This window comes from Mya arenaria, chromosome 11, assembly GCF_026914265.1.
Source record: "Mya arenaria isolate MELC-2E11 chromosome 11, ASM2691426v1".
In the NCBI taxonomy this organism is placed as follows: Eukaryota; Metazoa; Mollusca; class Bivalvia; order Myida; family Myidae; genus Mya; species Mya arenaria.
In genome coordinates, this window is record NC_069132.1 from 45,180,123 (window position 1) to 45,324,301 (window position 144,179).

Below are 144,179 nucleotides of genomic sequence, written 5' to 3' on the forward strand. Positions count from 1 at the left end.
GGGATGATACAAAATTAACAGGACTGGCATACTCATAACAATATTGAGTTGTTAAGTGCATCAAAATAAATATTAGATACTTTTTTAACCCGCAATGTATTTCCTATCGTTTTATGTAATGACAAAAAGTACCATTTTCTCTAAACGGTTCCTTTTAAGGTGTTGGAGATGAATAAAAAAAATTATGGAGTTGCATAAGCGAATCACAAACAATAGCATGAGATATAGAAAACAACAAAAATGATTAAAAAATAAATAAAACAGTACTAACATTCTTATTAAATTCCCTAGTTCAGATTCTGCCCATTCCATTTCGATTCACCACAGAAACCTCGTACGAACGAAGGGATCGGCCTTGCGGTACAGGTATTTCTTTAGTTTCAAAATCCTTCTGAAACCTCTGTGGAATTCTTTATTTCTGTACCCATATATCATCCAGTTCATGGCAGAATTTAAGAGACCAAGGGCAACAGAACAATTTTGCGCAAACTCCAATCTTGGCGTGCTTTTAACAAGTAAAATACGGCTAATTACAACATCTGGAAGCCAACATAAGATAAATATTCCAAGCACTATAACCTTGGTTAAAACATGGCTGAAATCCTTTCTGACATTGGTATTCATACCAGCTGTAACTGGCATTGAAACCCTTGATTTTTTCAATGCGACACAAGCTACACAAGTGTAACAGATGCAGTTCAGTGCTAATATGATAAGCATTTGGCTGTCTGTCATGGAGTGGTATAGCCGTGGCCAGGTTTTTCTAAGTCTACAGTGACTTCCATCAGTGTAGTTGGTGATTCCAAAAAGTGGCAAAGTCGCAACAATGGTAACATCAATCCAGCCAAAAACATTTAGCGCTAATAGTCTCCTCCTAGTTAGAATAACCTTCGATTTTAATGGGAACATGATGGCAATAAATCGCTCTACAGATATCAATAGTAGATTATAACAAGATGAGCCCAAACTGATCACAAAAACGCCAATGTCCGTAAGGCAATAGTACTTGTTCCCTTCTTTCAAACCAGTAAAATCACCCACTAACGTTAATGGCACCAGCGCAGCACCTACGATTAGGTCCGATACAGCGAGATTTGCAATAAGTATATGCATATTAGAACGCAGTGCATGAAATCTTCGCACACTTGTCAGTATCAAAATGTTTCCAAAAATTGTTGGTATCATGATCACGATATACAATACAATTCATACAACGGCATACACTTGAGAATCGAAGCCTCTGCCAGCCATATTGATTAAGTATGCCATGACGTGAAGTCATAACATTACTAAACCACAATGTAAAGTTATTATACATTTCATAAAACGGCATACACTTTGAGAATTGAGGACACTCCTAGACATAGCGATATAGTTGTGCTTTATCATGTTGTACAACATAATACATAACTCCCTGGTTACCCTAATATTAATTATGTTTACTCACAAAAACTGTTATTGCTTCTGTTTTAACTGTTTAAACCACAGATTATGGCATGGGTCATACTCATTACTGTCAACTTAACAAATGGTTCTTTCTGGAAACTATTACGAATTGTCAACACACGCATGCTTTAAGTGGCCAGCAATCATTACGTTAGCATTATCTCATCTATTTGCACAAGGTTTGGGATGTGTGTAATCAAACTTAATGGAATATCTATTAAATGAACAAATGGTAGTTCCTTTTGGATATTTTGCACACTTTAACGAGTGTTTTGAAAACGTGATGGACTAGTTAATAAACACGTACCTGAATAAACTGCAAGATACTGCTTAGTCATTTGCTCCTTTAAACCTTGATCTTTCACAGAAGATAGTAATACCCCAAGATGGCTTCCGGACACAGGAATAGTTATCTGCCAGATTTCGGAATTAGCAACAGGGGAATGTTCATAACATAAGAATGTTTGTTTCAGGTTTCATCTTCCATTTTTGGCCACCACCCTCAACCTTTTTTGCCCCGACCCTCTACCCTTTTATTGCCTTGAGAAATAGTTGTTATCATTTGTTTGGTTATATTCTTTCATAAGTGTTTTGGGCTTTTAACAATATCTGTTTGAATAAGCATGTAACTGATATTTTGGGTAGCAGTAAACTCTTAAGAAACACTTTTCCTTATTAAAATAAAAATATTTTGCAACTTACCTACCCTATTATGATTATTTTATTTTTTTGGAGGGGAATGAAAAGGGACAAACATTTTTTTGCTACGCCTTATAATCGTTTGTATATTGTGACGAACCTCATGCAATACTTCTGTAGCTGCATGCAACATAATATACATGACAATAATATTTCAGACCATTATCTACTTAGACAACGAGCATTACTATAATAAGACCAAATGAAATTTGAAACAAAGTCCATGTGACAAATTGTCCATGTATATTATGCTGCATGCAGCTCCAGAAGTCTATGTGACAAATTGTCCATGTATATTATGTTGCATGCAGCTCCAGAAGTCTATGTGACAAATTGTCCATGTATATTATGTTGCATGCAGCTCCAGAAGTCTATGTGACAAATTGTCCATGTAAATTATGTTGCATGCAGCTCCAGAAGTATTGCATGAAGCTCGTCACAATATACATGTGCAAAATTGTCCATGTTCACCAGCATTGTTATGAAGTTCCATGAGAGTAAGTGCTATACTAATGGAGCTTCATGCGAGACGAGACTTCTGACAGTAGTCGTGACATGACATGCCGCGACGATTCAAATTCTATATAGCACCCAGATATGTCTATCTAAGGGTATAATACAATTCAAAGAGAACAAATTTGTAATATTCATATATTTATATACATAGTTACTCTATATTATGCATGCATACATGTAAACCAAATATAGCACAAGTAAATCAAGAATAAAAGTTATTATGGACTTCACGCATAGTGAGTTGCAGTTGACAAACAGTTATTACGGAGTTCACGCATAATGCGTTGCAGTTGAATAACAGTTACTAAGGAGTTCACGCATAATGAGTTGCAGTTGAATAACAGTTACTTAGGAGTTCACGCATAATGCGTTGCAGTTGAATAACAGTTATTACGGAGTTCACGCATACTGAGTTGCAGTTGAATAACAGTTACTAAGGAGTTCACGCATAAAGCGTTGCAGTTGAATGAAAGTTATTACGGAGTTCACGCATAGTGCTTTGCAGTTGAATAACAGTTTTTTACGGAATTCACACATACTGCGTTGCCTTGCCGGCTTGACTGCTAACCAATAATAATTTGTTCCAAGAAAAACAGTAGCATTTTCAGGAATATATAACAACCATTTTTCACAACCTCTAATGGATAACAATAATGATCAGCAAGCAATTATATAAAATTGGTTAAGTTCTTTGGTTTTATAAACTTGTCTATTGTCCAAAATGTTTTTTTATTGATCAATATTTATCCAGTTATTACTCTTGACCACTCAAATTGCATTTATGTGTACACTAGCCAAAAAAACTGCAGTTCAACAAGCTTTAGGAATATCAACTAAATCCAGCAATAACATAGCTTACAATCAAGTATATTCTTGTGTCAGGATAACGATATATGAATCTTAATCGACAATTTATAAAAGGTCTTTTACCAGTTTTCAGTGTTTTAGGTTATTAATACATGTACATAATTGTATACAAAATGATTACAACTTTACAAGTATACCTGATACTCTGAATACACCTTAAGAATTCAAAGCAGTCATCACTATTTTATCCAAGATAATACAATGTACCGGTAATAGAATTAATGTTTATTTTTTCTTTACTTAACCATTGAATCAGAATAATCCAGGGACAGCTTGTCTGCTGATTTGTTTTAAAAAATAAAGCAAATATAATGAATTACGTTCTTAGTGATGGCCTGAATGTCTCTATACTAGCCAGCTCACATTTTCAAAACGCTTAAAGCAAACCCATTGGTAAACCAATTAATAACAACATTGAACTTTGTGCATTATGGACAGAATGATACTTTTTGACATGTTTACAGAAAATGAAAGACAAATACTTGTCAAATTATTAGATAGGAGAATTAAAAGCATTTGGGTAAGGTTACACATGTTATTATTTATTTTCAACACTAAATCTATTGAATATTTAAAATCAACTAAGGTTATGCTTATTACACAATTATTATTATTATTATTATTATTATTATTATTATTATTATTATTATTATTATACCCCACAATACTTAGTGCCTACTAGGCACTTCAGCAAATCAGGTAATTCCACCAGTTAAAATATGACCGCGGTTGAAGAGGTGAATTAAAACTTAAAGAACAATAATATGAATGCAAAAAGGTGACTGAAATTGACAATATTTTGACATTATTTTAGTGACTTAATTTGGTGTTTCAACAAGACCAATTTTTCGCTGAATGAGGCTCAATGGTTAAATAAAGCCACCAATGAGTACACTCCAAACTTGGATAATACTATTTGATCTTTGAACAATCGATTACAAAAAATATTCTATTATGCATTTAATAATAATATAAGATTACATCAATATACATGTATATGTGCAAAAAACCCCGCAACTAAGCTCCTAGGACCAAAGTCACTGTTAACTAAAAATTTAAAATAGAAAAAAAAAGATTGAAGCTGAATAACTATAGCTGTGGGTAACAAATTGCGACCAAACTTGGTTTGAAAGGAATAGTTAATGGAGACCTTTCATGGGATTGCGTTTGGGTCCCTAGGGTCAAGGTCACTGCTACTAAAAAGAGAAAGCGGTCAGTACTGAATAACTTTAGTTAGGGTTGATATATTTAGACCAAACTTGATATATAGGCAGAGTTTATAGAGACCTAGCATGGTAATTTCATTTGGGGCCTCTAGTGTCTAGGTCAATTTAACTGTTACTATAAAAGGTTGGTACTGAATAACTTTAGTTAAGATTGACATATTGCTTCCAAACATGGTATATACATATAATAATAATTTATTGAGACCTTTCATGTGAATCACGTTTGGCGCCCCTAGTTTATTTTGATAAGCGAATCACAAACAAAAGGATGAGATATGGAAAACAACACAAATGATTCAAAAAATAAATAAAATAGTACTAGCATTCTTATTAAATTCCCTAGTTCAGATTCTGCCCATTCCATTTCGATTCACCACAGAAACCTCGTACGAACGAAGGGATCGGCCTTGCGGTACAGGTATTTTCTTTAGCTTCAAAATCCTTCTGAAACCTCTGTGGAATTCTTTATTTCTGTACCCATATATCATCCAGTTCATGGCAGAATTTAAGAGACCAAGGGCAACGGAACAATTTTGCGCAAACTCCAATCTTGGCGTGCTTTTAAAAAGTAAAATACCGCCAATTAGAACATATGGAAGCCAACATAAGATAAATAATCCAAGCACAATAACCATGGTTAAAACATGGCTGAAATCCTTTCTGACATTGGTATTCATATTAGCTGTAGCTGGCATTGAAACCCTTGATTTTTTCAATGCGACACAAGCTACACCAGTGTAACAGATGCAGTTCAGTGCTAATATTATAAGCATTTGGCTGTCTGTCATGGAGCGGTATAGCCTTGGCCAGGTTTTTCTAAGTCTACAGTGACTTCCATCACTGTAGTTGGTAATTCCAAAAAGTGGCAAAGTCGCAACAATGGTAACATCAATCCAGCCAAAAACAATTAGCGCTATCAGTCTCTTCCTAGTTAGAATAACCTTCGATTTTAATGGGAACATGATGGCAATAAATCGCTCTACAGATATCAATAGTAGATTATAACAAGATGAACCCAAACTGATGACAAAAACGCCAATGTCCGTAAGGCAATAGTACTTGTTCCTTTCTTTCAAACCAGTAAAATAACCCACTAACGTTAATGGCACGAGCACAGCACCTACGATTAGGTCCGACACAGCGAGATTGGCAATAAGTATGTGCATATTAGAACGCAGTGCACGAAATCTTCGCACACTTGTCAGTATCAAAATGTTTCCAAAGATTGTTGGTATCATGATCACGATATACAATACAATCCATACAACAGCATACACTTGAGAATCGAAGCCTCTGCCAGACATATTAATTTAGTATGCCTTGTGAAGTCATAACATTACAAAACCACAATGTAAAGTTATAATACAATCCATAGAACGGCATACACTTGAGAATCGAAGCCTCTGCCAGACATATTGATTTAGTATGCCTTGTGAATTCATAACATTACAAAACCACAATGTAAAGTTATAATACAATCCAAGGAACGGCATACACTTGAGAATCGAAGTCAAAGCCATACATATTGATTAAGTATGCATTTTCGAAGTAATAACAATACTAAATCACAATGTAAAGTTACAACACAATTCATACAATGGCATACACGTTGAGAATCAAACACTCCAAGACATAGCGATTAAGTTTTGCTTTATCACTTGTATAACATAATGCATAACTCCCTGGTAATCCTAATATTAATTATGTTTAATAACGAAAACTGTTATTGCATCTGTTTTAACTCTTTTAATCACAGATTATTTCAACAGCATGGGTCATACTCATTACTGTCAAGTTAACAAATGGTCTTTCTGGAAACTATTAGGAATTGCAAAGAACACACATGCTTTAAGTGGACAGCAATCATTACATTAGCATTATTTCATCTATTTGCCAGGGTTTGAGATGTGTGTAATCAAACTTAATGGAGTATCTAATGAACAAATGGTCTCTCCTTTTGATATTTTGCACACTTTTACAAGTGTTTTGAAAACGTGATGGACTAGTCAATAAACACTACCTCAATGAACTGCAAGCTACTGCTAAGTCATTTGCTACATTAAAATCTAGAGCTTTCACAGAAGTTAGTAATACCCCCTGATGCCACCCGGACACAGGAATAGTTAACTGCCAGAATACGGAATTAACAACAGGAGCATGTACGTAAAATAAGAATGTTTGTTTCCGTTTTCATCTTCCCTTTCTTTGGCCACGACCCTTAACCTTTTTATTGCCCTGAGCCTAAACCCGTTAATTGCCTTGAGTTATGTATTATCATTTATTTGATTATATTCTTTCAGAAGTTAAAGAGTTTTTGGCTTTTAACAATACCAGCGATGCTTATACTGATTGGATAGAAGTTCTTAAACATATAATTCATAGTTTTGGTAACAGAAAAATCTCAAGAAACAATATCCGTAATAAAAAAAAATATAAAAAAAAGATTTTGCGACCCACCTACCCTATTATTTTTATTTTTTATTTTTTTTTTTTGGGGGGGGGGGGGGGAGGGGGGCATAAAACTGGAAACAACAAACAAAAAAATGTTATGCATTATAATCGTTTGTATACTGTGATGAGTGACAAGCAATATTTCTTGAGCTGCATGCAACATGATATTTTTCAGTTCATATTCTACTAAGTCAAGGAGCACAACCATTATTAGACCAAGCGAAATTTCAGACAAAGTCCATATGCACAACTGTCCATGCTGACCAATATGATGTCCATTGAGAGTAGGTGATGCACCATTAGCAACATGCAGGCAATATTTCGGATAAATGTCTTGACGTGAAATGCCACGACAAACTCAGTTCCTATAAAGCACCAAGACGTATCTCTCTGATGGTATAATAAATTTCAAAGAAAACAAATTTTTAATATTTATATACATCGTGACTCTATAATTTTATTATGCAAGCATACATGTAAACAAACATAGCTTACCTCAGAATAAAGATGTTTTTATATCAGATTCATTAATACAGAAAATGCAGACGAATAAAAGTTATTATGGAGTTAACGCATAATGTGTTGTAGTTGAATAAAAGTTACTATGGAATTCACGCATAATGCTTGCTATTGAATAAAAATTATTATGGAGTTCGCGCATAATGCTTGCAATTAAATAAAAGTTATTATGGAGCTCGCGCATAATGCGTTGCAATTGAATAAGAGTTATTATGGAGTTCGTGCATAATGCTTGCAATTGAATAAACGATTTTATGGAGTTCACCCGTAATGCGTTGCAGTTGAATAAAAGTTATTATGAAGAGTTCACACATAATGCGTTGCAATTGAATAAAAATTATTATGGAGCTCACACATAATGCCTTGCAGTTGAATAAAAGTTAATATGGAGAGTTCACACATAATGCGTTGCAGTTGAATAAAAGTTAATATGGAGAGTTCACACATAAAGCGTTTCAGTTGAATAAAAGTTAATATGGAGAGTTCACACATAATGCCTTGCAGTTGAATAAAAGTTAATATGGAGAGTTCACACATAATGCCTTTCAGTTGTATAAAAGTTAATATGAAGAGTTCACACATAATGCGTTGCAGTTGAATAAAAGTTATTATGGAGAGTTCACACATAATGCATTGCTTTGCTTACTTGAATGCTTACCAATATTTCTTTTTTCCAAAAAAACCCCAGAAACATGTTCAGAAATAAATAACAACCATTGCTCACAAGTTCACAACCTCTAATGGACAACAATAAAGATCGGCAGGCAATTCTATAAAACTGGTTAGTTCTTTAGTTATATAAACTTAGCCAAAATGCTTATTTATTGGTCAATATTTATCCAGTATTTACTGTTGACCATTCAAATTGCTGTTATGTATATGTAGCTTAACAAGCTAAGAATATTCATTAAATCCTGAAAAAACATAGCTTTTAATTGACAATTTATAACAGACCTATCACTAGTTTAAAGCATTTTAATACATAATTGTATACAAAATACAACATGATCAAAACTTTACAAGTATCCTGGATACATTTACTCTGAATAAACCTTAAAAATTCAAAGCATTCATCTTGATTTTATCCAAGATAATATAATGTAATAGAATTAATGTTTATTTTTTTCTTTACTTTACCAATGATTAGGAAAAATCTAGGGACAGCTTGTCTGCTGATTTGATTAATACAGGATTAAAGCAAAAATAATGAATTACGTTCTTAGTGATTGGCGCGAATGTCTCTATCCTAGCCAGCTCACATTTGCAAAACGCTTAAAGCAAACCACTTGGTAAACCAATCAATAACTACATGAAACTTTGTGCATTATGGACAAAATGATACTTTTTCACATTTTTACATAAAATCAAAGACAAATATTTAGATATGAAAATTAAAAGCCTCTGGATAAGGTTACACAGTTTTTTGTATTCATTTTTAACATCCACATCTATTGAATACTTGTCAACTAGGGTAATGCTTTTTGAATGCACAATCATTCCTAAAGGTTATATTTCATCACAGACCTAGAAACCATGGATTGGAAACTGCCCAATATCAGTGAAACAAAGAGAAGACATAATTTAGCTACAATCCTTAGTGCCTGCTAGGCATGTATCAGGAAATTCCACCAGTTACAATATGATTGCAGTTTGATGTGGTGAATTTAAATTCAAAGAATATAATATAAGTACAAAAAGAGGTCTTCAGATTACAATATTTTGATTTTTGACATAATTTTTGTAACTTAATTATGTACATCAATAAAACACACTTTCTCTGGATGGGGCTCAATGGTTAAATAAAGCCACCAATGAGTACACTATAATCTTGGATAATACCACATGATCTTTGAACAATCGATTACAAAATATATTCTATTATGCATTTGATAATAATTATGTAGGATTACATCAATATAAATGTACATGTGCAAAAACAAATAAAAAACTAAACTATGGTTTATATATTTTTCCTGAATACATTAAAAATTAAATAAACACAAGGAAGACTATGTTTAGACTGTAATCAAGGGACAACACCCATTTCTACATGCTGAACTTGGTTCATCTCAGATACATGTATTTCAAATATCATTTTAGCAAGCTTACATCAATGCACTGAAAATGAAACAAGAAAAGAAATGCATCAACAGCAAAACTCTTACACATAATGTCATTGTGATAAATACACATCAATCAGATCTATAAATAGCTTGGCATTCTCTTCATAACATTTACAACACATTTTCAAACAATTACAGTACTGCAAAAAAATACAATTTGAAAGTTTCTCAAATATCACTAACTTCAAGCAAAAGAAATTAACAAAATCAACATGACAACAAAAAGGCCTTTGAATTTGTATAATGATTTATGAACATACATGATATCTGGAATGTAATTAACATTATGCAAGAACTATACATGAACAACATGCAGATCTAAATATTATTGCTTGTTAACACAACAGTAGTACACAAGGTCAGCGAGCCTGGAGAGGTCAGTCCAGTCATCTTATCAACATTTATATGACAAAAAATCGTACGATCAGTTTAAGATTTCAATTTCATTTTTTTTTTGTCAGACTTACAATTTACGTTACTAACTGTTCGGCTTGCAAAACCAAAGAAACCGTTTTCGTAATGACAACTAAATGTGTTTGGCTTGTAAAACCAAATAAATATGTATAATGTTTGAACTGACAACTCAATATGTTTAGGCTTGCAAAACCATACAAACTATGTTTGAACTGACTACTTAATGTGTTTAGCTTGTAAAACCAAATAAACTATGTTTGAACTGACTACTAAGCGTGTTTGGCTTGCAAAACCAATTAAACTATGTTTAAACTGACATATGTAACTATAACTTTCAAAAAAGATATTCATCATTCTATCATATACTGTACATATCATTATACATAGAAATATTGCTTTGGAAAAGCCATCGTACAATATGATTGTTGATAAGATGGGGCTGCTATGTCTTGGATTCCCAGGGTAGTCATTGGCCAGTCTGTGGTCACTCTGTCTGGCCAAACTCTTTGATTTTCAGCCACTGAAGCGTTTCTGACCACACTTTATCTTGCAGTTCCTCGTTTTCAACACTCTCACCGTAAGGCTCCCGTTTACATTCCCTGTGAAGATAAAAAAGATTTTTGCGAGATTTAAATTTGCGCAACAATCAGAAACACAAGTAAATTAATCACCCCTAGATCCTATCTTGGCAACCTGTTCAATCTGTGAATCACATACACAGATAGCTTTGAGTGTATAACAATATCTTCATGATGACCTACCCACCTTCCCATGAAGTTTGGAAAGATTGATCTCTAACATTTTTAAAAAGCAAAGTATGTACATGGGAATGATAAGTCACTGAAAGATGGAGTGGATGTCAACTAATATCTGCGCCTATGCGTTCTTCAGTTATTGATCGGAACAGATTTTTAGCTAGAGATCACCACCACATTGACCCTTGACCCACTAACATCAAAATCAATAGGGTTCATCTGCTGGTCATTGCCAACCTGCCAATCAAGTTTGAGATCATTTGGGCCTAAAGGTTTTTCAGTAATTGATCAGAAACTGTAAGGGATGGACGGACAGACAGACGGTCTGATTACTATGTGTCGCCCTTCAGGTGCATAATTTTGAAAACTGAAATGAATCAGCTTAGTGTTATCACTGTTAATTTCATTGCTGCGCCCTGATTGGTCAGCTTGACATTGAAGACATGAATGTTCCCAAAACGAAATCCAAGCAATTAGTTTTTCTATGTCTTAACAACTTACTTGTACATAAAGCCTGACACAGTTGTTAGGCCATCAGCTAGACAGCAGAAGATGGTTGTCTGGGCGCCATCCTCAGGGCACTTCATCAGGTACCAGAGGAACGGAGCAAAAGTCAAACTGATGAACGATGACTGTCGGAACGGCATGTGTCGATGGATACCCGTTCTGACAACACCAGGTATAACACAGTTCATCGCAATACCATTCTCTGAAATGAAGGCAATGACAAGTAATGTCAACATTTGATACACATTGTTTTTTCACTCCGCAAAATTTTACTACATGCAAATCTTATCCCCATTCTTGTAAACAGGGAAGATAACAGGCCTTTAATCCCAATCATGAAACGTTTAGTTTGTGTACAAAGAATTCAGGCCAAGAGCAGGTTTAAGATCCTCTTGAAATTGCTTTCAACCATTAATATCCATTTTAAGATACTTGTTACTGTTCTAAATGCAAATGTCCAGTAAAAAAACAAATTGAACAAATGTAAGATAGTCACATTGAAAATTTGATTTCAGTAGTTAAGTATTACCATCTAAGACAAAAGCTACCAATTCAATGTAGAGCAATATTATTAGACATACGGAGTTTTATCAGATAGGATTATTAGTACTTCGTTTTGATCTGGGAGGTTGTATTCAATTTGAATGTATATTTCCAAATGAGGATTGCAAGTGAGAATCAATTTCAATCAAATACAATATCCTGGATCAAAATGCAGAACTAATAAACATTTTTTAATATATAAATTACTGCTTAAATCACTTAAGAAACACTTGCTATCATAATAAATGTCATTTTAATGACGCACTATTTTGTTTTATGATGTTATTTTAAAATCATGCAATGATACATTTATGATGTGACGTCAGCAGAGTGGAATACGGCCATATTTTGCGATACGTATTACATGTGGAATTATGATGGGTACATGTATATAATTAATAAAACATAATATCAAGATGATTCTTAATGACAAAACCGTCAAAATTGCTTTGTATTGAAAATCTGCTCCAAATCTCGGATTGAACAAAATAAGCGCTACAAACCTTCAAAATTATATCTTTTGGCAAATTCTCTCGTAAAAAACACAAGGGCAAGTTTGCTGGAAGCGTACGCTGCGGAGGCAGCATATTCCTTTTTCTCCCAGTTTATGTCCTCAAAGTCCAGCGAGGCCAGTTGGTAGGCGGGTGCAGTCGTCATGACAACACGGGAAGGTGAAGAGCGCTTCAGGGTGTCATACAGTAGATGTGTAAGCAGTACATGACCTGAAGCCAAGAGTAAAATAATATGTACTCTGCTAGGTTGAAACAATCAATAGACAACATTTTACAATTTTGATAGCATGTCTGGGTTCCTAATGATGATAACTGAATTGTTTGCAAGTTAACTTAGCAGATTGAAATCATTTATCTGTAAAACAACACAAAATAAACATGACCCTTTGCATCAAAGAGACGGTCAATTTGTTACAGCTGTTAAGTTTTAGTTTGGCTCTCAAAGTTTTGTTTGTCACCGTGCTTTTCTTGTGAGCATAATTCAAAGCTAAGATTTAATTAGCCGGTTGAAGTGAAACCAATGCAAAAAGTACATATAAAATGATCTATAGATGTTTTGCAGGGGTGTGAGCCCACCTCTTCAGTAATTAGTTCCTGGTGTTACTTAAAAGTATATGCCAAATGGCTGCAGTTGGTTTCTTTGGTATGATAAGTCTATCAAAAAGCAAGAAATATTGCACTTGATTTGAATTAACTTGATGGTGAACTTGAAGCCACGACCATCCAATGCTTCAAAAGCTTGAAATGCTAAGTTATTTAGCAAACATTTAAAGAGAATATGAAATGCTACTGAGCAACTCAACAGTACTAATTAACATTCCTTTATTGAGAAATATCGAAAACAGTTTGTCAAATTTGTATGACACACAGCCTACCTAGGTAGTTGACCTGTAGATGAGCTTCAAACTTGTCTTCAGTGAGGAGCTGAGGGTGCATCATGATGCCGGCATTGTTCACAAGGAAGTGAAGGTGATCTTCCTCTGTTAGATAAATCGAGTTTAGTTTAGTTTAGTCAATATTGTGCTTATGAACTATTACAATTACATTTTCCTTTAATGTAAAATTTCAAGTCCATCTTACTTAAAATTTAAGAACAGAAAAAAATCTTAATTATGTAAAATAAGCATTTAGAGACAAAAAGAATCAGTGCTGCAACAATTAAGGATTTATGACATTTTTCTTGCGTTTATGCTGTTTGAGCGAAGTAGAACATGTGAGCAAATTCCACGAAGTGCGCTTGCGTTTCTTGATATATTGCTTGTTTCCCCTTCTGCGTTCATACAGCAGAAATGCAAGGAAAATGTGATGAATACTTATACATTGTATTTACATTTTTAATCAATTGTTCATTACAATTAAAATTTAGCAGTAGGATATCTTCTGAAATTGAGTATTTGTTCGTAAAGAAATGTGACTGACGACATAGGCTTGTATAAAAAAATAGCTGATATATGTAACATCATATGTCATTGGTTAAATGATGTTGCGCTTATCTAATCGCAGCCCAATATTGAAATAAACAATGACGTCATTATTATTTGCATGTTATACTAAATGAAAGCCAAGTTATGACCATACAAAGGACTAGGCAAACGTAAATTTTCAACACTGTTAATAAAGTAATGGTTACTACAGGGACAATCCCAGTAGCCTAAAACTTTAAAGTCATTTTGATCAAGGGCAAACAAACACCAAACAAGAGAAACAAGACTACAAGAGGACGAACATTAAACAAATTTAATAATATTGTCAGTGGTAACCGCATTGGCACAGAAAATGATATATACTGTATTTCCCCGACAATAAGGCGATCCGCTTAAAAGACGACCCCCTAACTTTGCCCATGAAATCTGGTGTTTTTATCTCGACTCGTTTATAAGACGGGGTCAATTTTTAAAGCAAATCCAGCACTTGAACTTCTCCAAGTCTGTGATAATATTCAAGCTAAACAGTCAATTATCAACTAAATTTGTTCATTTGCTTAGGAATATTGATTTTTATTTTCCGATAGTATGGTATGTTTTAACCAGCCTAGACGCAATCTTGGAAGTAATGTGGGTTCATACGGTGTTTGATTGACCTATTTAAATACAAACCATTGCAGTGCACCTTTGATCTTTACACAGCTCGTGCTGTGACATCAAAAATTGTACTGTTTGATCTGCAGCCAACAAACACCACACATTCCATTACATGTGTTAATAAGTTAAATTTTCGCAGGTGTTTGTTTGGATTGCAGTTGATGGGACTTAAATTTTGAGAAGTAAATAGCCATTGATGATTGCGGATAAATTAATGTAACGATTAATGAAATGTGTATTGAATTCTGACAGTTACATGTATCTGTATGATATACGCAAAGCCTTATTGTAAGGAAAAAGTAAGTTTTATTTACGAAATAGAAAAAATAACAATACAATTTTTGGAAAAAAAAATTTGTTCAAAATCTTTTTATTTGAAAGGTAGCAAAGTATGTCTCCTGTGATAAACGTGTTTGGACCGATAACAAGCGTTATATCGATTGTTCATCGTAGCAAAACAAAGCAGATGGTCGTCTTAATCGGATGAGTGTGATCGTGTCACTTTTATTTGGGTGTCATCAACAGACAATAAATCAGTCAGTCGAATACCTTATGTTGAATATTCCTGATTCTGACCCTATTCTTTCTGAATTTCTTATAGCCTTGCTATAGAACTTTAAGGTTAAAAATTGGGACCATATTTCCCCGTCTTATAGTAGAGGAAATACGGGAAGTAATAACAGACGCAAAAAACTCTATTATACATATCAGACGTCATTTTATCAACTAATCGCGCAGTAAAATGGCATTAAGGTAATAGCAGACACAAAAAACTCTTTTATACAAATCAAACCTCATTGTATCCATTAATTGCAGACTTTACAAAGCATAAACTGGTGTAAAATGTTAACTTACTTTTCTTGAATGCCTCAGCAAAGGCTCTGACAGATTTAAAAGAGGCAAGGTCACACTTGAGGCTCCAGATCTTATCATTTTTCGTCTTCTTCTTGAGCTCCTGGACAACCACCTCCCCAGCCTTCTCATCTCGACACGCAAGGTACACTCTGGTTCCTGTTTATAATACAGTTAAATACAGTATAGGATGGAACATGTCAGGGCCTTTACTCACAATGTAACTTAGTGGAAAGATTTTTAAAAAGTAAATGTTTGAATTATTTCTACTACAACTATTAGAAGTTTATTGATATCAACTGATTAATTGCACCAAGGTCAGACTAAAATTATTCTTTGCTTCCCCACCTCTGAGGTAGATTTAGTGGGTGTCTGTCAATTTTTATTTTTATTTATCAGAAGGCCAGGTCAGAAAAAAAAACTGCTAAATAGACTTGAAATAAAAAGCATGTGGTAGAAGTGAAAGGTGTACTATTATTTTTATAAACATAAACTCATTGGCATTTTTTTTTAACATCTGCACTTCAACCCTTCTTGCAATACACAGTACAGCTTCTGGCATGGTAGTCCCCTTACTATTTAGCTTCTTTTGTAATTAGAACGCAAAAGATTGTGAGATGTTTAATAGTTAATTTGAGGATCTCTTTATTCTTTAGTTTACTACCATTTTTTATTTATTTTTTTATTTATTTATTACTTTAAATTCTTAAAAAGCAATTTTTCAACTGTTTGCTTCATGAATACAGGCCCAGATAACATAACATAATGGTAACGGAATACTCCTTCAATAAAAATGTATGATCATCAATTTATGATGAAAGATTCAATACATTCTACTGCATGTATTGTCTTAATAAGTGATATTAATAAGCATAAATCAAGGGAATCATTAAAAACCATAATTTTTAAACAAAGGTACACAGAGTGCAGTACCCATATTAATATATTATTTTCATTATAAATTCAATTGTCAGGCTCAATTAACTCAAAACCAAAAAACAACCCAATACAAATGCTTAGTGCGAACATCATTGGCTTAATTAAGTAATATGTAAAAATAAGTTTTGATTATTATTTATAATTTCATTCATCCCGATAAAAAATCCTTGAGACATTTACCTCTTTTAGCGAGATCCTCTGCGATATGGCGACCTATTCCTCCATCTCCGCCGGTGATTATTGCAACCTTGTCTTCCAGCTTCAAATCGCTAGTGCATCTGGATCCTCTCATGTATTGTCTGGGCAAATAACAAATAAGTAATACTGTTGCAATAACCAAAATATCAATACCAGACAAATGCTGCAAAACCTGTCCTGTAAATATTCATTAGGTATAACGATGTTTTGAAAGTTTACGTCCAAAATAAAAGCCAAATAAAAGAAATTGGTTACTATTGGGAAATATGGTGACTAAATTGCTTTTTACATTAGATTTTCTTACATATAATAAAAGCTCAAAATAAAACAGATTTAAAAGTAGATCATGCAATAAAACAATGCCTGTTTTCATTGATATTTTAGACTGTTATAGCCACACAGAGTAGATAGAATATTTATTTTGTAAGGTATAATTTCAATATAACCCATATTTTTTATGTGGGTAATAGTATAGTGTAACCTTTTTTTGTTGTATCGCGAAAATACCTTGCACTAATTTTTACCTCATTCCATAAATAAAGCCACCAACTACCGCAATAATAATTGGCCACCATGAGTCAAATATTGCCTCTGGATCAGGCATGCCGGCTGGGAGACCCGGAATGGAAGGTTTATCAGGCATTTTGATGATTGAAAACGTAATTGATAGTTACAGTTAATTAACGTAAAATTTTCTTGTGTCGTAGAAACTGCAAAAACACAAACACCATGTCAAAGTCAAAAATTCCGCAAGTCTAGAAACATTTTTATTTCTAGTAAGTAAAAAAGACAGCTTTATTTTGGTGTTTTAAATGTAACTTTGCTTAATTATATTCTAGATAATATAGTTGTTGTCACTGTTTAATAAAGAATGGAAACAATCTAAAAACCTAGTCATTCTAAAATGCCGTCCAGGCTTTTTTTTTTTTAATGATGGTTAGTCTGGACGTCAATACCAGACAAATGCTATATATACTATTATGTTACATAACTCGATGTATTCCTAAATACAAATTATGGTCTATGATCAACTTTGAAAGTCTGGTTAAAGTTTTATTGCAACTTTGGGTTTTAACTCAGATCTTAAATACTGTTCATTTAATGGACTTCATACTTTACACAGTTGTTTGACACTGCCAATTTTCAAGGTCTTGTTTTTGCTAGAACTACATATCTTATGTAGATCTTTGTCTTTCCATATTTTGTAAACTTGATTTTAAATAATTATCAGAGCGATAATCACATATTTTTTGCAGGTCCACTTTGCTTAAATAGTCATGAAGTTGTCATCTATAAAAGTACCAAGAAGCTACGTTGTTATCAGCAGTCTTGGGGCAGGCTTTGGCGGAATTGTTCTTTTAAAGTAAGTTAATTTTTCAATTCATGTACATGTACTACTATGTACATGTATATCATGTATATCACCCTTAGGAGTGGTATGTAACCTTTTCCTGCATCAACAATTATCATTATGTAAAGCCTGTAATTACAGTAGATTATAATGATACTGAAATTTAGTGTATTCTCCACAAATAAAGTTAGCAGTTGGGTGTATTGGACTCACCATAGGGTTGGTTGGTTGATCTGTTGGCAAAGGATTGTGGAGCCAACTTCACTGACATATGAAGTGGAATCACCCCCTCTCTCTCTCTTGCTACATATTATTACCACCATGATGTGCAGTAGTTCCTCAAATGTTTTTGTTGACCAACAGCGGATTTGTCATAGAGGTTTTTGCCCTTAAATATTATTTGTTACACTTTGGGCATTATGGGAGTTTGCAGAGTAAACTTCTCCCACAGTTAAAGAGGTATCACTCTGATACTTGGTACCTGCACATTACCAGCATGGTGGATAGTAGTGCTTTGTGTTTGTTTTGTGACCTATGACCACTCCTAGAGTGATGTGCCCTTGAAAAGAAATATTTTGAAGTTTGTGAAGAAGACTACTCAAACAGTTTTACAGATTATGAGATATCAATCTGATACAGGATACACATTAACACCATTATGGACTCTTTTTGGAGTTATCTTCCCTAGAACATCAGTTCAGTGCTGCTATATTGAAGATTTTATATTATAATCTTGTGGTAAATAGAATTACTTTCCTTGATATAATCTTTAAAAACATCTCTTATTTTATTTTTTTCATTGTCAATGAATTACAGCATTTGTAACGTAGGTGTGCGGGGATAGTCATCACTTCTGTGAAAGCTCTAATTTTACCTTGAAAATACTTCTGAGATAGAAGAGAATTATAGTGAAGATATAAATTCTGGTTACCAGTTATTAGGTCACTTATAAGCCGTTTTCATTACATTTGGAGAGAAGGTTACAGTATACCTTGAGATTATAGTAATCACAATAGAAGTCTAATACTTTACACTACACTGTTGGCTTTTAAATTGAAACTAGCTTGAATACAATTAGGTGATTTTACCAATTCTGAACAGGGCTTGAAACACTTCAATGCTTTTGTTAATACATGTATGGGCACCATGATTTATGTAGGGATGGATGTTCTGATATGTTATTTTTCACCTGGCAGGGATTATTTGGGAGGCAAAAAGTTTGATGATGACAACCAAGATATGTATGGGAAGAGTGTTATTGTCACTGGGGCAAACTCTGGCATTGGCAAGCAGACAGCAAGACTCTTGTCAAAGAAAGGTATGTAAGGTTTGGGAGATCTTTTCAGGAGATGGAAATAGAAAGTCATAAGAAACATGCAAATTCTTTAAAGCTGCAATCTCACAGATTGAAGGTTTTGACAACTTTTTTACTTTTTGTTTTTGGAACAGGACAAATTTAGTTCAAAAATTGATGTTTTATGCATTTTTCTTAAGCCGTAGTAACTGACAGTAACGGTGTAAGCCATAAAACATGAATTTTCGAATGGAAATATGAAAATCTAGGATCTGATTTTTTGTCAGCAATCTTCTATCATTGGTTTGCAGACATTTACGCAAACAGTTGCGCTTTCCAAGACAAAAACTAAAAAAAGTTGTAAAAACAGTAAATCTGTGAGAGTGCAGCTTTAAGATGCATCATGGCTAATAATATTTAAATATTGACTGCCATGAGGGTGACTGTGCATATTGTCAACCTGAGGTAAATACTGTTGACTGAGGTGAAGCCAAGGTTGACAATATGCACTGTCACCATCATGGCTGTCAATATCTACTTTTTTTATACCAAACAAAACCTGTATAATTTCAAATAATTGGATTAAAATTCACATGTACCGGTAAATCAAGAGCAAAAATACCTTGAAATTAAACAGAATTTATTCATGAACATATTTGCATGACGTCAGTGAGGGTAACAGTGCAACAGAGGGTGAAAGTTTGGGTGATAGTTGAAAATATTGCCTTGATGTTTTTACTTTATGTTCCATAGAAGTGAGGTATAATAAAAAGAAGAAAGGAAAAGATGTGTTATTGTAATCACTTGTTTCCGATATTTTCAGCATTGTTTTTGAGGTTTTGACATGGCCATCATGTTTTAGAAAGGATTGCTCTTGGAAAATAATATGATGCATTAAATTTATAATTATTTGACTGCACTTTCAATGTTTAAAGTCTAATAATTATCATCTCAGGGGCTCGTGTGATTATGGCATGTAGAAACATTGACGCATGTACAGCTGCCAGGGAAGAGATTTACGATGAAACAATCAACCCAAGCCTTGAGTGCCGAGAACTCAACCTTGCATCCTCTCAGTCTATACGCAAGTTTGTGGATCAAATTAAGAGAGGTTTGTCTTCTTTTCATTCAACATCAGATTAATAAAAAATAAACATCATATTTTGTCGGGTAACACATTCAAGATGAATATTAGCTGGCTCAGCAATTGAAATTTTGTTTTTACTTTCTTTTTTATATAAAAATTGTTATGAAAACAAGGATCTACAGTTTAAGCATATAAATGCATCAAAATATTTGACATGTAAATAAACCAGGTATGGAAAAAGCTTTAATAATAAGTCGAATCCTGATGTAAAAAAGGGTCTAGCTAGTCTATAAACGTTTTAAGGTTTGTTGTCAGTTTAATTTTTTTGTATTTTTATATTTTTGTGATTTCAGAGAAAAGAAATGTTGATGTTTTAATCAACAATGCTGGAACCATGTGTGGGCCCCGTGACACAACTAATGATGGTTTTGAGTGGCAGCTCGGAGTTAACTATTTAGGTAACAAATAAAATTGTTAGCCCTTATAGGGACTTGTTCAAATGTTAAAGGTTCAAATATAGATAAATTGTGGGAAATATAAAGAAGATGCTTGTTGCAATGATAAAATATGAGCAAAAGATAAAAATATCTGACAAAAAAATGAGGGCAATGCTATTTAATATTGAATTATTTTGGGCTTGAATTTCCCAAACTAACCTGCAGTTACGTACTGTTTGGTGTTTTCCCCATAAATATTAGTAAAACAACTCAATTTCAACAAATTAAAACAATTAAAACTAAATTAAAACTAAAAATTGTCACCAACTCTTAATCGGTGAGTGGGTCACTATAATTTTTAATTATCCTTTGTTTGTTTTACAGGACCATTTCTACTGACATTACTCTTACTGGACAAATTGAAGGCATCACCCCAAGGAAGAATTATTAATGTTGTGAGTCCATTTTTCAAGAAGAGTGAAATAAACTTTGATGATCTGAACAGTGTGGAAACCTACCAGCCCAAGATAGCGTATGGGCAGAGTAAGCTGGCCCTAGTGTTGTTCTCTCAAGAGCTAGCAAGAAGGCTAGAAGGTATGTTGATAAGCTTGTGTGTATTTCTAATGAAAAAAGTTATTGTCTTTGACAGCACTCAGAAAAAAAATGTTGTGATGACTTAAAGAGACACTCTTATTCAAAATCAATACATACACATGCGAAACAAACATAAATTTTGAGTGATACACCCTCAACTACTTACTAAACAATGCATTTATGAAAATATTAATTATTATTAACAATAATATAACTGTGTATTTAATAGCTGAAAATGCAAAAATATAAAATGATTGGTGAATGCGAAAAGATTTACTGCAATTTACTATGGTCTCATAAGGTAAAAATACGCTGTTTTCTGCACATTTCCTTTAAATTAAACTCGCTATCCTTCATAAGAATCATTGTTTTCGACATTTGTTCATCCTTTTGGATATATTAAAACAATTGTATTAAATGTGTTACATCTTATTTGGGAGTAATAGTGTATCTTCAATGTGGTCTGTTTGTGGTACTCGTATTTGTGTATGTGGTGTTTATACTACTGGTCCCAGTAGTTTTTATATCATAATTCACTCATGAAACTTGAATCGTGATGCACATGTAACCAGTGACCATACAAACACTTAAAACAGTAGAGATTTTGTCCTGAGTTTTGAAGATGTCTGAATAAAATGTTCTTTACTTAATAATGAACTTAAGCTCATCTTCTGTTCAAGTAGAGTTAAATTTCTTCGCTTTGTTTTTGTTGGTTCCGAAATGGTGTAAACAAATTGCAGTTGTATGTTAGTAGTTTTTGGATGCTTCCTAAAATTAAAGTGACACTCTTATTCAATATCAGTGTTTACACATGTATAACAAACATATATTTTGACTGATAATAACAAGACTGTAACCATTTATTAAAAAGCTGAAAACGCAAAAATATTAAATGATTGGTGAATGCTAAAAGATTTTCTGTGATCTACTATAATATCAAATGGTAGAAATATCGTGTTTTATGCACATTTCTTTCAAATTAAAATAGGTATCCTTCATAAGAACCATTGTTTTTGACATTTATTCATCCTTTTTGGAATAATAAAACAGTAGTATTAATTGTGGTAAATCTTATGTGGGAGTAAGACTGCATCTTTAAAAAAACAAATCTAGGAAACTGTCCTAAGGGTTTTCTAAATTCAATATGTATAAAAGCTTAATATTTAAAGCAGAAAAAAATAGTTTTGAGTATTAACTTGCCATTAAAAAAACTTAATAAAGCAAAGCATATACATATACTGTTTACATGTCATTACACTTGTTACATACCTTTTTCTGATAACTATTGCTTTTATTGAAAATGATAGAATTGAGAGTAAAACAGATGAGTGTCTGCCTGCAACGCTCATGTGTTCATCTGCAGTTTCCTCCCCTGTAATTGCTTTTATGTGACCTGGTACCAGAGTATGGTTTTGCAAGAATATCTCTTCAATGTTTGCTGTTCTGTTTACAGCAGGAGGACAGTCTTTTTGTTATAGGGCCTAATGTCAAGAGTCTGTAGTTGATCAGACACATTAAATTTAGATGCTTTTTGTGTCATCTGCAATGCTTGGCAGTCAAGGGATTATTTTATCCGGTTTTGGTGTCATCATCCAATCAGTAACTGATAAATGTCTTGGTGAAATGTCTTCAAACTTGGTATGCACATTGGTCATGGTCAGGTTTAAGGTCAAGGTCATGGTGACCTTTACTAGAAAAAATGACAGACTCTCATTAATTTGATAGTTTTTAACGTCAAACAAACTTGATTTGATGCCTTGATGTGGTCGGTTAGTGGTGTTAAACAGTCCTGTATATTTAAAAAGAAAAAAACAACAACATTTAATACCCTGCAGTTCTTGTTAAGCCTAACAAAAGATCTAACAATAATCCTATTCCTAAAACACTGCTTCTTTCCAGGAACCAAAGTGACAGTGAACTGTGTGAACCCAGGCGTATGTAAGACAAGCATCAGTCGCCACCTGCCCGTGTCCCAGTCCATGCTGGGCGGGCTCGTTACACCTATCCTCTGGGTGTTTTGCAAGAGTGCTTTCCAGGGTGCCCAGACACCCGTCTTCCTGGCTGTGGACACGTCACTGGATAAAACGACTGGCAAATACTTCAGGTAGATTACATAGAGGATAATTATTTCATGTGTAAGATAGAAATTTGTTTTAGTGATTGATAACAAAGGCAATATTTTCAAGAGTGTGAACAACAATGATTGAAAACAATAATTATGATCATGAGTGATAAATTTGATGAAGATGGTAATTTGAATGGTGTTAATTGGAAAATTGCATGTTAAACATACCACCACCATGTCATTTTTTATGTAATTTGAAAACAACAACAAGCAAGGCATAGTAAACTTTTGTTAGCAACAAAGGAACCAAAATGTATAAGAGTAATAAATATAAAAAATCTATAGAAATAAATGCAGGGAAAATATTCTGCAAAGCTTTCACCAAAAAGCATAAAACCCCCCAAATTATTTGTTATTTGAGTGAAATTTGAACAAACTGTTCCTAAATAATGTTGAATATTTTTTCCAGTGATATGAAGGAAGATAAGTTGAGTGAGAATGCCTTGGATGAGAAAGTGGCACAGAGACTATGGATGATCAGTGAGAAGTGGACAAAGCTGAACACCTCTTTATGACATTATTTTTTGTTTAATCTGTTAAATATTTTATGTAATAAATCAATCCATTAAATGTATGAAGTTCGTACCTTTTCAATTTCCGTCTAAATTATTGCATGAATAAAACATCAAATATGAAAATCGGAGATAATCGGTGTAACACACTGTTTTCTGATTTCCTATCATCACACGGTAGCCTAGTGCACATGCCCAAACCTTTATCTGTAAAACCATTTGGCAGGATTAGGATATAAATGGTTAAATCTTAAAGCAATTGTGTGTCAATCTATGATTATTTTTTTAAATACTAAAAAAAGGTAAGAATCAAAGCAATACTGCATTAATTGATTGATCTTTGGGATTGCATCACTTTGTATCACTTATGGTTGCTTGCTATAGGGTCTTTCCTTGAACAGTTGTTTTTTCCTGTAATGTTTCACAACGCCAGGAGGTCATTCAAAAGGTCTGTTTGCAAAGTCTTTACTATTTCTTAAACTGGTATTATGAGACTTGGTATTTGTTTCCCCTTGCCAAGAATATAACACTTCATTTAACTATTAGTCCAAGGTCAAGGTTAATATTTTTAAACAGTCTATTGAGTTGTCCTTTTAGTGCAATCAAGATCAGCTTGACCAGGGATAATGAAACTTAATAGGTAGAATGTCATTGACCAGAAGATGATCCAATTAAGGTCAGCATGTCAAGGTCACAATCAACATTTTCATAAAACTTTTCTTTGCAATACTAGAGATGGACTAGTCTTCAGGGATTAAACGATTGAGTCTTGTTGAAATTAGGTTGCTAGCCTTTAAGAATTGATTATTGCTAACGAAGAAAAGATAAAATATATATAATTATACGGATAAAAACTAAAAGCAAGGATGAACTTACATTAGGGTATATACTTACCAACTTTTAAACCCAAACCAGTTATATAAATAACAACACTCTGATGACATCAAACGTAACTAAGTCCTACCCATGAAAGCCATACTCTTTGTTTTATTCAGTGTTTTTGTTTATATTTACAAATAAGGAAATAAATTACTGGTGCATAAGGCCGCTTGAATGTTCATTATCAACGTTATGCCTGATAGTGAATTATGTTGACAAAAGGATTACTTTGTTTGAAAAGTATGTTCACCAGCTATGAAGCATAAACAATTGAATGTTTACCTGCAATATTAAATTATTACTCCACAATTATTAGTATTTGACATTATATTTATAAAATTAATATTTTTCAAGACTAAAACAGTCACGCTCTTATTTAGGATATTGATAGTAACATTTATGTTAACAGTCGTTTTATCCTCAACATGGGAGGGGAGATAGACGCTGCGTGGAAGAAACTTTTTGAATTTTACATTTAATAGTTGTGTGTAACCAAAAATAAATATATAATATAAAACATTACGATGTAGAATAAAAATAAATTACGGTCCGATGAGTTGTATTTTAAAACTGAAACAATGATTTGGGCAAAAATTGTAGAGAGATATTTGTTTATTAAAATAAAAAATTGTTTTATTTACTGCCATTAAATTCAAAATGGCGTCGAATAGATTTTTCAACACGGAAGACAAATATATTTTTTAATTGTGTCAGTAATTAGTATGTTAGCTCAGTGTTGTTAGAAGACAACATTTCTATATACACCGTTTTTGTATGACCAGATAGTAAACACCCGTAAATCGATTCGTCTTGACAAAATGAGGTAAAATAATTTGCTTTCTTTGACTAAAAAATGTCTCATTGACTGATTGAGCAGTTGAGTCATTTTATGATTTATTTATCTTTGATTGAATCACATTATTGATCAACATTGGTTTTCACCAGGCCCTTGAAGAGCTGCAGTGCTAAGTGCTGAATTGCCTTACTATCCATACAAATAGCCAACATATTATTTTAAAAAGAAAAACTCTTAAGAGTTGTGCATATATACCTCCTTGTTTATATTTTTTTGAAAATAATATGTTCGATATTACATTGTTTCTGGTAACATTGCTTTATTGACAGCTTGCCATACAATGTTAAAATCTACTAACAGTGTAACAGTATATATAAAATCGAACCTCTGTTCGTATTGGGCGAATTAATTTCATTAATTGACAGGGCTATTGATTAGTACAACTATGACTGATTATTGTTGAAAATTTATAATTTGGCCCTCGAATCAGCAATGATCGATAAAAAAATTCCAAAATTAAATATTGCTAGAAACAAAACTATATTAGGTATGAGAGTTACAGGTAAGGTGCATATTAATTTTGCATAAATACGCAATTAGAATTATAGAAAGACTATGATAGTAACAAAAAAACAGAATACAAGAGTAAATTAAAACAGACTCAATGAATAAAATGGAAACTCAATGCATCTAATGCAGTGAACTCAATGCGATAAACTTGTTTAACCTATGATAAAAGAAGATCATAGTTTGCTTAAATGTCAGATCATTATCTGGAAGCGAACCAAAAAAAAAAACAAATTGACAGTGAACTCATCATAAATAACTATAAAAGCTTTTTGTTGGTTGCTGTGTTAATATGATGCTTTACAATCATAGAAGGATGCAAGCAGAAATTGACAAATAACTTGAATCCACTGCAATCTGAGAAGATAGTCGGGGACATCTTAGATAAATAAAAAAATAGACACAGTGCTACTATTCTATGCTAAAGCAAAAGCACGATCAATCAAATTGTCATCAAGATTGATTATGGCGAGTCAATAGCAAAGAAACATCATACTGGTATGTGAATGAAAGTAAATCATATTTTATTCATTAAAGCAAATTTTGTACCTGTTATTGTTTCCTATCACACTTATAAAAGGCAACGAAAAAGAACCCGGGTTAGGAAAAAATCCTTTAAGATAGCCCGACTGGCTGTAAAAAATAGTTGAGTGTTTACGCCGATCACTGTTTACCAACTTTCGGATCATTTTTTGACTTTTGGATAATTTCTTATCGGTACAGATATTATCTGATGCAGTAATCTCCCTTGTCAAGCAATACTTTACGGCTTGGAAAGAATTATTTTGACGGAAGTCATATCTTAGACTGTCAATACTCTTTTTGATATAGTGAGATATTGAAGATTGGATGTTGTTGTTTTTCAAATAAACTTTAGTTATGTAGATTGCGAAAAATTTGAAAAATGTATCAGTAGAATGCTGCTCACAAAGATGTCCTGTGTCAGAAGTCTGTAGACCCATAGGCTTACAGGGTAAAGAGGTTAATTTTGCACACTGCTGTCATGCCTTCATAATTTCCTTGCGGAAAGCTGAACATAAAGTAAGGAGCAATACTGAAATACATTTCATTTATTACGTGAATTTCTCATGCTGAATATAAACACTATAAACTGTGAAACCGTTATTCGCTATTTATTTCGCTATAACAGGTAAACTTAGCTGAGAAAGCGACAAAATATTCATTAAACATGTAAAATTATGTATTTTCGGCCTCTTACTAGTACTTATTGATAATTCTAGGCTTGTTTTGAGGAAATACTGTAGTCACAGATTTTGGGACCATCTGGTGTCTAGTCCATTTAAATTAATGATCAAAATAAAAGAGGTGTATGATTTTTGTACAGATAAAAAAATGTAAAAGATACTTTGGTGTATTTTTCACTGATAAATTTGTAGCCACATAGCTATAACAGTAAACAAAAAACACATATTCAAATGCTAATACTTTTTATATATATATATACACAAATTTGATCATTAAAGTTAAATGGTGATACAAAATAATGCATTGAAATTAATTAGAAAAAATTAAAATTCATTAACCTGTATTGTGCCCCATTAAATCAATAAAATTGTCTATTGAGCACAAGGCTTCTGAAACAGACACTGGGTAATTATATCTTATTTGATTAAACACTACACCACTAAGGGAATGGAACTAGACATTCAGGTAATTAAAAATGGACATATAATTGAATTGACTCTACGTTTTCATAAGTTTGCCTTTGGAGGTAGAATTTAAGACTTATAAAACAGAAGCCCTGAAATCTCCACTCCGATTATATCCGATCATCTGTTTGGGTTTGGTTCGAATTTAAATCCTGCTATTTTTGGATATTGTAGTATTAATGACAAGTTAGGTGGCAAGTTTTTAAAATATAGGACTTTTAAGAAGTGTGAGTTTCAAAGACTGTAAATTGCCAGGAAAAAAACAAAGCATTGATTTGTAATGATATATAATAGTGGAGCTTTATAAGGGATTTTAGCCAGGTTTTAAAAATTGCTGAAGAAAAGGGACCGGGTGCTTAGGGTTAAAAGGGCATGTATAAATTCAGGCATTAAAATCTTCAGTGAATCAGCTGATTTCTGCTGTTTTTGCAAAAAAATAAATCAAAATGTGTTGGAACTGGTCCAAAATGCTCAAAATTGATAACCGTTTTGTAAGCTTACTGGAGGAACCCATTTCCAGCGTATTTTGTGACCATTGAAGCAATCACATCTCTGTATTGTATTGGGTTGTGAAGAACTATTAAATGATGCATTTGACAAAACATGTTGGAAATGTGTTTAATAGGAGCAGCCTTAGCTTTTAACTGCCAGATATATTAAGTCTATATGTATTTTTGAACAACTTTTAAAGTGACACTCTTATTCAAAATCAATACAAACACAAGTCATGTATAACATATATAAATTTTGAGTGATAAACCTTAAACTACTTACTTAAAATGCATATATTGAAAATATTAACTACTGATAACACGATTGTAACTGTGAATTTAATAACAGAAAGCGCTAAAATATTAAAGGATTGGTGAATGCTAAAAGATTTACTGTAGACTAAATAAGTCTCATAAGGTAGAAATACAGTGTTTTATTCTTATTTCTTTCAAATTAAATTCAGTATCCTTCACAATAAACATTTTTTTCTGACATTTTTTTTTGAATTTTAAAACAATATTATTAAATAATTGTTTGGGAGTAAGAGTGCATCTTTAAAGAAAACAAAAGAGATATTTGATTAACTAAAGCAATCATTCTGGTCTTCATAAGGGCAGAGGGGTGATACCAAAAAACAAAAAGGTGCAGTACCCGCCTTTAACTCATTAGCTATTAGCTATTATTGTATAATATTTTATAATTTCCACCATGTTATCGTTCTTTAGACTGTGCAGCAAATTGGAGGTCTTACACGAAAACTTAATTACAAAATTGCATCTGCATACCTAGACATAATCCATCATACTTTTTTTGCTCCAAAATTGAATGATATGTTATTGCATTTATTGCAAATTTATTGAGCAAACATTTTTTTATATACCACATTGTTACATGTAATATGTTCTTTGGGATATTATTAACATTTTATACCAATACTGTAATTGATGTTAGACAATTTCTTAGGCTTGAGCTTGGCAGCCAAATTGTTAATTAATCCTAGCTATGTAAAATCCAGAATTAGAGCAAACCTGGAAAGCATTTTACCAGTGAAGGGCTTCCTGGCTTTTGCTAATTATAGCCCACTGCAGGTGCGCAAATTATCTCCGAAGTCTCAAGATAAGAGCTTGTCCAATTCCAAGACGTATCAACGGTACCACAAGACAGAAATCTAGGAGGCCCAAATTCGGCAATTTAGGAAAATGTTATAGCTGACAGTAAGCTAATAAAGTTCTTTCTCATCAATAATTGTCAGAAATCATCAGTGGCCATTGGAGGCTAGTGTGCCGGTCTAGACGCCATTTTTATTAGGAAATGTTGATTTAATGCCAATGTTTATAGGAGCTTAGCGGTGCTATTATTTGAAGCAAAAAATTGTGGTGTCTTCTCGTGATTCTGGGAATGCTATTGCAGAAATGTGTTTTCTATGGGAAAATACTTGCTTTCTTATAATTGATGGTGGATTAAAGTAGAGATTTATATGGATAAGGAAGAAAAAGAAAGAAAACATAGGTAATTATTTAATCTGTTTGCACGCATGTTTAAATGTTCATAATGTTCATGAGAAAGCCTGGGTACAATGTACATGTACATATAAACTTTTTTTGCCAGAGAAGAAAAATCTATTACATGTATATGGCATTTTCCTGACACAGAGAAAGGGGGCAGGGAGGGATTACATCCTAGAGGGGCTTACATATTCCAAGGCCAACTAGAGTTATCACTGAAGGGGATTAATACCCCCGAACGCCGCCTCTCATTATGATTTATCATTGTATGAAGTTTTGTGCTATTCCATCTAGTAGTTTTCAAGTTACTGTCCGGACAAAAATTTGACAAAAAAAACAACACAGAAAAAGACAATAACTCTGTAATTTGCTAACATAGTGTAGTTCTTCATGTACACTGAACTCCTCATTGTGCTGTACCATTGTATCAAGTTTTATTACATTCCATCCGGTAGTTTTCAAGTTATGCTCCGGACAAGAAAAAAGTAACAAAGGGCAATAACTCTGTAATTGGCTGAAGTAGAATTGCGGTTCCTGTACACTACACTTACTCTCATTATGATCTATCACTGTATGAAGATTTATTTACATGTAATTCCATCCAATAGTTTCAAGTTATACTCCGGACAAGAAAAAGTAACAAAGGGCAGTAACTCTGTAATTAGCTGAAATAGAATTGCGGCTCCTGTACACTGCACTCCCTCTCATTATGATCTATCACTGTATGAAGTTTTATTAAATTCCATCCAATACTTTTCAAGTTATGCTCCGGACAAGAAAAAAGTAACAAAGGGCAGTAACTCTGCAATTAGCTGAAATAGAAATGCTGTTCCTGTACACTGCACTCCCTCTCATTATGATCTATCACTGTATGAAATTTCATAAATTAAATTCCATCCAATATAGTTTTCAAGTTATGCTCCGGACAAGAAAAAGGAACAAAGGGAAGTAACTCTGTAATTAGCTTAAATAGACCTGCGGTTCCTGTGCACTGCACTCCCTCTCATTATGATCTATCACTGAATGAAGTTTTATTAAAATAAAAAATAAAATTCCATCCAATAGTTTTCAAGTTATGCTCCGGACAAGAAAAAAGTAACAAAGGGCAGTAACTCTGTAATAAGCTGAAATAGAGTTATGGTTCTTGGGCACTGCACTTCCTCTCATTGTGCTTTACCATTGTATGAAGTTTAAATAAATTCCATCCAGTACTTTTCAAGTTATACTCTGGACAAAAACAAGTAACAAAGGGCAATAACTCAGTAAAAAGCAAGAATAGAGTTATATGGTTATTGTACACTACACTTCCTCTCATTATGCTCTATCATTGTATGAAGTTTAATTCAAATCCATCCAGTAGTTTTTAAGTTATGCTCCGGACAAGGTAAATTGCAACAGACGGACCGACCGTCCGACCGACCACAGGGTGATTCCAATATACCCCCTTCAAACTATGAAATGGTTTGGCTAGTGTTACATTCCTTTAAAAAACAGGTAGGGTATAGGCAGGCTTGTCTTTCTTTTGTTCGGTTTTATTTAAGAACATTATTGTCATTATTGGGGAATGGTGTTAAATTAAAAAACGGTAGGGTCGGAGCCTATTTTTTGTTTGTTTTTTTAGGCCTAAAGAGAGGTTTTTAACACTGGAGTACTACTGTTGGAAATCTCTCCTAGTTACGAAATCTTGATGAAACACCTCAGACCTGTCTGATTTTATTTTCAAGTTATGGACTTTTTTGAACCTTAAATCTGTGCATCATTAAACTTCCTCTGAGTTTAAGCCATATAGCCGGACCCTGTATTGTAAACCAGTCAGCCCTCACGATGTTTCATGACTAGATTACCTGTGTTACCAAAGGAACTTAAAGCAGTTAACTCTTTTTTTAGTAAGTAATTCATTGTTTTCCCCAAACTAAGGAAGTTCACACAAATATGGGATTAAATGCTACTATATTCAGCATTTTTGACCAGCAACTTACAAAACAATGTAATACAATAAATAATTCCACACTGATAAATTGTTTCATGGCTGAATGATGAGATTAACAATTCGATATGTTAACACTGTAATGCAAGTTTTCTGACCCCAGCAGCTACAATGTAGCTTCTTGAAATACCATGAGTGTAACACTTAAACAGGTTTATATATAACAATCCATGTAGCCAAATTACTGGCTAAAACTATATTTTACAAAAATATTATATAATTATCCAGTCATCAAAATTAGTCTTTTGGATGGTCAAGCCCGAATTCATATACTACTGCTTGGCATTACATTTTTAAACAAGCCCTCCTGTATAAACCCCAGAATTTGTGCATGCCAGGAAAGAATTTTACCAGTGCATTGCTTGCGGGCTTGTGATAATATTGACCACTGTTTATCAGACCACTGTTTATCATGATTTTCTTTAAAATAATTTCTTTAAAAAAGTCTCCAAACTTTTTAAAGGAGAAAAATATACATGCAGACTGCAGATAGTTGGAGAGATTGGGGTCCTGTTGTGTATGTTTTACTAAAGTTTGAAAGTCTGACAGAATTCATTCAATGCACTCTGTCTATCTGCTGTACTCTTCCTGCTTCAGAGAGAAATAAAATAATTCCAACATATCAAGATGGGGAACATATGGTGTTTTTAATGGTTAAGATTTTTAAACCTGTTGTTGCATAACATGAGGATTTGAAGCATTCCAGTGATATAATCACATTAATGCATGAATGTTAGCATCAAAGAAGTAGGGTATATTCATATCTTTTTGCAAAAAGAAGTTGCTTATTATATGCAGGCAAACTCCCTTGGCTCGAACTCCTAGGGACCAGTGAAAATACCTCAAGCCTCGGAAAATTCGAGCAAACCGGGAATTCTTTCCTTCAGTATAATGAAATGGTTCCAGATCGAGCCAACAAGCAATTTGAGCCAAACGAGTTGAAGCCAGTGGGGTTCAAGTGTACATGTATACAAATTTATGTCAGCAACTTAATTTGTGTCTATCAAATCATGTCAATGATTAATTTTTTTAAAGTAGAACTTGTTCCAATATTTATTTTAATCTTTTTGCATTTTTTTTCAATAAAAAAATACAAGTCTAATTCACATTTGCTTTGTTTATAATATAAGTGTCTTATATAAATTCAACATTTACATGTACTTTTCATATGCATTTCACTTCAATAAATTTCTCATGAAGTTTCCAATTTCATTTTTGCTTTTTTTTGTCATAGATATGTCATATTGTTCAGTGGAAAAAGTGAAATTGCTTCCTTGAACAATAACTCATACACAGCTTAAAATTAAAGGGGTACAATATGGGTTGATTCAAAATGATTATTTTTTAAATTTTAATGCATTTTCGTGTTTAACTTATTTGGCTTTAATGATAACAAAACCCGAAGCACATGAATTGTAAACAGATAAAAAAAATATTAGTACCGGGTAATATTTTATTGCCATTTAATTTAACTGGGAACTTTGTGGTCACATGGCAATGGATTTAAATTTATTAAATCTAGTGTTTGAAAATCGGACTCCATTTGCTATCAATAATCAAATCGAATTGAACCAAGCATTTCAATTTACTATCGGACCATAATCCAAAGTTCATAATATAATTTAGAAATACATTCTTAATACATAGTATCATCATAGTCATTTAAATTGTTGAACCTGGCGTCACTAAGTGTGATACTATAGTCATGCTTTATATTGGAGCAGTTAATAAATGTCCATGAACTTGTAATGACTTTAATAACTTCACGAACGAACATATCAAGAAAACGCATTTATCAGATGCAAAATGCTGCACACAGCATCAAGTACATGTAAGTTACCGCATTACAAAAAGATACCGAAGGTAAAATAATCGACATCGATTTTGTCAGCGACAATTTATCGATTGTACTCGATAAACGTTTTCATCACTAATAAAATCTATGCTTTTTTATTTGTATACAAATCATATGCTTTGTTTTGTCCGATGAATCAAACATTATAATGCATTAAAATCAAATCCTTTTTTTTAGCGTCAACCTATATAGTGTCCCTTTAAGGGAATCTTGTCATTTATTGAAGCTGACTGTTTGTATGAGGAAATCAGTTTTCTTTATATGATTTATATTCATCCAGACATACATTATTTTGGACTGGCACACGATGATGTCAAGGTAACCCTTAATGTTCTTTGCTGATAAGCCTTTTGCTGTTTCTTGCTTATTTAGAAGCCAATCAAGAATGCATTAAAAAGTTAAGCAGAGACTTCAATATCTCTCATCTTACAGGCTTCATTGACTCATGTGGGAACTTCTGCTTTACACATGAATAAGTTTGTATCTAAGGCAACACTAATTTAATGGGTTTTCTTCTGCAGATTTTGGTTTAGAAAAATTGTAGCGAAAAAGCTCAATAAAAATAAAAATACAAGTTGCATTTTTGCTTAGAAAAAGGATTGAGAGGGAGCAAAACCATTTACTTCCTACTTAGCATGATAATCATGAACGATAACATGTGTAAGTAAAAGAAAACTTCCCCAGTGTTTTTTAGCTCCACTGGCCGAAGGCCATGGAGCTTATGTCGTCACAGATTGTCCGTCGTGAGTGCGTGCGTGCGTGCGTGCGTAAACTTGTACTTTAAACGACATCTCCTCTGAAACTGATAAGCGGATTTTGACAAAACTTCACAGGAATGTTCCTTTGGTGGTCCTTTACCAAAATTGCTCAAATGGTTCCGGTCCATCGCACAATATGGCCGCCAGAGCTAAAAATAGCAAAATCTTTATATGACATCATCTCTGAAACGGTTCGGCAGATTTTGATGAAACTTGACAGTAATGTTCCTTGGGTGGTCCTTTATTAAAATTGCTCAAATGGTTCTGGTCCATTGCACAATATGGCCGCCACAGCTAAAAATAGCAAAATCTTTAAACGACATCTCCTCTGAAACGGATAGGCAGATTTTGATGAAACTTGACAGAATTGTTCCTTGGGTGGTCCTTAACCAAAATTGCTCAAATGGTTCCGGTCCGCTGCACAACATGGCTGCCAGGGCAAAAAAATAGAAAAACCTTTAAAGAACATCTTCTCAGAAACCGATGATCAGATTTTGATGAAACTTAACAGAAATGTTCCTTGGATGGTCCTTTATCAAATTTGCTTCAATGGTTTCGGTCCACTGCACAAGATGGCCCCCAGAGGTAAAAATAGAAAAACCTTTAAACGACTTCTTCTCAGAAACCGATGATCGTATTGCAATGAAACTTGACAGAAATGTTACTTGGGTAGTCCTTAACCAAAATAGCCCAAACAGTTCTGGTCTGCTGCACAACATGGGCACCAGAGCTAAGAATAGAAAAAAACGTTAAACTACATCTTCTCAGAAACCGATTATCAGATTTTGATGAAACTTTACATAAATGTTCATCGGGATGCCCTTTAACCAAAATTGCCCAAATGGTTCCGGTCCGCTGCACAACATGGCTGCGAGAGTTAAAAATAGAAAAACCTTTAAGGACTTCTCGTCCGCAGTCTTCACGAAAAACATTTTAACCTACTAGCCAGTTGGACTAGCATAATGGCATATTTTACTAGTCCGAATGACAATCTAGTAGTCCGACTATTTTGCCACATTATAAAACTGTATGCTTGAGGTAAATACCTATTTCAATTGAGCAGCTTGCAGTTTGAGTAAACATTTCTTTATTGTGATGCTCATGCAGTGATAGGGAGTGACATCCTTCTGTTGGGAATAGTGCTCCTTGTTTTTCAGAACCTATGGGTACTATGTAAAAACAAAAGGCATCTTGTTTGAATAGACTGTAATAATATCAACATGGTTAGAAAAGAAATGCCATGCTTTAATAGCTTTGATTACATTTTACTACTGAATTACCTCCCTTTAATAGAAAAAAAAATAATGTCTTAATTTTTCACGTATAGCATCTTTAAATAATTTAAACAATAATAATTTATGAGTAAACATATAAGCATAAAGTTCTCACAAAAAGATCAATTTAAAAACCTTACATTTATACATAGGAAAGTATATATAGACTGAACATTAATTTTCGTTTAAGTGACATTCTGAAAGTTTATGAAACAGCTATTTTTAGTAACTTAAATGGCCGAAAAGTGTAAGTGAAACACCAAGTCGATTCTATCTCGTCAGTTCTTGTTCAGGTCAGATATTTGCTTCATAATCTATTCAGATTAAATGTTAACCGATGATCAGATTTTGATGAAACTTGACAGAAATGTTCCTTGGGTGGTCATTAACCAAAATTTGTTAAATGGTTCCAGTCCACTGCACACCATGGCTGCCAGAGCTAAAAAATAAAAAAAAACTTTATACGACTTGTCGTCGAAACCGATGAACTTTTTTCGATAAAACTTGACAGAAATGTTTGTTTGGTGCTCCTTTACTCAAATTGCCCAAATCATTTTCACTGCACAACATGGCAGCCAGAGCTATTAAAGTAAAAAATTTTTTTAAATAACTTCTCCTCAAAAATTGATGATTGTATTTCTATGAAACTTGACGAAAATGTTCGTTAGGTGGTCTTTGCTTGAACCTTTTGGCCAGTGGAGCACAGGCACTGATGTGCCTCTTGTTTTTTCAACTTTTCTAGGGACAGGTGGCTAGGTCCTTTGAAAATCAGCACAATATGCTGAAAAATAGTATCGTTGTGACAAAAAGGAGAAAAGTACTTATGATTCATATAAAATTCAATTTGTTTTCAAATCTTTTTTTCCACAAACCTATCAACGTATTCATGAATGGCACTATATTGCTGCATTGGCTTAATTTTAAGAGGCCAACAAATATTCTTCAAAAAAATAAAAATTGAAGGGGATTTTTTTCACCTGGGTAAAAAATCATATTATTTTTCAAGAAGGGAATGGGGCTGAATTTTGGACCCAAAAAGGGCTGAAAAACCATTGATCCCATAAAATATTAGATTTGCATACCTCATTCAGGAGTTATAGTTGACACAGAAATAACTTATTTGAGTGATTTAATGCAGCATGACTTAACAATAATACATTTTTACAATTTTTTTTTCTGATTTGGGGTTGAAAAACAGGATTTGTCAATTTTTTTTTTCATTTTCTAACAAAACCGCCAATAATACAAAACAATAATTTGCCGTGGCCTAAGGAAGTGTTACATTCATGTTATGGCATAAGCCTCACTGGTGTTTAGGCATGAAAAAATATGGTAGATTTTATTTACACTAACCCAGCCGACCCTATTTTTTTCCTCCCAACCGTTGCATTTTTCTTTTGATGTAGTTAAGACTTTTTTTCGTAATTTCCCATCAAATGAGCAATTTTTTAGTGATAATGAATTTGACCATTTTATTTATATATATTTTCTACAATAATGATACACCCAGATAAAGGTTGGTTTGGTACAGAATCCCAAAAAAATAAAATGCCTACCTTATTAAAACCTACCAACCCTATTTTTTGAGATGTTAGTGGGAAACAAAGAACTTTTTTTTTGGCCTTACATAAAAACATGAGTTATATAATTATTAAGCTCTGGTGACTTACCAATGGACAAAAACATCATTCTTTGAATGATTTACCAGGATTAGAATTTAAGAGAATTTGTTGAAGCATTCTGTGAAAAAAGGACAGTTTGTAGTAATATTCGTTTCATTTTTGAGAAGAAAGTGATAAATTTGTAAAGTTGTTGGATCTCTGGTTTATCTGATAAGCCACTAGATAAGACTTTGCCAGGAAATATGTTACTCAGAGTGTTCATTTTTAAATCATTTGATATATTTCTTAAATTGCTGATTTTGTATGGATGTTGCTGGAGTTCAGGTTGGAACTACCCTGAAATTTGACTTAATGTTTGGATTCAGTGGTTATTGTTTTGGATTCAGTGCTTATTGTTTTGGATTTAGGCATTTTGATTTTGATTAAGCACAATTCAGTTCTTATTGTTTAAGTGATTCAGTGCTTTTTGTTTAAGATTCAAAGCTTTTTGTTTTAGATTCAGTGATTTTTTGTTTTGGATTAAGTGTTTTTTTGTTTTAAAAATTTATGTGCTTATTTTGTTTGATTTAGTGCCTTTTTGTTCTGATTTGAGTACTTTCTGGTTGCTTCTGTTTCAAGCACTGATGGTCTTTTAACAAAGTCACGGTGTCAAGTAGTCAACAAGTGACTGTGGTCATATTATAGTATGATGACAAATGACTCAGTTGAATTGTCCTGAAGTCCCTAGATATAAATGTAGGTCAGAAACAATGAGTTGCTTACTGTGGCATATGCATTGTTTAGGACAACAAAGGGGTTAAAATGTTCATATTCATTTTCATTCAAGCTTGGCGGATGAACTTTGTTTTTAAGATGATGTATCATAGTATGTGATTACTTTCGGATGTGGAAGTTAAATAGTAATTGATGGTGATGACTTTGAATGCCTTTTTGGTTATAGGTGTTCATATATGTTTTCTGAAAGGCTATTTTGTGTGCAAATTGTAAACATTGTAAAGATATTAGATAAGTGCTAATGAGGTTATTCACTGTGCTTGAAGATGTTACAGGATAGGTACTGATAAAATAGTGATAATCAAGTGAAAGAAAATTGGATGTGACATATTATTGAGTATTATATGCTGAAATTTTATATATTCTTTTGTACTGACCTAAAAAGTGGTGGTTTTTTACGAGGAAATTTAGAACTATAACATGATGTTATCTGAAACGATGTACGCTGGAATCGATGATTATGGAGGGTATTATGAGGAGGAGGATCCTTACACATCACCTTATGGGTAATAATTATGTCTCCCATTGAATGTCACCTGATGAGATATCATTATATCTTGGACAATGGGGATCCATTGTTGCAATGTTATCTCCTCTTTGTTTAAGAATTATTTTTTTTACATTAAAAAACATCGAACACAGGGCACATTGTATCAGGCAGCAAACATTTGAAGCATTATGATATAGCGTAATTTTTTTTTAGAATTTGTACCTAAATATTGTCCTCATTATTTCCCTTAAACTACTGAAAGGAATTAAATAAAATTAGCAACATTCTCCATTGTTACCTCCCCTTGTCATTCTTTCACTCTTAGATTTCTTGTTCATTGTTGCATGTTAAATTGTAAATATGTATCTTATGAAAAGGTATAGCCAACCAATTTTTAAAGGAATAAATGTTGATGCATTGTTATAGCGTTGCTATCATCATCTTTGGTGGCTGCGATGATGTCATTGAAAGGCAAAAACTGCAAAAAGTTTGGCCGTAATTGAATAGGATGGAATTTAGTACACATTTTCATAATGATAAATCAGAAATGTGTAGCTATTTCCATTTGTCTTTGTTCCGTGTTATCCAATCTTTACCAAACTTGATTACAATGCTAATTGACATTATCCCTACGGATTTTGATCAAAAGTCAGATCACACTAGTAACTGCAGAGTTATGGACCTTGAATTGTAAAATTTAGACCATATTCACTTTGTCTGCTCTCTAACTTATGCATTTTTTATGCAATCTTTACCAAATTTGGTTACAACATTTATGGCCATATTATCTCAATTGAGTTACATGTAAATCAAAATTGCAATATTCACTCTCTAGTAATGGCCCTTCAATTCAATCAATTGTCAAAATAACTTCAGCATTTTCTTATCCAATTTATCCTAAATTTAGTTACAACGTTTGTGGGCATATTTTTTTTACTGATTTTCATCAAAAGCGGTATCAAGGAATTAGTTTTAGAGTTTTGTCCTTTGATTTTCAATAATATTACCAAATTCACTTTAACCAATTTAAAAATGAAAGAGCATAATATCCGGAACAAAATGAAAGAATGATGATCTGTTCATGATTGATAGACATATTGATAGTTATTGTTATTGAGAGCTGCTATTTTGAACCCAAAATCAACCCGATAATGTAAACAAAAACAATGACATTTTATGACATTTATTGCTGTTTTGGGGTGCATGGATGAATTTTGACCAGAAAATTGCTTCAATCCATCATAATGACACCCATGAGATGTGCAATGCACCATTCGCTTTTCATGGGAAAGTTTCTCACAATGGTTCAGTTGTATATAATAATAAATGGTTGATATTTTTCATCATTCATAATTGGTCATAAAAAAGATCGCAATTTTGTGAGCTGACAACAGTGTATATTTTTCTCAGTAAATTAAACATGACTGCATGTATTGAATACAAATAAACCAAACTTTTTTTATTTTTTAATACAATGCTTAAACTATATTATGTGACAGTAAAAATGTTCCTTGTGCTAACTTACAGGAACACAATGCGTCGGTAATGCATCTACAGATTCAAGATAAGAGTGGTTACTTCTAAAATTGTAATCTAGTCTACTTATAAAGGAAGTTTTTTGCCAAAAAAAACACATTCATATTGTCAGCTTTTTCATAATATTAAAACTAAATAAGGACTTTGCAAAATTTGCTCAGTTTGTGAGTTCGCCAAAACATGTCGCAAAAATGTAGGATTTACTTTCGAAAAATAATGTCCCTCAAAATGAAACAAAAAACAAAAACAGTTTTTAATTCAATTTATTCTTTCAGGCCTTTCCTCGCCCACTTTATCTCTGAAGGGCCTTAAATCGGCAAATGCATTATTTTCACAAAACGAGTCTAGAATTGTGATTATGATCCAGTATGAGGCCGATTATGCATCATCTTTCATGATTAAAATAATATTTTGTCACTGTCTCAGCTGTTTATTCATGTAAAAATGGCTCATAATGGTTTCCCAGTTCATATTTGTTCGTATATTTAGCATGTGAAAGTCACATGATTAGTACAGATACATATACCAACACTATTTTTAAATTAAGTTGGATTTACATCAAAAAATGGTAGACAAACCTAGTAAGTTTTAAATTCTAAAATTACGCAAAAACTGCTATAAGATACTAATGTGTCATAAGCGATGTGATACATCAATACCGGTAAGTAAGATTCAATGCGTTTGTACAAAATGATAGCAATTTTATGTAAGTTTCAGACAATTTTCTTTTTTTTCTTGCAGTTGCATTATCTGGTGTCTAGTCCCTTTAATTATATAAACTTAACTCATTATACTCTGTCTAAAGTGAACTGTATCTGGGGATTGGTAGTTTTGTCTCTTAATTTGCATTTGGACCAAGAGTAATCACAATTTAAAAAAAAAATACCCATCAAATCATCGTTATGAGAAAACACTACATGATCAATTGTAGTTATTTCTGGAAATGTAATTCCGGCTTATAACTGAACTGATATGTTCGGAAAACATTTCATCTATATAACATGAGTATATATCTAAAGTATTTAGTAATCCCACTGTCTGAGGTTTCACATTTTGTATTGAACTCTGATTTAGATTTTTTTGGAGGAAAGTAATGTTTTTTTGGCATTTCTTGCAATATAAATGCTTGGAAAAGAAAGCTCTAATCAAGAGTGTCTAAAGATTCTCTAGATGTCTGCTTTTAGATAGCAACCCGCTGATTCATGATGCCGAGATTTTGATTTACAGAGCAATGTTTAGTTTTTTAAGATTTAAGGAATCATTCCAATATATTTCAACATATTCAGAGGCAATGCTTATTAGAAATAATAGTTTATTATTGTCGTTCAAGCAACGGGTTTTTTTTGTGTGTGAAAGAACAGAACAATGTTTTCGTTTTTTGTGGGATTTTTTTTTTTGAAGCATGCAGTATTTGCTAAAAAAATGTTGGCACTTTATTTGAGTGAGAGAATTCAACAGAATCTTGCTAATAGAAGCTTCTGATATCATGTTTTTGTGACAAGATTTACCTAAGGTGGCAAATTTGCCCTCCCCCTCCTTTTTGAGAAATAAATGATATTATAATAAAGTATTAGTGTCCCTACATCTTTAGTTTTAAAGTTCCAATTTGTTTTCTTATTTACTTGAAAATAATGATTTTCAAACTATTCACAAATGCATGTGTTGTGGAGAATTGCTGTCTTGAATCAAATATACATCAAGTGCCAAATTCTGCCATTCTTAATAAGGAAATATTTTTGGCTGATCAAACATGTATCCTCGATCAGACCTGTTTCCTTGTCAAAATTGAGCTTCAGGGAATATATTGATCCGGTATTCATAGGCCAGATGATGGATTAATCTAATCACTGCAAGGTCCTTATTACTGATAAATCTCTTAAATGTCCTGTGTTGCTGTATAGGACATTTTGATAGTGAGCACGATATCATTTATATATATATGAGGCGGTTGCAAAACGCTGCTTGAAAGCAGGTACATGTTCATGCAGGCTACTTTTTGTGCACTTTGTCGTCTAAACTTGTGTACGTTGTACATGTTCAGTTTGGCATGTATGATAGCACTAAGAATATGATTTATACTAGTTTAAGCTAGCCTCCATGTAGAACTTGATAGAAAAAAAATCAAAACAGTCTTAAACTCAATTATTTTATTTCACATGAATTAGTAGCTTTCATGAACACATACAAGTGGTGTTATGCAACCTCTAACGTTTTATAAAACACTTGTAGGCAATTAAAGGAAGTGTTCTAAAAAACACATATTACCATTTAACACACTTTAGTTAGATAGATGCCTCTGTTAATAGTTTTATATCTTATAGCATAATTGTGGCACTTACCGTGTATTTATTAGTCAGAAACTAGGGGAAATATTACAGAAGCATCTTTAATTAAAATTGTAACTTTTCCTTAAATTCATCAATTTCCTTAATTGTTTAATTGCACTGATATAAAGCTTATATAGTGTATACAAAAATGAAAACACCTTAAAGTAGCAATTTATTTGATTTTTAAGATAATAGCTGGACAATAATCGTAAGATTGTCAAGAGACTTGAACTTCCTGATACCCGTCATCCGGGTGAGAAAGTACATGTACTAATATATTTACCAATATTTACTGCATATGGACAGAAACTTTATTTCTTGTGCATTGCTTTGGGTTCATATTATCATCATTAAAATGACCCTTATTCAAAATCAATACATACACATGTATAACAAACATAAATTTTAAGTGATAAACCTTTAACTACTTACTAAATAATGCATATATGGAAAACATTAATTACTGATAACAAGATTGTAACCGTATATTTAATAGCTGAAAACACACAAATATTAAATGACTGGTGAGTGCTTTAAGATTTACTGTGTCTCATTAGATAGAAATACCATGTTTTCTGCACATTTCTTTCAAATTAACACGGTATCCATCATAAGAAGCATTGTTTGTGATATTTATTCATCTTTTCAGTAAATTAAAACAATTGTATTAATTGTGGTACATCTTATTGGGAGTAGGAGTGCATCTTTAAATTGATTGTTTTGCTATCTGACCTGACCTATTTAATCTGCCTGCCAGAAAAATGAAAATTTGAAACTTTAAAAAGTAGTTACAACATTTCTTCCGGTTGTACCAGTGTTATTACTGTTAACAACAGAAGTGCAAAAAGATACAGGAAGCTAATACGTTTACTTCATAGGGCAATTAAATTATGAAGTTTTATCACTTGATAAATTGCTCACAATCAAAACAGGATTTGTTTGATTTTGCATGAATTTGATGTTCCAAAGATTAGTGTTACTGAATTGCTTGATAGGATTTTCACAGATTGTTTTTGTTATGTTGGATACAATTTCATGTGGTAGATGCTAAAATTTCAGACTGGATAATTGAAAGGTCTAGGATGGCAGAGTAAGTTCTTGAAATGTGTTTTTTTATCTGTATTGCGATATTATTCCTGAACAATGAATACTGATCAAGTGTCTGCAATTTCAGTGCGTTTTTTGTCATTTGAGCTAAAAAAAATGCACTTAATACATGAATCTCTATTGCTGTATATTATTGAAAATACTTTTGGTATGTTTTTAAATACATGTCTGTCAGTGCAACTGTTAAATGATGCCTTCAAAGAACAAACGTTGATAAGTTACAGTCATTAGGGCCAATAGTAAAATATTGTTTGTTTCTCCTCACGCTGTGTAAAATGAGTTCGGTTGGTGGGTAGGGTATGGTAGGTAAAATATTATTTATTTGTAAATATTTTTGGTGACACCCATTGAGTGCCAAATGTTTGCATTTGCAATTTTTAGTTTTTCAAGCGCCCAGACGCATGCCTAAACAATTGCTTACGGTGCAAAGAGTTTTTCAAGCGCCAAGAAGCGTACCTACCAACACCTTACGCTGCAAAGAGTTTTTCAAGTGCCAAGACACGTACCTACATGTACCAATACCATACGATGCAAAGAGTTATTCAAGTGCCAAGACGCGTACCTTTCAATACCTAACGATGCAAAGAGTTTTTCCAGTGCCCAAACACGTGCCTAAACAATTACTTATGATGCAAAGCATTTTTCAAGCGCCATGGTGCGTGCCTACACAGTTGCTAATGATGCAAAGCGTTTTGAAGCGCCCAAACACGTGCCTACTGGTACCTTACGATGCAAAGACCCATACGGGTGCCTACACAACTCCTTACAATGCAAAGCGTTTTTCAAGCCCCAAGACCCATGTGCTTACAAAGTTGATGATTATCTTCTCTGTTAATTTAAAGTATAGCCATGTGCTTCTTTTGTCCAGGGTTATCAAACAACCAGTAAATCTGGCATTACGTCATGATGTCAATGGATAAACACAAATTAAATTGGCCATCAAAATTTAGCTCAAGAAGACCAAAACAAGTTTATTTAAAAAAAAAAAGCGTTATCATTTTTGGCCAAAGGGTCATTTTGGGTCAAGAATTTTTTTGTAGGGTTGATTGTGGCAGGGAAAACAACCAAAAGTTTTTGGCCTAGTACATGTATTTTTATATGTACTTAAGCTTGAACCAAATTGGTAAACCACATAATTACATGTTGAGGAGTTCACTTGTTACATTGAGGTTAAGAAAGAAATAAGATACATTCAGTTGTGACGTGATTTTGATCGGAAAAGGATAAAAACAGACAAAGTTAAATTGACTGAAATTTGGTCAAGTACTGAAGCTGTGTCACAACAAAAGAAAATCAGTACTGTTCACAATATAGCCTTTGCATCCAAGAGTCCAACTGGCTGATTCAGTTTAAAAGGCGAGAGTCAGGATACCTTTTCAATAAAGATTGTAAGGTTAAAGATTGTTAATTTTCAGGCAAAACCTCGTATTGGACGTAAACTGTGTATCAATAAAAATATTATTTATCGCATATATACTGCCCGTAACTTCACAGACATTAGTGAGCACGCTTCAGCATAGTAAGGTTTATGACAAACAAAGATATCTTATTGAAACCCTGAGTAATAATCCGACTGTATCTACCATAATTTTATTTCAACTTTTTTACACTTCTTAATCTTATTTAAATGCTTGTTTTTGTATATAATTTCAGTGAGGTGCCGATATGTGGTGCCCGGGCAAATGTGATGACGTACGACGACCAGAACAGGAAGTGGATCCCAAGCGGGTCGTCTCCGGGCCTCTCCAAGGTCCAGATCTACCAACACACTGTGAACAACACATTCAGGGTTGTTGGGCGGAAACTTGCAGACCATGAGGTAGGAACATTTGTTTATTGGCGTTAGTTTGATATATTGGTCGCGTAAATTTTGTAAGATATTTATACTCATATCACGAGTGCACCATCCTACCATCAACAACACATTCAGGGTCGTATGGCAGAAACTTGCAAACCAAGAGGTAAAATGTTTCTCGGTTGTTATTTTAAGTGTTTGCAATGGCAATAGAAATGTAAAATGTATAACAAAAATTTATAAAGAAATGCTGCTTACATCAATAAAGAAAAGCTGCTTACATCAATGAAAAAATACTGCTTACATCAATATAAGGGAGAAAGGCTAGCTAAACATTAAAGATAGATTTTTTTTATGAAGGTGCCCTTGAATTGAGAGGAAATGTCATAATTTTAAACATTTGTGCTGGTGAAAATTCTTCCTGAAACATTCAATAAGGCCACAATTATTTATTTATTTGTTTGGTGGTCTCTATTTAAATTTTAACTTGTCAGTAGGTTTGTATTTTTTTTCCAAACTCCCTTACCGTATTTTGTAAAGAAAAGGAAAACAAACAATATGACCACCACGGCCCCAATTTCTCAAAAGTTCTTAAGCGTACCAAACTGAAGTAGCTAATTTCATTCAGCCAGATGTCCTACTTATGAAAACCTTGATTTTATTAGATGATAATTAGTTTATCATTTTAATCAGGAAGACAATTTCTTTCTTAAGTCTCAAAACACTTTAAGAATGTAAATATTACACAAATTATACCGCACCAAACAAACAATAGTGAGCTTAGCTTAATCCTGTTTAAACTGACTTAAAGATATTTTGGGAAATTGAGGCCAGCTAGGGAGCTTAAAAAAACAACAGGTTCCATATATTTTTGTGAATCAGTCGGGGAAACGCTAAACAAACTAAAATTAATTGTGACCTATTGTCAATTTTTTTTCTTATCACAAGATACAGACCATACTAAGCAAGAAAAATGTCCATGATAATGAAACAGATCCCGTGACATGAAAGTCATAAGTTCAGAAAATACAAAGCATTCAAAGGGAAATTTTATTTTTGCCTGTAGAACCCTCATTATTTTCCTTAAAAAAGGGATAAGGGTGGGAATCATTTCTTTTAGAAAGCTGAGGGGGTGAATATTAATTTGCGTGTTTATTTGGGTATCAAATTAGTGAATTATACAGAGGCTGTGTTTAGTCAGAAGGTAAATATTATATTTCTCAAATTTACACGGATACTAGGGTTTTATTTTTGCCAATATTTCTGATTTCAATGACGCTGCAACCTTAAAATATTGCTAAACAATTTCAAAAGAAAGATGTGCAGTTTATATTAGGTTTACCATACTTATTTAAGAATTGTTGACTTGTCAATCTTAATATTAGAAGTGTCTTCACTGGTATCCAGTAGGCAGAGCACTTACCGTGCAATATGTAGGATGTGAATAAATAAAGATCATATTTCAATATTGGCACACTACTTATTCTTATTGCACACTAATAACTTGACAATATGGTACAAAACAGTTACTAAACCAGACTCTCGTGATTGAAATTATATGTATCTTGTTCAATAATTCAGGTAGTGGATGCAGTTACTATTACATTAATTTATTCTAAACGTAATTTATACTTCCAATCATAGATTCAACACATGACTGTACAATATATTTCCATATCGGGATGCATGTGGGTAAAAATACCCTATATTTTTTACTGTATTGTATGATTCAAACATCCCAAGGATAAAGACCCTGTTTTGTATGAAATTCAGACGCTCTAAAGTTTGACTGATTAAAGCTGCACTCTCACAGATATTCCGTTTTTACAACTTTTTTAGCTCTACTGGCCAAAGGCCAGAAGAGCTTATGTGATGGTAATGTGTACATAGTATGTGCGTCCGTGTGTCCGTGCGTCTGTAAATAATTCCTTGTTAACACGATACAGCCTTCAGTTTTAATTGTATCTCGATGAAACTTGTACAGTATCTACATATCTATTAGAGCTTGGTTCCCTCTGAAAACCAGCCAATCCGCCCATGCATGCCTAGATTATGGGCCTTGATAGTATAAAAAAATCAGTGCGTCTGTAAACAATTTCTTGTTAACACGATACAGCCTTCAGTTTTGGTTGTATCTTGATGAAACTTGTACAGTATCTACATATGCATTAGAGCTCGATTCCTTTCGAAAACCAGCCAGATCGGCCCATGCATGCCTAGATTATGGACCTTGATAGTATAAAAAATCAGTGCACCTGTAAGCAATTCCTTGTTAACATGATACAGCCTTCAGTTTTGATTGTATCTCGATAAAACTTGTACAGTATCTAGATATCCATTAGAGCTTGGTTTTTCGAAAACCAGATCCGCCTATGCATGCCTAGATTATGGACCTTGATAGTATAAAAAAATGCTATTGTGTAAACAATTGCTTGTCAACACGATACAGTCTTCAGTTGATTGTATCTCGATGAAACTTGTACAGTATTGATATCCATTAGAGCTTGATTCCTTTCGAAAACCAGCTATATCTGCCCATGCATGCCTAGATTATGGGCCTTGAAATGATAAGATTATGGACCTTGATAGTATAAAAATATGCTATTGTGTAAAAAAAGCTTGCGAACATGATATAGTCTTCAGTTTTGATTGTATCTTGATGAAACATGTACAGTATTCAGATATCCATAAGAGGTTGGTTCTTTTCGAAAACCGTGATGTTGACCACACAAACCTAGCCAGTAGACCATAGGCCCTTTTTGGGCCTCATGTTTGTTTTTGTCTTGGAAAGAGCAAATTTTTGCATTAATATCTGCAAACCAATGATAAAAGATTGCTGATTCAGATCGCAGATTTTCATATTTCTGTTCGAAAATTAATGTTTTATGGCTTAAACAGTCACTTAACGGTTTAAGAAAAATGCATGAAACATAAATTTTTTAACTTAAATATTAAAAACTGCGGTCTTATTTTTTGTCAGAAGTATTATAACTGGTTTCCATGCATTTTTGCAAAAATTGGCTCGCTCCAATACAAAAAATAAAAAAGTTGTGAAAACGTTCAATCTGTGAGAGTGCAGTTTTAAATCCTCTGTAATATATAACCATGATCAATTCAAGTTTGTTTACAAACAAAACTTCAAAATGTTGTCATAATCTGATATCAACGCCTTAATAATGATGGTATAGAATAACTAAGTTATTAGACATTGATCAGTACAATATGGGTTATATTTGGACTCCTACACAGCTGGGAAAACCATACTGGATTTATCCAACCGAGTCTAATATGGTTTTCCTTGCTCTGTTCTCGTCATATATCTCTATATAGTACAGTACAATGTTAAATAACCTATAATTATTATGTTTTCCAATAGTTTATAGAGATTTATAAGGGAAATAAAAATAAATTCAAACAGTGAAATATGAAATTTGATATTTTTCCCTGTTTTGAAATTTAAGTCTGTTTACATCCAAATTAAACTTCAGTGCACACACTGCTGGGACACAATTTCAAGGACGTCATTTCTGAAATGACATTACATTCACACACAATTTGGTGCGCTTTTCTGCTTGTCTCAGTGTAAGATTGCAATATAATTCACTTGGTGAACATTAGGAGGTAAAAACACCACTCATAAAATATAACTTTTGATTCTCACTCAGTGAAATATATTATATTGTGATCTTACACTGAAACAAACAATTATCCTCTATATCATCTTTATATCTCCGCAAATACTAACAAAAATGTTTAAAACACAAACCAAAAAAGCCTTAAATTAAACGCAATTTACCAAAAGTTCAACTGACAACAGATGATTGTGAATTTAGTCTTTTAAGTGACTTTTAAATTAGAAGCATTTATATCCTTTTCGCTGCCATCTTTGGATAATTAAATGTTACATATTACTCACAGAATCAGACAAAAAGTCACCTATAGCTTTGTTATTGATCCAAAAAAGGAAAATGGAATCCAATTTTTAATGCAAAAGAGAGATGATGTAGCACAAGCGAGGACAGTGAGTTAATAAGGGAAGGTATTGATGCAAGGGGGCTGCATGCGGACTCGCAGTGCATCGAGATGAGCCATGATGGTCTGTGACTCACTGAGATCTAACAATCATGTAACATTGTGACACATGCTGGAATTACAGTTGTCGGTGCAAGTTGTGGAATACTTAATTTTGTTGTAACTTTTGTCTTGGAAAAAAATAAGCAAGAAATTGAGTGTTAATTTTTTTGAAGAAATTGAAGTGAACTGGTAAAAGATTTACTGTAATGAACGCCTGTTTTGATTCGCTGGGATCTTATAAAGATGTAACATTGAAACATTGTGCCGATTGTTCAGAACTTTGTCAACAATGTTGTAAATGTCATCGTCAAATGTTATCTTTCAAATCTTTACAGCTCTGGAAGTTTCATGGATACACTAGTCTTGTGATCTGCTGTGTTCCCAGCAAGATTTGAGACAATTGTTTCAGTTGTACTAGATATAGATATATTAGCACATCATCAAATAGTCCACATTTAATGGTTAACAAAGATGTTTTTAATCATGCTCAGTTTTTTTTTCAACCTTTTTGTGAATGAGGCCACTGGCCCTTAGACTAAGAGTGGTGAAAAATAGCGACAAAATTCCAAAAATTGTAAACTTGCAATAGTATATTTCAAAAAAGGAAACAAAGTAAAGACACTTTTTTGTTTAAGATACAGAATTTGAAGAGATTTGGAATGCATTTAAAGATAATTGTACAAGTTGACTGGTTAAAGAGTTGAGAAAAATTTAAAAATAAATTATGTCTTTGGATTGTGAATTTTGAGTCCAACTTTTGTGAAAAAAGTATCCTTTTTGGGGGATTATGAATGAGGCTGATTTTTCAGTCCTATTTTCAGTAAATAGAAATACTGCGTGGCTGTTAATAAAGTTCTGAACAATCGGTCCGTAGGGACACATTCTAGAAACTGAGTACGGAGTGATGTCTGCAGGATATATGTTTTTGTCTTATTAAAAGACAGATTATTAAAGGAGTGATAATAATTTTTTGGGAGAGAGTTTTGGAGAACCAGTGTAAGTTAATAACAGAAATTGTCCTGTAACATTTGGAAGAGAAGATAGTTGATTCTACTGTGCAAGGTACATAATGGATCATTATGTTTAATGTTGTATAATAAAGCTACAATCAATTGCCATGTTTAAGCCTTACCTAATCTATGATAGTGGTTACTATACACCAAGAATTATTTTCATTTTTCAAGTTGGAATTGTAAATGGTACCTGAATTTAGTGTACTAGGGTTCAAGACAGGTTTTGAAAAGGACAGGGGTTCTGCACAAAAGGACAGGGGTGCTGCACAAAAGGGACAGGGGTGCTGCACAAAAGGGACAGGGGTGCTGCACAAAAGGGACAGGGGTGCTGCACAAAAGGACAGGGGTGCTGCACAAAAGGACGGGTGCTGCACAAAAGGGACAGGGTGCTGCACAAAAGGGATAGGGGTGCTGCACAAAAGGACAGGGGTGCTGCACAAAAGGGACAGGGTGCTGCACAAAAGGGACAGGGTGCTAAGGGGAAAAGGGCACATTATGTTGAGAATAATTTGAACGTTATGAATTTGACACAATTAGGTTTAACTGAAATACCATTAGGTTTCAATTGCCAAATATGTTAAATTGTATTTATAATCATGTGTTTTAATCAAAACAGAAGGACAATTTGATAGTATTGCGCATCTAATTCTATGAAGGCAGAAGGATACTTATGCTGGTCTCCATGAGGGCGGAAGGGTGCTACCAACAAAGTACAGGGTGCAGCACCCTATATAACTCTTGAGCTACAACCATAGCATACATAAATAGTTTTTTACACTATGGAATGATGTTTAAGACACTAGTTAAACAACAAAATGGCTTCGCTGCTGTAGACAGAAATGGGATTTGTCCATGGATTCACAGATATCCACACACCACCATCTACCCCCCTCTCCCAAGACAAAATAAATAAAAAATATTGATTGTAACTTTATATGCTCTTAGAAATGACAATATTGATGGTTACTTTATATGCTCTTAGAACCGACACTCCATTTTGCCTCAAATTTCAAGCCATGTAAGCACACAAAGTGTAGGGAATGTCTGACCATTTTGTTTAACCTATGTATTAACTACCCTCCTGTCTCCAGGTGGTGATAAACTGTGCAATCCTGAAGAACCTCAAGTATAACCAGGCCACACCCACCTTTCATCAGTGGCGGGACAGCAGACACGTGTACGGGCTTAACTTCGCCAACAAAGAGGATTCTGAGTCCTTCTCCAACGCCATGATGACCGCACTCGAGCTACTCAACAGTAAGTTGCTGGAAAGCTGTTTGTAATAATTGAATAGTTTTAAAAGGATTTCCAAAAAATGTCATGATTTATAGATGGCATGGTAAATAGCATGATAAATTTAGAGTGCTTGTTTTTTTGTAATATGGAACATTTTATCTTTTGAAAAACTTATTTAAGTTTGGTGATTTTACAGTGAGGTAATTAAGTTCTGTTATAATTATCTGTATCTGGATACATTAAGGTCAAGGACATCCCCTGAGGTATGCGACAGACTCTTTCTTTGGGCCCCAGTAGGGTATCTACCCCTTTGGGGCCTTCACAACCTCCTTCCTTGGGGGCCCCAAGCAATGTTTCAGCAACCAACTCTGAGATTATATTCACAGGTATAAAGTGCATCATTAAATCAGGTCATTGATCCTCCACAGTCTCCTTCTTTGGGCTCCCAGCTTTGTACCAACAGCAACCCACAATGAGTCAACTACAAGGACATCCTTTTGTGGCCTCCCTACAACCTCTGTTTGAAATTGTAGGGCTTCCTGCAGGGTACCAGTAGGTGAAATTGTAGGGCTTCCTGCAGGGTACCAGTAGGTGAAATTGTAGGGCTTCCTGCAGGGTACAAGTAGGTGATATGTAGGGCTACCTTCAATGTACCAGTAGGTGAAATTGTAGGGCTACCTTCAATGTACCAGTAGGTGAAATTGTAGGACTTCCTGCAGGGTACCAGTAGGCACCCCAGATTGCACAGCCATAGTACAGAAAGTCATTACCCTTGTGCTTTTCAGGTCAAGGACGCCCCACTGTAGGACCTCCACAACCCCCTACTGTTGGGCCCCCAGCAGGGTACCAGCAACCACCCCAGATGGCGCCCCAGATGGCACCCCAGATGGCACCCCAGATGGCACCGCAAATGGCACAGCCACAGTTCATACAACAACCGAACGGACCACAACCGCCAAATGAGCCTGCAGAAATGAGGTACATTTCTACATTATTTTCTTATTGTAACAATATATGGGTCACTCTCTTTGGCACCATGTTGGGCAAGAGTGCGGTCTTGTGTTGTGAGGGAAACCGGAAAACCTGGAGAAAAACAACTTGTCTGGGTTGTTGACCACCAACAGAACTCACATGCACCCAGGCCAGGAATCAAACCTGGGCTGCCTTTATGAGAAGCAAGTGTGCTAACCACTGTGCCAGCTGGACAACCTAAAATTTATTTTGATACATCAAACATGTATTTGTAGACAATCTTTATTCATCATACCACAAAGTCTACTGTTTGGAAAATGATAGGTCTCTTTCAGTTCAACTTAAAGTTAGGTTTTAGCCAGGTTTTAAAAAGAACAGTGTGCTACAGAAAAGGGACAGGTTGCTAAGGATAAAAAGGTTATCAGGCTGAAGAACTTGAACATTATGAATTTGACAGAAAATGAAGGTAATAATAGGTTTAAACTGCCAATATCAGATTTCAACTGACAAATATGTTAAATTTATACATATTTATAATTTGATTAACAGTTTTAAATAAAATGAAAATGAAGTATTTGACTGTCTTGTGAATTGAATTCTATGAAGCATGAAGTGTACACATACTGGTCTCCACGAGGGCACAAGGGTGCTACCTAACAGGACATGTTGCAGCACCATTCCATAACTCATAAAGCCACACAATATAGGTTGATGCAAAAATAGTTTTTTTAATTGTAATGCATTATCCTGTTTAACTCATTTGACTTGAATGATCGAGACAAAAAATCTGATATGATTTGTGTACATATAAAAAATATTAACGATGATCAGGCACTTTTTTAACTGGGGAATTTGTGGGTACATAGCTATTAGATCAGAAAATTCATTTATAAAGACTAATATTTTTTATCTGTTCCTAAATTGTATGGTGTTTTCATAATTTGTTTTTATCATTTAATTCAAATGAGTTTAAGATGATAATGCATTTGAATCTAAATTTTTTTATTTTGCATCAACTTATATTGTGCGCCTTTAAGCTACATCCTATTAAAGTAATACATGCTATATTGATTGTCTTTTAGCCATGTTTTTGCTGATGCTGATGCTGACTAAATCCTGCATCCTTATTCAATAAAAATAAGTATTTGTTCAATATGGAAAATATCTGTACCACGTTCTGAGTTGTATTTGTGTTAAGTATAAAATATTCATGTCATAATGCAGTCTGGTCTCTCATAAGGCTTAATATTTCTCTGTTGTCGAGAGATTTTGGCCCCAGAAATATTGTAGAAATGTTGTAAATAGACTTGTGTGTTCATTCGGCTGAAATAATCCCAGTAGATGCGGTGTAGAACGATTATATAGCAATCAGAGAATAGAGTAACTGGTCTGTGTTTATTTCGGCTTAGATACATATTGAGTGATGTTGTGTGATTTTAATTCATGGATCTGTTTTTACTTCAGAAAACACATCAGGCATCCATCAGGAGGAGGTATTGTACAATTTTTTCTTCGTTACCTACAAGAATGGAAAAAAAATGTCATGAATTTAGTATTACCTGAATATATATATATATATAAATTTTATATAGGCAACAAATTAATGCATTATTACTGTGTGAGATTTTCCCTTTGGAATAATTTATAGTGTTATGATAATATTTGTACTTCTTATATAGCAGGCAGTATATATAAATACATTTATCTGTAATCCACGTAGTGCGGAATTGTCTTATTCCGCTCTGTTGATATCAGGTCACCTCATGATTTACGAATCTGCAAAGTCCATTCGAGTTGAAAAAAATCTCCCAAGTATTAATAACGTTTTAGTAAGCATTTCTTATTCCTTTGAGCTTAAAACTATCTAATCTGTTTGAATTTCTTCCCTAGCACATGATTATATTGTTGTGGGTGCACAATACAACTTGTAAGCTACATTTTGTATAATTTTTAAATAAAATGCAATATGTTGATTTAAAGTTTGCCTTTACGAACAATGTATTAACAGGCATTCTTGGTTTCAGCCCCTGCGCCTATGGAGGCCCCGAAACCTTCAGCTGCCCCACCAGCACCTCCGCAAGCCCCCCAAGCCCCTCAGCCCCCACCCATGGCTCCTGCTGCGGCCCCCACTCCACCTCCTGCACCTCCAGCCGCCCCACCTGCCGCTCCCCCAGCCCCGCCAGCCGGTGGTCCACCACCGGCCCCTCCAGCCCCACCAGCACCCCCCACGGGAGGCCCCCCTGCACCCCCTGCTCCACCCGGCGGTGGACCTCCACCCGCCCCTCCACCGCCTGCGGCCCCCACAGCTCCACCCTCAGGTGCTGGTGGTTTGGCTGCAGCCCTGGCCGGTGCTAAGCTGAAAAAAGTGTCTGCAGAGGTTGGTGTCATCCTTCTTTCTATTACTTCTAACATAATTATTCTACTTTATTCCTCCATGCTATATGCCATATACGGTATCAGTGGCCCAAATAAGCAAAAGCTCGCAAGGCCTGTAATGGTATAATGATTTCCAGGCTTGCAAAGATTCTGGGTTGTATACAGCAGGGCTTGATCAAAACTGCCAAGCAGAAGTATATGATCTCTGCCTTGATCATTCCAAAGACTTATTTTGATGACTGGTATATCTATTAGTTTTATCTACTGTTATTTACATTCATATATCAAATAAACTATTCAAAGTAGTGAAAGTGAAGACCAATTTTAAATAAAAATGATTACAGAAAGAACTACAATTTACATTATGTGTACTTATATTTTGTATATATTCTAGTAGTCATTTACTATATAATTGGTGTATAAAAGTAATATGCTGGAATTTTCATCGAAAAATTACAGGAATAGAATGGTGAAAAACGGAAGGGCGGGCAGTTCGGCTTCTGGTGTTAACAATTCTGCATTAAAGTTTTCATTTTATGTAATAAAATCAAGAGTTTTTATCCAATGGTTATCAAACTTATTTTGTAAATAAAATGGGTGTCAACTCTTTTTCATAAATACTAGTATATTTATCATTTTAATATAAATGTTTTTCATTGCCAATCACTAATATAACCTGCTTTTATGTTACAATGACTCTTTGCGATTGATTCATTAACGGGCACCTGGGAAATTTGCTAATAGCTTTCATACTTTATGAAAAACAAATCAATTGTTATATTTACATTTTTTTCTGTTCGTTTAAATTTTTTTAAATTGAAGAAATGAAGTGTTTATGGTCAAATTAAAAACAGAAACGAAAGTCTGCGAAAAAGGAATAGCGTATATGCGAAACTTCATTTGCCATCAGTCAAATGGCATCACACAAAATCGAACTCAACAATGACAGCAGGATCCAAAAAGTTAATACAATTTATTACTATAGAAAAGTATTGGGCAATGTAAATATTTGTTTTATTTTCTTCTTTTTAATTACAGCCAGCAGCTGATTCGGGTACAAGCAGTCGACCCCCTCCCTCTGGGGGAGGGGGTGGGGGTGGTGGTCTGATGGCTGAGCTCAGCAAGAGGCTTAGAAAAACACAGAATACGGTATGGCTCATGTGCAACGGTCTTGTAAATAAGACTGGCTTAGATTGTATTACCGTACAAAACCAGTGAATGCAATTTGAAAAAACGTGTTTAATTAAAGTTATATTAAATCTCAACTGCCAAAGATGTTCAGTTTGTATTGTTTTATGATCATTTTGTGAGTTATAATCTGAGGAAAACCAAAATAACCAAAAAAACAAAAAAAACATTGGTATTTTACAATTTTAAGTAATTAATTCTATGAAAGCAGAAGGGTGCACATGCTGGTCTACATGAGGGCAGAAAGATGCTATCAATATAGTACAGAGTGCAGCGCCCTTCCATAAATCTAGAGCTTAAACCTCATATAAGTGATGCTGGCGGTCTTTGCGTAATAAATCAGCTGAAATTTGTTTGTGATTGGCTAAACAATTTGACCTTTCGAGTCACTTTGCTTAACAGATCTCTCCAGATCTGATTTCCTGTTGAAAAAAAAGCTTGTATAATTTCAAGGACACTGTTGGTGGTGCTGGGTCCTCTGTAAGGACTGTCAGCCCGTCCCCACCCCAGGACAGAAACCCCGCCCCTGCCCGCCTGGAGAAAACCACAACCAATGGGAACAAACCAAACGGAATGCCATCTCCTGTTTTCAATAGAAGGTATACACAACATTTCATTATCACAATTAAGTGTGTTTTTAAAGTAGTGAGTTCATGTGTGTATTAAAATAATAACATGTCCCTTAAAGGGATTGAATTTGTTTATGCGGTGTTTTTGTTGTGGTGTTTCTAAATCATTGTCGTTTGGGCCCTTGCCTGGTGACCCTAAACAGGGTTTATTTTTGAATTTTTGACTACTGGGTTTGTACCTCTAGTTTTCATTGTATTATCTTAAAGGGACTTGTTCAGATTTGATAAGGTCAGACATTAACAAATTAATTTTGTGTAAAATTTGAAAATCATGCTGGTTAGAATGCTGAAACATCAATAACATTTCAAATTGGAACTCCATTGTTGATACTAATTTATAAACATGACAGAAAATGTTCCATCTTTCCAAAAAGCTATTTTAAATTAAAACTGAAAAGTTTTTAGTCTTTATTTATAAAATTCTGTTCAAATAAGTAACAGCAAGATGTTGTTTAGTATTTGTTCATGATAGTGACTAAAACAACTCAAATGAACAAAGTTTAAAAAAAATTGTTGTCCTGATAAGGTCATTCTAATGTTTCCATTCACCAGAAAGGCCTTTACTTAGATTTGTTTTTCTCCTCAAACTGGCTTTATTTATTGTAGCATTTTATTCTGTTGTTTACTTTAAAGGTATCTTTCAGCGGTTAAAAATATAATATCCACACGGGTCTACATACCAAGTGGTAAAAACAACATGACTGTGTAAACAGAAACTTAATCTGTGTAGTTCAGATATTTTTAGGTGATAATTATCGATTTTCACTCATTTCTTTTCCCAAAAGCTGTGGAATTTGACAGAAGTAAATACAAGATGGTTGCATATATACATATATATATATATATATTGAGTGTACGTAGGCACATTCTCACTGAAAGCTAGCCAGTATATAAAGAGCAAATGCGTGACAGAATACTGGTATGTTTTGACTTTGCTCGTTGCTCTCTCTTGCTTGACCAACTGAATAGTTTACGACTTTTACGGCTTTTGTTAACACATACCTGATCCTTACTGAATCACCATTTGCTTTGTTTTGTAGCATATAGGGTTTTAGCCAGGTTTTCAAAAGGACAGGGTGCTGCAGAAAAAGGAAAGGGTGCTTAGGGAGAAAAGGGCACATTGTATCGGGCAGTGAAAAATTTGAACTTTATGAATTTCACAAAAACAATAATAATAGAAATATGGTGGAATTGAAGTGAATATAGGTTTCAACTGCCAAATATGTTAAGTTTGTATAAATTTATAATCGGTTTTAATAAAAAAAAAATTGTTTTTGATTATTTAAAGCATTTAGTTCTATGAAGGCAGAAGCTTACAAATGCTGGTCTCTCTATGAGGGCTGAAGGATGCTACCAAAAAAGACAGGGCACAGCACCCTTCCAAAACTCTTTAGCATAAACCCTATTATTGGTTATTTTCTGTGAAATAATGATAAATCAAAAAAGATTCTTGTCTGACTACCAAAGATCTATCAACATTCACGTAAAATGACATGGGAAGTACAACAAGCTTAACAGAAAAATCTCTTTCAGGCTACCAGAAACAAGCATTTTTTTTTAAATGGCCAAAGTGTTGTTGTTTTTTCAAGCTAGCTGAAATGTTTGTGTGTGTATATGATTATAACATGTCCCCTTACGCATCCCTGTTATAGCTTAACGTTTGTTATGGCTAGTTTGTGTCTTTAGTCGATGATTAATCTGTATTCTATTACTATAATGTAACTTTGCAAGTCAAAGCATTGATTGTTTGTTTTTGTATATAAACCTTGACAAACAGAAAAAGGTCATGTTGAAATGTTTACGTTAATAATTTTTTTGGCATCACATCAAAATTGAGAATAAGTTTCAATAGACTTAGTGCAATAACTCATTAACTGCTTCTATTTATTTATACACTGTTATTGAGTTATTGCATTAGAGTAACGAAATCTAGGGCTGGTATTCAATATTGGTCTTAACTGGATCTAAGAACGATGTAGCTAATGGGATTACTTGTTATTAATAACTGACCAATGGAGTGAATGAAGTCAGTGATGTATGACAATAAGATAAATAAAAAAAACATGACCCTTGGCAAAGAACATTTAACAGCATGTCAGTGTTGATGGGTGGGGAAGTGTAATTCACTTATAGATAGTTTCGGTCTCTTTGAGTAGATCCATTCAACTTATGGATGGATTTATTTTATTTATAACCATGTGCATCGCCATTTTGATTTTAGTCACAGGAAACTTATGATATCATAATTTCCATTTTCACATGACCTGTTTCTGTTTGTTGTGTCTGTTTATGTTATAGTACACCCTCCAATGTAAATGTGCATATTTGTTGCTTTATTAGAAATAGTGAGAAATTTGGCGGTGTTAAGAAATTTGGGTAAGTTTGGAATGATTCTCAGTTCTTCTCTCTAAGATACTGCTTGAATAAGTAAAGAAGGGAATGGTTATATAAATATAATTTATGGACTACTAGTTTTCTGTATTTATTCATAAAAAAATGGTGAAGGATATTTCATTTTGCTAGTTGCATTTATTGTTAGATTGGTATTTTAGTTTTTAAAGTTTGTCTTGATTGTTACTTTTATAATTTTATTATTGGATTAAAAATAACGTTAACAAAACATTGGCTAGCTAAGGTGATAGAGCATATGGTTCCTTTTCATTTTATATGGTTGTCTTTTAAAAAACAAACAAAAAAACGTCATTGTCATAGCCTTGGTATCATTGTTGAGCGCAGCATCATTATCATGCAAAAACTTGGCCATTACTCATAAAACTTGGCCATTACCTATAAAACTTGGCTATTACTTGAAAAATTTGGCCATTACTTATAAAATTTGGCCATTACTCATAAAAATTGACCATTACTTATAAAATTGGGCCATTACTTATAAAATTTGGCCATTACTCATAAAACTTGGCCATAACTCATAAAACTTGGCCATTACTCATAAAACTTGGCCATTACTCATAAAATTTGGCCAATACTTATAAAAATTGGCCATTTCTTATAAAACTTGGCCATAACTCATAAAACTTGGCCATTACTTATAAAACTTGGCCATTACTTATAAAACTTGGCCATTTCTTATAAAACTTGGCCATAACTCATAAAACTTTCCCATTACTTATAAAACTTGGCCATTACTTATAAAACTTGGCCATTACTTATAAAACTTGGCCATTACTCATAAAACTTGGCCATTACTTATAAAACTTGGCCATTACTCATAAAATTTGGCCATAACTTATAAAACTTGGCCATAACTCATAAAACTTTCCCATTACTTATAAAACTTGGCCATTACTTATAAAACTTGGCCATTACTCATAAAACTTGGCCATTACTTATAAAACTTGGCCATTACTCATAAAATTTGGCCATAACTTATAAAACTTTGCCATTACTTTTAAAACTGGGCCATTACTCATAAAACTTGGCCATTACTTATAAAAATTGGCCATTTCTTATAAAACTTTCCTATTACTCATAAAACTTGGCCATTACTCATAAACTGTTCCATATATTCAAATAAAACTTGATACACATGTTGCCATACAAGGCATGATACTCTGGCTTCAGTAATTGTGGCTTACTTGATTGAAACTACAGAGGACGAGCTTTGTTGTTCGCTCTGCGACACACTCTTGTTAAAACCCTTTTTGCAATGTTATAATGATGTTTTATCCATATGATATGTCTATAGTACACTCCCAGCACGAATGAAGTAAGTCTCTTTAAGACATATGTGTACATGTCATTACATATATGTTGCTATTAAACATGTACATGTGTATACATGAGTGATTATAATGAATGCAAAGCTTTTCCTTGGCTTAATGTCTTAAGAATATCATTGTACATGTATTCCAGCTTTCTTGATGAAACAAGTTGGCCAAGAAAAGGCATGCATGATTTGTGTTCTTACTTTACGCAGTTTCTGCTTTTACCACAATATAACTTTGATTATAAATCTTAAGATCACAGATTTTATAATAAAATCTTGTCGAAAATGTCAAGAGTTTTGTCCATAAAAATATTGCTGCAAATTACTAGATGCCATATTTTCTTTTGCACTTGATTTTTTGTACGATAAAATGTGCGTTCATTTTCCATGAACTGGTCAACTTGTCATGACCTGTGTAGGGGGAGTTTTAGCAAGAAAGACCTTGGTGATGCATAATTATGCAAACCACAAATTTTAAAATCTTAATAACTTTCTTGATAAATGCAAACATTATTACAACCAAAATCATTGTTACCACAAAAAATATGCTAATAAAAAGGAGGAAATGTAAATATAAAAATTTAGTGTTTATTTTTTTGTGCGTTCATGCAGTATGAATGCTCAGCTGCCATTTTGCAAATTTTCCAAGTATTGCTAGTGTGATTCGTGGATTTGCATAATCGAGGCTGATCGAGTGATCATACTGCATGAACGCTTGAAAAATTATAATCCATCCTTGTATTAAGAAATAAAGAAGAAGCTACACAATTTATTGTTTAAAATATGGAGAAAATGAGAGTTCATACCATTTAAATAAATGCACAATTACATGTTAAATGACAAAGACTAATTGAATATATTTGCTTACCTGTATTATGATAAATTAATAATATCTTCTATTATAAACAGTTAATGAAATTTATTCGTTATACTGTAATATGCCAGTTAAAGTTGTTTTATTAGGACCCCACAAAAACCCTGTCCGTCTGTCTGTCCGTCCACATTTTGTATGTGTTTTTTTTTTGTTAGTAACTGATCAGACATCCAAGATATATCAACTTCACACTCACTTAACTTCCTCATAGTAACAATACGCTCTTTTGTGACTAGTTACATAACTAATTCTTAAATATTGTAAGATTTATTGCCCTTTGTAAACTTGCAAATTATGACTATTTTGATGGGTTTTTTTGTTATAAAAATTATTGTTTTTATGATGGCAAAGGAGAGGAGGGTTGTACAGATACTCTAGTCTAAGGTTAACAGTTTAAGATGACCCGTCTAGATTAAACAGAGACACGCTTCATTAAATCAGAAACCAAACACCGCATGAAACCATTTCCTGTTATCCTGATAAAACCCATTGATTTCCATTGATAAAAATTTACATGATGCTTTGTCTGGTTACTTTGTGGCCCTATTCTTATAATGTTCAATCTTGTGAAAAATTATGATGTTCAATCTTGTGAAAAATTATCAGAATATCTTAAATTACTTTTCTAGTTTTCACAATTTCAGGTAACATAATGTTCTGACAGTTTTGCATCCAAGACCAATAACTTAAAGTGTAAAAGAATTTAAAATATTATAAGAATAAGGCATATTCCACTAACATGTCAGAGGTTGTTTGTCATAGGTTGTCAAAATAATCCCCATTGGTTTATTCAACCATGTTCTATATATAGGTCAGAGTTTATTAAGTAATTTCTTCGTGAATAAGTAACCTATGGAAGCGGAACACAGCGAAGGGACCATGGTTTCTTCTTCACAAAGAAATTACTAAATAAATTCTAACCAACTTGATGTTAGCCCCACCCAAATTGCATCAGCTTTAAGATTAATCCATGCGCCAGTCAAAAGGACTGGTCAATCACTGCAAGATAGTGTGACATCATTTAAATCAGCATTGACATTGAAAACTCGCCTTTGAATATGCAACCAGTAGGTGTGACTTCATGAAAAGTAGTCTTCAGCAATAAGTAATGATTCTTCACAAATAAGAAATTGAAAATTTTGAAAATCTAGCGTTCCTGATTGGCTGACAATGTACGGCAAACACTAATATTTATTGAATAGTTATGATCCCTTTAAGTCAATTGAATGGTTGAATGGTTAATTGTTCATACATGTACTATTCGAGTAAAGACTGTTTTTATTGTTTTAATCTGATATGTTGGTGGCTTTAAATTGCTGTAAGTGGTTACTGAGTTGCACAAGTTGGTTTCCTCAACACAAGACCTCACTGCAATGTAACATAATTCCAACAAGTGCAAAATTTATTATCTTTTAATAGCTTTTTTCACAATCAGTCAATTTTAATGTTGAATTTGGCAGCAATTTGGCCATATAGACAACATTTATGCCAAGTTTCATGACTTTCCCATGTTTGGACAAGTTCTAAGACAATTTTTCTTGACAAAAACCTAAGAGGATAATGAATAAAGATTAAGATTATTTGGGGAAAGCTGATGAGTTAAGGCGCATGTGTTGATAATGCTTGCATGGTCATGGAGCTTCATTCTGTTTGAGCTTCATTCTGTTTGTTTTTCCTTCTATTTAGTGGTTCTCCAGCTATACACAGGTAAATTGTATGCTGATTGTGGTGGTGCTGTGGCATTGCTTGCCGATTGTGGTGGTGCTGTGGAATTGCTTGCCGATTGTGGTGGTGCTGTGGCATTGCCTGCCAATTTTAGTGGTGCTGTGGCATTGCTTGCAGATTGTGGTGGTGCTGTGGCATTGCTTACCAATTGTGGTGGTGCTGTGGCATGGCTTGCCAATTGTGATGGTGCTGTGGCACGGCTTGCCGATCGTGGTGGTGCTGTGGCATTTTGTAATAATTTAGTGTGGAGCTAAAGTTTCGAGAAAATGCATGAGAAAAATGTTTACATTAATGAGCGGGCAGTGGTTTTATTGGCTAGTTATGGTGACATGGGTTGTTACAGAATAAATTTTAATGATTTAATGTTATTAAAACTGTGACGAAACATACATTCGTTATTATACTGTTTTTTTTTAAATTTTATTTAATATTGAACTACTCAGCTTTGTTGTTTTAATATAGCAGTTAGTAATATTGTCAATTTACTGAGCACAATTCAATATGTTTATTAAGATTAACACTTTTAATTGGAAATACAAAATACTTTAAAGAGAGTTAAGTTTGCTTTGGGAACTTCATGTGGATACCAACAAATTAATGTAGATATCTACAACTTAATGTGGATATCTATAACTAATTGTGGATATCTGCAACTTTTGGGGATATCTACAAGTTAATGTGAATATCTGCCACTTAATGTGGATAGCTTCAACTTATTATGGATATCTAATACCTACTGTGGATATCTACAACTTAATGTGGATATCTACAACTTAATTTGGATATCTACACTTTACTGTGGATATCTACAACTTAATGTGGATATCAACACTTTACTGTGGATATCTACAACTTAATGTGGATAGCTACAACTTAGTGTGGATATCTACAACTTAATGTGGATATCTACCACTTAATGTGGATATCTTAAACTTAATGTTGATATCTTCAACTGAATGTGGATATCTACCACTTAATATGGATGTCTACAACTGAATGTGGATATCTACAGCTCAATGCTGATATCAGTAGTTGCTTTGTTTCTGCCACCATGTATATTTGGGATTGAGGTTGCAATTTTTTAGAAAACATTGAATATGTTTGCCTCTTTCGCACCACCCCTGAAAAACAACAAGCAGAAATGTGTACACCTACTTGTCCAATCCTTGCTTAGTATGTAAAATTCAGACTTTAAGCAAGCCTTACAATCATTTAATCAGTCAAAGGTGGTGGGTGTAGGTTAAATGCATTTTGTTTTCCAATTTATGTAATCAGTTAAGTAATTACAATATATTATAATTTATAGCTTGTCTGTATTTATGTAAGAAAGATGTCATGCTAATGTTATAGCCTTGGTGTTGTTTTCAGCGAAGTTGTGCGAAAACTACAATGTTTCTATACCCCTGTAAATAAAATGAAAAAAATGTTCCAGGTTTTTAAACAGAACTTGGTGCTGTCCACATTTTGCCAGAGACAATACACACACGTACTGAAAGACCCATAACTTTGGCTTTTATAATTATTGAGTTATGCCCCTTGTTTGACTGAAAGTTAACAGACGTGAGTTTGTGCACATTCCCCAGTGCTCCTGTTATTCTATGAGACTTACTTATTTCTCAGTAATACTGAAATTTACATTTCTTCTATAGGAGGGCGGATTCAATAAAGAGTAACCAGCTAGAAGGGACCAGTAACTCGACTAGCGAAGGCAGTACAATCTCGAGTTCCGAGCTGGAATCTCTCAAACAGGAGATACTTACAGAAATGAGAAAAGAAATCAGTAAAATGAAACAAGAAATTTTAGAAGGTAGGCTTATTACGAATGGGTAAAATTTGAAGAAATTATTTAGTTATAGATCGTTTTTATTTAGTTAGGTCCTTTTTTGTTTTACAGAGTTTCAGAAGGCAAAAAATTAGCAACATCATTGTCAAAACGTTGGAAAATCTCTGTATATTTATATTTCGCTATGTTTAAATCTTAGTTTCAAAGAATTATGAAAATTGAACCCTTGCTAATTATAAACAATATATAGTATTTACAGCTAATAATAAAGATAAATGCAGCTTTATGGTCCAGCAGGATTTTATTTTTTTTGATGGAAACAAGTACTGGGTACTGTTGCTCATAATGAAAGGTCTTGAGAAGGACTTATTTATCACTTGACCTTTTAAATTCTTTCTGTCATAAAGACACTGTTGAAATTAATAAACCAGTTGCTGGTGTAAGGAATTGGCGAGAAAAAAACTAACAACCATATGTTATTTTCAGTTGAGGTATCTGTATAGTATTTGTCGGCATCATAATGTAAAAAAGCCACGACCTTTTCTCAAAAAAGTGTCCGATATTCACATGAAATTGAAGACATATGTTTCAAGTTACGATATGCATTATTCCAGTTTTTATCTTTTATGTGTTTTATTGGTATTTATAAGTAGAACAGAAAAGAAAATGTATTTTATTTTTTCAGCTATACGAGACTCGGCCAGATAGGAAAGCAACATACAACGGTGAGATGACCATGATAACTTACAGTACTGGAAGTTCTTACTGGTCAGATGGGAGTGTTAGGTCACGTCCACTTCCTGAGAACTGTGAAACAAATGTCTTCCAGATGTGCTTGGAAACTGAACAAAGTTTGAATTGATTGCCAAAGGGCTTATCAGCCTTCTTATTTCATTTGTGAATAGACTCTTTTTGCTAATCAGCCATTTTTTACATATGCAAATTAGCCCTTTTGGCACCAATAGGGCCTTTTGGTACCAATAGGCACTTTGGGCAGCAATAGGTTCTTTTGGCACCAATTGGCTCTTTTGTCACCAGTTGGCACTATTAGTGGCAATAGACTCTTTTGATAGCAATAGGTCTTCTTGGTACCAATGAGCTCTTTTGGCGGCAATAGGCCCTTTTGGCACCTATAGGCACTATTAGCAACAAAAGGCTCTTTTGGCACTCATAGGCCCTTGTTGGCACTTATAGGCCCTTTTGGCAACCATTAAATGTAAAGTATCAATATATTCTGCGAATCTTTCAGAGAATAACCTGTTCCCTACAGAATTATCATATCAAATCTACTGATATTTTAAAGGTGCATGTTCTTTTGCAATTATAATGTTGAAAAACTTGTGTACATTTATTGGCTCTGTATTAAAATGGTTACGATTAGCAGTTATAATGCTATTTATGTACATGTATACAACTCGTTCCTAATAAATTAAATATGAATTTATTTTATGTAATCCAAAAATAAATATGCATAATTTTGTGAAATATATATTTGTTTATACTGCATTACATATAACTAAACTTTAGCCAGTATCGGATCTTTAGTGACATTGCTCATTTTGTCTAAACCATGAGAAAGACTTTGTTAATATCTTATATTTCATTTACGCCTCACGGCTCTAACTTGTTAGATATTTTGTTTTTCATCCTTGTGTTTTTGTTACTGTTTTTAGATGAATGTCCTTCATTCCCTCATCGACAAATTATTCATCTACGAGAAGTTTCAGTGATTTCATCTTTTTATTATATCTTTTTGCAATTTCTTTTTGAAATGTCTGAGGCAAGAATTTGTAGATTTTATTATGTTTAAGTGCTTATTCTTTTTGTGCAATTCAGTGTGAAGTATGTTTTTGAGACTTTTGTTCAAAATAGTAGATTGGCCAATTATAAGGTACTGTCCAACCCTGTTGGCTAGAACTCCCATGGACAGACGAAAATACCTCGAGCCTCGAGAAATTTGACCAAAGGGGAAATGCTTACCTTCAGTAGAAAGAAATCAGTCCTTTACATCCAGTTCGAGCAAACGAGGAAATCAAGCCAAGAGAGTTCGAGATAACAGGGTTCGACTGTATGTCACTACATTCTTAGTGGCATTGTAAGTGAATGGCGATGATGCATGTATGATCAAACACATTGCGCCGATTGCTCACAACTTTGTTGGAACTGACAACGTGATTAATGACACCGTTGTTTAATTTTACACGTGAATGATTCGATAATGTGCTCACATATTTGAATGTAAACAAGTACAGCTGAAACAGTTGTCTCAAATCTTGTTAGAAATACAGCATATCACGAGTGTATCAATGCAACTTTCAGAGCAGTTACGATTTGTAAGTTAAACAAAGATGACGGTAACAACTTTGTGAACTTCAGCAATGTTTTGAAAAATTTGCTCATTTTTAGCTTGTCTGTTCTTTTGAAGGAAAAACTTGTAGTATTGTCATAGCTTGAGTGTCATTGGCACTGTTATTGAAAACCCCCCAGAAAGATTGGCCATTTCTCTATTTCACTTCATTATGTTCACATGAAGCTTGGTAGCCATCTATAACCAGTGCCAATATGTATGTTTGTAGCAAGGCCCATGACTTAGGCTTGAAAAGTGTTTATTAAACAAGGGAAATCGCAGGGTCGAGTCCAGTAGCCTATTTTTTTTTTTTTAATATGTGTTGGACAAGGCCAACACCAAATTAATGAGGGTACAAGACAACAAACAATAAACAAATGTAAAAATATAGTTAGGCCAAAAAATGATTTAAGTTACCAGTCACTTACATCTCAAACTGACCTAAATCAGCATATGTCACTATTGTAGGAAATTTTAAAAATAAAATAGTCAAATTTTATCATGTCCAGTCAACTAAAATGCCCACTTTTAAGGAAATTACAAAAAAAGATCCCCATAACAGCAAAATAATGAAGGGTTGGAGGAAAAGAATAGAGTGGGTCGAGTTCGTGGAAGCAAAATATTATTTTCTAAGCCGTATAGGTATATGTTTTAGTATACTCCTTCATGCATCGAGAAATACAGATGAGCATTGGCAACCACTTGCAGTGCTCTTGTCTTTCCTCTCTGATGTAATGTCATGTTAAATCAAAGGGCATTGTACCTTTCAGCTGGTCTGACTGAAATTGGTTGTGCATGCTGTTTATACAAATAAGTATCGTTTCCGAGTTCAGTTGATGTTGTTGTAAAGATGATGGAATAATAATCAATAAACAAATATGAACATAATACATCAACAAGCGTATGACCAAATAACATCAGGAAAAAACAATTTAAGTTTTTGATTGCTTAAGATCACTTATTGAATTAGAAGTGTTATTCGCCCATTTGACTAGCTTTGTCTTATGTAACCAATAAAACAAGTTGTTTCGAAATTAATAATATACTGCTTGGCAGATTAGGGGTGTTTGCAAAGGTGATCATACAAAGCAATTACTGGTAAGAGAGTCCCTACAATTATACCTGCTTATACGCTAAGAACAGGTACTTTCAAGGTTACCACTTTTACAGGAGAAATACATGTAGAAAACAGCATTATTTTATGCTTGAGTCTTAACCTATGTTGGCTGTATTGACTATGGTAAGGTACATATATACGATTCCCCTTCCCCCACTCGCTCACACCAATATACCATTTCTGATCCAAATGGCCACCTACTGTCTTAACATTATTTGGTATATGAGTGACAGCATAAAAGATTGATAGAACTAATGTCAATACGTACTTTCTAATAACTATACAATGTTTAATGAATTCATGTTTGTTTTCGATCAAATCACCTTCATGCCTTCACATGTTATGTAATGTGCTCACAAAACAGTAGTTAACTATAAACATATTTTATTAGATTTTTCTAGCACTTTCTCTTGATTTGCCTTTGCAAAAGGTAACCTTTTGTAGTTTTACTAGCAAAGGTCATTATCTCACCCCTTAACCGAGATATATTCATGGCTGTATCATATTGATATTGAGCCGAATTCAGTTACATACTTTTTGCAGGTTGATGTTTGGTCAGCCCTTGATATAAAATGCATTTTATTGTAGATGATGTCACTTCTGCAGTTAAAAATGTTATAATGTTATGCACAGTATTATTGTAGAAAAAAATATCTTAAATAGTTTACAAAAAGAGATGGTTGAAAATTTCAGTCACCAGCACCTGCACATGTACATTTACATTTGTTTAAAACAAATGTACTGGTACTAAGGGAATCTCATAGCATACTTTTGAATATTTTTTCTCTGTTTTATATTAACAATTTTGATTCTTTTCCCACATCTGATTTTATTAGAAGAGCCAATCATTACACAAACATGCATGCATTTTTTCTTTCTCTTTCTTAAGTGTTCAACAAACATGCATCATTTAAAGGTGTACATAATTGTTAAACTTTTCCCACTTAACTTATGCTGAATGTTTAGATTATACTTCTACGTTGAATGGGTACTTTAAAAATAATAATAATACATGTTTTTCATTCATAATTGAGGAGCAGAGCCATTTTTTTTCAGTTTTGAAAATCATCAGTCCTCTTCTTAAATGTAATCGATCATGTACAATCAGTTGGAAAGTATATCTCCTGCGTAATGTCGGAAAAAAATGTCTTGTTTAATATATCAAACTTGGCTACAGAAAATAAGATCAAATAAATAATACATCTGCAGCCATTCTGCAGCCATTTGTATAAAAATTTATAAGTTGTCCACTGATGATCATTAGGCTAATTGACTCATTAAAATTATTTGATTGTTAGTAGTTATGATTGGATAACTATTGACCAATCAATGAACACCTTGGAAAGCTTTAAGCTAGCCTAAAACTAGATGCCAATTTTATAAAACTGGTTGAGTTTTTATTGAAATGTACTGAATTTTTCATTCAAATATAGTGAATTTTTCTTTCAAGTGTACTGAATTTTTCATTGAAATGTTCTGAAATTTTCATTCTTCTGAGTTTTTTCATTGAAATTTTCTGGGGTTTTCATTGAAGTATACTGATTTTTTCCATTTAAATGATTGTACATGAATATGTTTTTCTTTTACAATTATCGTGCATTTAATGTAGACACCTTTTATGTTTTCTCTTCCTGTATTGTACATAGATGGATAAATGTATATTATGATTTATAAAGCTTGGCCATTATAATTATTATCATCTCTATTAATGTACAATAAACTTACAATTTTGTATGCATTTGTTTGTGATTTCTCTTTAAACAAAATGTAACTGATGAACTAATAACACAAAATCTGAGAAGCTTTTATAGAGCCAAACATGTATATAGATTTTACAAACAGTACAAATTAATGTCTTCATCATCAGATTTACAGCGTCAGCTTTTAGCAGAAAACATGCATCTTAACATTTTCAAAAATTAAAGGTCTGGCCCATGATATTTTGATCAGATTTGAAATAAAGAAATGCATAGTTGCCACTTTCGCAATATTTATGTCTCCCTCAACAGATGGCAGAGACATACTATTTTTGCCCTGTCTGTTTACATTCAGTCCGTATGTCACACTTCGTTTACGCTCAATAACTTGATAACCCTAAGAACCAGGAACTTCATACTTGGTCATGGTGACCTTGAGGTGAAAAACATTTCAGCTCAATAACTGATGTTACTTTGGGTGAAGGAACTTCATACTTCGTATGCAAGTTGGTCAAGGCCAGAAGATGATCCCTATTAATTTTGAGATCAGTAGGTCGAAGGTCAAGATCCCAGTGACCTTCAGGTGGAAAACGATGTTAGCAGTGACCTGAAGCTGAAAAATTGTTTTCGCTCAATAACTTAAGAATTCTTGCACCCAGGAACTTCATACTTGGTATACCAGTTGGTCATGACTTGTAGGTGAACCCTATTGGTTTTGAGATCAGTAGGTCAAAGGCAAGGTTGCCATGGTCAAAGTTGCCGTGACCTTGAGGTGAAAAAACGGTTTCCGCTGAATGACTTGAGAACACTTGCACACAGGTTCTTCATACTTAATAGGCCACTTGGTCATGACTGGTTGATGACCCCTTTTGATTTTGGGATTATCAGATCGAAGGTCAAGGTCGTGGTGACCTTGAGGTGAAACAGATTGCACTGAATAACTTAAAAATGCTGGCACTCACGATCTTCATACTTGGTATGCCAGTTGGTCATGACTAGTTGATGACGCCTATTTTTGGTTCAGTAGGTCAGAGGTCCAGCCGCAGTAAAGGTTGAGGTGACCTTGAGGTAAAAAAAAACGTTTTCGCTATAACTAAAAAATGCTTGCACCTAGGAACTTCATACTTGGTATGCCAGATGGTTATGACTAGATGGATAGTGATGAAAGCTGGTGTTTAGGTAGTTTATGTGAAGAGCTAGCTTGAAATTACTTTGAGATGGGTGGGGTAACAAAATAGACAAATAGTTTCTGCCCAATACCTAACAAACGTAAGAAAGAATTGATGGATAGCTATAAAATTTGGTTTGTAGGTATCTTATGTTTTATTTGAAGAGCTAGCCTAGGATTGCTTTTGAGGGGGTCGGAGTCAATGTCACTACAACTAAATAAGCGAAATGGTATCCCCCCCCCATGAACGTGAGAATTGATAAATAGTATTGGAAGTTAGAGTGTAAAAAGCTAGCTTGGGTTTGTTTTTGAGGGGTGAGGTCAAGGTCAAAGTCACTGTTACTTCAAATGAAAATGGTTTCCGTCAATAACTAGTAAGAATTTATGGATAGTTATGAAAGTTGGTGTGTAGGTAGCTTATGTGAAGAGCTAGCTTAGAATTACTTTTGAGGGAGGTGGGGGTCAAGGTCACTGTAAAAATAAAAAAATGGTTTCGGCCCAATAACTTGTGTGTGGTAGCTTATGTGAAGAGCTATCTTGGGATTACTTTTGAGGGGATCAAGGTCAAGGTCGCTGTTACTAAAAATAGAAAAATGGTTTGCTTCCACCCAATAATTTAAGTAAGAATTGAAGGATGGAGATGAAATTTATTTGTAGGTAGCTTATGTGATGAGTTATGTTGGGATTGCTCAAGTTCACTGTGCTTTAAACTATAATTAATGGTTTACAACTGATAGCTTTAAAAGTGAGATTTGATGGATAGTGATGGAAGTTGATATGTAGGTTGCTTATGTAAAGAACTAGCTTTTGATTTCTTTTGAGAGGGTGGGGTCAATGTCAAGTTCACTTTTACTGAAAATAGAAAAAGCGTTTTGGCCCAATAACTTTAGTTAGAATTGATGGAAACTTAACACATAAGATAATCAACTGGAGTAATTTTCAGTTAGGTCTTTTTTCATATAAGTAAAGATAATGGCTGCTACTTTTTCCATACTCATACTAGAACGTAATTGGTTTTAACTTCTGATTGCCCATATTTTAAAATAAAACTATGAGAAAGTGATAATAAAAGTATGGTAAATATTTAGTTCACCATGAATATCATTTATAATTAGCACAAATTTATACGTGCAAAGACAATGTATCCAATATCAAGAATGATTTATGCATTATCAAACCTCTCGAGTTGTTAAAAATATATAACTAGGACTATCATATAAAAAACCTGATGTCCTGAATAATTTACTAGAACAATCAAACCAACAGAAAATAACTCATAATTAAAACTTCTTAACAGCGATCATAATCAATTCCATTGGCAATAAATACAAATTCATGCAACACGGATTTATCATCTGATAATATGCCGGTTACATCTAGTCCAATATAGACAAGCCGGGTATCTGTTAGTTGTACTGGTGGCAATGGCTGAGTGGTGAGCCTATCGGACGTGAGGGTCCAGGGTTTGCTCACAACATGAGGCTTTGTCAGTGATAGAATATAATACTGGTTATAACCCCAAAAGATACATGTGCATAGCAGTTTTTAAAGAATGTACATAAATCTGTCGTTAAAATGCTTACTGAAGCTTATGTTACACGTTCTAGATCATTGATCATTGCGACGTAAAATAAATCTTACCTTGACCTGGTAGCACCAACCCATATTATGGTACATCTCCGCTTAAAATGTTAACCTATTCAAAAGTTATATTTGGTCTGTATTTTAGCACTTCAGTTTGTTTACAAAATTTTAATAGATTCAGAATCTAGACCAAAAGCTATCTTAGAACAATTTTGCAATAAATAAATATTCAACAAGCAATTAGCGACAGGGGAGATTACTGCGTTGATGTCAAAAATTTATTTCGTAAATTGTTGACTGTCACTATTTTCAAGATGGCAGCCCTCTGTCGGTATTCACGTTTCTCGGTAGTTTTGAACCATGCACTTCGACACAGCAGAAATATATCATTAATAAATAATGTGGATGAGAAGATATATAAGAATTGCATAACTCCTATTTCTGATCGTTCGTGGTAAGTTTCTTAAGTTGCATTAATTTGGAAATTGTTTGAAGGTCGTTCTTATGCCACATGTTTTCGCGATACTAAATATAATAGTATTATGCAACTGCACTGTCAGTGATCCATCTCGCGGCATTGGACATAAGTTAATTTTTGTAATAAGGCCGACACTGAGTTGAGCGTATCTCTGAAAGTCTGTTACCAACGGTGTTAGACAGGAATGATAGGTAGCATGTGAGGTTGTGTACCTGGAGTTTTATGAGTGAATTCAACCAGTAACTTGAGTAAGCAGACAATGCGAATGTTCGTCGGACAGTCGGACATGTCCGGTATATTTCCATTGTGACCGACAAAACTTTTATTTTGGTCGGTCACAATGTCCGGTGAAAAATTAGTCAGCACGGTTTAATTTTCTGAAAATTTACTTTTAGTTTCTAAATAAAAAATTTTCAGAGTTATTTTTAACTATTATATCATGAGTATTCAGCTTGTTAATCTGTGTATCACTATTTGTAAACCCCGCTTTGCAAATGTTTCCGTAAAAGCCGAAAAAACATGTAAGGTTCTGATTTCAGCTCGTACTCTAATACTTTATAATAGACGGAATTTTACAGAAATGTTCGGAAATTACAAAATTCTGTATGTATTGTTTTCGGCGAAGTGGTTCCCGGCAGTCCTTGTAATTTAAATATGATGATGAATATACTGAGCTGACACCCGTTCCGCTGTGTTTAACATTGCATAACAAGAACTCTACTTTCGTTTTTGCATAAATGTTGTGTCTGAGTTTGACTTGTAATATAATTCGTTATATTTTATAACCGTACTGTATCTTTAATTTTAAGATGAATTAAAAGAGTAAGATTTGTAACATTGCGACAGGTAAAACTTTGGTGTGACAGGTAAACTTTCAGTATTTACCTGTTGCAATGACCTGTGAAGAAAAAAAGTTCGCGTTTTCTGCAGTAAGTGCAGAGTTTTGACCCTTGACTTAGTTAAAAAAAAGCTTAAAGAATGTAAAAAAATATATCTTATATTAGGTGTATTTGTATATATAAGGCAGTATATGAACAAGAGTCTCTTATGTTAGCCACACTTATGCTTGTTAGGGGATAAATTTGAACATTTGGACATTCAGTATGTTTCCCTTAACACCACAAGTACAGGATTTATGCCTTTACTGGGATATACGTGGTAGAAAAACCCAGTAAATTTCTAATTGGAAAAATATGCGAAAGACACATGTATGTGACATTAGCGATGTGACTTAGGTTTTTGACAATTTTCTTTTTTTCTTGCAATTGATTCATCTAATGTTTAGTCCCTTTTAAAAAACAAACCAACATTACACATTTGTGATTTACTTGCCAATACATTTCTCTAATAACACTAGTTTTCCATGCCAAAAAAATGCAGATTGGCTTCTGTCAACTTTTCATCGCCATTTGGGTATACAGATAGTAATTTTTTAATTTTGGCACCTATTTAGTACAACAGGATCTGTAACCTGAACCAAAAGTGTTTGTTTTTTTGTCTAACAGTGAAATATAATAATTTTGGTAAGAAAGATACTTATTTTCATGCCTTCAGGTCTCCTTACAGTCCCACTAGCTTGCAGAGACTTTACAGTACTGGATCATCCAGCTCTGAGGTGGGGAAAAATGCAGAATTAAGAACAGAAGCCAGTAAAAATGAACAAAAGACTGAAGCTCAATTAGAAAAGGGCACAGAAGCAAGTGAAAATATACTGACGCCAGAAGCACAATTGGAGGAGAGCATAGAAATTAGTGAAAATGCACAAAAGACTAAAGCACAATTGGAGGAGAGCACAGAAGCAAGTGAAACTGTACAGAAGCCTGCAGTGCTAATCGAAGAGAGCATTAAAGCCAGTGAAACTGTACAGAAACCTGCAGCGCTATTCGAAGAGAGCATTAAAGCCAGTGAAACTGTACAGAAGCCTGCAGCGCTATTCGAAGAGAGCATTAAAGCCAGTGAAAATGGACAGAAGACACATGATAAAGTGCAGGAGATTGAAACATCTAAAGTAAGAAATGTATCTGCTTTTGCCAATCAAAATGTTGGATATACACTGTTTATGGAAGATAATTTTTTGGATACAAGAAACAAAAACCTGCCTAACTTGAAGATCAATAACGTTGAATATCCTAGTGATTTCCCAGCCTCAGAATATTGGAGACGCTATAGGTTTGATGAAGAATGTGAATGGACAGCAGTGGAAAGGGAAATTCAGAAATGTGACAAGATGGGGAAGTTTTTGTCTTTAAGATTCTTCAATTTAGTGATGAGGTGCGCTTTATTCAAAGGTATGTGGGCTATTTTTACTCAGATTTATGATTGTTTTATCAATATAATTTCTTTCCTCTACCATATTCAGTGTTTGTATACCATGTGATAAATGCTATGTCGAAAGGCAACATTTTGCTTTTTATAATGACTTAAAATAAAGATTACTTTTTCTTTACCATTTTAAATGAAACAAAGGGCAGTTTATGTCGCTTTAAGACTCCAGACTTTTTATTATTCACGAAGTTTAATAAGGTGATTAGTTTTCTCAAACTATTTGAAAAACCTGTTTCCAAAATAGTGTTTTGACAGTGCTCCATCTCTCAGGCGACTGTTTAGTGAAATGGTTGGTTAAAGTGGCAAGTGCCCTGATTAGCTAATACATTTTTAGGTAATAAATCAACTCTCTTTATTGATTGTTTGCTGTTTAGAACTTTACTTAATGATATCATTATAAAAGTTAGATAAAAGTTTGTTTTTTATTTAAAAAAAACAATACGCTATATTTTGCGCGAAGACAAAACCACCACATTCACCCGGCACTGCAAGGCCAATTGAGCCCAGGGCCTTTCTGTACAGTGTTTTTGAAATGGAATTTTGAATAAACCCAATAATACTTCTTCAATAATAAAATCACTTATAAATGTTTTCCTGTGTCCCTTAGTGGGGCACATGCAAGGGAATTTACAATTTATATTGTCTATGACTTTTGTGTTGTAACTACTTTGAATTTTAATAGTTGGTTATGAATACCTTAGCGCAAAAGGGCACAGGGCACCCCGTCCCCCTCCCAGTTATTTAGTCCTAGCTGGAGCATTGCTGTAAATTTATATATATAAACCACACATTTTTTTTCCAGATGACTTTACCGAGGACCAGGCTACTCGCCTGCTCTTAACAACGGGGTTTAGTGCGGCGAGAATACCTCCGGCGGAACTTAGCAAGTGGACCGAGTTTTTAGACAACAAATTCATGCAATTAGGTAATCAGGGCTATCAATAAGATATTGAAACTAGAAGTATACACTTCCTTGAACCATCAGTATTGGGGTTTTGTCTCTGAAATGCTGTGAACTTTAAAGTGACACTCTTATTCAACATCAATACATACACATTAATATTAATAACAAACTTAAATTTTAAGTGATAAATCTTGAACTTCTTACTAAATAATGCATTTATGGAAACTTTTAATAACCGATAACAAGGTTGTAACTGTGAAAATCAAAGCTGAAAACACAAAAAGATTAAATGATTGGTGAGTGCTTAAAGATTTACTGCCATCCACTATCATCTTGTTAGGTAGTAATGCTGTGTTTTCTGCACATTTCTTTCAAATTAAACTTGGTATCCTTCATAAGAAGCATTGTTTTTAACATTAATTCTTCCTTTCTGGTATGTATAAACAATTATATTAATTGTTTCTCTTTTTTTAAACTCTTCTGTTAAAGCTGAAATAATTTGCAACTTGAACTTGCCAACTGCACAAATTCATATTATCTTAATTCATTTTACTTTTAAGACTGATTGACAATGTAACCATAATAGTAACATTGACAATTTGACACCAGCTTTTGAAATTATGAACCTCCAAACATTCAACTTTGGAAGTTTTCTAAATATATATGGAAGTTTTTGTACTTCAAAGCAATCAATTTTGGAAGATTCAGCCCATTTCTAGGGTGTTATATACTTCCAACTGGCTCCACTTGTACCCAGAAAAGGAGCATAAATATATCCTGGTAAACAGGCTGTCTTATTCATTCCTAACAATAATACTGGTTTTATCTTAAAATGTTTTTTCATGAAGTTTTTTTACTTATATTCAGTTAAACAATAATGAAAGTTTTCTACTTGCTTTTGTAAACATGCATATGTTTCATGGGAGAATCATTCTTCTAACTCCATAAACAGTTAGATCACAAAATTATTATAATAAATTAATGATAATAAAAAAATCAATTTTTTCACAAAAAGTAAATTGAGTTGTTTTACTGTTTAGTTCATGGATACATGTACGTGTGAAGAAAAAAAGTGAGAGCACACAAGATGATCTCTCGGTCAAAACTTCCCTGCTCTAGGAAACACCTGTTTAATGTATAGACTTATAAATTAGGAAACAGAAGTACAAAACATAGTTACCATCTTCTGTTTTAGGTGAAATGCAAGTCAATAAATGTAAATAATATGATGGACTCTGTGTTTTCAGGCCACTCATACTCAATTCGTTACTACAATGCACTCTTGAAGGTGATGCTGGAACACAAGACAGACTTCTCTGTCGTTGACTTCCTCGCCAGATTGGAGAAGGCTGGAGTAGCTCCAAACAGGGTAAAAGAGCTAGATTGCCTGAACAGTTGTCCAGTTACCACAATAATTAAATAATTAAAATAGTCACCTATTTATTTGAATCACATATGGTCAAGCTCTGTTGGCACAAAGTCCAAGGGATCGGCGAAAATACCTTAAAGTCATGTTGGTTATTTCATTGAAGCTTTTTTTGACAGTAATGACGTCTACAACACGATCAAAAGCCCTGTTAGCTTTGTATTCTTTTTTTTCTGATTGTAGAAAATGAGTCTATCTGACAAGTGAGGAGGCAAAAAATGATTTGTATTCACTATAACATTTAATTCACAGGTTACCCTCGGTCGCTGCTTAATGAAGTACTGCCGATCTGGAAACATGGATGCAGCAAAGTAAGAAATATTGTCAGTAGTTGGCTTAGTTCCTAGTTAAGATATTTATTTGAAATGTGGTATGCATGTTAAAAATGAGTGCATGCACAGTTGAAACAAGTTGTGTCATGTAAGATTACATAATTGTGTAGTTCTATTCCATGTTTATGAAAAATTAAATTATTAAATTGATTATTCCTAAATCTGATTAAGACCTCCATGATATTCACCTACTTTGTTGACAAATGAAACAATTGAATGATAGAATCCATTACTCTTTAATCTCTACATGTACATTTGTATGCATATTTACTTCTCCCACCCAAGATAACTAGATCCAAATATTTGCCATGCTTGAAATCAGTTTCTAACCCACGGGCAAAGATAAAGTACCTGTATCTGTATTTGATAGATTTAAATACATTTTTACTATATTTTGTTTAACTGTGTTGGAAGAAAATATATAAACTATGGACGCTGGTGTAAGATTCCATGAGCAGGGTGTTCAATGAAAACTCTGTTTCTTTTACTCTAGGCCATGGAAGATAGTTATAATCAGGGTGGTTTAGTTACAATCAGGGTGGTTTTGCTTGACATTACTGGTAGCTTCCCTAAATGACAAATTTGTTCATACCATTTATCAAATGAAAATTTTTAAGCCTTAGAAATATATATGCACATGGACTTAAATTCAATAGATTTTTTCTTTGAACAAACATGTTAATGTATTTGAATGGTAGGCAGACTGAAATAATTTAATTTTTTATGTCCATTTTGTTGCTTACATTCATTCACTTACGCAACCTGAGTGAATGTACATCTACCGGTTGTGTATTTTTCCAGTGAGATACTGGAGCACATGAAGGCCACAGAGACGCTGATCACAAAAAAGGTGTATCTGTCCATCATGTCCGGACACTTTGCTGCAGGGTGAGTAACCCTTTCAGGATGATATACATCTGCCCAACATGAGTTTCCAAGGTAGATGAAAGGACAAAATTGGAATTTTCAAGGGGCAGGCCAAATTATTTGAGCCATGAAAATGTAGAGCCAAGCAGGAATGGTTAAATAGAGGGAAATTTTTTATTCTTTACCTCATGTTTGAGCCAACTAGGAAATTGAGCCAAGCGATATCAAGCCTAAGGGTTTCAACTGTATTAATAAAACATACCTAAAATTGCGTGTATGTTTTTTAGACACATTTATAGCAGTAAAATTCAGTTTCTCAAAATTGCATGATCTTTATGCTTTGTAAGAACATCGTTGATTTTCTGAATGTTTGAAGTTTTAATGGCCATAATTATAGCTTACGTACCTTTCTTCATCATTTTTGTGATTTCAGGAACTATGATACAGCGATGGCACTGTTCAAGGACATGGAGTGAGTACACATGAACTTACAATCATTTTTGACTGATGTAGAGGATAGATATTACACCATTCCAGTGGTCATTCACAAGGAAATTTTCAATCAAGTTTTCTTATTTGATCAAAAGGAGCCTTGTTGTACTCAAATTTGGTAAACAGGTTCAACAAACTTCATATTGAATGAACATGAAAGTGGTATTCTATTTTGATTATAAATACGAATTTGATGAATTATATCATAGATACTTAATTTATCAATAATTTCATAAATACTAATTTGATAATTTTTGTCATAAATACTTATTTGATATATTATATCATAAATACTAATATGATCAATTATATCATAAATACTATTAATATGATCAATTATATCATAAATACTATTTTGATCAAACATAGCCCTAAATACATAAATTATATGCGTCACTACATGTTTGTAAAGTTCACAATATATACCGATATTCATTGATGACATCACATCAAAAGTTATAACACTAGTTATATTTATTTAAAGTATAAATTTGTTTTATTTCATTTCAATAATGCGTTTGTCATTTTGGTATAATTTTGTCATGTTTTTGTTAAGAAATGTAGTCTAATAATGAAAAACCAAACAAACCCTTTTTCAGAAAACAAAATTGTATTTTTAGTTAATAATATAACTCTATACTTAAATATATATTAATATGTTTCATACCTATGAATAGGTAAGAAAGGTAATTTTTATCAACAGCTGCTGTTTTATATAGAACTTCTAAATCAGGATTTTTTCGTCCTTTCATAATTTACAGTTTTGAGTGTTCTTGAGTACCGTGTACTAGAGTTCTACATTGCCTTAATACATCATAATTGTCTTGATTTTCAGGCGTGTAGGATTTGGTTTGGAGCAGACAGCATTTCACGAGGCCATTATAGGCAACATGCTTGCTGATAACCGAGAGGGAGTCGTCAAGGTATTATGAAGGGATTTGAATAAAAAATACGCCTATTTGGGATGCTTTTTATATTGCCCTTCAATTCTTTGACCAAATACTCCTATTTCTCTAATTATACACTTCATTTTGCCGAAGGACTACTATTGCACTTAGGATACATTTTATTTTGTCCTTCAATTCTTTGATGAAGCACCTAACTATTTTACTTAAGAATACACTTTAGTTTTCCCCTCAATTCTTTGATGAAGCACTTAACTATTTTACATAAGAATACACTTTATTTTGTCCTTCAATTCTTTGATGATTTACCTAACTATTTTACTTAAGAATTTATTTTGTCCTTCAATTCTTTGATGATTTACCTAACTATTTTACTTAAGAATTCACTTTATTTTGTCCTTCAATTCATTGACGAAGCACTTTACTATTTCTTTAAGAATACACTTCATTTTTCCCTTTAGCTCTTTGAAGATGCAAAAGAAGCAGACTTTGAATTGAGCGAACAAGCGTTGTGTCAGTTGATAGAAAGTGCAGCTGTCTACGATAGACCGGAATACTGTGAACTGGTAGGTGCTCATTGTTTTATTTCAACTTGTTTATTTGGTAACTTTGATACAAATTGTTACAAGATTGCATAAATAAGGCTTGTTTTGTGATAAAAAATGTTACAGCAATATATGCTGTTTATTGCACATGTCAAAGTTCTCATAAAATTATGTTGTGGGAGAAATGACTGTTTCCATAGCTTCGAATAAGTTGATGCTGATTGTAGAAAATGAGTCTATCTGACCAATGAAGGTACAACAGAAGAGTAAGATAATTAAGAATACTAAGTGAGGGTCAGTTTTTACTTGTAAAGTACTCTAATTTCCAACTGTTTTGTTTTCTATGTCTGCCCCATTCATAGGGAAACATATTTTTTGCTCTATCCGTTGCACTTTATTTCTGCTCAATAACTAAAGAATGCTTTGACCCAGGAACTTCATACTTGGTATGCAGGTTGGTCATGCTCAATAGATCCCTATTGATTTTCCTATTGATTTTGAGATCAGTAGATCAAAGGTCAAGTTGGCAATGACCTTCAGGTGAAAAAAACACTTTCCCCTCAGTAACTGAAGATCCTTTTGGTCCAGAAACTTCAAACATGGTTTGCAAGTTAACTAGTTATTGATAGTGTTGTGCCGAACTGCCGATGATTAATTATAATCGACAATTGATCGTAAGGGCCTACGTCTGCGACATTCAATAGTGAAATTTGAACAATCGATTTTAGAAACAAGGGACGTAACTGCTACCGACTATTTTTCTTTTTCTGGTTAATGCTAGTTAATGTTGAAATGTTAAGGTGTTACTATGCTTAGTTATCTAGTCATATTCTAACAAGTCAGTATGTCACTACAGTACCTTATTACAGTTTTTCATTGTAATTTAACTGCTAAAGGATTTGTTCTCAATTTCTCATGTTTGTGGTTTAAAGGGGATTTTTAAAACATGTTACCATTTACTTCTTACCATGTTAGAATTTAGTTTTCTCAGTTGTCTGAAAGAAAATGTTCTTGTAAAACATATAGAATATTTAACTGCTTATTGTACTTGTTACTGACTGATTATTAAAAAGAAGTTGATGTATACAAGACGAAATGTAAAACAAAAAATAGAGCCTGTGGTCTCTTGTTCTGTAATAGTAACTTGTAAACACTACAGGTTAGTTTCGATCTGAATACATAATGTAATTTATACAAAGAAATGTACAAACAATATTGTAAGGGAACATTGGTGCTTAAAACTGGTGCATGCACTGTATCTGTATGCCTTAAATAAGATGACCAAAGATAATAAAACATTGATTAAATTGATTAATAATCGATCATTGATAGGTTTCATAAATCGCTTATCGATGGTAATTTTTCTGCCCAATTCCCAACTCTAGTTGATGATCCTTAAAGAATTTAAGATCAGCAGGTCAAAGGTCAATGTCGCTTTGACTTTAAGATAAAAAACGAACTGAAAAATGGTTTCCGCTCAATAACTAAAGAATGCCTGCACCCATGAAGTTCAAACTTAGAATGCTAGTTGGTCATGACTAGAAGATGACACCTTCATTGATTTTGAGATCATTAAAACAAAATGGTACTTCTTACATATATCTATCACATTAATACTTAAAATTCATGGGATCACTGATCTTATTCAGTAAATGTTCACTATTGAATATGAGTGAGTAGGCCAAACTTCAAGGTCACTGTTGGTTTCTCTCCAGTCCAAAATAAAAAAATCATGCCCACCATTGATTATTTATCAGCTACGACCACAGAATAAGGGAGACAAGCACTTTCTCAAAACAGCAATCTCTAGTTAAAATATTTATTTCATTATGATGAAGAATAAAAATTGTGTTTTTGACAAGATGGACCCATCTACAATGTACATGTACCAGGGTATAGCGTTTATGTTTATATATATGAATATATATTACAGTTCCTTGAGAAGCTGAAGGGTACCAGCAACCATTACTACAATCGAGGACTGGAAACACTCATTCCACTTCTGCGAAGAGGTATGTGATTTTATTTCGTTTCATTTCTAGCGCAGTAAAGTTTCATTTCCTGAAAGAAGTTACCATATATTTTTATTTAATAATTGATTTTTTTATGAATCAAATTAATTGTTTTATCAGCTTGTCTATTCTTGGAAGAAAAATAATTAAAGTATTGTCATAGCACTGATTTTTTCATTGAGTTTTGTGCCCATCATGTGAAAAACTGTTATATTCGCTAAAATTTGGAAGCTATTAAAATATAAGCATGAAACTTAGTCTGAAAAAACAGAAGTATGGCTTCATTTGTATGTTATTTGACAGCTCAAAAGAAGAAAATAAGCCAAGATGTCCTGTTATGTGATTGCTTTGTTTTTTGTATTGCATTGTAAAATAACAAAACTAAAACCTAAGTCATAACTCAAAAACTATTCACAATATTCTGATGAAACTTGATACACATGTTTGAAGGGATTTATGCACATGTACATGGTGTTTCAAAATGTTTACATTTCATGATGTATCAGTTCACATAGCATCTGAGATATAATGAAAAAGACCATATAGGGTACAACATAGAAAATAATGTTTAATTTGGTAAGAGCATTATAACCACTTTCAGAAAGTTAAAGGTCATCTTTATAAAATGTGCACAGAATGATTTTGTTTCCTGTGCAATACAATGAAGAGACATTCTAAAGTGACACTCTTATATAAAATCAATACAAACACTTGTATAACAAGCATAATTTTTGAATAAAAAACCTTTGACTATTTACTAAATAATGCATTTATGGAAAATATTAATAACTGATTACAAGATTGTAACCGTGTATTTAATGGCTGAAAACGCACAAATATTAAATGATTGGTGAGTGCTAAAAGGTTTACAGCTATCTACTATTGTCTCATAGTGTAGAAATACTGTGTTTTCTGTATCTTTCTTTGAAATTAAGCACAATATCCTTCATAAGAACCATTGTTTTCAATATTAATTCATCCTTTTTGGTCAATTAAAACAATTATATCAATTGTGGTAAATCTTATTTGGGAGTAAGAGTGCATCTTTAAGACCATCATTTATTTATGTTGCTTTCTTTGATTGTACAGTTTTCTATACAGATATTCTCTTAACAGATCACCAAAATCTATAATTACTTTCATTCACTTAACATAATTTTTTTATATATTTGTAATAACTGAACCTGAAGCATAATTTTTTTTGCTGTTTTTCTGTAAATTTGTAAGAACGAGACCTTTAGCTTCATTAAATGCTACTCTTCTAGTGTGTAAGAACTGAGCATTCAACCCAAATCAGTATTAAAAGTTGAAAAAACTATTTAGGAAATGAAAAAAAACCCTTGCCATTTGTGACGTTCCTACAGATTTAAGACTTAGGAGGTTATGAATTACGATCTATAATGCAATGAGGCCCTGCAAGATGCCCAAATTAACAGATTTTGTATAATTTTTAACTCCTAATCGTAAAATATTTGATGATCTGCTTATATATTTAGATAAAACAAGTACAGCTTAAACAGTTGTCTCAAATATTGTTAGAAATACAGCAGATCACATGTGTGTCCATTAAACTTCCAGTGCAGTAACGTGAAAGTTAACAACGATGACGTTAACAACATTGTTGACTTAAACAGAGTTCCAATGGCACAATGTTTCAATGTTATATGTTAAGATCCCAGCGATTTAAAAGAGATATTAAATACAGTAAAAGATTTGAAAGTTAATAACCATGACACTAACATCATTGTTAACTTTAACAATCGCCCCATTGTTTAATATGCGTGTAAAAAGCTTCCTAGTTATCAACCTATTTAATGGCCTTGTTTTGTATTACAGGGTATTACAAGATTGCTTATGATTTCTTCATGGGATTAGAGAACCCGTCGCCATTTATAATTATAAATGCAATGATGGTTTCAGATATGGTAAGTCTAGATTTATCTCAGGACATATATACAGGGCTTCTAAAAACCGGCAATTTGCCGGTCTGGACAGATTTTGGCCAAGCCAGACCGATTTCAGTTTAAAAAAGTGTGAAAAAAATCGGTCCGAAATTTTCTCATTTTTTTTAGAATTTCGGTCCAAAACGACTTAGTCAGTCAAAGTTGTAGAAATTGTAATACACAAACATTTACGGGTCATTCACACATTCAAAACTACCCCCAATAGGTCATAAAAGTGTCTTAGTTACCATGAGACCGATGCAACCAGATGCTTTTTCTGCTACACTCTAAAGCCTATCTGTAATTAGCAGATGCTTGCAATCGGTCCAATCATGTGTTTTGGTATTGGCAGAAGACACAATTAAACAAACTATGTGTTAATTAAGTGCTTGCAGCTATCCTGATGAAGTGTTAAAATCGGTCCATATTTTCACATGGCAATATGAATATGCTATGTCGTCGTCGATCATTACATGATATATCCGTTTGTTGATTACCAAACTGTTAAATTTAAATTGTTCTTTTAAATTGCATATATATATGTCATTGTTAATATGAACCTTGTCATATATAGGATATCAACAGCGACACGCTTGATTAACTACATAGTCTGGAAGCTGAGTGCGCCGCTTACGTCATTTTAATTCCCAGTAATGAAAACATCGTTGTCGATATCACACTTATAGCTTGTAGTCCCGATTATAAATCTAGATAGATATTATTATTCAAGATTATCGGTTGAATGTTGACCCACTGTAGATGCATTAAGCAAATAAAACAATACTTTTTCACTTTTTGTCGTCTGACCGCTTCCTGACAGCCACAGTTATTTACAATCGCAGTCGTTCTTATTAGAAACGCCGCAGAAGTCGTTGAGAATCTCATTTGAATTAAGCTTGTATCAATGACTATTTAAATCGGCTATGCGGCTCTAGAACCCGCTTAGGAATTGCGATATCGCGAAAAAATATTGACAGAAAAAACATCGCGAAAATGTGTGATATTTCTAAATATTCAGACTTTTGAACAGGCCTTTCTTTTTTTGGGGGGGGGGGGGGGGTCAGAACCAGACCGATTGTGGCTGGGTCTGGACTGATTGAGGTTCCAAAATTTTAGAAGCGCTGCATATATAACACAAATGTAAGTTCTGTAGAGCTTTTTAAGCATGTACTGGGCGAATACCTAAATCGGAACAGTACGTAAATATGGAACATCCATTATAAAAGTGTTTTTCCAATCGAGATCAGTTTATTTACGATTTTAATCAATAAAGACGCCTGCTTCAGATACAAGTTCCAAGGTACACGATTCTCCGGTAAGTATTTCAAATACTGCGATCATTTAAAGTTTTTCATGTTCAAATATCAAAACATGGCATTCTGGTGTAAGACTTCATGCTTGCCACAATCACAGCATACTGGTACAGCCTGTATTTTACTGAAACCATCAAATTTTAATGACAAAAAATGACACAGAAGGACAAGCTGGAAATAACATAAAGTCTTAATTTACTTAAACAAAACATGGAGCAAAAATTTTAGAAGAATACATTAAAATAATTAACGAATTAAAACTGTTCCATATTTATGTACTCCGAGGACAAAACTGGCAGTCCTTGATTGTGTTGTTAATAAAATACTTTTCATGCAGATTGATAGTATCTTGAAAAAACCAATTGGTCTTGAATCCTAGTATGCTGATGGAAAATTTTGTTGTTGTGGTGAAAGTCTAACTAAAACTATTTCACAAATAGTGCCGAAAGTGTTCCGATTTAGGTACTCGCCCAGTATACACTAATTTCATAATTAAGTGCTTTTAATTTAAAGTGTGCATTTTTAACTTATTAAAGTATACTTCAAGCGTATTTATTTCAAATAATACAAGATTGACATACAATAAAATAGAAATGTAACTATAAAATCAGCATAAGAATTCATTCCATGATTATTTTAATTTTATTTTTCATTTTATGTATATTTTATATTTTGTGGGAAACAGATTTCTTAAAAAATTGGGAAAATAGCAGAAAACAATAATGTTTATAACTGTCTTCACAATTAAATGAAAGTTGTGGTCATTAATCACCTTACTGTGTTTGTTGTTCTTATGTTCATACTATTGTTTTTGAAGCCTAGACAAGAAGAATTAAGATTTCTACAGCAGTTACGGCAAGACCTTAACGCACATGATGTATTTGAGTCATTCATAGAATCTTGCTACGGTCAACATAATTTTGGTAAGTTGAGGGTTTGTATTTTGCCATACTGGTTATGTAACCTGCGACTTGTGATTATGGGGCATTGGAATTTCTTACAAATAAATATTTATGGTATACAAGTGTTATTAATTTAAGCTTTGTACCAACTACCTATTAAAAGCTGTGAGTGTGAGGTTGTGGGTGAGAGGCTGTGAGTAAGCGTAGCATGAGCAATGTGGCCGACACCTTTAAACACCGGCGAAAGTTGAAATTCTTAATGATTAAGCGAAGTACTTAAATCATTGCCTATCTCCAATTTCATTGGCTTTAAATGTAAGTTGAGTTCTAAGTAAAGCTATTTTACTGTGACGTCCTGTGTATGTTTGCATGTCACATTAAAAGCAAATATCTTTGGGAATTTTGAAGATATCATGAAATGTTCAGGATCGCTTTCTGAAATTTCACTAAATTGACATAAAAAGTTGCTGCGCAAAAAAAGAGGCAATTATTACAATGAACGGAAAGTGATGGGTTTTTTTTACTCGATCAAACTTGCATGTGAAAATGTACATTAAATGTATGTGTGAAGATTTACCATATATAGGTGCATCTTTGTGGTAGTTTAGCTCGTAAAAAATATCGATGTTATGATGAGGCCTTTTTGCTGTCATCAGCGGCTGCGCTGGCATGTCCGTGTCATGTCTGTGCAAAAACTTAAATTGTTGCCATGACTAAAATAATGTTCCAAGATATTCACATGAATATTTGTCTGCATGTTGCCAGCACTAAATATGCACAAATATATAACAAGTTCCATAACTTTAGTCGAGTTGTGACTTTTTTTGACAGATTACAAAAAACCCTTAAGAGGTGATAGTTGATAAACCCTTGCTTAACTATATTCAATTTGTGACTTTTTTGACTGATAACAGAAAAACCTAGATGATCGTTGGTAAGCCCTTGCTGTGCTCTTGTTTGACATTTTTTATTTCTATTTTCAGAGTCGGCAGTGGGACTGTTGCCTCATCTACAACGTGAGGTACACTCTATTTTTGTGTTTTAATGCTTTAGAATGTGGAATTGTGTAATTTATTTGGTTTGTTTTTCTTTTAAACCTCAGATTTAGCTTCATATTGGAAAATGTTTGTTTGGTTTAATAATGCGGGGAAGGGCAGGGTAATTAAAAAAAATAATCTCAAAAACCTCAAATTTCACTACACTGGACAGACTGTTCTTGATATTTTAAGAAGTCTTAGTTCAGTTATTTGATATCTGTTCATTTTTTTATGCCCCCGAAGGTGGGCATATTAAAATCGCACCGTCCGTCCGTCCGGCTCTGTAACTTTCCCTTGTATGGACAGATTTTAAAATAACTTGCCACATGTGTTCCACATACCAAGACGACGTGTGGCATGCAAGACTCGTGTCCCTACCTCAAAGGTCAAGGTCACACTTAGTGTTTATTCACAATGGAGTGCTGCATATAAGGACATAGAGTATAGGTTGTCGTGTCCGGGCTGTAACTTTCTCTTGTATGGACAGATTTTAAAATAACTTGCCACATGTGTACCACATACCAAGACGACGTGTCGCGTGCAAGACCCGTGTCCCTACCTCAAAGGTCAAGGTCACACTTAGTGTTTATTCACAATGGAGTGCTGCATATAAGGACATAGAGTATAGGTTGTCGTGTCGGGGCTGTAACTTTCCCTTGTATGGACAGATTTTAAAATAACTTGCCACATGTGTTCTACATACCAAGACGACGTGTCGCGTGCAAGACCCGTGTCCCTACCTCAAAGGTCAAGGTCACACTTAGTGTTTATTCACAATGGAGTGCTGCATATAAGGACATAGAGTATAGGTTGTCGTGTCCGGGCTGTAACTTTCTCTTGTATGGACAGATTTTAAAGTAACTTGCCACATGTGTTCCACATACCAAGACGACGTGTCGCCTGCAAGACCCTTGTCCCTACCTCAAAGGTCAAGGTCACACTTAGTGTTTATTCACAATGGAGTGCTGCATATAAGGACATAGAGTATAGGTTGTCGTGTCCGGGCTGTAACTTTCCCTTGTATGGACAGATTTTAAAATAACTTGCCACATGTGTTCCACATACCAAGACGACGTGTCGCCTGCAAGACCCGTGTCCCTACCTCAAAGGTCAAGGTCACACTTAGTGTTTTTCACAATGTCCGGGCTGTAATTTTCTCTTGTATGGACAGATTTTAAAATAACTTGCCACATGAATTCCACATACCAAGATGACTTGTCGCCTGCAAGACCCGTGTCCCTACCTCAAAGGTCAAGGGCACACTTAGTGTTTATTCACAATGGAGTGCTGCATATAAGGACTTAGAGTATAGGTTGTCGTGTCCGGGCTGTAACTTTCCCTTGTATGGACAGATTTTAAAATAACTTGCCACATGTGTTCCACATACCACATACCAAGACGACGTGTTGCGTGCAAGACCCGTGTCCCTGCCTCAAATGTCAAGGTCACACATAGTGTTTATTCACAATGGAGTGCTGCATATAAGGACATAGAGTATAGGCTGTCGTGTCCGGGCTGTAACTTTCCCTTGTATGGACAGATTTTAAAATAACTTGCCACATGTGTTCCACATACCAAGACGACGTGTCGCGTGCAAGACCCGTGTCCCTGCCTCAAAGGTCAAGGTCACACTTATTGTTTATTCACAATGGAGTGCTGCATATAAGGACATAGAGTATAGGTTGTCGTGTCAGGGCTGTTACTTTCCCTTGTATGGACAGATTTAAAATCACTCGCTACATGTGTTCCACATACCAAGACGACGTGTCCCATGTCCCTACCTCTAAGGTGAAAGATACACTAAGTGTTTATTCACAAGGGAATTCTGAATATAAGGACATAACAGTGTAGGTTGTCAAGTATGGGTGGTATTTTTTTATGTTCAGAGGCAATGTAAAATAACTTGCCATATGTATTTGACACGTAAAGGCAAGATCAACTTTTCATGTACTGACCTTGTTCGTAGGTCAATGTCACATTCGGGGGCATTCGTCACATACTGTGACAGCTATTGTTTTTATTGAAATCGCATATTTTCAAATGAGTCAACTTTTTTGAGATGCATGGAAAAACCTGTCCGAAAAAAACTGTTAAAACTCCTAAAATGTCAAAAAATATTTATATTTAAGTCAGTTGTGATGAAAGACAATACATGTTTATCTGATTGTTTGAGAGTAATATAATTATGATGGTTATAAATGTTGTGTAACTTGCGTATTTCCAGGGCGTCAAGATAAAGCATATGGGATTCTTGCCAATCTTGATGTACTTCAGGAATTTGGACAATTTTAAAGGTAAAGTTGGAATCATTTTTAGTTCCAGAACAAGGTTGTTTCTTTGCAATACTATAAGGTAAAACATTCATCAAACAGAACTTGGTCATTCAATTTTAAGATTGAAAATGCAGGTTTGGTTAGGGTAACATCCATTGCATAAACAGGTAGGTTAGGTAGGGTTTTATTTTTTTAAATTTTTTTATTAGTCTTTATGTAACAACTTTATCGTCATCATTGGGGAATGGTGTAAAAGTAATCTTCGGTAGAAAGCTTTAAAAGTTTAAAACTACATTTTAAAACACACACTGATTTTATTTATCAACGGACTATCAAAAGGGTTGATGACTATTTCATAGTTAGGGTCAGATAACCCAAACATTGTTTTTTTTTAGGCTCTAGTATTATGCAGTGCTTTTACTTCATAACTCTTGCATGCAACTGTATTTGTTCAAAGTTTCATTGAAATATAACTACCTGTTTTTGTTTAATTGTGTCCAACTTGACATTGTGTATGTTTACATTTAATTCTAACACTATTTTTTGGTTTTCCTCAAAAAGGTATGAGAAAAGAAGTCTTGCCATATTTACCCAAGGACTCTGATATGATAAGGGTTGTAAAAAGTGTCTTCCCCCCTACGACTGACTTCATAGCTGTTTTACAGGTAAATTTACTGTCTTCTGTGTTGACTGTGTTGTATGAATGTTTCAAAACTCTCTGGAGTAGCAGACTGGGTATTAGAAATGATTAAACTATGTTGTTGCCCCTCACAAAATAAAAATACTCACTTCCTGATTTCGGACTTGCTATTTAAAAACATCAATTTGGTAGGGTTTAATGAATTTCATTGGCAAGTACATCTGGGCATATTCGGATTATATTGTCAAAACAGCCTGGGAAAAACGGGCACGTCGATCATCCAATTGGTAAGAAACTTGATGCCCCGTTTGAAATTTTAATGTGCAAATGGCGCAAAGTTGTAGCCTTGGCAGATCACTGAGAGTGTTGATTTTATTTCTCTTCTTTGTACTTACAATTGTTTTTCAATATTTTGTATAAAGGTTTAATTTTTTAATTCTTTTAATATATACCTTATGGGCCTGTAATCCAATGCCATGTCAAGAATTGGTTTTCTTGCAGAAAAACATGGGTTTATCCAAAGGTCAAATGGCTGCGTATCGTATTGTGGATGCTATTAGCAAAGCAGGAAGTGATCTTACTTCGGTTATAGCACAAGGTTAGTGCTCTTTGATCAAATTATTTACACATATTGAATATGAATATATTTTGGCAATTATAAACTATGGTTAAATTTCCACTCTCACAGATTTACCGTTTTTGACAATTTTTTTATTTTTTGTCTTTGAATGACCCAATTTTTGCCTACGTTTCTGCAAACCAGTGATAAAAGTCTACTGACAAAAGATCAGATTGCGTATTTTCATATTCAGTTTGAAAATCATTGTTTTTTGGCGAAAACGGTTACCAACGGTTTAAGAAAAATGCATAAAACATCATTTTTTGAATTTAAATATGAAAATCTGTGATTCAATGTTTTTTTCAGCAGTCTTATATCACTGATTGTTTTACACTTTGGCATAAACTGGGTCGATCGAAGACAAAAAATAAAACAGTAGTCAAAATGTTTAATCTGTGAGAGTGCAGCTTTAAAGTAGAGAGACTGTGTTAGTAAGTTATTTATGTAACATTTTTGTAACAGACTTTCTCCCTCTATATTTACATTAGTATCTGACCTCTGTCATTCCAATAGGACCTTGGGTCAACAAGCGCAAATTCTTATTTGTAACGACAAGCCCTGTTAAGCGTTTGTTAAAATTACGATACGTGCATACCCGACAACTATATTGCCAGAGAAGGTCTTTTTGGTGTTTGCTAATTTCAACCACTAATTACCTCTTTTTAGGCAAATCTATAAATTTTGAATGACTTGGTAGAGTCTTTAAGCTTTGTATGCACATTGACCTTGGGGTTAAAGGTCAAGGTCATGGTTAGAAACTAGACTAGAAAATTTACATAGATGGGCTCTATAAACAGGTGACACATTTGTTTCATGGCAATCTCATTACATATTGTTTAGATAAAGGTTTGATACTTTTTCCACAGCTAAGCAAGCAGAGGAGATTGATGAAATTTTACCTGGACTGGCCAACGTGAGCAAAGGTTACCTGCAAAAAACCCTTTTCCAGTACTCGATGAACAATGCTGGACAGTGGAAAGACATCCTGGAGGTTGGATATAATCTTTTAGTATTGTTATAACTAAGGAGTATGCACAATGTGGGTTGTATTGAAAATTGAAAGAATATAAAACATGTCATAGACGAAAAATACAGTTTTTACTTACTTACAGGCCTGTGTACAGCTGATCGTAAAGGGGAAGAGACTTTGTCTCTGAACAAGGAGATTTTGCATTGAAGCATATCCCGGACATTTTTACACTTCATTGCCATTATCAACGTTTTTTTTATATAATGAGAATCTGAGGATTAATTAAATGATGTTTCTGAGTGATTTATTTACTGTTTTATGGATATTTTTCTACATTTTTCCCAAAATGTTTGAAAAAGTACTCTTGAGAAATTCCCCTCAAATTTGAAAAAAATGGTGGTTTTCCCTCCACAGAAAGGTGTCTTTCCAGTAATTGGGAAAAAGGCCTTGATATGAAGTATGTCATAGTGGTTAAATATGGTCTTTACTGACTGACTTACTTACCTCTGTACTTTTTCAAGATGTATGCTCAGAATCAGGAGTTTTTGCAATATGAGCCATATTGAAAATTGATGTTTATTAAACAGGTCATAGACAGAAAATGAGTAAAATGACTAAAATCTTTACACTCACACTTACTCACCTTTTTACGCTTTCAGCTGATGGCGGTATTGAAAGAAAAGGGCCTTCACATGCAGAACAAGGACTTTATCCAACACCTAACAGCAAATGTCAGCAAACAGGAGATGAAAGATGAGCTTCTCAATAAGGTACATACATTTCATAACTTCCAACAGAGCCAAGTATTTGTGCACTCTTTTTCATTTTTTGGTGTACAGGAGTTATTTGACCTAGACATACAATCTGGCACGCTTTTATGAGAAACTGCAATTTACTTCATTATATCCTTTTTAGGCATATGATATCATAAAAAGATTATTTTTGTTTCAGTGTAAGATTATTTAATATTACCTGGTAAACACCATTATAAAACTTGGTGATTACAGGGTAAGCTATATTGCTATAGAACAGTTATGCTATCGTAAACTGAAACAAACAAGTATCCTCTATATTGCTATCGTAAACTGAAACAAACAAGTATCCTCTATATTGCTATCTTACACTGAAACAAACAAGTATCCTCTATATTGCTATCTTACACTGAAACAAACAAGTATCCTCTATATTGCTATCTTACACTGAAACAAACAAGTATCCTCTATATTGCTATCTTACACTGAAACAAACAAGTATCCTCTATATTGCTCTCTTACACTGTAACAAACAAGTATCCTCTATATTGCTATCTTACACTGAAACAAACAAGTATCCTCTATATTGCTATCTTACACTGAAACAAACAAGTATCCTCTATATTGCTATCTTACACTGAAACAAACAAGTATCCTCTATATTGCTATCTTACACTGAAACAAACAAGTATCCTCTATATTGCTATCTTACACCGTAACAAACAAGTATCCTCTATATTGCTATCTTACACCGAAACAAACAAGTATCCTCTATATTGCTATCTTACACCGTAACAAACAAGTATCCTCTATATTGCTATCTTACACCGTAACAAACAAGTATCCTCTATATTGCTATCTTACACCGTAACAAACAAGTATCCTCTATATTGCTATCTTACACCGAAACAAACAAGTATCCTCTATATTGCTATCTTACACCGAAACAAACAAGTATCCTCTATATTGCTATCTTACACCGAAACAAACAAGTATCCTCTATATTGCTATCTTACACCGAAACAAACAAGTATCCTCTATATTGCTATCTTACACCGAAACAAACAAGTATCCTCTATATTGCTATCTTACACCGAAACAAACAAGTATCCTCTATATTGCTATCTTACACCGAAACAAACAAGTATCCTCTATATTGCTATCTTACACCAAACAAACAAGTATCCTCTATATTGCTATCTTACATTGAAACAAACAAGTATCCTCTATATTGCTATCTTACACCGAAACAAACAAGTATCCTCTATATTGCTATCTTACACCGAAACAAACAAGTATCCTCTATATTGCTATCTTACACCGAAACAAACAAGTATCCTCTATATTGCTATCTTACACCGAAACAAACAAGTATCCTCTTTATTGCTATCTTACACCGAAACAAACAAGTATCCTCTATATTGCTATCTTACACCGAAACAAACAAGTATCCTCTATATTGCTATCTTACACCGAAACAAACAAGTATCCTCTATATTGCTATCTTACACCGAAACAAACAAGTATCCTCTATATTGCTATCTTACACCGAAACAAACAAGTATCCTCTATATTGCTATCTTACACCGAAACAAACAAGTATCCTCTATATTGCTATCTTACACCGAAACAAACAAGTATCCTCTATATTGCTATCTTACACCGAAACAAACAAGAATCCTCTATATTGCTATCTTACACCGAAACAAACAAGTATCCTCTATATTGCTATCTTACACCGTAACAAACAAGTATCCTCTATATTGCTATCTTACACCGAAACAAACAAGTATCCTCTATATTGCTATCTTACACCGAAACAAACAGTTATCCTCTATATTGCTATCTTACACCGAAACAAACAGTTATCCTCTATATTGCTATCTTACACCGAAACAAACAGTTATCCTTACACTAAAACAGTTGTCCTCTATATTGCTATCTTACACTTAAACAAACAAGTATCCTCTATATTGCTATCTTACACTTAAACAGTTGTCCTCTATATTGCTATCTTACACTAAAACAAACAAGTATCCTCTATATTGCTATCTTACACTTAAACAGTTGTCCTCTATATTGCTATCTTACACTGAAACAAACAAGACTCCTCTATATTGCTATCTTACACTTAAACAGTTGTCCTCTATATTGCTATCTTACACTTAAACAGTTGTCCTCTATATTGCTATCTTACACTGAAACAAACAATTATCCTCTATATTGCTATCTTACACTAAAACAGTTGTCCTCTATATTGCTATCTTACACTAAAACAAACAAGTATCCTCTATATTGCTATCTTACACTGAAACAAACAAGTATCCTCTATATTGCTATCTTACACTGAAACAAACAAGTATCCTCTATATTGCTATCTTACACTGAAACAAACAAGTATCCTCTATATTGCTATCTTACACTGAAACAAACAAGTATCCTCTATATTGCTATCTTACACCGTAACAAACAAGTATCCTCTATATTGCTATCTTACACCGAAACAAACAAGTATCCTCTATATTGCTATCTTACACCGTAACAAACAAGTATCCTCTATATTGCTATCTTACACCGTAACAAACAAGTATCCTCTATATTGCTATCTTACACCGTAACAAACAAGTATCCTCTATATTGCTATCTTACACCGAAACAAACAAGTATCCTCTATATTGCTATCTTACACCGAAACAAACAAGTATCCTCTATATTGCTATCTTACACCGAAACAAACAAGTATCCTCTATATTGCTATCTTACACCGAAACAAACAAGTATCCTCTATATTGCTATCTTACACCGAAACAAACAAGTATCCTCTATATTGCTATCTTACACCGAAACAAACAAGTATCCTCTATATTGCTATCTTACACCGAAACAAACAAGTATCCTCTATATTGCTATCTTACACCGAAACAAACAAGTATCCTCTATATTGCTATCTTACACCGAAACAAACAAGTATCCTCTATATTGCTATCTTACACCGAAACAAACAAGTATCCTCTATATTGCTATCTTACACCGAAACAAACAGTTATCCTCTATATTGCTATCTTACACCGAAACAAACAAGTATCCTCTATATTGCTATCTTACACCGAAACAAACAAGTATCCTCTATATTGCTATCTTACACCGAAACAAACAAGTATCCTCTATATTGCTATCTTACACCAAACAAACAAGTATCCTCTATATTGCTATCTTACATTGAAACAAACAAGTATCCTCTATATTGCTATCTTACACCGAAACAAACAAGTATCCTCTATATTGCTATCTTACACCGAAACAAACAAGTATCCTCTATATTGCTATCTTACACCGAAACAAACAAGTATCCTCTATATTGCTATCTTACACCGAAACAAACAAGTATCCTCTTTATTGCTATCTTACACCGAAACAAACAAGTATCCTCTATATTGCTATCTTACACCGAAACAAACAAGTATCCTCTATATTGCTATCTTACACCGAAACAAACAAGTATCCTCTATATTGCTATCTTACACCGAAACAAACAAGTATCCTCTATATTGCTATCTTACACCGTAACAAACAAGTATCCTCTATATTGCTATCTTACACCGAAACAAACAAGTATCCTCTATATTGCTATCTTACACCGAAACAAACAAGTATCCTCTATATTGCTATCTTACACCGAAACAAACAAGTATCCTCTATATTGCTATCTTACACCGAAACAAACAAGTATCCTCTATATTGCTATCTTACACCGAAACAAACAAGTATCCTCTATATTGCTATCTTACACCGAAACAAACAATTATCCTCTATATTGCTATCTTACACCGTAACAAACAAGTATCCTCTATATTGCTATCTTACACCGAAACAAACAAGTATCCTCTATATTGCTATCTTACACCGAAACAAACAAGTATCCTCTATATTGCTATCTTACACCGAAACAAACAGTTATCCTCTATATTGCTATCTTACACCGAAACAAACAGTTATCCTTACACTAAAACAGTTGTCCTCTATATTGCTATCTTACACTTAAACAAACAAGTATCCTCTATATTGCTATCTTACACTTAAACAGTTGTCCTCTATATTGCTATCTTACACTAAAACAAACAAGTATCCTCTATATTGCTATCTTACACTTAAACAGTTGTCCTCTATATTGCTGTCTTACACTGAAACAAACAAGACTCCTCTATATTGCTATCTTACACTTAAACAGTTGTCCTCTATATTGCTATCTTACACTTAAACAGTTGTCCTCTATATTGCTATCTTACACTGAAACAAACAATTATCCTCTATATTGCTATCTTACACTAAAACAGTTGTCCTCTATATTGCTATCTTACACTAAAACAAACAAGTATCCTCTATATTGCTATCTTACACTAAAACAAACAAGTATCCTCTATATTGCTATCTTACACTAAAACAAACAAGTTTCCTCTATATTGCTATCTTACACTGAAACAAACAATTATCCTCTGTATTGCTATCTTTCACTGAAAAAGCCATTATCTTCTATACCATTATCTTACACTGAAAAAAGCAATTACCCTCGATATCGCTATTTTACACTGAAAAAAAGCAATTAACCACTATTCAACAAGGGTATAGAATTGATAACAATTCATGTATCGTTGACAGAATCTGGGTGCTTAATGTTGGATTTTTCTAGACTATGTAATTGTGAATAATTTTTCTTCTTACAGGGTCTGTATTTGTCCTGGAATTCCCTGAAGAGTCTCGGTTTGGCTTCTGTTTGTACAAAAGAGGTTTGTGTTAAAAATGTCAGTTTGTTAGAGTGTATTAGGGGTATAATAAGAGTCCTGGGGCCGTATTCAAAGCATCTTAGTGAATATTTTCATCTCTAGTGAGAATTTTGTAATTTTTTACAACGATTATTTAAAAACCCGCCACCCGTCATTAGATTTATTCATATGTAAACATAGTATGGACCATTTTCTTGCTTATTTTCATATATTTGGTGTACAAACATTGTTCATTTTCATGAAATTCAAATAAGAAAATGACATTTTTTCACTAAGTTGAAAAATGTTACTTAGATGCTTAAAACATACTGCCCCTGGTTGCTTTTCAATCCCGATCAAGGGCTGTTTTTTTAGACTATCTGAAAAGAACACCAGTCCTGGTTTCGACCCATGAAAAATACATGAGCAGTTGAGCTTTATTCATATCAACGATTATGCTCAAATCAATTTGTATAAAACAAAGTTAGGCAAACAGTTATTAGCTCTACTGGATAAAGGCTGTTCTGTGCATCCGTTAACAAATATATGTGAAGTGGTTCTTCAGTTTTGATAGTATCTCAATAAATCTTAAGTAGTGCGATATCCAAGAGAGCTGGGTTCCTTGAAAAAGAAATGCTATTAAAATGCAAATGTTAGATTACCAGCTTTAGAACTTACTTGTCCTAACCAATTATTTGTTTGTCCCGGACACAGGCTTTCAAGCGGGCCCTTCTTTTCCATACTTTTTTTTAAGGCTCCAACTTTTCCATACTTTTTTGTAAAAATAGTATGAGAATTAACAGAAAAGTTTAAACTTAATGCATTTATTGAAATAATCTAAATCTTGATTTTAATAAGAAACCATTTCTAGTATTTTTGTAAGATTTGTTTGATGCGGTAGGTCTCCAGTGCTGCAAGAAGGGTTCTATGATGAGAATGAGTGGTTCATGTCGACAAGTCAGAGACACCATTTCCTGGTTCATCTCCTCATCCTGTGGCAGAATCCCTCTTGAAGCACTGGTTTCTTAGCAAAAAGAACTACATGTACATCACAATTGATTAGATTGATAGGTTTAGTTATCTTTTTTGCATCCAAATAGGTAAGACAAACGCCCTTCTACCCCTACTTTTTGCTCTTAATATCCCTATTTTTACCCTTCTTTTCAAAGAAATTTCCCCTACTTTTATCCCTACATTTTTGTTATAAGTCACTTGAAAGCCTGCGAACAAACAGTTGGACTACTTTTAATGTTGAACCCTGGTGTCCATTCTATTCAGCTTGAATGCTCTTCATCACTGTAACCCTTCGGCTAGACTACAATGAAAATTCTGAGTCTAGTTCTTCTTATTGTCTGCTCATTTTCCTGGGAAGAACTTGGCCTTGTAATGGCCCTTATACTCCCCGATGGTAGAGTATATAGTCGCTTTTGTTCTTTAAAAAGTTGTGGTTTAAAAATATTGGTTATAAAGGTATAATGCATACATTGCATTTAAACAAGTTCTTTACCTACATGCCGTGTGTTTATTTTGTTATATATTTCAGGAAGGCGAGAAAATTACGAGTTTGGTAAGCAGTATTTTTCTAGCATATTCCGATTTAACCTTTTTTCGCATCAAAGGATTTCCATGACAGATATGTACAGTGTTAAAAGAAAATGGAAAGAAAATGTGTTGTTCAAGCCTATTTAGGTTGATCTGTTTTATTTGATTTGAGAAATTAACTCTGATTTTAATAGTCGTCGAGTACTACTGCCTCATGTTTGACTGGAAAGAAATCTTTTAAAGATGGCTTATGGTTCAGCTGTTGAGGATTTTTTTTATTTGTTCAGTCTATACATCATTCATGTAGATTGTTTATATCTTATCTCATAATTTTATATAAACAGTTATATATGGTATCTCATATTTCTATATAAACGGTCCTACATCTTATCTCATATTTCTATATACTCTGTCATTTATCTTCACACTTCTATATAAACTGTCATGTGTGGTATCTCATATTTTTACCAGGATAAAATCCGTTTTGCTGATATGCCCCTTGAGGAATTGAAGAAGAGAATGATACACTTCCTTCACATGTTTTCCTTCAGACGGGAACTGTTGATCAAAAGTAGCCGTGCAAAGGTAATTGTGTTGCCATTTTATCAGTTAGCTTATTGTTCCATTCCCCATTCTTAATGGTAGGCAATATTTTATGCGAATATTTTTACTTTGTTTGAGCTTGGATGGAGAGGTTATACTAGGGTTATTTCAACTTTGTTTTAGCTGGATGGAGAGGTTATACTAGGGTTATTTCAACTTTGTTTGAGCTTGGATGGAGAGGTTATACTAGGGTTATTTCAACTTTGTTTTAGCTTGGATGGAGAGGTTATACTAGGGTTATTTCAACTTTGTTTTAGCTGGATGGAGAGGTTATACAAGGGTTATTTCAACTTTGTTTTAGCTGGATGGAGAGGTTATACTAGGGTTATTTCAACTTTGTTTTAGCTGGATGGAGAGGTTATACAAGGGTTATTTCAACTTTGTTTTAGCTGGATGGAGAGGTTATACAAGGGTTATTTCAACTTTGTTTTAGCTGGATGGAGAGGTTATACTAGGGTTATTTCAACTTTGTTTTAGCTTGGATGGAGAGGTTATACTAGGGTTATTTCAACTTTGTTTTAGCTGGATGGAGAGGTTATACTAGGGTTATTTCAACTTTGTTTTAGCTGGATGGAGAGGTTATACTAGGGTTATTTCAACTTTGTTTTAGCTGGATGGAGAGGTTATACTAGGGTTATTTCAACTTTGTTTTAGCTGGATGGAGAGGTTATACTAGGGTTATTTCAACTTTGTTTTAGCTGGATGGAGAGGTTATACTAGGGTTATTTCAACTTTGTTTTAGCTTGGATGGAGAGGTTATACTAGGGTTATTTCAACTTTGTTTTAGCTGGATGGAGAGGTTATACTAGGGTTATTTCAACTTTGTTTTAGCTGGATGGAGAGGTTATACTAGGGTTATTTCAACTTTGTTTTAGCTTGGATGGAGAGGTTATACTAGGGTTATTTCAACTTTGTTTTAGCTGGATGGAGAGGTTATACAAGGGTTATTTCAACTTTGTTTTAGCTGGATGGAGAGGTTATACAAGGGTTATTTCAACTTTGTTTTAGCTGGATGGAGAGGTTATACTAGGGTTATTTCAACTTTGTTTTAGCTTGGATGGAGAGGTTATACTAGGGTTATTTCAACTTTGTTTTAGCTGGATGGAGAGGTTATACTAGGGTTATTTCAACTTTGTTTTAGCTTGGATGGAGAGGTTATACTAGGGTTATTTCAACTTTGTTTTAGCTGGATGGAGAGGTTATACTAGGGTTATTTCAACTTTGTTTTTTATGAAAGGGGCTAAGCACCGGTTGACACAGTTGCAAGAAAAAAAGAAAATTGTCAAAAACTTACATAAAATTGACACTGTTTTGTACAACGCATTGAATCTTACTTACTGAAGTATCACACAGCATCTTTCGCAGTTTTTGCAACGTTTTCCAAATCAAAATTAAGTAGGGTTGTCTACCACATAAATACCAGTAAGTTTAAAAATATTGGTGTATTATCTGTACTTATATACAGACATGATGACTGGGAAACCAATATTGCACTATTTTAAACAGGGAAACACAGATGAGACAGCGTCATGGTTGTTGCGTTTATTATTTTAACCATGTAAAGTGATGTATTTTTGTTTTGAGGAAATGCTGTATTTGGCAATTTTTGCACCATCTGGTGTCTAGCTCCTTTAATGTATATATATCATATCAATTCATATCTAGATATTTTGTGATAAGCTCATTGTTAGGATGGTCTCTAAATGTCTTACAACAATCATAGTATTTTTGTACAATTTATGCTTTGATTATTATGTCTCCCCCATAAAACATCGTTTTTGCTCGAGTTGGTCGTCTGTCTATCTGTCCATCACAAATCATGTCTGTTCCATATCTCTTGAGTGGCTGGAAGGATTTTGAAATAACTCCACAAATGTGCACATCGCATGACTGTTACAACCAGCTCGGGTCAAGGTCACAAGTCGAAGGCCATATGGCTATAATATGACAATATTTTGTGTCCACTACATATCTCTTTAACTGCTTGAAGGATTTTAAAATAACAAGGTCACACTTAAAGGTCAAAAGTCATATGACTATATTTTGTGTCCACTCTATTTCACTTGAACTGCTTGAAGGATTTTAAAATCACTCGCCAAAAAATACTCAACATAATGAGACAATTTGCCGGGGGCATGTTACACCATGGTTGGTTTAATGTCAAGGTCACACTTAGAGGTAAAATGCTTCATATCTTTTGAACTGCTTGAAGGATTTTGAAATCACTTTCCACAAATGTTTTCAGTATTAAGACACTTGGTGCAAGGGCAAGGTCACACAAAGAGGTCAAAGTTCATATGACTATACTTTGTGTACACTCCATTTCTCTTGAAATGCATAAAGCCATATTTAGATGATGTCAACTGTCTAGTTATTTAATGTGAATGAGAAGTAAGCTTGTAAATTTTTCTGCTGGGTTTTAAAATCATGACCTAATAATGAATTTATTTGTGAAGATCGTGGTAATTTGGACACACACAAAGTTGACACTGTCTACAGTAAGAGATACCCACCTGAACTAGATCTTTAGCAAGAGCACCAGAAAAATTGAGACATGAAAATGAGTATATGGGTTAAAAAGGTGTACCATATAAACCATGCTCTATGCTTTCAAAGTTATACTAGTGTGATAGATTATTTTACTTTTGTGAGGACCTGTTTATATTGAGTGCAAAATTTTGCCATGCTTCGGTCAAATTTTTTCAACGAGTCTGCCAGGTTGTTGACGTTGTGACACCGTTTTGTTGTGGCTGTGACACTTTTATTTCCAACCAACTTTTAACATTTAAACAATTTGGTGTAGAGTCATTTAACTTGGTATGCACATTGGTTCTAGCCAGTAGATGACTGAAATTAACTTTATTGGTCAAGGTCATGGTGACCTTAACTTGAAAAAAAATGGCGCCATGACAATTGACACATCCATTTTTTGCTATTTCTCGAAATGAAAGTTTATGCCTTTGATATGATGGATAAAAGTTGCATGTTTTTTTCCTAAAACTTACATTGTATGTTTTGATACCTGTTGTTTTTTTTTATCTTCAGGACTTCGAGTTATTTGAGAAAGTATTGAGCTATAAAACTAAAAACGACCCGAAAGACATTTACGTAGAGGGAGTTAAGAGTGCCTACTACTTGCAACAGAAAAACGACCACATGGAGGCTTACAACTGTCTCAAGTCTGTGTACGTATTTAACTGGGCATGGTCCCCTCTTCAGCCTGTCTGTTAAGTAAATAGTCAAGGTATAATGATAGCCTTGGTGTCAATGTTTATGGCGTGTAAAAGCTTTTACCTGGGCAATGACTAAATGAGACTTCGAGTTTGCTTTATAGTGTATTATCCCATGGTGGCATGTAGTTAAATCTGTTTATATATATAAGGCAAAATTATAGGCTACTTAAATGGCGTATGTGCTACTTAATTGGTGTATGTGCTTCTTAAATGTTGTATATGCTACTTAAATGACGTATGTGCTACTTAAATGGTGTATGTGCTACTTAAATGGTGTATGTGCTACTTAAATGACATATGTGCTACTTAAATGTTGTATATGCTACTTAAATGTTGTATATGCTACTTAAATGGCGTATGTGCTACTTAAATGACGTATGTGCTACTTAAATGTTGTATATGTTACTTAAATGACGTATGTGCTACTTGAATGGTGTATGTGCTACTTAAATGGTGTATGTTCTACTTAAATGACGTATGTGCTACTTAAATGTTGTATATGCTACTTAAATGTTGTATATGCTACTTAAATGGTGTATGTGCTACTTAAATGACGTATGTGCTACTTAAATGTATATGCTACTTAAATGACGTATGTTCTACTTAAATGGCGTATGTGCTACTTAATTGGTGTATGTGCTACTTAAATCTTGTATATGCTACTTAAATGACGTATGTGCTACTTAAATGGTGTATGGGCTACTTGAATGATAAATGAAATAGATTTAATTTATATTGTAGGGAAGAGATCCATTCATCTCCTGGGCGGACATGGTATGTGATGCATCTGTCGAACTTGTCACTGGAACTTTGGAAAGCCAATCTCTTTGAAGGTACTTTTTTTAGAACAAATAAGACTAGCTGGTTAGGATGTTTTTTCGAATAATGTATCTTTAAAAGTAATATTTTTGCAACATTGTATTTCTTTAAGAAAAAAACTAATGTTACTAAAATTGTTATATCGTTTTAATAAACTTTTATTTCTATATTTGAATTGGAAAGTAGAACATTCAACTTAAACTGAAGATGTTTCTGTAACACGGCCCCTGCATATTTACAATGTATATAACTATAGTATATTGTATATATATAGTCAAATGATCTTTGTATTATATGTTTCTTTCGGTTTCAAATTGCTGATAGAAAACCATCACTGAATACAGAAATGAGTTTTAGTTACAGAAACCAATATTCTACAACTAACTGACCATTTGCACCGATAGTTACACAAATTTTTATGACCTCTGAAACTGTATATAATGAAAAAGAAAGTTCCCTTAGTTAACTAAACATTGAGCAAGTGCCCAAGATCTGGCCTTGGCATGAACTCACTGAAGAGGAAATGTATACCAAATAATAGACCTAGTAGTTGCAAAAACAACTTAAAAAATTAATTTCATGTGGAATTGTCAAGTGGTTCATCATTTTAAAGGTTTCTTCATTAAATTGAGCACTTAATTAAGCACTGTAGCTGGTCCCAAATACACTAACCATACAAAAAAGCTTATGAACTGTTTGAGGTAATAATTTCACATATTTTTATGAAAGCGTATGTCAAAATACACTAAGAATTGACAGGTGTTGAAACATTCACAAGTTGTGAAAATCAGGTAAAATACCATAGAAAGGATGCAGTTGAAAATGTCAAAATCGGCAGCCACCATTTTTGTTATGATGAATTTTATTGAATGGTGATATACCGGTAAAACAAATGAAATGGAATTTTATTAAGAAAATGAAGGGAAATAATTATGATTGTTTAAAAGTTTGAAACTAATGAATGTCAGGCCTAAAAAACAACACCTTTCACTCTGATTTCACTCTGAGGTGGTTCATGTGCATTTAACATTTGATTATAAAGAAGGTTTCTTTATATGGTAATTTTTGAACTTTTCAGAGGCCATAGATGCTCTGACATTGCGACAGAAAGATTTTCAGAACCCTAATGTGAAAATTACACTGTCTCTGCCTTCTTTCCTGATGAACCTTGAGCCTACAGCGGAAAACTGCCAACTGGTATGTATTTCTTAATGCTACTATCCTCTCATTTTTTGTTTCACCAATCCGCTGACACTTATTTAGCCAAAATATTTAAAAAAGAAATAAATCTGAAATCACCTTTAAATACTTTAAGAACTACTTTTCTAGCATCTGTGTGATATCTTGCACTATTTATAGCCTTTTGCATTATTTGATATTAACCAATTTTGTCGCATAATCTTGGCACAAAGAAAAAAATGTTTGGATTGACAATTAACTTCTCAAAAACATTTTTTTCACTCCAAAATTGGACCTGAATTCTTTTTAATTTCCTTACATTACATTACTATGCATGAGAATGATGTACCATCCTAATGTTTGATCGTCTATCCATCTGTCTGTCTGTCCAAGTGTGTCTGTTACAACATTGTCTTCGCAATTAATTTATTATTATTAATCAGATTCTAACTACACTTCTCATATAACAAAATTTTATCCAGTCTGTTATTCAAAGGAGGGAAGTTGAGGTATTGTCGGTGGTGTCTCAATAAAGCTTGAATCTTAGCCATAACTCATAAACTGTTTTAAGATATTCTAACGAAACTTGGTAAACTGTTAAAGATATTCAAATGAAACTTTGTAAACTGCTTAAGATATTCAAATGAAACTTGGTAAACTGTGTAAGATATTCAAATGAAACATGGTACATATGGTTCCAAATGCACATGTATATGGAACTCCATAACGCTATAACACTGGCTTTTGTTAGCGCAGTGGTTCAGCACACTTGCTTTTCACCTCAGTGACCCAGGTTTAATTCCTGGCGTGGACGCATGTGAGTTTTGGGTTTGATCACCAAGTCAGACAAGTGGGTTTTATTGGGGTACTCCAGTGCCCCCCCCCCCCCCAACACAAGACCACACTCTGACGTAACATCATGCCATGCGAGTGTTTAATATAATGTTGTAATAGATTGTTTCACAATTGCTTCAAAAATAAATTAACACCAGATTTAATGATCATTGTGTTATGTTCTTGTTTTAGGAAATCATGCTTATTATGATAAATCTACAAAAATAATTTTAATGATTGTTTCAAATATCTGTAACATTGGACAAAACTAACTTCTACCCATATTGATCGCCTTTCAGGTTCAGAGATTGGTCAGTACTGCCAGAGAATATAACTTAAAGTTTACCTTTGAAGACATGATAACATTTTTAGCCTCAAGGTAAGGGCAATTTTAAGCAAACTTCAAATGTAGATATATTGTCATACATGACCCTCTTGTGTATATTTTGTATATTGTATAAAAATATATGTAAATTGTTTATCTTGTTATTGTTTTTATTGTGTAAGCAGACAAGGAGAAACTTAAATCAACATGTTAAAAAGTGTTAATTTTATGATTTGTTAGAATATTGTTGTCATTAGTGTTTCAATTTAACGTTAAAAATCAACTATGAAGTTGTTTATTTTTTTCCTGCAATATTATGACGTCATATGACAAACTGTTTAGGTTATTGTCGGGTTGTTCTATTTACGAAATGGGTGAGAAAGTTTAACTGAATGGTTTTCTAAAATGAAATTAAGTATTTTTTAACAGATCTGATCTATTGGTGTTAGTATGAGTAATGAATTGCTTGACTGATGTCATTATCGGGAATATGAATGCAGTTGGGCTGGTTAAAGTCTGCGCAGAGTCCTTCTGACACACCTCGACCAACCCAGCTGGGTTCATACTCTGGTAATGACATCAGTCCAGCAATTCATGCATTAAATGAACATCATTCATTCTCATGGCCCCTCTTATTCAAGTACAATGGTACTGGATTCTACCCAGGAAAACAGACTTTAACAATATTTGTATAAGCTTGTAGCTGTCCATTTGGAACACCTTGGCCATTTTCTATCAAAAACAATCTCGGATGTTTGTCGGTACATCGGTAGAAGTAGTTTGTAAAATTTAAATAATAGTATGTCCATATACATCCTAGGTTGTTTTTTCGATGGTAAATGGTCAAGGTGTTCCAAATGGTTGCTTTTTAGCTCGACTATTCGAAGAATAAGGAGAGCTATACTACTCACCCAAGCGTCGGCGTCACCCCTTGGTTAAGGTTTTGCGTGCAAGCACACATTGGTTAATATCTCAGCAACTATTTGAAGTATTGCATTGAGACTTGATACAATGGTACTCAACCATCCAAACTACTCAATTAACCAAGTTTGATAACTTTTCGCTTAATGCCAATAATAGGCCTTTATTATTTGACTTAGAAATTCTGGTTAAGGTTTTGCGTGCAAGCACACATAGGTTAATATCTCAGCAACTACTTGAGGTATTGCATTGAGACTTGATACAATGGTACTCAAACATCCAACTTACTTGATTAACCAAGTTAAATAACTCTAGTTTGCATTTAATGCAAATAATTGCCCTTTATTATTTGACTTAGAAATTCTGGTTAAGGTTTTGCATGTAAGCACACATAGGTTAATATCTCAGCAACTGCTTGAGGTATTGCATTGTGACTTTATAAAATGGTACTCAACCATCCAATCTACTTAAATAACCAAGTAAGATAACTCTAGTTTGCATTAAATTCAAATAATGGCCCCTTTTTTATTCAACATAGAAATTCTTCATGTAACCACTTTTAAGTCAATGCTTCAGCAAATACATCATGTATTGCATTGAAACTTTTCACACAGGCTCCCAACCATTTAACCTTCTTATTTAATCAAGTAAGATAACTCTATCTTTCATATTATATAATTTTTGCCCCTTTATTATGTGACTTAAAAATTCTGGTTAAGGTCTTGCATGTTAGCACACATAGGATAATATCTCAGCAACTACTTGTTGTATTGCATTGAGACTTTATACAATGGTATTCAACCACCCAACCTAATTGAATAATCAAGTTAGATAACAGTGTTTCGCAAATAATGGCCCTTTATTATTACAGTTAAAAATTCTGGTTAAAATTTTGCATGTAACCACATTTATGTTAATATCTCCGCACATCATGTATTGCATTGAAATCTAATCTAACAGTGATCCATGCATGTTTCACCAAAACTTTTCAATCCTTACACTGAAAAGCGGCAGAATAGTCGAGCGCGCTGTCTCTGTGACAGCTCTTGTTGTGTCGCCTGAAAAGACGACATATAGGGGTTACTTTTGTCAGCGGCGGCGTCGGCGGTGGCGTCGGCGTCGGCGTCCGCGTCCCATTTTCGCTTGTCTGGGGTATATCTCCTAAACTATTAGTGGTATCAACTTGAAATTTCATATGTAGATAGATCTAATTGAGGGCAAGTGCAGTGCACAAGAACTGTTACTCTTGCTTCCATATTTTTAGAGTTATTGCCCTTTGTTAATTTTTCATGCTTAAAGTTTTGTCCGGGGCATATCTTGTCGATATAAGAGTTATCAACTTGAAACTTCATATGTAGATAGATCTCATGAAGGGCAAGTGCAGTGCACAATAACAGTAACTCTTGCTTTCTTAGTTTTAAAGTTATTGCCCTTTGTTAATTTTCATGCTTAAAGTTTTGTCCGGGGCATATCTTGAAGAATATAAAAGGTATCAACTTGAAACTTCATAGCTAGATAGATCTCATTGAGGGAAAGTGCAGTGCACAAAAACTGTAACTGTTGCATCTATATGAGTTATTGCCCTTTGTTAATTTTCAAGCTTAAATTTTGTCCGGGGCATTTCTCGAAAACTCGTTAAATGGCAACATCATTGTCTATAAATGAATAAAATGCCAATCTAACAGCTATAATGTCCACAGTAAATAATTCGTCAGGCGACACATCTGACTCGCGGAGTTCTAGTTTAACTATCAACCTTAAATAAATGATTGCATTATATAAACTAAAAAGCATCTTCTATTTTGGTGTTCTTTTTTTAGCGGTGACAAAGAGCAGGTACTTGCAGGGTTGCAAATGTACCATACGTCAAAAAACGTCAACGTCACCTGTGGTCGACTGCTCATGATTGCCTTCAAACCATTCTTGGACAACAGAAAAGATTTGCAAAATGGTAGTTTTTCCATAAGGTGTTATCTAGTTATTGTGAAATGCTTTAATTACAATTGCTCCTTTTGCAACTTTGGCCAAATTAGTGAGCTTTTCAATATGTGTAAATTAAATATGTCCCTATGTTGTAATTTTTTTACAAGATTGATTGCGAAAAATTTGGGAATATTAGTGTCATTATTCATTAAACAATTTTTGGTACACACCTATTTTTTTTAAAACATTAAAATATTTGATAGAGTTTTGGCCACATTTCAACTTTGCCATAAACTGTCAGTCAGTTTCCAGACATTAACCCATGTAAGGGTGACAGATTTCAACATGTTAAACACCATTGAAGTATAGGTCCAGTTTGACTTGGGTTAAATATAACAAATAGGGCTTCTTAAAGTTTGAGATCTTAATTGGACCAGGCACAAAAACGAACCAGCACACACATTTTTTAACCATTTTCTGTTATTGAAATCAGTCCGGCATGGTCAAAATTGGTACAGACTGGTAACTTGTTGGTATTTAGAAGCCCTGATTACAAATGTTTAAAGAGTTTTGACTCCTTTTCAATGTAGATTTTGCCAAAAATTGTGTTGTCCAGACAATCATTCATATAAGGTTTGTCATATTTAAATGAGATTATTGTTTAACTCCTTAACTCACACTTCAAGTTCGACTTTGGTAACAATCCATCAATGTTTTATAGAGTTCTGGCCCCTTTCAATAATATATAGTTTACCATTCCTGTGTTCAGGCGGCATGTGTTTTTTTTATCACACCTTTGACAACTTGTTTATATTTTTAGCCAGGTTTTCAATAAAAACTGGGCCATAAGAATGCAGCTGTTGTTTTCAGGTGGGGGAGACAGGGTCAAACGTTGGTTTCTGCCCAACAGTTTTAGTTAGAATTTATGGATAGTGATGAAAGTTGGTGTGTAGGTAGCTTATGTGAAGAGATAGCTTGAGTCTGCGTTTGAGGGGGCTAGGACAAGGTCAAGGTTACTGTAACTAAAAATAGAAAAATGGTTATCACCCAAATATACAAGGCTGCTATTTTTCCTTACTCATACAAGAAATTAATTGGCTATAATTTCTGATTGCCCATGTTAAAAACCTGGTTGCATTGCAGTGTTTCTAGTTTCTTATGATATTTAAATGTATTCCTGTATTTCTTGCATGGTACAAAACACTCTTTACATTCAATTGTGATTGGAACTGTACATGACTTGTTCCGCACTTTCATTGCATAAAATAACAATACTTCTATTTTCAGTGTACGAGAAGCTCTCTCAGAAATTCAATGAGAATTTGGTGCTGCTAGGACTTGCAGCTGTTCATCTTGAGTTGGACAAATTCTCCAAGTTTGAAAAGATCATCAATGTATGATAGTGTTTACAGTATATCTTTTTCCTTATTTTATCCATATGAATGAAATTTGAAGAAGGTAAATAGGTCACCCTGTGGTCTGTTGGTTGGTCAGTTGGTCAATTCACTGCACTATTCCAGAGCATAACTTCAAAAGTCCTGGATGCAATTTAATGAAACTTCATTCAGTGGTAAAGCACAATGAGAGAAGGTTAAGTGCGCAAGAACCATAACTCTATTTCAGCTTATTACAGAGTAATTGCCCTTTGTTACTTCTTTCTTGTCAATAGTGTTGCTTATTAGTAACTCAATAGATTTTTTTTAAATAGCATACTTTGTTCAAGCAAGAAAAATGGAAATTCAGTGCACAATAACCTGAACTATGACTTGAGTTATTGCCCTTTGTTACTTTTCATTGTCTGCAGCATAAAGTAAAAACTATTGGATGAAATTTGATGAAAATTTATACAAAATGTATAATTGCACCAGCTGCTTCTAAAATGTAGCGACTTCACATTGCCAATAGAGCATTAGCCCTCATGGGCCTCTTGTTAAATGGAATTATGGCCCCTTCTCATCTAAGAAGTTGCCAAAACTTAGTGGCTGGAAGATAACTTCGACAGGCACAATGGTTTTAAGAAGATGATTTGTACACTTGTTTTACACTATAAAAATCAGGTCAAATTCTACTATGGTTACAAACCGCAATGTTGACAGAGTTTTGGCCTCTTTTGAAATAAATAGGTTGCCTTTTCCGTGTTTAAGCAGCATTCATGGTTATTTGTCACTCCTGTAACAGCTCAGGTTTATCATAATAGATGTCCACTAAGCTTGTCAGTTTTAAGGCTCTCTAGAACTAAAATCTTGTCGTTATTTGTCACTTAAAGTTAGTAATGTGTAACCAAGATTGCTATTGGCTGCTTTATTGAAGAATCCTAGGAGCAAATTTGTACTTTAGAGAGATTTGAAGAAGTACAGGGGTGGTTTTCAATTAAAACTTCATTATTCATTTCTTAATTTAGATGAATTTCCTAAAAAAAATCACAGTCAAATTAAAAGAAAACTATAAGTGCGTATTTTTAATCAAATCAATGAAAATAAAGTATTTAAGATATTAATATTTCATATGCTAAGTGAGATACTTAACTTAAGAAAATGACTTAAGTTAGGTAATTACTGAAGATATTTTATGAATACCGGCCCTGTACTACTTAAAATCTCCTAGGTGTGAGCTATCTCTTAGGTGTGAACTATCTCTTAGCGTTCTTGATGTAAAGTTGCAGCAAGTCTTCGGCTCACCGTATAAATTCCTCCATCTTGCCAGATAAACTTTCTCCATCCACGTCATTAATCTAGTATAAGAAGAAGCTTTATGAATCCCTGGTGCAGTGGCACATGATTTGGCTTCGTCAATAATAATTAAAACTATTTTTATCAAAAAATAAATATTTCTCTAATTATGCATTAAATGTATGTTTCAGACGCAGGGCTTACACATTGATCATAAGGTGATGACTCCTATCTTCCTGAAATGGCGGGAAGAAGACAAGGTTAGACTTAAGAGAATTAAATATTCTTCGTGATCTTTAAAAAATCTTGTCAGTATTGAGTAAGTATGATGTTTAGCTCGACTATTCGAAGAATTGTTGGGCTATACTACTCGCCCCAGCGTCGGCGTCCTGTTAAAGTTTTAGGGCAAGTTGGGATTTTCACTTATAAATCCAATACCCTACATTCAATTGACTTAATACTTAACGCAGTTGTTCAGGGCCATCACATGATGAGGTTAGATAACTCCATATTATCCTTTATACAGATTATAGCCCCTGATTGACTATGGAACTTAGGTTAAAGTTTTAGGGCAAATTGGAATATTTATTAATAACTTTTATATCCTTTGTTCAATTGACTTCATACTTCACACAGTTGTTCAGGACCATCACACAATGAGGTTACATAACTCCATGTTATCCTAAATACAAGTTATGGCCCCTGATTGACTTAGGTTAAAGTTTTAGGGCAAGTTGGGATTTTCACTTAAAACTCCAATACCATTCATTCAATTGACTTAATACTTCACACAGATGTTCAGAGCCATCACATAATAAGGTTAGATAACTCCATATTATCTTTTATATAAATTATGGCCCCTGATTGACTATGGAACTTAGGTTAAAGTTTTAGGGCAGGTTGGGATATTGTTTAATAACTTTTATACCCTTCATTCAATTGACTTAATACTTCACACAATTGTTCAGGACCATCACCTAATGAGGTTACATAACTCCATATCCTTAATACAAGTTATGGCCCCTGATTGACTGTTAGTTTTAGGCAAGTAAAAGTTAATGGCAAGTTGGGATTTTAATAAAAAAACTTCTATACCGTTCATTAAATGAACTTAATAAAATTCAAAATTATTTACGACCATCTTACAACAAGAAACATAACTCCATTTTAAGCCTAAATACAAATAATGGCCCTTGATTTTTTTTTTTTTTTTTTTTTTTTTTTTTAATTCCTATGAAAGGCATATTTGTATATTCTTAACCACATTTTCATTATGGGAAATCAAGTTATTTGAATGACTTGCGTCATTGTTTGGGCGGGCTGGTGGGAGGGCAGCATCAAAGTCACCTTATGTATCGAATAATTTTAGTTAGGTTTGACATAAAGAGACCAAACTTGGTATTATAGTAATCGTTGTTGTATTCTAAGTCAAAGCGACGTAGTCGAGCGCGCTGTCTTACGACGGCTCTTGTTTGAATTATTTTTTTCTTGGGCGTTATGTGATTTCGAAACAATTGTTTTAGCGGCATTGTTACATTGTCTATTTCTATGTACAAGTTAAAACTTACATTCTGTTAGTTTTCAACATAATTTCGTGAGATTTTGATATTTTGTCACACATTTATAAAAGATGGAGCCATTTATTTAAAACTTTAAATGCAAACCATGTAAAGAAATTCATCATATAGATATCATAATTCCACAGGCAATATCACAAAATTTGGTAGTCCGTATTCCACACCAGTGCAATAAGGCTGTATTCCACTCTTCCTATGTCAAGTAATTACAAGTATCGTTGTGTGATTTTAAAACATCATAAAACATAATACTGCTTCATTTTATTGACATTATTATCAAAAGTGAGTCTTTTAAGTAATTTAACCAGTAATGAAAATAATAAAAAGGGTAATTAGTACTGCATTTAAATCCTGAATGTTGTATTAGACACTCGTAAATCCTCTAGATTTTGATTTCATATGGCTTGCACCCAATATAATCTAAATCTGCAACTGATGCGGTCTGGTACTTGACTACATCAGCCCTGCGTTCAGTAAAGATGTTTGCGGCGAACGTTTGCTGTTTGGTTTCCCGCTTAACTTTTATGCGCTGCGTTGCAACAGGGATACAAAACAGAACGTTTGCGAGCGTTACTGAACGCACTGCTGCACTCTCAAAGATACACCTTTTTGACAACTTTATAATTTTTTGCCTCGGAAAGAGCCAATTTTGTGTTAAATGTCTGGAAACCATCGATATAAGATTGCCGACAAAAGATCAGATTGCAGATCATATTAACGTTAGAAAATTAATATTTTATGGCTAAAAGTGGTACTAATGCTTTATGAACAAATTAGTTTTTTGGCATAAAGAAACGGTTTATATGAAAACCTGCAATTTAATCTTTTATCAGCAGTCTTATATCACTGGTTTCCCGACATTTACACAAAATTGACTGATTCTAAGACAAAAAGTAAAAAACTTGTCACAATGGTCAATCTGTGAGAATGCAGCTTAAAGATCTTAAATAATTGGTGAAAATCAGAATAAATGTGATAGTACTTGCTTTTTGAACACTGGCCCAGTGCTGGTTTCTACATGAGAAACAAACTCAGCTTTGATTTTAAAAGCTACATTGTATAAGCTATAATATACTTAACCAATTGTTTTGTTACAGGTGGAATGTATTGATAAGTTTATTGAACTGTCGAAAGGGGTGCCTGGAAACGTTCAATTGGCGTACGACTGCAGCCAGCTAAGATATATGTGTACGTATTCAGTTTTTGGTGAAATGCCATGTTATTTTCCTTGCTGTTTTTAATTTTTTCACTGCTCTTCTAGATTTTGGTTCTCATGCTGCTAAATAAACTTCACTGTTTCTTAACAAAAGAAACAATATGTCAACTAAATGTGTATGTTGGTATTAATTCTTGCCAATGATATTGACTTTTTCCTAAAGGAAGGAAAATATGTTTAATTTTGGTGTATGACCAAAATTTAAAAAAATGAAAAATAAGTGAAGATATTGTCATGTCCTATAAGTTATATATTTTACAATGATTGTGAAGAAAGTTGTGTTAACTTATGTTGTCACTTGCATTGGCACGATGGTACATTAGAGTGTGGTCTTGTGTTGGGGGGGGGGGGGGGGGGGAGAGGAAAACCAGGAAAACCCCACTTGTCTGGCTTAGTGGCAACCAGCCAAACTCACATGCGCCCTAGCCGGGAATGGGACCCCAATCACTTTGGTGAGAAGCAAGTGCCCTAACCACTTCTCTTACTGGACAACCTACAGGTTCATGTCAATGTCATTGCTGGCTTTATTTTGCCAAAATCATTTATTGATTTATTATTAGCTCACCTGCTTTTTCAGGTTCACCTTGGTGACAGCGTTTGACCATAACTGAAACATATTTAGATTATTCAAATTAAACTTGGTACACATGTTGCCAGAGACATTATGCGCATATATCACACCTACAACATAAATAACACAACGCCATTGGTCTAGGACTGGTCACGTGGTGACCCCATATTTTTCTATATCGTGTCAACAAATTTATATTGTACCAAAACAGAGTCTATTTTCCGAGTCCGATGAATATTTTGATGAATAAATGAAACATTTAAACATGTGATCTGGTTGTCAACGTGATATATATTTTATGGCGTTAGTAGGTGACCTGTGTATATTATGTTATATTATGCGGTTAGTAGGTGACCTGATATGGGATATATGGGGCGCAGAACGTATATCCGTTATCTAGTCACCCACAAACCTTGTAACTTATGATATGCTCTGATATAGTTATGCTCCTTTTTGTTGGACTGAAAAAACAACACAGACCAGCGTTGGCATTTGCTCTTTGGCTCTCTTGTTCTAGTCAATTCATTCTTAGTACAAAACTTTAACATTTGAAATGCTGGGCAAAAAAGAACAACAGTTAAGCGACACATGATGTAATATTGCTTTAATGTTGCCCCAGTATTGAAATACATGTAGGTACATTTAAACCTACCATTTGTCTGCTTTCAAAGAAGAAAAGTTTGACATTGTTATAGCCTTTGTATTGCTTTTAACAGTGTTGTTGGCATACAAAAAGCTTAATTCTTGTTAATAGCTCAAAAAATGGTTCAAAAGATGTTCAAATGAAACTTGTTGTGATAGACAATACACACATGTACAGCAAGGCCTGGCTTAAATAAATGCTGAGTAATGCCCTTTACTTGACATAAAAACAACAACACAAGTGTTTACATTTGGTGTATGTCGCTCTTGTTCTTACTTTTAAAGAATCGCTACTGATTTTAATAAATTCACATTAAGGAATTTATAATATTTTTTTTCCACAGGTGATGAAGTCAAATTTTCAGTAGAGGAATGTGTTGAATTCTTTAAAAATACGTTCCAAGGAGAACAGTCTCTACCACCACTGTACGACCTGAAGTATTTCGGGACTTACTTAAAGATGAATAACCATCCGCTACCATTTGATGAATCACTTCTGAAAGGGAATGAGATGGAATACAGACAGGTACATGTTTATGTTGTCATTTAACCAAAAAGTGAGAAATAGACATAGCTTTTATAATGACATGATATTTTTTATTTATTAAGAAAAAAATGGTTAGAATTTTATTTTATATTATAAAGCTGCACTCTCACAGATTGACAGTTTTGACTTTTTTTCTTTCTTTTTTTTTATCAGAACAGCTGACTTTGGCATCAATGCATTTAATTCAGTCATAAAAGATAACTCACTAAAGAACAGGTCTCAATTGTTTGGAAAACTTCCAAAAAACTCATTTTTCTTAAAGCATAGGTAACACTTTTAGCCATAAAACATCAATTTTCAAACATAAATAAGAAAAACTGTGATCTTACCTTTCGATCTGTCAGAAGTCTTATATCACTGGTTTCCAGACATTAACGCAAACATTGGTTCATTTCAAGACAAAAAAAATAAAATAAGTGGTCAAAATGGTCAATCTGTGTGAGTGCAGCTTTAAAGCTGAAACATCAGGCAGTTTGTGGAATGCTTGCAGATGATGAATGTATGCCCTACCTTGTTAATGATATAGATTTCGTTTAATGGTCGGTTAGAAAAACTCATTATGAGAGGTTTATGTTGTCTTAATGTCTTGCTACATTATTTTTGTTTCAGAATGTTCGAAAACAAAGAAGCATGGCACAAAAGGTATGCTTGTTAATAATTTAAATATTTTGAATAACATTGCTATTAGATAGATGTAGGTACCTGTATTTGAATAAAACCAAGCAGGGTTTACTCTTGAATTACAGCTTCTAGATTTTAAAATAGTTTTATTTTGAGGTTAAAATTTGCATTGCCATTATTAGATATTTAGTCACAAGAACACAACCATGTTATCAAATTGTGAATATTAAACCCTCACGAAATCTAAACAATTGCACTTTTGTGTTTTGTCCTTGTCTGTTATCTGCCATGTGTCATCAACAGTCTGCTTGGTTTAACTTCTAGTAGCCTTATTTCCTACCTTATCTTTATCAATCTTGGATTAGATGATGAGTCATGTTGGAATTAACAATAGGACACACTATTTAAGTCGATCGATCAGAAATGAGAATCTTTTTCTTTTTAACCAGGTATTCACAAAGTGAGATCTGGTTATTAGGATGATGTACGCCGTTGTTTGGGCGGGCAGGAACTGAATAACTTTAGTTAGGCTTGACATATCTTAACAAAACTTTGTATATAGGAAGAGTTAATGGAGAACCTTCATGAGATTGTGTACGGCGCCCCTTAGGTCAAGGTCATTGTCACTAAAAATATAAAAAAACGTTTGAAACTGAATAACTTTAGTTAGGGTTGACGTATCTTGACTAAACTTAGTATTTGGGAAGAGTTAATGGAGGCCTTTCATGGCTTTGCATTTGGGACCTCTTACGTCATGGTCACTGTTACTTAAAATAGAAAAAGGGTTGAAACTGAATTACTCTAGTCAGGGTTGACATATTTTTTTGACTTAAGGTAGTATTCAGGAAGAATTAATTGAGCTCTTTCATGGGATTGCCTTTGGGGGCTTAGGGCAAGGTCAAGGCCACTGTTACTAAAAATAGATAAAACAAATAACTTAATTTAAGGTTGACATATCTTGACTGAACTTAGTTTTTGGGAATAATTTATAGAGACCTTTCATGGGGTCATGGTCAAGGTCACTGTTAGAAAAATAGAAAAATGTTTCAACCTCAATTACTTTAGTAAGTGTTGACAGAACTTGACTAAACTTGGTATTTTGAAAGTTAAGTTCAGTTTACCTTTTATTGGGTTTGATTGGGGCTCCTGGGGTCAAGGTCAAGGTGACTGTTAAAATAAAAAACAGTTAAAACTGAATCTAACAATGAAGTCTGAAGTTATTCTGTCAATCATAAAAAAATCATATTATTTAGTATTCACTCTCAGGCCAAAACTAGATAAAAATTGTTCTTCACATTCACGCTTTGCCTGGAATAAAGGTCAAAGTATTGAAGGTTAAGCTCAAGGTAAAAACTAGGCCATACCTCGAAAACTGTTGAAGATATTAAAACAAAACTGGTACACGTGCTGCCAATAATAACGGGCACAGCCACGCTTAAAGTGATACTCATATTGATAATCAATATAACAAACATAAATTTTGACTTACTAAATAATGCATTTATAGAAAATACTTATTACTGAGGAAAAGATTGTAACTCTGTATTTAATAGCTGTGAACACACAAATATTAAATGACTGGTAGGGCCTAAAAGATTTAGGGATATCAATGAATTGATCGTCTCAAAAAGAAGAAATACCGTGTTTTCTGCACCTTTCTTTCAAATTGAATATGGAATCCATCATAAGTTTTCAATATTTATTCATCCTTTTGGTAAATTAAAACAATTGTATTAATTGTGGTACTGCTCATTTGAGAGTAAGAGTGCATCTTTAACGCTGACTAATATTTGCCCAGTTATGCCCCTTGTTGGACTTATAAAAACATCAGCAGACAAAGGTTGGTGTTCACTCCACTGCTCGCTTGTATTACATCATTTTATTTTCCAGGTAAAGGATCGATTAGATAGAACGTCTGAGGAGGACCCAGGTGACCAAGTCGAAGGCAATATTGAGTTTGTCGATTTGCTGACAACCATGAAGAAACCGAATAATAAAGAGGATAAGAGCACGGCTTTCCAGTCCTAAGAGTTCTTATCAGAGTTGATTCAATATAGTTTTAACTATTGATAGTCTGGCTTGATGGTAAATTGACAAGTGTTCAGATACTAAGTACATGTACTGTGCTATAATATTTCATTTATAGTCATGTGCTTGACATATATGTACTGTTTGAGAAATAGACAATTATGTTTATCTCGTGTGTGGACATTGTAATTTCCTAAAGAACTAGCTACGTGTAGTTTCGATGGCTGTTTTTTGTATTGTGCAAATTGTTTGAAAGACTGTGTTCAAACAGTTGTCATTAATATAAATTCTTATTTTCTTCGAATATTAAGATTGTTCATGTATTTGAATTCAACATGTTTTTGATATTCATGCAAACTTTTGAAGTTGTGAAAATGTGCAAGTAAATGTAGTTGATGGAATCAGTTTTTGATTATGATTGAGTTTGTTACCACAAATGCTTGATATGTATACATTTAGTATATGGTAAAAGTGTACCAGTGTTATGATTTTATTATTCAATAGGTTTTAAGGGAGAACAAGCTAGATATTAATAATTTTTGGTTTGTCTATTTTTCAAAGACAAATAGGTCGAGGTATTGATTGTGATAGACTTGGTGTGGGCCTATTCTTTAAGTTGGCCATGACTAAGAAGTTGTTGTTGCGCACATGAGTAAAGCTTATAACTCCCGCTTTAACATTGGTTATGTTTTTCAACTAATCATTAAGTCTAATGAAAAAAGCAAACAACCAAAAAACAACAGACAGGCTTTGGAATCCATATGGTTAATTAATGTTTGTAATGTTACTGTATTTGATACCAAATAAAACTTGATATTTTTTCTTTTTATTAGCTTGAATGTTTAGATTGCTGGCCACTCTTGAACTAACTGTAATATACATATACATGTATATAAAAATTTGGTTTGTACCATAGGTAATAAGTTCTCTTAAGGATATACAATGTAGGTGTTAAAGATTATACTGCTGTGCTGTTTTGCCCCTCTAGGTCTCCTACTTTATTATGTTTCCCCGGTTATGACCAGGAGATGACCCTATTGTTTTTGAGATCAGTAGGTCAAAGGTCAAGGTCGTGGGTACCTTCAAGTGAAAAACAATAGGTTGGGGTGATCAACTAAAGAATCCTTGCGCCCAGGAACTTGATAATTGGTATGCAAGTTGGTCATGACCAGGAGATGACCCCTATTGATTTTGAAATCAATACATGTAGGTCAAACGTCAAGGTCGCGGTGACCTGGAGGTAAAAGAATGATTTGTTCTCAATAATTTTAGAACACTTGTACACGGGATCTTCATTGTTGGTCATGACTATTTGATTACCCCTATTGATTTTGCCACCAGAAGGTTAAAAGGTCAAGGTGACATTGAGGTGTAAAAAAAACAGTTTCACAAACTTATCGCATAGTTGAAATATCTGACTCCCAACGTATGAAAGTCAATGACTCCCATGATGAAAACCACATACGCTATATTGCACATTAGGAAATTGGGGGGGCAAATGTCCGGGGGGGCAAATGTCCGGATACCAAATTTTCCTGACTCCTCATTATGACAGTCAGACGACACTCTTTCCAAGTAGAGTTGCAAGAAGCACAAACTAAGTACCCAAATAAATCCCATGACGTGTTTGCAAAAATTAAACGCGTTAATTTATGGCGTACATGTTTTGTTTTGTGATATGTAAATCCCTACACAAAATGATTGCTGTGTTTATACTATCGTCAACGTATGTTGTATGCAAGACCATCACCGAATCTTTTCTTCTTGGGATTTTTGGCATCAACCAAATTGCCGAAATTATTTTCAGTCGGTTTTATTGAACCAAACTCGAAATTAGTTTCGGTGTCGGCAAGAGTTTTTCCAAAAGTTGAATTAGCAAAGTCACCATTTTTTCTTTTTTAGCAAACTTGGTCTCTTCTATGAACTAAATCGAATTTCTTTTCTCTCTGTATTCGTTTCCTAGTACAACAATCCTCCAAAACTCCACTGCACATGTTTACCAGTAGTTGTTGACAGTGTACGTTCCCGGTCAATCAATTCCTGCACCTGACTGGTTCTTACGACCGATTCGGTTTGGTTTTGAATTTTTGAGGATTTTTAAATGCACACAAATTGCTGGGATACGTGATATATGCTAAACTCCAATACTTTCTAAAAGTGTTTTTTTAAAAGAGGGTATGTATTTTAAGATATTTAGGTTTCTTATACCCGTTATTCGCAGTTCCTTAATTTTCTTGCGAATATGTTAACTCGAATTATGCTTATCACAAGTCATAATGTATTCATGTTCTTAAAACGGCCAAATGAACCAAGCCATATACTTGGATTAAGATGTACGCACACACTGAAATAAGCCTCGAAGCTTAAAATGACATTTAAAATATACCTTTGAAACAAATGCTGGTCCACATTCTGTACATTTTATATGTGTTACTAATTAATGATAGAAAATAAAAGTATACTAGTACTCTAAATTATTTCTCGTTTGCCCACGACGTCAAAAATGCTAATGTTGTAGCTATATTTTTAGCTCGACTATTCGAAGAATAAGGAGAGCTATCCTAGTCACCCGAGGGTCGGCGTCGGCGTAACCACTTATGTAAAATTTTGCGTACCACCTCAAATATTTTCAAAGTCCATTGACATATGGCTTTGAAACTTTGCACACTTGTTCACCATCATGCCCCCAACCTGTACACAGGAGGAGGTAACTCTATCAAGTATTTTGACAAAATAAAGCCCCCTTTTCTACTTAGAATTTACGTTAAAGTTTGCGTACCACCTCAAATATTTTCAAAGTCCATTGACATCTGGCTTTGAAACTTTGCACACTTGTTCACCATCATGCCCCCAACCTGTTCACAGGAGGAGGTAACTCTATCAAGCATTTTGATAAAATTATGCCCCTTTTTCTACTTAGAATTTACGTTAAAGTTTGCGTACCACCTCAAATATTTTCTAATTCAATTTATGTAAATATCTCAGCACATCATGTATTGCATTGAAATCTAATTTAACAGTGATCCATGCATGTTTCGCCAAAACTTTTTAATCCATACACCGAAAAGCTGCGGAATAGTCGAGCGCGCTGTCTCTGTGACAGCTCTTGTTTCAAGTTCTCAAAAATTTACAAAACATTTAGGCAAAATATTTGCATCCGTAAATGGGTCGGCCAATTTGAAGACAACTCGTTTAAAAGAGAAGAAGTATAATATGCCAGGGCAATGGTTACACTTTTGCAATTCAGAAACTCTTTATTCCGATGGCTTAATTAAACAAATTTCAGTTGTCATGATAAAAAATCTCTCTTATTCTTCTAAAATATTCAAAAGCATAAAACAACATTTATTACTCATAATTCATGCCGTTCCTCAGCCTTTACCGCAGATCCCACGAGATTATGCACAGAGGTTTATTTTTATGCAGATGATTTTATTAAACAATTTCAGATGTCATGAAAATCACTCTATCTGACGTCAACATTTTCCTTCAAAGAACTCCTAAAGCACTGGGAAAATTTCAACCAAACTTCGCAGTTTGATGCCTGGGTGATCTTCTTCCAGGTTCTGTGGTTTCATGCAGAACTCTGGTTGCAGTGGCAAACGAAAGGATTTTTTCTCAGAAACCGCTTGACCGATTTAAAAACAAAACAACATTAAACGGAACGTGTCATTGTTTTACGGCATAGGGGCGGGCGGAGTCGAGTATGTTTTCCGATCAAAATCTTTAAAACCCTTTGTCCTATCAGGTGAGCGATATAGGGCCATCTTGGTCCTCTTGTTTACAGTACATTTACATTGAGCAATTTGGAATATGTCATTTCCTTTAAACAAGTTAAATTGTATTTCCATTCTCTTTTGTATCAAGGCATCTAGTTCAATGCCTAAGATAATACTCGATTTCTTTCCTTAGTGCAACTTTACCTACAAGACGCCTTTATGGGAGAAATAAACATTTTTGGCGTCACTGTAAAATGTGATTTTATCAACTATGTTTAAGTAATAATAAAATTGTTCGACGGATTAATTTACAGTTTGGAAAAAGATGTATTATAAAAGCAAACAGTTTTAGCTGTTTCATAGGAACATATTACATAAATAACGTGATTTTTCATTATTTCCTAGTCACATGCATAGAGCTTACCTTTTTCTGGTATAAAGCGTCCTCAGATTATGAAAATTGGTTTAAAGACGCTTTAAACATATCAGTATTTTGTTTAAGACTCATGGACTCCCAAATTACAAATATTTGTAGGTCTGTGACGCTACCAACCGCATTCGGTTACCAGCAAAATGACCGATCCTTTTCCTACTTAAAACATGTTTCTAATCAATGTTTCTATCATTTCTTTCCCTTTCCGTTGCTAATGCCACTGTTTATGGAAGAAGGGATGATCACATCAATCCGAAATTACTACGCAGTCAAATATCATTTCTCACTTGGAGTTAATCATTTAAGCCGTTAAGTTTAAATTCAACAAAACAGCACAACAAGTGCAACAAAAAAGCGACCAATTATGGAAATTTCATGTTTGTCATGCATACACAGAAAATAATATTATTTATTCTAGCTATTAAACTTGTTTTTTTATGATACTGCAGATAATTGTATGTCACTGTTCCTGACAGATTTTGAATTACAAACTTAAATGAGCTTTTTCAGTTATTTTCCGTTCAAATTTAAACCATAACTTTACACCATAACTTTGTGGATATATTGCCATTTTGAGAGTGCTGGATTTCTTTCAGAACTGTGGCGTAACTTTATATTGTTATGTATCTTTTAGAGGCTGGTTTTACTATGGTATGGAACGGTCAGAGAAGACAACAGTGTAATCTGAAGTCATATCATTTCTCTCAAATCATCATAAAAACAATACAATTGAAGGTTTGAACCCGCTTTAGCTGTGAGTTTCCCATAAATGGTTTGACAACATTGAAAGAAACTGTCCGAAAAGAACATTGTTTCACCCCTATCTTATATTCAGCCAATCAATTCGCTTTTTATTCAACCACTATGTGCTGCTTGTGATATACATAAACATTAGCAAACAAGACTATCGCTGGAAACGGTGTATATATTATGCACGCGGCAGGGTACATATTTGGAAAAATAAAAAAAAACGGCAAATGTTATTTTTCAAGGAAGAAGCAAGATCATCCCCACTTTATTTCAATATTGATAGGCTTTACAGTCAAGTTATTTTAAAATATTTATATCATTTGCGGAATAAAACAGCAGAAACAAACGATTTGAAAGAGAAATGCAAATCGGATCAAGTAGTCAGAGGTTGCCATATTCTCACCCGGTATAAGTCAAGAACAATCTTGAAGTTCCTGTCCTCGTTTTTCTTATAGATGTTTACTGAATTGTTCATGGGCTCGACACATTAGTATACATTTAGTAATATCAAGCTTGTCTTCCATCAGGAGCAGTTCCTACAATTTTCACTTGAACTAAATACAATCTTGTCCCTAATCATGTCTGCAGACGAATCTTGAAAGTTACATGACACGATACGTTTAGAAACTTTCGAATGATTGAAGTTCGTCCATACTCGTATTCCGAAATCGATATTAACCTAACAGTTTTAGGTCGCAGTACTTTTCTATTTTTTTTTTCATTTAGATTATCGGTTTTAATGAAGGTGCCATTGGAACTGATAATACTTTCGATTACTTTGGGACCGGCATACAAAATTATGTAATACAAAACCATTGTAAATATTTGGACTGCTACCAATCGCGTCGAATGGCTTTGTAAACTGGTTTGAACAGTATTTGGTACGCGAAAATGTTGCATTTAGATCGGGCGATTCCACTTTTATAACGGAGTCCAAAAAAAATTAAATAAGTTTTAAGAACGATTCATTTACCCGGTATCAACAAACTAATTAGGAACAACCTCGAATGTATTTGGACGGTTTACATACTCAAAAAGCTATTTACAACGTGATGCAACAAACGCATACAAGGGTTACACATCACTTAATGTTTATGATACTACAGAAGGTGAAGTAATAAGAATATGCTTCAGACCAAAACATTAGTAAAATTAGTAAAATAAAGATAACAGCTAGAAATGTAGTTATGGTTCTTGTGCACTGTTCTTTTCCTCAAAAAGATTTATTTGTGCACAATGTTTAAAATCCTCATCTCAATGACTTTTTTAATTATGTACTCTAACAATGACTCTAATATACCAAAGACACAGTCATAGATCCTGTAAACTACATTTCTCCTCGCTTAGATCTATCGGCCCAATAATTAAAAACAACAACAACATTTATTCTTAAAGCTGCACTCTCACAGATTGAACGTTTTGACAACTTTTTTTTATTTTTTGTCTTGGAACGACACAATTTTTGCAAAAATCCATGGAAACCAGTTATATAAGACTGCTGACAGGAAATAAATTCGCAGATTTTATATTTAAGATAAAAAATTGATGTGTTATGCATTTTTCTTAAACCGTTAGTAACGGTTTAAGCCTTAAAACATTAAGTTTCGACAGGAAATATGAAAATCTACGATCTTAGTTTTTGTCAGCAATCTTATATCATTGGTTTGCAGATATTTACGCAAAACATTTTGCTCTTTCCAAGACAAAAAATAAAAAAAGTTATAAAAATGTTATATCTGTGAGAGTGCAGCTTTAAAATATCAAGGACAGAGTTATTGTTCCTATACCCTGCACTACTCCTCAATGACATGTATGTGTGTTGAAAGTTTGAAGTCAATACCTCCTCTACTTTTGAAATTATGCTCCAATGGCTATACCAAAAAAGAAGTAAAACAATAAACTAGAGTATAAAAGACGGAGTCACTTGGTTTATGTGCACTGCCTATCTTCGCAATCAGTTTTCTCTGTACATGACGTTTGAAGTCAACACCTAAAAGACGTTTTGGTTTAACTGTAGACAGATATATGTATAAAAATATAGTAAAGGGAATACAATTTAAAAAAACATAAAGGTGGGATTAAAACTCTTGCAGTATTTTAGATCGTTCTCCGCACAAGGTTGAAACCGAAGGACGGGGATGAAAGAACAGACGGACAAAGTGGCATTTATATGCTTTCCCATACAAATAGACCCCTATCTTACAGATCCTCTTTGGTATAAAAACTTTAAATACGGTTGGGATTTCCGCCTTGGATCGTCAGCGAAAAATCATTCGAATAGACTAGTGTTTAACTGTTGTTTTTTGTTTTATTAGTTTAAAATGTATTTAAAACCTAAAATAGTCGTTGATATTGCAAAGGAACTTATTATGATAAGTATTTAATTTTGACTCGCTGTATTTACGTGTAGTGGGTTTGCTTTGTTTTGTTTGTTTTGATAACACTGACTGGCGAAGAAAAGCCGTGTTTAACTACCATTTTCCTAGCCCTACAATTCGATTTTTTGTTTTAAAATTTCTCTGTTCTATTTTGTGTACATTATGTTATGGACCTATAGCGTAATATATTCTCGATCGACGACAAATAAAAAGCATCAACAGATTATGCTTAAGCCTTCGAGTTCCCATAAAGTTTGATATACGAGTAATTGTATTACCCTTTCTTGACATGATAGCTATGTTTACTCTGAATTATCACCCGTTTGGGCATGCGTTTCACAGAATCCTTTTATTTGTTACGACCTAATGGAACCATATTTTCTCCTCATGTCAAAATAAAATGTTTTGCTTATCATAAAGCTCAAAATCATCTTGATACAACGACGAACGGAATTACTAATGCCATAAAAATATCTATATTGAGCCTTTCTGAGAAATAGATCGGCTTAACGCGAAATAAGAGACATACCGCAAAAAATAGGCTATTGTTTATTACATAGAAATATGGGGCAGTGAAGTATGATGGCTCTGTCTGATTATTATCACGAAGAGACAAGATTATGGCGAATACGGAATCAGATATATAGTCTCTTAGGATTTTCTCCTTCCGATAAACAGTTCATCTGTCAAAGCAGCTAGGTCGTGTTTTCTTATTCTTGTTCTCTAAATGTACAACAAATAGTTCATTCATTTAAGTTAGGTTTCAAATGCGTTACTTCTTAAAAAAGAAAAAAACAAAAAAACAATAATAATTGAAGTTCTAACCCCCATTGTATAATGAACAATTCCATTGCGGTAACCCAAGTATTTATTAGTAAGTCAATGGATGAAATAATATTGACTATGGTTGTGTTATTCTTAATAACCACAGATCTGGATGATGTCTTGTTGCCACGTTACTGACCAATCTCGTGATATATGTCGTAGAGTAAACGATTCGAATAAAAGATATAACATTTTATAAGTATTTTATTGACCGATTTGAGGAGGACGAATAATGATCATTTGATGACTATTCGTATAAAAAGGGTTATTTTTGTACAATTATTTTTCTTATTGGACGATGAACAAAGAATGTATTCTTAACTTCATAACTGTTTTGTCAGCATTCTGTATAGCTTTTTTGGTTTGTCATTTTTTTAAATTTTAAACTTTTAATTCTAGTTCTTCTTTATGGAAATATTATCTTGCAAAAGGTACTTTAAAGGACATCAATACAAAGTCTTTGAAACAATATTTTTTTATGTGTTTTAAGAGTAAATATTAAGCATGCTCAATCCATGTGTCTAGTGTGTTTGTGGCGATTGCTGCTGTTTTTAGAAATATTTTTTTGCAATTTTGCAAGTGAATGAAAGCCGATATGGATATTCTCGAACATTTTATAAAAAAACCCCTTATGTTTAACCTTCCGGATCTTCAACACACCTGTAATTGAAAATCCTTTCGTAGAGCTTCTAATCTTATCATACACTAAATCCTGTTGTAAAAGATGTATGCTTTACTCTTGGAATTTTGAACCGTTTTACAATTTGACCTTCCGCGACAACATCACATTGTGGAATAACGGTAAGAAATAACTGGTAACTAAAATGTCACTCTACCCAATCGCAATAATCTATGGAAGCCTTGGAGGGCCACTTTTGAGTTTCGACTTACGGGTACTTTGACTTTTGACTTTTGACTTTCGACTTATGACTTTTGACTTATTACGTTTGAGATGCATGCCTCATCTCATGATGGCGGACAAGGAATATTCAGAAGAAGTAAGTTCATTTGTCTTAGTTTTTTCTTGTATTATTTGCGAAATAATTGAAAACAAAACATATATACACACGTCCGCGAACAGTGTGTTATTAATTTGCAATTAATTCGGAAAGAAGAGTCGAAAACACTTTGTTTGCATGGCACCGTTCATGCAAAACACCGGCACAAATGGTGTTTGGTTTTTATTTCTAATGTACTAGAAAGGAACACTTGGGATCCTTTTCCACAACGCTATTTGGGCAGAATTCAAAGTTCACTGAATACTTTGACTTGTATGCACTGTCACTCCATATAGAGCTTCCCTCGAATAGAGCTCACCGTGTTTTTCTTCTGTCACAAAGTGCACAATGTAGGCCTTTCTGTAACATATTCATTTCAGGAACAGGGAATCTTTGCTACATGTGTAAGCTCAATCTGACATATCTATAAATGAAAAGCCTAAATATTGGATCGGGTTTTAAACCCACTTAGATCAGCATTGTTTGTTGCCGTTTGCAGTTTCAAATTTGTAATTTAAACTATCGCATTTCATCCGTGGTTCATCCGTCCGTCCGTCCTTCAGTCCTTTCTTTAACAAATTATTGGTATCGCAACCCGCAAGTCGCAAGAAACTACTGAGTATAATTCAATGAAGTGTGACCACCATCATACAGTACCATATTAGTTGCTAGAATAGCGTTGCTAGGTCAATGGTCAAGGTCACATTGACCTACCTTTGAAATCGTCGTATATTCACTGGAAATAATGTATTGATTTCAATGACACTTGGTCCTAATTGAAAATGGGTCACTGAGTCAAAGGTCATCGTGAGCTGATTTTGAAATCGGGTTCTGCTCAATAACTGGTAAAAATGTTCACCTGAAGCGCCTGTAAAGAAAGCTCTACATAAGGAACTAGATAGATTTAATTATAGCGCACTCAATTATTTTTGGACTGGGTTCCTAAGGCCGCGTTTGGTCCCCTAAGCCCTTTGATCCAAAAAATATATGATAATAACACGAACACTGTCAACGGTTCCGGCCATTATTTCACAATTAATGCTGTATAAACACGTCCTTGCTAAATTATGTACGTCCCAGCCATATGTGACAACTATCAAATAAGCTGTATGTGGGCTTTCAAATGTTTTTAACGAATAGAGCTCCCTTTTAAAGACAGCACTATTCGTTGAAGTTCATCGAGATCCCGTGTAACTCGTTTCGATGGGACCTCTATAGGGTGTGACAATGCACACTTAATCAAGTTGATGAGGAATGAAATAAAGCTAAAGGGGGAACAGTTTAGCATTGTTTCGAAATAGTATTGGGGCGGTTTAATCTTTTGTCCGAGGTCTTTCGCTCTTTGTGAAGGTAAATTTCCGATTGTTCGCTTTCAAAAGGCCATAGATGTGAGAATTTCTATGTTTTGTAGTCCCTTATATATGAATATGATGTAAATTTATATGCTTCTTCAAGAGTCTACACTTAAATTTTCAGTACTTGTTATAAGTCTGCTACTTGTAAGGAAATAGTTTCGTCCTCGTCAGTTTCGTAACCAGAATGCAATATTCGTATCCTCGACCTTTCGTTCGCGATTCATATTTTGCTGTTTCGTCCTAGATGTTGTTAGTACCCTTTTATTTAGGTGGATTACAGTGGTGTACTAGTGTACTATGCTTTTTCATGTGAACTGAGTATAATTTGGTTCCTTAAGTCCTGTTTATAGATCTATGAAACTATTGATACTATCAATAGATAAATACCTCTATGTACTTGACTTATTTAGTCATTTGATATGCTTAAACACCATTTTAATTGGATTATTACAGCATATTGAGCTTCGGGCATTGGGGATTATGCGCCCTTATAGTATATATTTAATAGGTTATCGGGCTTTCTGGTAAATGTGCATTTCTTTCTTTTTTAAGCTTTACGACAAATAAACCTCGGACTAACCGTTCTCGTTATTACCTTCCTCGTCAGGTTAAAGCATTATGATGCGGTGCACAACGTTTACCTATGTTGTTTTAGGAAAACCGTGGCTGGTCTGTAGCATATGCCTTTAATAGTTCGAATAGTTTACTCTTTTTTTTATATTTCCGAAGAAACCGAAAGGAGCGTGTTGTGTAATAAAATAATAATTTATATATACATGTAACTGGTCGTTTCTTTCAGAATTCAGATTCTTGTTGAATGTCAGATGTACAGCTAATACACTTCATACTTTGCAGGAAAGAGGAGAGCGGATTAAAGCAGTAATTGAAAATATTCGTACTCGTAGTAAAAAGCTGAAGAAGAAAGCTCTGGTGCCTGCTACTAAAAAAGTCAGTGAGCCAAAAGAAAAGGAAAAAATGGTAAATATGTCTAAAAATAGATTTGTCTTGGTACTGGCAGGGGAACGACTTACAATAACAAGGTATTCTTTATTGGAAACCACTTTATTAGCTCCATTTTTTGATGAAAAAGCGGAGCAATTGTTAACACTGCAACTTTTAATGAATGTCGTTCGTTGGCAAAGTCAGGTAGAAACATGCACTATCTCCTTATCTAAACAGAAGATTGTAAGCGGTGCAAATATATATAACATATTTCATAACTTGAAAACCACTGGATGGAATTTGATATAACTTCATACAATGGTAGAGCTCATGAGAGGAAGTGAAGTGTACAAGAACCATAACTTATTTGCTTAATTACTGAGTTATTTTCCTTTGTTACTTTTTCTTGTCCGGAGCATAACTTGAAAACTACTGGATGGAATTTCATATAACTTTATACATGGCGGTGGGGAATATAGTTGTCCTTCAGACTGCAATCTTGTTAATTTCTGTTTTGTAGAACTTTGCATACAATTGATCTATAATAGAAGTTATTATAACACATATATAATATGCCATTTCTTAGGATTTTTCACTACAACTGCTAATACTACTACTACTGTTATTGATGCTGCTATCGCTCTGCTACTGCTACTACATCTACTACTTCTACTACTACTAGAACTACTACTACCAATACTACTACTGCTTATACTACTTTTACTACTACTGCTTCAACTACTTCTACTACTACTGCTGCGGCTTCTACTTCTAATACTTCTTCTATTACTACTAGTACTACTTCTACCGCTAATACTACAACTACTACTATTTGTACTACTACTGCTTCTACTACTACTACTACTGCGGCGGCTTCTACTTCTACTACTACTATAACCTTTACTCCTACTACTACTTCTACTACTACTACTACTACTACTACAGCTGATACTACTACTACTACAACTACTTCTACTACTTCTAATAATACTGCTTCTGCTACTACTACTACTTCTACTACTAGTACTACTACAACTTCACTTCTAGTACTACTAATACCACTACTACTACTACTACTACTACTACTACTACTACTACTACTACTACTACAATTATACTACTACTACTACTACTACTATTGCTGCTGCTTACTACTACTACATGTACTACTACTACTGTTGCTACTGCTGCTGTTGCTGCTACTACTACTACTACTACTACTACTTCCATTACTACTACTACTACTACTACTTCCACCGTCTACCGTTACTAGCCCTACTAGCGCTATTACTTCTAGTACTACTACTACTACTACTACAACAACAACACAACAACAACTACTACTACTACTCATACTACAACTGCTACTGCTTCTACTACTTCTACTACTACTACTACTACTACTACTACTACTACTACTACTACTACTACTACTACTTTTTCATTTAGGACTACATGTTCTACTTATTTCATTTAGGATGCTGCAGGACAGGAAAAGAGAAAACAGAAACCTAGCGGCCGTCATATTATGTACAAGCTACATATCGGATGGCGCCATTACTGTCAAGGTGACTTTAGACAAATTACATCAAGACGAGGTGGGGGCATTCGGAAGATGGAATATAATATAACGGAGCCTCAGTCAGTGGAATCAATAATTGAAGTCGGCAAACGTTTATTTTTTCCGAATGGAAGAAATTCTTTTGGAAATTTAAATGATATGGAAGTGAATTTAACTAATTACAGCGGTGAGAAAATTGAACGCTTCTGCAATATAGATGAACAACCGTGTACATTTCAAGAATTTTTGAAGTCAACAGGAAGGTACTCGTCTCAATTCCATGTTTATCTTTCGACGAAAAGCATTACCTATGATAAAATAAAGCCACTGGAAGAAACAAGTGAAACGAGTTATCTTGCCAACAGGAAGACAATACAAGGACTGCATGTACAGTATACTAAGAATGAAACATCAGAATATTCAGGAGACACCTCAATTATCACATTTCATAGCACAAAACAATGCAGGGAATTATCAGGTATTCCTGATGACATAGACGATTACGACCCTCTTGAAGATGGTTATAATGTAACGTATCTGGCTGTAAATGATAAGGTTTACCTGGAGCGAACTTCGTCTGGCCTCAGTTTTCCACAAGACGTCGCTGGACAAGACAGTGCATATATATTTCATGGACCTAATGAGATATGTGGAATGAATGAAGGCAAAGTTGTTTTAGGCGTAGTAACAAACTGTTCTGACAACGTTAATTACACATGGTATAAGGATCAAAGCATATATGCAGCAGGGATTAATCTCATGTTGATACATACAAATGACACTGGTGTCTATAATGTAAAATGCCAAGTAGGCGAAACGTTGTACACCTTTGAAGAGAGTGTTGAAATAGCTTTGCCCGCAACTACAGATAGATATGACATGGATATGCGAATCGACAGCGAGGTTACTGAAAATCTGAACACCACACACTTTGGCATAATTGCTGATTTGAAAGATTGCGTTTCTAATACAGCAGCTACAGATTCTAGCCTAGACATGGTTACACAAACGTTTATTGAAACAAGTGATTTGGGTGAAAATGATGGTAAAGGTACACACAGTTTAACAACAACAACTTTTATCTGTGACAAAGATGGCACATGTGCAAATGCTGTATCAGCAGCTTGTGAAACAAGTGTATTCTGTGAAAAAGACGGCATAGGTGCAAACGCTGTTTCAACATTTCTTGAAACAAGTGTAATCCATGAAAGAGATGCCACAGGTGCAAACGCTGTTCTTACATTTCCTGAAACAAGTGTAATCCATGAAAAAGATGGCACAGGGGCAACTGCTATTCCAACAATTCCTGAAACAATTCCTGAAACAAGTGCAATGTGTGTAAACAATGGTACAGGAACAAATACTATTTCGACAATTCCTAAAGTAGATGTAATCTGTGAAAAAGATGGCAAATGTTCAAAGACTGTTCAGACAATTCCTGCAACAAGTGTAATCTTTGAAAAAGATGGTTCAGATGCAAACACCGTTTCAACAGGTTATTTCTGTGAAAAATATGGTGCAGCAGTAAACAAAGCACCAACAGTTACCGAAACAAGTATTTTGATCGAAAATGAGTGTACATGTTCATATGCTATTTCAACAGTTACAGAAACAAGTTTTTTGGGTGATGTTACAACTGAATTCTTAGATATTTCAACAGGATTTGTGGATTCTGTGGAAACCAGACTGGACAAGGATGAAAATGAAAATGATATTAAAGCTAAGCTTACTGGAAAAAACTCAAGAAAGAGTATGGGTTCTTCTGATAATTTAGTTGCAGAGCAACCACCAGTTAAAAAAGGGTTTACACAGTTGGATGCTAATATTGACAACTTAAATGTAAGGTTTGGAGACTTCAAATTATTGGAAAAAATAGGGGAGGGTGGTTTTGGTGAGGTTTACAAAGGTGAATATTTGGGAACAGATATTGCAGTGAAGAAAGTTAAGATAAAACGCATGAAAGTTGTGAAACAGTCAGTGTTGCAAGAAGTTGTCACAAACAGTCATCTTAGGCATCCAAACATTGTTCTACTGATGGGTTACTCAATCAATACTGACTGTCTCTATCTTCTCACAGAGTTCATTGCAGGTCCAAATTTGGATGATGTGCTTTTTGCTGACAATGAGTACGAATTTACTGTGCCTCAAAAACATGCAGTGGCATTGCAAGTATGTCAGGGTGTAGCATATTTACATAATCATAATCCAATAGTTATTCACAGAGACATTAAGCCTGAAAACATTTTGCTGACGAGAAATTTGGAAACGGCAAAACTTTGTGACATGGGATTGTCTAAGGTGAAGGTAATGAATACCATGACCAAAACAGTTGCAGATCGCAGAGAGACACAGCCAGGAACTCCAGCTTATCAAGCTCCAGAGATTCTTCTGCAAGCTAGGAGAGGCAGAACACAAGCAGATGTTTGGAGCCTCTGTTGTTCATTAGTTGAGCTCTTTACTGCCAAAACCATATGGGACTTGACCAGTGAGGATGATGAAAATGACGACTCTGTCCAGGTTATAATCCGGGCAATGCAAAGAAAGGATATGCCACATGGGTTAAGTAATTTAGACAGGGAGCATACCCTTTCAGTGCAGCTGAAGGCTGTTATTCAGAAGGGCTTATCATACCAGATTGAGGACAGACCGACAGCATTAGACTTTGTAGTTGCGCTAAAACATGAACTTTAAAGAAATGTGATGAGCAGCTCAGGACCATCATGGCCCTCTTTATCAGATTGACGATTGTTTAGAATGCCCTGTGCAATTAGTTATGTACATGTAGCCTCATTTGGCTATTATATTGGAGGTTATTTTCCCTAACACACCTCATATATCGCATAATACTGGTAAGGATTTATATAGATCTTTGTGTTTTGTGTTAAAGATAATTAACGTTTGAGACAAGTGACCTTTATGTTATTCAGTAGAAAGACAAAAGGGTCCATTTTCTCATGACGGCAGGTATTTGTTAAAATGAGGTTTCACACAATCCGTTTACACAAAGTTATATCTTTTAACATTATAGATCTGATTTAAAGTGCACTTGTTACATTTGCACACAGTGTAAAACAAGACCAGTTGGCTCTTATAGGAGCCCTTTGATTCAGGTATACAGTGTTTGAAATGTTACCGTTAAAATCGTTAAAATACATGTATACATAGAAATCGTTAAAATACATGTATACAAAATACAACAGTAGACTTGTTCATTAGTTTGTTGCAGATAAATAAAAAGGACCATTAAAAGTTCATAAAAGTTATTACGAGTTATATCCAAACATACCTTAGAGACAACCTGTATAAATACCTACTTTTGGAAATCATTTGAACACTATTGAGACTATTCCATGAGAGCTTTTAAAAGTTGTTCTGCAGTCAAAGTCATCGGCATTATTGTAGATGTTGTCAAAGTCTGCATTAGCAATACTCAAACTCTTTGGCTTACAGGTATATTGTTTTGTATATTTGATCCTTTCCTCAACACCAGCGCCTCTGGACGCCTCTGAAATATCAGATTTTCGAAAATGAAGCATTTGACTATATGGAGCCTATGCTTGAATTCAAATCATTACTTAAGTTTTAACTTAACTTTAAAAATTGTAAAAGTAGAGACAATGATGAAATGATCTAAAATAAAGCCTGTTGTGGAAAGGGTTCATTTGTACAAAATGCCATTAATTTGTGAAATTCATTGTAGCAATTTGAAACAATTCATTGTAGCAATTTGAAACAATTGAGTTACATTAGTTAAACAAGAGTTTGTGAAACACAAATGCCCCCCTAAAAGCAGATATTTCTTTTCTAATGTATGTCAAAGATGGCCAAGATTAAACTTATAAAAAGTAGGTCAAATGTCAAGGTCACAGGTCAAAAAAGTTGGTATGTTTGCATATATCATGTCACAAGCAATATATACCTATAAAACATGAAAAGCCTTGCCATCAAATCACAGTACTGAATGACCTTCACCTTTGACCTACTGACCTCAAAAGAAATAGAGGCCATCTACTCATCATCAAGTACCTCCCTAGCAAATATTAGGACTGTAAGGATGGATGAGTTATTGATCGGAAATCATTTGGTCAGAATTACAGTAATGAATGACCTTGATGACATTGACCTTTGACGTACTGACCTCAAAAGAAATAGGAGTCATCTACTCATCATCCCGAACCTCCCTACCAAATATGAGGACTGTAGGTTTAAGGGCTATGTCATAATTCGAAAATTATATTCCCTGGCCTAAACTGTCTATTCTAATTTGTCAGCCTAGTTCTACGATATCGATAGTAAATATCCAAAACAGTGTTTCTGCAACCTGACAATGTTGAATGGAAGGTATCTGCATAATGTTAGCCTCCAATTACGACTAATTACTACCGGACAAGCTAAAACAATAGCTTCCGGCAGTTGCAGGACATCTACCTCACCCCAGTGGTATCAATAAAAAACTCACTAGATAATATAAGACAGATACACTATCTAGAGTCAACGAGAGTTAGATTTTGTAAAAGAAACTGATATAACCTAGAATCGCACAAAACGACTTTGTAAACAACCAATTTTCTCTTGAAATGTTTGAACTTGACCAAATTTGTTTATTTACAAAGTTGTTACAAAATATAATAAGGGTATTCTACTCATTACCACGAACCTCCCTAGCAAATATGATGACTGGAGATGAAAGAATGGACGAGTTATTGATCGGAAACCATTTGGTCAGAATTACAGTATTAAATGACCTTGATGACCTTGACCTTTGACTTATTGACCCAATAAAAATAGGGGTCAGACCGACCGACAGACCGACCGACATGTGCAAAGCAATATACCCCACTTTTTTCAGAAGGGGGCATAATAAAGTTTTTATACCCCCACAATAGAAATTTGGGGGGGGGGGGTGGGTATATAGGAGTCACCCTTTCGGTCGGTCGGTCGGTCTGGCGGTCGGTCTACAAAAGTTTGTCCGGAGCATAACTTTAATACTACTGTAGCTATGTTGATGAAACTTCATATGTAGATAGACCTTGATGAGGGGGTAGTGCAGTGCACAAGAACCATCACTATGCTTGCTCTTTTAAAGGAGTTATTCCCCTTTGTTGTTTTTGGTCTTTTGATTTTGTCCGGAGCATAACTCTTATACTTAAGCTGCTAGTTTGATGAAATTTCGTCTGAAGATAGACCTTGATGAGAGGAAGTGCAGTACTTGAGAACCATAACTCTAATTTGCTTAATTACGGAGTTATTGTCCTTTCTATATTTGTTATGTTTATTGTTAAACCTTGCCCTTATCTACTTAAGGATGCTGTGGGGGGTATTAATCAAATTTAGTGATATTTCTAGTTCATTTAAGAATAAAATCTTAAGTTGTAACTCACAAGTCACAACTCATAACTCACAACTCATAACTCACTTGTGTATAAAGTACCAAGTAAATGTAGTATTGGAAGTTTAAGAGTGTGATTTAAATGCTGTGTGTTGAAGATCGGATCATATTTACAACCGCTAGTGTTCATAAGCATTTTTTAAATTTTTTAAATGACCTAGTGATCTAGATTTTACGGTGGCACTGAGGTGACATGTGCAATATATTTTAAAAGATTAACCTCGGGAAAACGAAATGGACTTAATGACATCCCGAGGGGGGGTTGACGATATACCGGCAATATATCGGAATATCCCCCGCACAGTCCCCACCCACTCATTATTCCGTTCATTCCGTATGCAAGTTGCATACGGAATGAATGGGAGAATGAGTGGGTGGGGACTGTGCGGGGGATATACCAAAAACATAACTCTGGAAAACGAACTTTCTTTTCTCGAATTAAAAATAACCTCGGGAAAACGATCCCGATTTTCTTTTTTAACTCGGGGGAAAACGAAAGTGTTTTTTTTATCTCGTTCCCACGACATAAACAGCCAATCAAATTCAAACGAGACTTTTGCTATACATACAATTGCTTTGACCCTTATTTGTCATCTGGTAATCTCGTCTACTTCAACGTCGTCCAGTTCGCTTCCAATTTAAAAGAACTGTTGGCCGAGTATCAAGCAGCTTGAATCCTGATCAGAATCCGAATTACACGGCGTCTGATATCGATCCAAACTGTTTACATACTTATTTTACATTATTGTGGCCGCGGTTAGCATGAAAGGAGTTGAACTCTTTCGTGATATAGGATAAGGACCACGAGACTTTCGCCTTAGACATACTGTTGTTTTAACCTTAACCCTTTACTCCATATGTACTATTTCTATTCATTTGCAAACAGGGTATACCCAGATCACGCCGCTCCTACAGAGGCTGCCTAATCAGGTTATATCCTGTTTGCAAATATGCAATATCCTAGAAATAATTCATCACAATTGGCTATAACAAGTACGTACCATTATAGAGATATATTAAATTATATAGTCATGGTGGGCGGAGTCTTTCTTGAATATTCAAGGAGTAAAGACTGACCCAATTCATTCACAGACTGAACAAATGCGATTCCCGGCGCACTCGCAGTGATCTGCATGCGTTTTTATGGAGGCAACTATGATTGAACTCTTTATTATATGAATATTCAAGCAAGTCTCCACCTACCATGAGTATATAATTGAATATATCTTTATAGTAGCACATAAACTAATGAATATTATTGTCATAGCCGAATCTGAAGATTTAATTTCTATGATATTCCATATTTGCAAACAAGATGTATCCTGACCAGAAAGCAGGCGTAGACAGGAGTATAATGCATATATGGCGTAAAGGGTTAATGTAACTACAGTGCACCTACCATATAAGAAGCCGCATAAGCAGTTTCTGAGACACGTTACAGCTTTATTTATGCCTTAAAACAACTATATAAGCAAGTCAAATGGTAGAACTTTCAAAGACCTTTTCTTGTTTAGAACAATTTTCTGATTTTTAATCGCCTTTTTGGACGCGAATACATGTCTTTGCAAACATTTACGTCATTCAAGTTCGCTGCATTACCGAAGTCGTGAGTTTCAAACAGACCTGGTATAAAGAACAGTGTGTCAGGTTTTCCACCAATAACCGAAGAATTGGTTTGTTCCCTTATCTCATGAACGTTCCATTGCTGTGCAATCCGGTCTAACTCGGTTTGTATGAGATCCATAAAGCAAAATTTTAAGTTCTCACATTGTATTGCGTCCAGCTCATTAAACGTCCCTGTATCGCGTAAGTCTTTGAAAAAGTTAATCCACCAATGTATTCCATTTTGTCGTAATGTACCCCACCACCTCTCAATGCGCTGGTTCGATGTGCTTTTTCCAACTACAACGCTTCGAGCCCCAGCAAACGGATCAGTAGCATCGTGCCGGAAGTATTGCTGCAAAAGTAAAGCAATGCAGTTTTCCGTGCCACCATCAGAACGTAGTATTCGAGGGACTTTTTTATGCTCATTCAATGCATCTAAAAAGTATCTTGCAATTAAGCGTGGGTCATTATTTGAGTCCGAAACCTCTAACCATATTATTTTCCTACTAAACCCATCCACCGCACCATGAATACAAAATCCATATGGCTTTAATTTGTCGTAACCGTCTATATGCCATACAAAATTGGGTCCTTTGGCAAAGTATACTCGCCGGCGGAGACGATGTGCTTTTCGCAGCTCTACACCAACTGGATCCAGCGCTCTCATTATTTCCATGACGTCGTCCCTTTTGACGTACATGTTGTAATCCAGCATTAACCGACGCCACATTGTACGGTAACCTATGCATTGTCCACTTGTTTGTATTTCTCTGTTTATAACATCAGACACAATCTCCAAAGGTGTATATATTATATTACGTCGTTTCAAATTTAAGCGTTTAAGTATCCTCTTTACTGTCCTCAATGACGTTATAATGCCATGTCGTGTCAGTAAAAATACAACAATTTCATAGATCTTAAAGCCTTTCTGAAAGTACTCTACTGTGAGCAGAGTTTTGTCTGTTATAGATGTTGGTGGTAGGTACCTTGGCACAGTAGCTTGGGCAATACCGAGCAGTATTATGAAACAGACACAGAACACTATCCAAGTTGTCATCTTCATATTTTTCAGTCGAGTAGTTGTGTCTGAAAAACATGTTTATATATATGATATTATTCTCTACATTGTACAACATAGGTAACACTATTGAGTCCAAAGTACTCCATATGTCTTCAAAAAGGAAGTACTCATTAATGGTATATTTCTTACCTAGCTAAACATTTTTAAAACTGGCTCTGTGCTTGCTTGGTAAAGTTACCTACCTATACATGTTTAATGCTGGTTCTGTGTTTGCCCGGTAAAAATGCAGTCTATTTCTTACCTAGCTATACATGTTTAATACTGGCTCTGTGAGCGTCTTAAAAGTGATATAACTTGTCAGATCAGGGTTTGTGTTGAGAAAGATAGAACATGTATAACCACTAAAAACATGAAAACATTAACAACATAGTCAACAGATTACTGAACTCATTCTCACACACACACACACACACACACACAAAATCCTCCGTCACAACCCACAATTAAATATATGCGATATTAAGTATTTGAGCAAGAATAATTAAAATCATTTTAATTCACAGTGTATGTGCCAGAGAAAACGTTTAAAATAGGGGTTACATACCTGAAATCAACGTAGTTCCCTTCAGCTTCTGGAGCACGTGTATAATGCATAGCCTTAGTCAAAAGTCAAAAGTCATAAGTCATAAGTCGAAAGTCGAAAGTCAAAAGTCAAAAGTCAAAAGTACCCGTAAGTCGAAACTCAAAAGTGGCCCTCCAAGGCTTCCATAGCAATCAGCAAATGATGAATATTATTTTTACAATTTTAAAACAGAATAATTAAAATAACTTTATCTTTATTTTAAAAAGCGCATTCAATTTCAATTAAAATGGCACCTTATTTAGAGTATTGTAGTACTTAAAGTAGTAGTCCTGAAAACAGCTGCCTTGTATTTCAATAGAAGTCATGTTTTATCGCAAATTAAATTGGTGTGTCATTGTGTGTCCTTTCATTTAGTGTCTGTTATGATTTGATTCTTGTACTGTCTTAACAAAATCATCTTGAAATTGTTGATTGCTGAGCTTCTTGCTTTGGTTTCCGTTATTTTATTACTTTCCAACCGAGTTGTCATCTTTGCAATAAAATGTGTTAAGACGATATACTAACAATTCGGTCAAGGATAATTACAGGTAGAGCGTGCCTGCAATCACTACACGTATGCCCGTTCCGCTCTTATACCTGAAGAAGATGAAACAAAGAGCTGTGGTACGCGGGATCTTTTACCAGTCGGATATAGCTGAAACCAAAGTTGAGATAATTCATCGGGAGTTGAAAAAGTGACCACTTAAAAAGATTTATGAAGGAAAGAAAATCGTCAAAACAACATAACAACCTTTGAAGAGTGTGCAGCAGCAGACCAATCGTTAGAATGAACAACAACTGATGAGGCAGGCTTGTACAAACGAGGCAAACACTGTCACAGAGATTTCATTATGCCTGGAAGTGCATGCACTAATTTGTGGACCAAATGAGAAATGTGTAGTAATAAATTTCTACCAGTTTATTACCAATATAACTGTTGGTCGCTGACTGTTTAAACATTCATAATACAACCTAAACATCAGCAAGCCCCATTAAGTTCACCATAAAAGGCAACTTTATGGTAAATGTGTTAAGAGCCAAATGTAAAAGCACAAACATAATAGTTTGCAACGCAGATAGTCTAATCTCGTTAACAGTACCGTTTTTTTTTAAATCATTCAATTGACCCAATGTTGTTCGTATATTTCTATATTCGCGTATAATATGCATTTCAAACGTTTTGTTTTGGACATTCAGACTAGAGCCTAAAGGTATAAAGTCAAATGTCGTTAACTGACACGGAATGCACTAATACATATGTGTGTCGCGCAGAAAATACTTATATAATTATAGAGAATGATATACATACAGTAAATGTCAGGTTTATGTGTTTTTGTTTGGCATCTTAATGGGTATATTCACTGAAAGGCTATGACTGCTTAAAAGAGTGATATAAAATGTTCTTTAAAGTTTGCATATACACATTTAAGTTGACCTTTGATGCAAAACAGTATTATAGACACACGCTACGCTTCAAAATATAAATACCAACAACTCATAATGCATTGCATTTATCGGACCACGAATATCTTTTTAAATATATATTTTCAGTCAGTGCATTTTTTAAATAATAATGCCATAAAGCATTTCTAGTAGGGAATCCAAGTTGGTGATCACATGATCTGTGCCCGTGGATAAACCGACGTATTTGATTAAATCTACTGCATTGTTACCTCGCTCACATTGTCAAAAATGTGTTTAAATTTGATAGAATAATATAACACATGTGCAGGTTTTAGTTTCTTAAACCATATATAGTGATGCTTATAAAGTTGATTTCCCCTTTCTCTACACCGATCATTGAATATCTCTAGAGTATAATTTGGTTTTGAGAATAAGCAACTAAATTTTGAAATTCAGGATGTTGTTTTTACGTCAAAAAACGTCAGACCTACTTTGTCGGAAGAAATTAATCTTTTGTCAAAAGGTAAATGTCAACTTAATTGATAGCATAAATGTTATTAAGATAATTATGATCAATGTCCTTGTATGACATATCAGTATAAAAAGACAGTAAATTCATTATTGATTTCAAAACGTAGACTATATAAAAAACATCAACAGATCCATAAATGCTCTTACTGTTTACATGAATTAGCAAAACGAAACTAAATGGTAACAACATCAAAAAAAAAAAAAACAATAACAAAAATCAACAACAGCAATGACAAGTTAAGGAATGCTTAGTTTGGACTTGTATTATAAGTTTTTATTCTTTTAATCATGTGTCTTGAAACGTACAAATGGGTCTGGGGTCTGGAGTGCCTGTCAATTATTTCAACAAACTTGGAAGAAGTTATGACACCTAGCAAGTTTGGAGCAGTATTATCTTTAACGCTGTATGTTTACTGATTAGGACAGAAAACCCCAGTAAGTAGTTGCCATAGTCAAAATAAATAAAACTACTTGTAAACATTTCATGTAACAAAACAACTTTTATGGGATAACAATCATAGGCACTTGTAGTTTTGACATTGTACCAAAATAGAAGAACAATTTCCATCAACATCAAAATAGTTTAATCAGAAATGCAAGGTTAACCCAAATCGCCATGTTCATTATAAGAAAACCGTACAAATGAAAGAAAAAAATAGAGAACTCTCTTACATAAACTCTTTTCTTTTAACGACGAAAGCAATTGTCACACTTCTATGTATTTGAAAGGTATCTTAGTTAATGGATGTTTGATGGGAAGTCTTACTTTTCGGGTTTTAATGCATTTATGTTTACTTGGCATAAACAAGAAACCTTGGAAGCAATTTTTTAGGTTATTGATAGCACTTCGGTTGTGTTCGGTTATAGTTTTAAAGTAAAGAATGCCAAAATGTAAATTTACTTAAAACA

The 144,179-nt window shown here is 34.0% G+C and overlaps 6 protein-coding genes across 14 annotated transcripts; 3 read left to right on the plus strand and 3 right to left on the minus strand.

Annotated features, from left to right (window-relative positions):
• Nucleotides 1-2,850: 2,850 nt before the first annotated feature.
• Nucleotides 2,851-7,484, minus strand: LOC128208847 (octopamine receptor-like). Its single transcript, XM_052912486.1, has one exon. It carries the CDS (start codon nucleotides 6,056-6,058, stop codon nucleotides 5,099-5,101), a length of 960 nt encoding a protein of 319 aa, XP_052768446.1. The 5' UTR covers nucleotides 6,059-7,484; the 3' UTR covers nucleotides 2,851-5,098.
• A 1,200-nt stretch (nucleotides 7,485-8,684) lies between these two features.
• Nucleotides 8,685-17,352, minus strand: LOC128208845 (retinol dehydrogenase 12-like). The gene is made up of 7 exons (XM_052912484.1): nucleotides 17,173-17,352; nucleotides 16,631-16,749; nucleotides 15,515-15,670; nucleotides 13,454-13,558; nucleotides 12,570-12,788; nucleotides 11,518-11,725; nucleotides 8,685-10,860 (listed from the first exon to the last, which is right to left on the minus strand). Exons 1-7 carry the CDS (start codon nucleotides 17,289-17,291, stop codon nucleotides 10,746-10,748), a joined length of 1,041 nt encoding a protein of 346 aa, XP_052768444.1. The 5' UTR covers nucleotides 17,292-17,352; the 3' UTR covers nucleotides 8,685-10,745.
• On the plus strand, nucleotides 17,347-24,110 carry LOC128208846 (retinol dehydrogenase 13-like). Its single transcript, XM_052912485.1, has 8 exons — nucleotides 17,347-17,424; nucleotides 17,905-18,011; nucleotides 19,196-19,317; nucleotides 20,249-20,404; nucleotides 20,734-20,838; nucleotides 21,202-21,411; nucleotides 23,311-23,515; nucleotides 23,946-24,110. Exons 2-8 carry the CDS (start codon nucleotides 17,926-17,928, stop codon nucleotides 24,049-24,051), a joined length of 990 nt encoding a protein of 329 aa, XP_052768445.1. The 5' UTR covers nucleotides 17,347-17,424; nucleotides 17,905-17,925; the 3' UTR covers nucleotides 24,052-24,110.
• A 1,439-nt stretch (nucleotides 24,111-25,549) lies between these two features.
• On the plus strand, nucleotides 25,550-70,277 carry LOC128207422 (protein enabled homolog). Of its 9 annotated transcripts, none has more exons than XM_052910325.1 (13): nucleotides 25,550-25,750; nucleotides 45,341-45,506; nucleotides 51,661-51,826; nucleotides 52,591-52,783; nucleotides 54,242-54,270; nucleotides 54,802-55,154; nucleotides 56,192-56,302; nucleotides 56,795-56,940; nucleotides 59,311-59,346; nucleotides 60,677-60,697; nucleotides 63,258-63,278; nucleotides 64,946-65,103; nucleotides 65,765-70,277. In XM_052910325.1, the coding sequence occupies exons 1-13, from the start codon at nucleotides 25,746-25,748 to the stop codon at nucleotides 65,785-65,787; spliced, it is 1,428 nt and encodes a 475-aa protein (XP_052766285.1). In that variant the 5' UTR covers nucleotides 25,550-25,745; the 3' UTR covers nucleotides 65,788-70,277. The 9 variants fall into 9 exon arrangements, with proteins under 9 accessions (XP_052766285.1, XP_052766282.1, XP_052766277.1 ...); XM_052910322.1 differs by lacking the exon at nucleotides 25,550-25,750 and adding an exon at nucleotides 33,997-34,117; XM_052910317.1 differs by lacking the exon at nucleotides 25,550-25,750 and adding an exon at nucleotides 38,413-38,733.
• Nucleotides 70,278-73,301: 3,024 nt separating this feature from the next.
• LOC128209248 (leucine-rich PPR motif-containing protein, mitochondrial-like) lies at nucleotides 73,302-120,219 on the plus strand. The gene is made up of 32 exons (XM_052913199.1): nucleotides 73,302-73,446; nucleotides 75,025-75,758; nucleotides 76,598-76,720; nucleotides 77,947-78,068; nucleotides 78,378-78,436; nucleotides 79,259-79,345; nucleotides 79,758-79,796; nucleotides 80,652-80,739; nucleotides 81,183-81,287; nucleotides 83,200-83,278; nucleotides 85,115-85,203; nucleotides 87,352-87,457; nucleotides 88,420-88,457; nucleotides 90,698-90,767; nucleotides 91,308-91,411; nucleotides 91,888-91,984; nucleotides 92,872-92,996; nucleotides 93,635-93,745; nucleotides 98,449-98,511; nucleotides 100,031-100,054; nucleotides 100,501-100,614; nucleotides 103,678-103,817; nucleotides 104,607-104,698; nucleotides 105,763-105,881; nucleotides 106,997-107,076; nucleotides 109,764-109,894; nucleotides 111,154-111,260; nucleotides 112,727-112,795; nucleotides 115,210-115,300; nucleotides 116,886-117,067; nucleotides 117,698-117,730; nucleotides 119,600-120,219. The coding sequence occupies exons 1-32, from the start codon at nucleotides 73,307-73,309 to the stop codon at nucleotides 119,735-119,737; spliced, it is 3,699 nt and encodes a 1,232-aa protein (XP_052769159.1). The 5' UTR covers nucleotides 73,302-73,306; the 3' UTR covers nucleotides 119,738-120,219.
• A 19,378-nt stretch (nucleotides 120,220-139,597) lies between these two features.
• LOC128208575 (uncharacterized) lies at nucleotides 139,598-141,367 on the minus strand. Its single transcript, XM_052912130.1, has 3 exons — nucleotides 141,318-141,367; nucleotides 140,679-140,778; nucleotides 139,598-140,044 (listed from the first exon to the last, which is right to left on the minus strand). The coding sequence occupies exons 1-3, from the start codon at nucleotides 141,365-141,367 to the stop codon at nucleotides 139,598-139,600; spliced, it is 597 nt and encodes a 198-aa protein (XP_052768090.1).
• Nucleotides 141,368-144,179: the final 2,812 nt, after the last annotated feature.

Bases quoted from the DNA above. Each gene is read 5' to 3' on its own strand.
- LOC128208847 (XM_052912486.1), bottom strand. From the start codon at position 6,058: ATGTCTGGCAGAGGCTTCGATTCTCAAGTGTATGCTGTTGTATGGATT.
- LOC128208845 (XM_052912484.1), bottom strand. From the start codon at position 17,291: ATGCCTGATAAACCTTCCATTCCGGGTCTCCCAGCCGGCATGCCTGAT. The intron at 15,671-16,630 runs GTAAATGTCTCA...TATTATAAACAG, and splicing joins AGAGGATCTCGCTAAAAGAG to GAACCAGAGTGTACCTTGCG. The intron at 11,726-12,569 runs GTTTGTAGCGCT...CCTTCATTTCAG, and splicing joins CAAAAGATATAATTTTGAAG to AGAATGGTATTGCGATGAAC.
- LOC128208846 (XM_052912485.1), top strand. From the start codon at position 17,926: ATGAAGTTGTCATCTATAAAAGTACCAAGAAGCTACGTTGTTATCAGC. The intron at 18,012-19,195 runs GTAAGTTAATTT...TTCACCTGGCAG, and splicing joins GGCGGAATTGTTCTTTTAAA to GGATTATTTGGGAGGCAAAA. The intron at 19,318-20,248 runs GTATGTAAGGTT...TTATCATCTCAG, and splicing joins AAGACTCTTGTCAAAGAAAG to GGGCTCGTGTGATTATGGCA.
- LOC128207422 (XM_052910317.1), top strand. From the start codon at position 38,648: ATGATGTTATCTGAAACGATGTACGCTGGAATCGATGATTATGGAGGG. The intron at 45,507-51,660 runs GTAGGAACATTT...TCCTGTCTCCAG, and splicing joins GGAAACTTGCAGACCATGAG to GTGGTGATAAACTGTGCAAT. The intron at 52,784-54,241 runs GTACATTTCTAC...TTTTTACTTCAG, and splicing joins AATGAGCCTGCAGAAATGAG to AAAACACATCAGGCATCCAT.
- LOC128209248 (XM_052913199.1), top strand. From the start codon at position 73,307: ATGGCAGCCCTCTGTCGGTATTCACGTTTCTCGGTAGTTTTGAACCAT. The intron at 79,346-79,757 runs GTGAGTAACCCT...TTGTGATTTCAG, and splicing joins TCCGGACACTTTGCTGCAGG to GAACTATGATACAGCGATGG. The intron at 117,731-119,599 runs GTATGCTTGTTA...TTTATTTTCCAG, and splicing joins AAAGAAGCATGGCACAAAAG to GTAAAGGATCGATTAGATAG.
- LOC128208575 (XM_052912130.1), bottom strand. From the start codon at position 141,367: ATGCATTATACACGTGCTCCAGAAGCTGAAGGGAACTACGTTGATTTC. The intron at 140,779-141,317 runs GTATGTAACCCC...CATGTTTTTCAG, and splicing joins GGGAACTACGTTGATTTCAG to ACACAACTACTCGACTGAAA. The intron at 140,045-140,678 runs GTACCTACCACC...TTACTTTTGCAG, and splicing joins GCCCAAGCTACTGTGCCAAG to CAATACTTCCGGCACGATGC.